This window comes from Rattus norvegicus, chromosome Y (assembly GCF_036323735.1).
Source record: "Rattus norvegicus strain BN/NHsdMcwi chromosome Y, GRCr8, whole genome shotgun sequence".
Taxonomy (NCBI): Eukaryota; Metazoa; Chordata; class Mammalia; order Rodentia; family Muridae; genus Rattus; species Rattus norvegicus.
The window spans coordinates 24,134,235-24,260,535 of record NC_086040.1 but is presented as its reverse complement, the minus strand read 5'-3'; the positions used below and the strand labels follow the sequence as shown (position 1 = coordinate 24,260,535).

The window sequence follows — 126,301 nt, the reverse complement described above, 5'->3', positions numbered from 1 at the left end:
ATAAATACTTAATGAGTTTTGGGACAAAATTCTAATCTAAAGACTACAAAATTATTTATCAATAAGCTCTTAATCCCTATGGAGAGATTAATGGTAGATATAATGAATTTAATCTGTAGCCCAGAGGTATAAATAATTGGTGCAATGTGAGGTGATTTGGTATGTGTAAGAAACATGCAAAAAAGGGAGGTCATTCTATCTTTGAACAGATTTGCTTCTCAAACATTTAGCATGAGTTACTGTGGAATGACCTAGACACATACATGCACATATCCTACAATTAATTGATTTGTTCTGTTCTGTGTGTGGTATGCCGGACTAATCCAAGGTAGGAAGTATATAATGCACAAGTATTTTAAACCCAATATCAATGAAAATAAATCAGAATTCCTCTTGTGAATGCCATCCTAGATGAGTTAATCCAGATCAAAAAGTAAAAAATGAGTTACATATTCACTTTAATCTGAATGTTAATTCTCTAAACTGTGTATCTGTATGATCATTTTGTGTAAGAGTCTAGTGAAACAGACTGTATATATTTTGAGAAGTGCAAGTGTACTTATGTATTGCTGAAGGACACAGTCAGGAACAGGAATATCAACTGTGAAGAGACAGGGAAAAGAGCAACAATGAAGGGAATGTAGTACATACAGTTAAATTGAGAGACATTTGAGGCATTGAATGGAAAAGTAATGGAGTAGAAAGACAATTTTTTTTAATTTTCTATCAAGTAACTAAATATTTGCTATAGTTACAAGGGCAGAAGATAAAATATTGAATGGGTTTATCTATGTGAAATTTGAATAATAAGTAAGTCACAACAATTTTGGATTTCAACTTTCAGTAAACCTATGTTACAAATACTGACTGTATATTCATTAAGGAGAGAGATGTGAACATCTCTGTTGGAAACATACATATCTTATATTATAAACATTGGAAGTGCAAAATAATCTATGTATTTGTTTACATTTCAAAGTCATTTCCCAAACTCTTCTTTCTTTCTTGAATCCCCCAAGCCTTTCCGATGCTGTTTGTTTCTATGATGGTGCTCCTCCATCTACATGCCCACTTCACTTTAGCCATCTAACATCCCCCTTCTCTGGGATATGACATTTCCACAAGACCAATTGCCTTCCTTTCCAGAGATTAAAGATTGGACAGTTGTCTTCTCCATATGCTTTGCTATCTATATAGCAGTAACCATGTACTGGCCAAGTATACTCTCGTTGGTAAATTTCCTGAGACTCTGAAGGATAAACTTAATTGATACTCTTGTGTTTCATATTTGTTTCCAATCCCCTTAAGATCCTTTAGGCATTAGACTAACTCATCTTATGTGGCTGTCAGTTTTCTGTCAAATGTTTAGCTGTATCAGCATCTGTCTCAGTCAGATGATGGCAGAGCCCCTCAGAGGACAGACATATTAGGGTCTTATCTGCAAGCACATCTTGACATCAGGAATAGTTAGAGGATTTAAGGTCTGTGGATGAAATGATTCTTATGGTGAGGTAGTCTCTGAAGGGGCTTTCTTCATTCTCTGCTCTTTTCTTTTACTTTTTTTTAGGCCTTGCATATTTATAGGTTAAAAATTTTGAGCTGCATGGGTAGCACCATCCCTTCACTTGGGTCATGTGTAGCTACAAGAGGCAGTCTCTAGTTGTTCTATCTCTTTGCTGCTTAGTATTTAAACTACTATCATCCCAGTAGGTGTATAGGAGCCTTTTGCATTTTTGAAATCTGGGACTTTCCTGGGGATACCCAAGTTCACCACCCACCATTGATGATTATTGTTATTTATTCCACTTTTCCTCTGGATTTCTCTCTTGTCTCTTTTCATTGTTGCTATCCCCCTCCCCACTTTGTCTATCCTTCTCTACCTCTACCTAGGTCCCTTCATCCCTCTGCCTTCTAAGTTTGTTGCAAGCATCCATAATTGGATTTCTTTCATGTTACCCTCCATGTGATAAAGGATTTGAATACTGGGTATTCTTAACTTTGTGGCTAACATCCAATTGTCCCTAAGTACATTCCATGATATGACCTTTTTGTACTCTGTTACTTCACTATTTTCCAGTTTCTTCCCTTTGTGTACAGTGTTCTTGGTGTCCTCATTTTTAATACCTGAGTCGTGTTCCTTTGTTTTATTATAGCACACGTTCTCTATTTATTCCTCAGTGGGGATGACATATTTCACGATTGGTTCCAGCATTTGACTAATATGAGTAAGACTGCTTTGAACATGTTTCAAGCACATGTCCTTGTTATATGTGGATCAAGTGTGGGTATATGTGTTGAAGTGAGTGGTAAAGCTGGGTCTTCAGTAAAGCTATTTGCAATTTTCTCTGACCCTCCACCTTGATATCCAAAGTGGCTATAGAGCTACTATTCCCACCAGCAGTGGAGTAGTGTTCCACTTTGTCTACATCCTAGACCACTCTGCTACTGCATCAGTTTTTTATCTTAGTCATTCTGATTGGTGTAATGTAGAATCTCTGGTTCATTTTGATTTCCTTTTTTCTCATAACTCTGGATGTTGAACATTTCTTGATATGTTTCTCAGATATTGAGTTACATCAGTTAAGGATTCTTGGTTTAGCTCTCTAACCCATTTTAAAAGTTTGGATATTTGGTTGTCTGGGACAGTAAGGAAGGGAGTGTCCATGTGGAGGAGACAATCACTAAAATGAGGGAGTGGGAGAGACTAGGGGTGATGAAGAGGAACCCAGGAAAGATAAAAACATTTGAAATACAAATGAGAAATACCCTATTTAATGAAAATGAAAAAAAAGAATAAACTTACACTTCTGAAATCTTACTGTTGAATAAATATAGCTTTTGAGATTTTAAACATTTATTTCCTATGTAAATTAAAATTGTATGTGCAAATTGAATACAATTGCTCAGTACTATATTATCTAGTTATGGAGCCTGAGAATTAAACTTATATGTTGTATAACTGTCTTTTAGAATATTTTTTGGAACTTATTTTAATTATTTCTAAACCTTATCTGAGCCTGACATTTTTTTATTGACTATGTCCAATTGTTTTTAGAAAGATACATAAAAGATATTTAATCTTTTCATAAACATTGACACATATACTTCAGCACTGAATCAATATGAATTAGGGTGGATATTATAAGGTATTATTAACCTACTGTTTTCATATGAACAAATTTTGTACCTATTCTTTTATTGGATCTTTTTACTTGTTTTACTGTAGGAAATATCAAAATATGCATTTGTATCCCATTATCATTTACTTGAAAATATTAATTATATTGATTGTAATATGGCCCAGATGCAGTGGAAAATGGGTGAAATGTGAGGCATGCTGAGAAACATAGGGTCTGCTCTTTGTTAAGCTTGTCATATATCAAAATAAGAGAGGTAGAGTGACTGATACTGATACGTAAAAATGAAGTAATTACAAATGGTGTATGTATTGTGAAAATGATAAGCAGTCTTCATATTTAAGATTTTTAATATTTAAAAGGAAATTATTTTAGATTCCTTTATATGGATGTCCTTCTGAGGAGATTATTGGGTCTTAGTAACCAATACCCACAAGTATGACACCCTGATCTGCATATTGTTTTAAATTAATAATAACTGGAGTAGCAAAATGCTTGAAGAAAATTCGTCCAGTATACTCCTGTCTGTTTAAAGATTGGATATGCAAAAGATGAAAAGAGTTATCTTTGGTTCCTTTATTGAATTTTCTTAATTGAAATGAATGTTTTCAAAAAGAAATATTAAAGAATATAGCCATTTTTGTCACAGGTTATTGTTAGTGTTCTCACTCTGTGTAATTTCACTATAGAGTCATGCAATACTGTTAGTATATCTGTGATATTCATCACATGAAATCAGCATGTTTAAACTGATAACATCCATAATGTAACCTGTACCAAATTTCCACTTTATTTCCTTTTCTGCTCTATTACACGTCGATGTCATTTTTTTTTAGCATTTACCATGGATTTATAAATAAACATGCTTATGTAGTCCACTCAGAATCACTTGTAAATATTATTCAACAAATAATATTCAATATGCAAGTTCAGGTCTTTCACACTTTTTGTTTAAAATTGCATGAAGCACTTCTCTGCATGAGGTCTTCTCCAAGCTCTGCTTTCTCTTCCAGAAGTATTCTTCCTATGATTCTTGTCACATAGCCAGCTTTCTGTTTTAAATCTGAGTAGATCTAGAACTTTGTAACAACTTTGTTTTTCTTGTCTAAAGATTCAATGGAACAAACTGTTGGTGGAAAATTTATTGGGGGAAAATAGATCATTTTATTATCTCATTTAAAGAGCAATTATAAAATGGTTGATGTTGAAAATAGTACTGAAAACACGGAAGCGGTAGTGATCTCATTTGTGACAGAGAAATAATAATTACCCATATGAGAGCAATGTTAGTAAAGATAAAAAATGATGGATCATGATTAAATTTCATGATAGCACATGAGGATCTCTTAGAGACTTAAATATAGTGATAAGATTTGAGGTAGAATGCAGAGCAGGGTGGAAAGTAGCTGAAGATTTGCAAATAGAGACAAAGTATAATGTTATGCCTTTAAGTAACAAAGACGAGATGATGGGAGAATTTGACAGATTAATGTAAAGGAATCTAAGTATTTCATCTCTGTTAATTACCTGAGTGGAAGTGTTAAATAGACATTTTATTTTAAAATTACGGCTGATAAATGTTCCTTTAGGTATTAAGATATGAACATAATTCACATTTAAAATTGTGCTTCATATAAGAAGATATTTCACATTTAATAATTATTTCATGATTGATGATTCTGAGTATGTGATATTAATCTACTTATTATCTGTGATCTTTCATGTATGTAAATATGTATGTATGTATGTATCTTTCTATCATTCTGATCTATCACATATAGCAGTCCATTTGTTATATTTTCTAACTCACATAGGTCCTTTAGTATCCTGAAATTACATCACATGATGGAAAAGTTAATTAGATATGTCTCATGCTAAAACCCATATACAGTCACATTACCAAACTAAATCTTTGTGTTTTATGAAATAGATGAGGAAATTTGATAGTATAAAAATTAATTAGCTACCTTGAATCTCTTTTCTGAACTGTAACTTTACAATGAATCAAAATTTATGAAACAGCTTTTAAAAATCTTGAGTACTAATGTATAGCTGTGAAAAGTTTCATAAAGTTAGAAAGTAGAGTGCATTTTATGTTACATAAATATATGTATAAACACATATACACATACAAACAAATATATATATATATATATATATATATATATAAATGTGTCCACCTACACGTATATACATATATACATATAAACATATATACATATGCCCTTAAGTACACATACACAATTATATATATATATATATATATATATATATATATATATATGTGTGTGTGTGTGTGTGTGTGTGTGTGTGTGTGTGTGTGTGTGTCCCTATGTACACATACACATATACAAATGTATACACATATACATATATACATAGATACATTCTTTACTAACCAAAAACTTTGCTTTTGAAAGAAATTGCCTAGGCATAATGTACATGGTTTAGTCAAATAAGAGAAAAATGATGTTATTGTCAAATGACTCTGTTTGAGTATTCATTTCTTCTTTTTTAACATGATGATGGTTCTACAAATCTGACTTTTGGTAATTGGAGATTATATGTACTACTCTAACTCATTCAAACTCTTACTCCAAAAATAAGTGATTACTTATTATGTTTCCAGTACATGTCTAGAAAATAGGTTTATAAAAAAATGAAGTTTCTGCTTTCCTTCAAGTGCTTCACCATCTAGGGAGGATATAGTCAAATATCATTATTTATTAATCCTATAATCTACTCTAAGTATTTCCTTAAAATTATATCATTTTGCTCTTCTAAAACTCGATTTAGGTATAAGTACACTTCATTTTTCAAATTCAAGAAAGAAAAGTGTGAAAAAGTCCCCTTGAGAATCAGGAGTACTGGAGTTAAAATTCAAGTTCACATAATATATTGCTTAAAATCATTTTTAAAAATGTATTATATGGGGTTGGGGATTTAGCTCAGTAGTAGAGCACTTGCCTAGCAAGCGGAAGGCCCTTGGTTCGGTCCCCAGCTCCGAAAAAAAGAAAATAGAAAAAAAATGTATTATACTTGCTGTCTTGAGTCACCAAGTTCAATAATTTTCTTAATAAAACATAAAACAAAGTAAAATCCAAGGGAAATATATTATTAAGATACAATTCCAAATTGTTTTTCCACACACTTATTACCTTTCATATCTTTACATTTAACATAGAACTAGAAAAAAAAAAATAAAAACTCTACCACCGATTCCCAACAACCATGGGACAGTTGTTTGTAACAGATGGAATTTTATAGATGACAATTGAAATAAAACTGTGGGTTTGTGACCCTGCTGGTAGATGCATGAAAAAACATGTATATTTAGGTTGAGTTTCTACAATATAAACCAGATTAATCCTTACAACTAGATGGCATGTGCATTTGGCCAAACAGGATAGGAAAATTTGCAAATGAGCTCCATATCTTAAACACATTATTTTATAAACTTGCTTGAAATCATGCTTTTGATAATTATCATCTTGACCAAAATCACCGACAGGCTAGCCCATTCAAAAACAAATTGTTATCACCTTTTGCCAATTAATTCTATTTTTTATACAAGAGTAAGAATATGTAACTGCTATTGATATGGTTGTTAAGGGTTTCCAGTACCATTACAGCTCATAGGTTGTAAGAGTTTTTAAATTTTTATATTGGAAACATGGTCAAAGCAGGTACACTGTTTTGAATTTTCTCAACTGATCACATATTGGATTACCCGTTTCAAAATTAGCAGCAATAACTGTAAAGGATTTGGATAGTGTCAATCACTCTGAAGAGAAAATAATGTACAGGATTACTCAGCTACAGTAATGTATTTGTAGCAGCAGCAAACATTTCAAACATATGCTATTTTTTCCAAGGGAAAGTTGGCTACACAGACTATGGCAAACAAATGAAGCAGCAGCAACAATGTTTGTGGATCTTGAGTCTCTGCTGATTTCAATTCCCTGAGAGAATCACAGCATAGAACTTCTCTCTGTCCAGGCTACGTACAGAAGCCTGGCTGTTCTACTAGGTTCTGCCACTGCTGCTGTTTCCTGTTTGTTATGACAACTCTGCAAAATTGAACTACTAGTGTATTCATGAAATGTTTGCTAATGGAACAAGCTGCCACTGCTAAACTGTGTAATGTAATTCTGCTATCCAGACAACACAGATGGGAGTTGCTCCAATGAACCTATTTAAACAGGGCCACCACCACTAAACCCAATGCTTCCATCCTTCTTTTTTTTACCTTGGGTGGGAGGAGGGCTACAAAGGATGTTAAAGCTTTTAAGAGGCATCAGCAAATATAGATATTTGGAAAATACAAAGTTTTAGTTTGAAGAGATATCAGCTGTGGGCTCTCCTTGGGGTGTAATATCACTCAAGCATTTGGTGTATCCTGCATGGAAGGACCCTGAGAATGCCAAGTTAACCGCAAAAAGACAGGTATTTTCTGGTCCTGCATATATCAGTGAATATAAAGTTTTTTTCAACACTGGTAATAAGCAGGAGGTTTGGAGCCTGGGGGGAGAGAGAATGAAGATGTTTACTATGCATGGCATCTCAGCTCCATAAACTAAAAAAGATCTGGATAAGAGAGGGAGTGAGAGACACACACCAGAGATGCTGAGCAATATAAAAAATGGTATATTAAAAGCATTTTATTTTATTTCTTGTAGGACAGTTAAAAAAGAACCCAAAAGCTATTCTTTTTACTCTTATTTAGCATTAGATAAATATCTCCTTTATAAGACAAGATAGACTTTTTTCTAAAGTACTTTGGTAACTTGAGACATTAAAAAATGAATTTTGCTTTCTTTTTCCAGAAGCCAATAGCAATGTACATGAAGAAAGTACATCAGTAGTGAGAAAGAAAATTGCTGCACTTCTTCAATAATCATTTCCTTAGGTAAGTGAAATTTTATCCAGGTGTTTCTGAAATAATCTAACTATTGTCATTTCCATCAGTATATGTAGAAGGAACCATGATATAAACAAATGGAATTCACTGCTAGAGAAAGTCTCATTTAAGTAAAACCATATCTGTAAACTCAAGGAACTTTTCCAAGCAATTCCAATTGACATTCTTACACAAATTATTTTTATAATAAATGTAGTAAACAAAATACACCCATACATACAGTAATATCTTTGGAGTTAAGTTCACATCTTATTAATTAAACTATTATTACTTTGAAAGTAATAAAAGAGAATATGGATTGTGTTTGGTAGCAGGCCACAATCCAAAGCATCAATCCCTTTATGGTAATCTAATAGATATGAATTTCATTTCTTCCAAGAATGTTTAAACAAGATTCATTCCTTTTAGTATTCCTAGTCTCTTGATTTCTTTTTGGATATCACAGATCCCATAATGGTTTGGTTAAAAATGTTCACTACGGCATGATAATAAACTTAGTCTTAGAAATTCTCTGTTAGTTGCTATCTCTGAATAAGGAAGTTTGAATCAGATAAACTAACTTGACTCCACAGAGATGTCATACTTCTCTAACTAGCATTTGCACAATTTTGCCCATAATACTGTGTCTTAGCCAGAGTTTCCATTACTTTTATGAAATACCATGACCAAGGAGGAAAAAAAGCAAGTTGGGGAAGAAAGTGTTTATTATAGTTTATATTTTCTCTTTTAAAATTTTACTTAATAAAATTTTAGAGTTCAGATTTCATTCCTCTCAAAGCCCATATTCTGTTCTACATCCCATACCTTCTCCCCGCATTCCCAACTGAATGAAGCTGTCTCCCACTCCACCCTCAGTCTACCAGACCTCTCCACTACCTGGGAACTCAAGTGTCTTGAGAGTTAAGTGCATCTTCTCTTGTTGTGTCCAGAACCAGCACTCCAATCTTAGAGGCCTCATATTAGCTGGTGCATGATGCTGCATTGATGGCTCAGTGTCTGAAAAATCACTGAGGTCCAGGTTAGTTAACACTGCTGGTCCTCCGACTGCGTTGCTCCCCTACTCAGCTTCCTCAGCTTTTCCCCAATTCAACCACAGGGCTTAGCAGCTTCTGTTCATTGGCTGAGTGTAAATGTCTGCATCTGACTCTTTCAGCTGCTTGTTTTTTCTTTGCTAATGCAGTCATGTCAGGTCCGTTTTGTGAACATGACAAAGCATGAGTAATAGTGTCAGGCCTTGGGGGCCTCTACTTAATCTGGTTCCCAGATATCGCGGGACACTGGAATTCCTTTTACTCAGGCTCCTCTCTGGTTTTGTCCCTTAAATTCTTTCAGACAGCAACAAATATGGGTCATAGTTTTGATTTGTGGATGGCAACCTTATCCCTCACTTGATGCTCTCTCTTCGTCATGGAGTTAGCCTCTACAAGTTCCCTCTACCTACTCCTGGACATTTCACTGAGTCCTGATAGTCTCTTACATCTCAGGTCTCTGGAATATTCTAGAGCCACCCCCACCTCCAAACTTTTAGTTCATGAGGTTGACTCTTTTCATTCATTCTGCTGGCACTCAAGACTTCAGTCAAATTCCCTACCAACACTTGAACATGTTCCCCTCTCCCTTACTGACTCCTTTCTCACACAGGCCCCTCACTCTTCCCTCCTGAGGTTCATTTCTTCTCCCGTTCAAGTGGGATTGAGATTCCTCTTTGGCTGTTCAGTTGGTTAAAATTTTATTTTTCCTTTTATAAAAATGGAATATTTTGTTTAATTTCAAATATTATTCACCTTTCTAGTTTTCTAGTTTTCCAGTCATAAGACTCCTATCCTTTCCCAAACCAGTTCTTCTATAAAGGTGTTCCCCTCACCAACCACTCACTTTCCCAGCACCCGTGACATTCCCCTACACTGGGGGTTCCAGCTTTGGTAGGCCTAAGAGCCTCTCCTTCCATTGATATCCAACAAAGCCATCCTCTACTACATATACATTTGAAGCCATAGTTCTGTCCATGTAAAGTCTTTGAATATTGGTTTAGTACCAGAAAGCTATGGGTCATTTGTTGTCTAATTACTCTGGCTAGGACTTCGAATACTATATTGAAAAGGTAGGGAAAGAGTGGTGTCCTTGTCTAGTTCCTGATTTTAGTGGGATTGCATTAAATTTCTCTCCATTTAGTTTGATGCTGGCTACTGGTTTGCTGTATATTGCTTTTACTGTGCTTCAGTATGGTCCTTGAATTTAAGATATTTCCAAGACTTTTATCTGTAAAATGCTTTCTCAGCATCTAATGAGATAATTAATTGTTTTCTTTCTTTGAATTTGTTTTTATAGTGGGGTTAGTTTGATTAGTGATCAGGTTCTGTATATTAAACAATCCCAGTATCTCCAGGATGAAGCCTACTTGATCATGATGGATGATTGTTTTGATGTGTTCTTGGATTTGGTTTGAAAGAAATTTACTGAGAATATTTGCAGGGATATTCATGAATAAATTGGTCTGAAATTCTCTTTTTTTGATGGGTCTTTGTTTGCTTTAGTTATAAGCATAACTATGGCATCAGAGAAAGAATTGTGTAGTGTTTCTTCTATTTCTAGATTGTTGAATAGTTTGGAGAATATTGGTATTAGGTATTCTGTGAAGATCTGAGAGAATTCTGTACTAAACCTTTCCAGTCCTGGGATCTTTGGTTGGGAGATATTTAATGACTGCTTCTACTACTTTATGAGTTATGGGAGTATTTAGATGGTTTATCTGATCCTGATTCAACTTTGGTAACTTGTATCTGAATAGAAAATTATCCATTTATTCCTTACTTTCCCGTTTTTTTAAGCATAGGCTTTTATAGTAGGATCTGATAATTTTTCGAGTTTTCTCATTTTCTATGGTTATATCTCTATTTCAATTCTGATTTTGTTATTTTTAATTTGAATACTAAGGATTTGCCTATTTCTGGATTTTTCAAAGAACCAGCTCCTGGTTTTGTTGATTCTTTATATAATTCCTTTTGTTTCTACTTGGTTGATTTCAGTCTGGAGTTTGATTATTTCCTGCTGTTTAGTCCTCTTGGTGTATTTGGATTTGTATTGGTTCTGAGATTTCAGGTTTTCTGTCAAACTGCTAGTGGATCATAGCAATTGTTTCTTTGTGGAGGCTCTCAGAGCTATGAGTTTTCCTCTTAGCATTTCTTTTTTGTGTTCCCAAGTTATGCCTTCATTTTCATTAAATTCAAAAGTGTCTTTAATTTTTTCTTTATTTCTTCCTTGAACAAGTTCTCCTCGAGTAAATCATTCCTGAGCTACCATGTATATGTGGGTCTTTGGTTGTTCTTGTTGTTATTGAAGACCATTCTTAGTGTTTAGTGATCTCATAGGATGCAAGGGATTAATTCAGTCTTCTTGTATTTGTTGAGGCCTGTTTTGTGATGGATCATATTGTCAGTTTTGGAGAAGGTACTATGTGGGACTGAGAAGAAAGTGTCAGGAGCCATGACTGGACAAGCTAATAACTGGCAGGTGATCATCCTCAGATGAACAGCATCGGATTACTTTATAATCCACAACTGGTACACCCTTATTAAGCAAGGCTGTAATGGATTCATTTTGGGAAAGTTTCCTGCTATTAAAATGCTATTCCTGTTGTTATTATTAGACATATATAACAATAATTGAGTTATAGCACCTTTGGAGCACATCTCTGCAGGCCTATGAAGTTGTACTGTCCCGTAGTGTTAGTATACAGACAAGTAGATGAATTCTTTAGTCGTAATAACGATCCTACAATAATTCTTAAAATTATATCAATGGTTATTAAGCTCTTTTATAGTGGGACTGCTATAAGTCTCTTTCTATTAGTCAAAATTCCAGTGACAACTCTGCCAGTCTCCCAGGTGTCACCATTTAATTGTTCTGAGAGAGTAAACAGACTTAATCCTACTCAGAACACATTCCAAGAGGTTCCAAAACAGTTATCAAGAGTCAAACAAAGAGATCAAACGATTTGGTACAGGTGAAAGGACACAAGATAAGATATTGACTGGGTTTTTCTATATATAACTTCACTAACAACTATGGTTTAGGATCTTCAGTGAGCCTGTGGAGCTGACACTCGTGATGAATGTTTAGCCAGATAATTACTTCTGATGGATAATCGTGATGTCATGCCCCACCACCATGATGTCATGTCCCACACCCATGATGTCCCGCCCCCTTCCCAGTGATGTCATGCCTGAGTCCCTTGCTAGAATGGTTGCATCTATTCACCAGGTAGCATTCTGAATGCTGCCCTGGAACCACACTCCTCCAGGCTCCTACCATTTATACGCCCTCCTTCTATCCTCTCCCCTTCTTATCTGAGAGAGTGGAGGACCCCTCTGGGTTCACCCTCTCCCCTGGCACATCAAGTCTCTACTCAACTAGATTCATCGTCTCCCACCAGGTCCTGAAAACGCAGCCCGGGTAGGAGAACAGGATCCACAGACAAGCGACTGGTTTAGTGACCCCACGTGAGGACCATTGTGCTCCTCTGTCTCTGTCTGCACTTCCCTCAGCCCTTCAGTGAGACTCACTGAGCTCCATTCGATATTTGGCCGTATGTCTGTGCACGTGTGTCAGTCGGCTGCTCTGTTGAGTCTTGCAGAGGACAATAATGCTACCCTCCTGTCTGCAAACATAAGAAAGGACCATTAATAATGTCAGGGTTTGCCGTTTGCCCATAGGATAAGTCTCACATCCGGCCACTTACCTTGTCGCCATTCCCTCATTTCCTCTTCCATCTCTGTACTTGTGTTTCTTATAGAGAGGACAAATTCTGGGTCAAAATTTTGGGAGTGTGTTTGGGTTATTATCCTTCCACCTTGGGTCCTCTGTGGCTATGGAAAGTGACCATTTCAGTACCCATATCCCCACTGCTACGAATCTCAGCTAAAGTCACCCTCATGGATGCTGGGGTAGCCTCACACATCCCAGATTGCAGGCAAATAATACAGATATCACCCACCCTGGACAGTCACTGATTTCAGTTTATTCTCTTGGCCCTCTGTCCCTCTTGCCCGTCTCTCCCAAGAAATGATTCTCAAACCCCATTTCCCTTCCCATCCTCTCACCACCCAATCCTTTCCTTCCATCTGCCTACTCTCATTATTTTATTCATCTTTCTGAGTGAAATTTAAGCATTTTCTTAGGCCTTTCTTCTTGTTTAGCTTCTTTGGTTCCGTAGATCATAGCTTGTGAATTCTGTACTTTATGGCTAATACCTTCTTTTAAGTGAATATGTACATGTTATTTTGTGTCTCAATTACCTCATTCAGAACAATACTTTCTCATTCCATCTACTTGACTACATCCTCACAATGTACTTATTTTCATAGCTGCATAGTATTCCATACTATAAATGAACCACATTTTCTGTAGCCATTCTTTGGTTGAGGGGCATCTGGGTTATTTCTATTTCCTTCTTATTAAGAAGAAAGCAGTAAGGAAACTTATGGAGCACATGTCCTTGAGGTATGGCAGAGGTCTTTTCAGTTATAAGGCCAGGAGTAGTATAGCTAGGTATATATATATATATATATATATATATATATATATATATATATTGGTTTATATGCAACTTAAACAAAGTTTAACTCCATGTGTAGCTCACAAGTTAATGTGAAATGCTGAGGGCAGAATTTTTTACACTTCAGTTTGCTTATATGGTGAATCACTTTGATCGATTTTCATAGACTGAACCACTCCTGCAGCTACAGGAGGAAGCCTACTAGATGGCACTGGATGGAATATTCATGTGTCCTTGGATTTTGTTTTCTATAATTTTACCTAGTATTTTTTCCACCTATGTTCTTAAGGGAAGTTCGTCTGAAATTCTTGCTGTGTTAAGTCCTTTTGTGATTTAGGTGTCAGGGTGACTGTGCTGTCAAGGAATAAGTTTGGCAATTTTCCTCCTCTTTCTGTTTTTTGGAGTATGTTGAGAATTCTTTGAAAATCTGGTAGGACTCTGTGCTCAAACAATCTGGCCTTGTGGCTCTTTCAGTGGGGAAACTTTTAATTACTCTTTTGTCTCTTTAGGTGTTGTAGAGCTATTTACATAGTTTATCTTACCTCAGTTTACATGTGGTCAGTGTTATCCATCTACAAAATCATCCATTTCATTCAGAGCTTCAAATTGTGTAACCACCAGGTTTCTGAAGTGAGACCTAAGGATTTTGTGACTTTCATCAGTGTCCATCGATGTGGCTCCCTGATCATTTCTGATTTGGATGCTATTTCTCCTCCTAGTACATTATCTGTCTTAGGGTTTGTCTGTCTTGTTGATGTTCCCAAGGAACCAGCTATTTTTTTTTTGTTGATCTTTGTATTCTTTGTTTCTGATGTACCACTTTCACCCCGAGTCTGATTATTTCTTGCTGTCTCCTCCTTTAATATGTATTTGCTTCTTTTTATTTTAGAGACTTAGGGTGTGCTGGGAAGTTGCTAGTGTTGGTTCTCTCTGGTTTCTTTATGAAAGCGCCTTGTGCTGCATATGCATGTTCCTCTTAGCAATGCTTTCCTTATTTCCCTTAAGTTTGGAGAAGCTGTGCCTTCATTTTCTTTGAATTCTAGGAATGCTTTTTTATATGTCTTCTCTGAACGGATGGTTCTTCAGTTGCGAGTTATTGAATTTCAATGAGTTTATACACTTTTTCTTATTGTTGAAGTCCAGTTTTAATCCATTGTCATCTGAGAAAATACAATGGTTAGCACAGTCTTTCTGTATCCCTTGTGGCTTTCTTAGAGTGTGAGAACATGGTCAGTTTAGGATAAGGTTCCATGAGGTACTGAAAGGAGAGTGTTTACTTTTGTATTCAGGTGAATTATTATGTAGATATCAGTGAGGTCAACTTAATTGAACCCGTGTTAGTTACATCATTTTTTTTTAATTTCTGTCTCAATGGCCTGCCCTTGGTAAGAGTAGGACATTGATATTCCCTACTACTCATTTGTGAGGTTCGATTTGATATTTAAGCTTCAGCAATATTGCTGCCTTTGTCTTTGGCATATAGACATCTAGAATCAAGATGGCATTTTGGTGGATTTTTCTTCTGATGCATATGAATTGTCCTTCTCCAACTCTATTGATTACTTTTGGTTGCATGTCTGATTTGCTGGATGTTAGAATATCTACGCCATTTGTTTCTTGTGTCTATTTGCTTGGAAAAGCTTTTCAAACACCTTTGTATGAGGTTGTGTCTATCTCAGTTGTTGGATTGTGTTTCTTGAGTGCAACAGAAGGATAGATCCTGTTTTTAAATCCATTGTGATAGCCTGTGTTCTTTTACTATTGAGTAGAGGCCATTAATGCTTAAAGGCATTAATGATAAGTGATATTTAGTTCATTCTATTTTGATGCTGTCGAAGCATGGTTATTTTTTTTTTGATTGCATGTTTTTTGTTTTTTGTTTTTTCGATTGGGATGTTTGAGTGTGTATGTGAGTATTAGATATGTTCTTTAGGGTGCATGGCTTTTTTTGTTAATATGTTTCGTTTTTGTTTTTTGGAGGAGCTGTTAGAGTATGTGTGTGAATATGAGAACACTTCTGTAGGTTATGCTGTGCAATTATTAATTTCTAGTGGGAGGCAGGAATGGTTCAATTTCTGAAAATCCATCAATATAATGCACTACCTAATGAAAATAAAAGAAAAAAAAATCACATGATAATCTGATTAGATGCTGGAAAGGCTTGCAAAAATATTCGAAACCCTTTTCATGTTAAAAGGATAAGAGCGAGCAGGGATACCAGTCCTATGCAGAAACATAATAGAAGCAATGAGCTGCAATTCGGTACCCAACATCAACCTAAATGGAGAGAAACATAAAGCAATTCCATTAAAGTCAAGGACAATGTAAGGATGCCCACTATCAGTAGAGTATCTGAAATTCTATCCATGGTAAAAGAATGGTTCAAATTTGGTTCTGACATGGAGTATGGCCAAGGCCTGAGAAGGAGAAATGGCATAGAGATTTAGAACTCCTGGGTTATGGCCCACTCTTCAGCACAGTCTCATTGGGCATTGGTGAGTCATGAACCCAACGAGGACTTCATGCAGAGTGTTGCTCAGTTATACCACTCATATCTCTCTTAATCTAAGAAGTGCATGAAAATCCTCATGGAGATTCCCACCACTCAAAAGGCAGCACCATTGGTATTGGCAATAACAGTGGTCAAGGTCATTTAGGGATTGCCTCTGGGGCAGATCAGTGCTTCCATCATTGCCTGAAGAAATGTACAATGGTCAGAGACGACCACAACCCTTAAAAAGCTTTTGGGAAAATAAAATTGTTCGTGAAGCTGGCTAAGATGTTTTCACTACTGTCTCTGATGTAAAATATATATATATATATATATATATATATATATATATATATATATATATATATATGGAACAATTTGAAGTTCGGAAAGGCTGGGACCTTTTAAGGTCAGGGATCAAGAACAATGGTGGTACAGGTAATGGTGTGACTGTCACAGAAGCTGGATTGTTGATGACTCATTTCTGACCCAGTTTTACCCTCAGCTTCCTGATAAGATTTAATAAGGATTTCCAATCACAGACATATATTCTGATCATTTAAAGCAGATATGACGTTTTTATACAGATGTTTAGATTTCTTTTTTTTTTTTTAAGATTCTTATGAGGGTACTTTTAATGATAAATAATACAATACTTAACCATTGCTCTAGAAATTCAAATTGCTGCCTACAGTGAAGGGAAACCAACTGAAAAAAGTACTTTGTTTGTTCTTTGTTACTTTATAACAAATTGCTTACTTATGAAGTTACGTTGGCCTTGGGAGTAATTTGTTTTCTCTACATGTATTATGTAATACTAGGTCTCATACAGTGTTGGGTACCACTTTTTTCACCATTAAGCAGGAGAAGAAAATTAGTACATGTTCACATTTGCAATTTTTAACGGCTTGAAAGATTTCACTAGGATATCAAAGCTACTTGTTGTGGTTTGCCCTGAAGTTATCTGTATTTTGATGCTAAATCCACTGGCCCAAGGATAGTTGCCTAGTCTTGTACTCAGAACTCAGGTGACTTCACAAGAACCACCTCCCATTGAATTTGTAAAGTACATGTGAGGGGCAGGAACAGGATAGAAGGAATCCTGTCATTGGAGGAGAAGGATGGATGGGCAGGAGAGATGTTTGAAAGGAGAGGAGGAGACTAGAGGGTTTGAGGATAGGAAAGTGTGTAGCCGCAAGAGACACTGGGCAGCCAAGGAGTGGGGATGTGTTTTCCCAAAGATATCTACCAGATATCATGGGACAATATGGTGCCAGTGCTAGCGGTGTAAAAGGCAACATTACTTTTTTCTTTTCTCTTTTTACAACAGATCATGAACCAAGGTGATGATCAAGAATCCAATAGCATTCCTTAGAGTTTACTGAAAAGTTTTATTTTCTAAGTAAGAGGACACAGGCTCTATGTTAAGGCATGTGATAACTTAAGGCCAGGAATTCAAATAATGAAAAAGCGAAGCAGCCTGTACTGACAGGCTGTAGGTCCGCTGCTCTGTGATAAGTAAGGGCAGCTCAGAGAGTTAAGAGATTAAAGCTGCTTTTTAAAGAAAGTTGTTTAGAAAGTTTTTCAGGATACTCATATTCTTTTTAAGGTGGGCTCCAAGTGAATTTTGGGATTAAATCCTAGCTACACAAGGTACTTCATTATTAAAGGTATTATTAAAAAGGGATAAAATTTGGTTTTAGAAAGAAGAGTGTAGGGACATTTCCTGAAACAGGGGGGATTTTCATAAAAGCTTCAGAACTTAGATAAGGAAAAATTAGTCACTACCACCAAGTTGAGAGTTGTGATAAATGTCTGTAACAGCAGGCAGAGTGAATGCAGACATATATTGTAGAAGTTATTAAGGTTAAAGAAAAATCTGTGGCTCCGGGTAGAGAGCTTAAGTGATGGATATATTTTGGGCTAAAGCCCTGAGTTTTAAGTTGCATATTGATTTTAGAATTGATAGAATGTTGTGGTTTGCCTTGAAATTTTCTCTGAATTTGTTAAATAAAGGCAAGAGCGTGAGATTTGGACAGAGGGAAATGTCAGGAGCAAGAGGGGGATTAGATTCAGAGAATAGGGTTAGAGAGAACAGTTGCTGACAGTTGAGCCAGTGGAACCTGAGCAGGAGGGGGAGAGGATGGCACAGTTGGGAGTGTGAAGGGAGGAGAAGGAAGCAAGGAGGAGAAGGGAATGGTTTAGAGATAGGATGGGGAACTGAGAAGTGTTAGAAGAGACCGGAGATGGAGATAGGGGAGGAGAAGGAAGCTAGGAGGAGAAGGGAACGGTTTAGAGACAGGATGGGGAACTGAGAAGAGTTAGAATTGACAGGAGATGGAGAGAGGGGAGAAGCTAGGAGTCTTTGTAAGAGAAAGAGAAACTAAAGCATGAAAGGGTTGATATATTTGGGAGAGTGAGTAAAGAAAGAGAGAGAGAGAGGAGAAGCAAGGAGTCGTTGTGGGAGAAGCTGGAGACTTGGTAAATATAAGGTGCAAGGGATAGATGGTACCGGGCTTTGTATGTTTAAGTGGGCAATTATATCTTACCAATTGGAAATAAGATTATTGTGTGGTGTGTTTTTATATGTAAGAGTCTCACTGTAAGAAAGTGTGTGGCTGGGCTGTGTTTCTACCAAGATATCCAGCAGATATCTGGGGCACTGAGGTGTGGAACCCAAGCAGGGTAAACCAACCAGAGAAAAACATTTACTGTTTCATTTTTATTTTTTATTTTTATTAATTTTTACAACAACAATAGAAGGTGCTTAAGTTTGTTTTAAGGAGAGTAAAGAGACTACCTGAATCACGTGGTGATTTTCATCTGTGGTTTGAAACTTAGGGAAAAATTGGTCTTATTTTGCAGTTTGTGTCTGACACTGATATCTGGGAGATAGAATTGTTTCTAGTTGAGACTTCATCATCTCAGTCTTTTCACTAGTAATAATCTGAGTTCCATTCCTTGACAGTGACCTTTTAGATTTCTGAATCAGTAGGTGTGATTAGGTGGCAGATTTCTTTACTTTAATTTCTTTTATTTTTTTTAGCAAATTTTATTCCTTTTTTCAATTGGATAATTCTATATTTACAATTCAAATGTTATTTCCTCCCCAATTTCCGGCCCATAAGATCCCTAAACTGTCCCTCTCCCCATTTCTACAATGTCCCTTACTGCTCCTTGACATTCCCTTGAACTGGGAGTCAAACCCAGGGAGGATGAAGGGCTTCTCCTGTTGATGCACAAAAAAGCCATCCTTTGCTACATATCCAGTTGGAGCCATAGGTCTGTCCATTTAGTCTTTGAATATTGGTTAAGACCCAGAAAGCTCTGGTTCATTGGCATTGTTGTTCTTATGGGGTTGAAAACCACTTCAGCTCCTTTAATTCTTTCTCAAAATATACCAACAAGAGGTCTGTTTTCAGTTCACTGGTTTGCCACTTGCATTCACTTCTCTGCTTGACAGGTTCTTCCTGTGTCTCTCAGGGAAGATCTATATCAGCTTCCTTGCAGAATGCATTGCTTAGCTTTAACAACATTATCTAGTTTTCGTGGCTAGTAAATATACATTTGTTGGCTCGTACAGCTGGTTAGGTGCAATTTTAAAATGGATTCTGCACAACTAGGTCAAGATTTTATAATCCACAAATGAATATGACCAATAGACTCCCTCCTTTTCATATGAACATATTGGTATTGAGGTTTTAGTGGACCTAAAGCCATTCCTCTCACTGCCGATCCTTCTGAATATTGTTTGGCCTGTAGAAATAATCATGGTAGAACATCCATAACCCTCAAGTCAGGGACTGGGAACACAGGAAGGTAGATATGTGAGAACTGATATCTAATGGGACTAGAGAACTGCATTCTATACTCCATGGTGTTTTTTGCATTACTGATTTCTGGTAATTTTTGGATAAAATAAGGTTTAGGGAGTTTATTCTTTGAAGTAGGTACATAATATTTAAATTATTATACTCAGGCTGGGGATTTAGCTCAGTGGTAGAGCGCTTACCTAGGAAGTGCAAGGCCCTGGGTTCGGTCCCCAGCTCCGAAAAATAAAAAAGAACCAAAAAAAAAAAATAAATTATTATACTCTATAGCTGAGTCCCCTTTGTTGAAAAAATCATTTAAAAAATTGGAATTGGAAAACAGAAGTTTTGAGTACACATTCAGGAATATATTTATAAAGTCCCCTATCAAGGAATGTAAAATAAGAAAATTTAATGTGAAATTCATTCAATTAAGGTCTGTAGAAAAAATATTGGCTTGTGGAAAACATAGAAAACCTAGGAAATTGAATTGTATGTCAGAGGAATGGAATTGGGAATAAAATGATTGTCCAGAAGAATCTACTTCACCCCATGTTCCTAGATCTTTTCTCTGTATGCCCAGTGCCTGACCTTCTACATTTACAGCATGTATACACTAATGAAGCAAGAAGTAGTTTCTAACTTTAGGGAGATGTAGTATGTAAAGGTGTCCATTGTATAACCAATTCTATATGGGTGATCCCCTTCCCATCCTCCCCCCATTACCTCCAGCCCCCCAAAAATCACGTTCACTGGGGATTCAGTCTTAGAAGGACAAAGGGCTTCCCCTTCCACTGGTGCTCTTACTAGGATATTCATAGATGCCTATGAGGTCAGAGTCCAGGGTCAGTCCATGTATAGTCTTTGGGTAGTGGCTTACTCCCTGGAAGCTCTGGTTGGTTGGTATTGTTGTTCATATGGGGTCTCGAGCCCCTTCAAGGTCATCCAGTCCTTTTTTTGATTCTTACAACGCAGTTCCCTTTCTCAGATCATTGGTTTGCTGCTGGCATTCACCTATGTATTTGCTGTATTCTGACTGTGACTCTCAGGAGAGATTTACATGTGGTAACTGTCAGTCTGCATTTCTTTGCTTCATCGATCTTTTCTAATTGGGTGACTGTATATGTATTGGCCCCATGTGGGGCAGGCTCTGAATGGGTTTTCCTTCTGCCACTCATTTGATCTTTGCCTTCCTATTCCATGCCAAGTGTATTCTGGTTCCACTTTTAAAGAAGGAGTGAAGCATTCGCATTTTGATCATCCGTCTTGAGTATCACGTGTTCTGTGCATCTAGGATATTTCATGCATTTGGGTTAATAGACACTTATCAATGAGTGCATACCATGTGTGTTTTTCTGTGATTGGGTTACGTCACTCAGGATATTTTGCAGTTCGATCAATTTGCCTATGAATTTCATGAAGGCATTGTTTTTGATAGCTGTGTAATATTCCATTGTGTAGATGTACCACATTTTCTGTATCCATTCCTCTGTTAAAGGGCATCTGGGTTCTTTCCAGCTTCTGGAAAGTATAAATAAGGCTGCTATGAAAATAGTAGAACACGTGTCTTTTTATATGTTTGGGCATCTTTTGAGTATATCCCCAAGAGAGGTATAGCTGGATCCTCAGGTAGTTCAATGTCCAATTTTCTGAGGAACCTCCAGACTGATTTCCAGAAGGGTTGTACAAGTCTGCAATCCCACCAACAATGGAGGAGTGTTCTTCTTTCTCCACATCCTTGCCAGCACTTGCTGTCCCCTGAGATTTTGATCTTAGCCATTCTCACTGGTGTGAGGTGAAATCTCAGGGTTGCTTTGATTTTTATTTCCCTTATGACTAAAGATGTTGAACATTTCTTTCGGTGTTTCTCTGCCATTCCGTGTTCATCAGCTGTGAATTCTTTGTTTAGATCTGAACCCCATTTTTTAACAGGATATTTGACTCCCTGTGGCGGTCTAACTTCTTTAGTTCTTTGTATAATTTGGATATATATATATATATATATATATATATATATATATATATATATATATATATACCCTCTATCTGTTGTAGGATCGGTCAAAATCTTTTCCCAATATGTTGGTTGCTGTTTTTTCCTAACCACAGTATCCTTTGCCTTCAAAAGCTTTTCAGTTTTATGAGATCCCATTTGTTGATTCTTGATCTTAGATCATAGGCCATGGTTTCTTCAGGAAGTTTTCTCCAGTGCCCTTGTTTTCCAGACAGCATGCACTTCTTAGCATCATCAATCTTATCTAATTTTGGTGTCTGAAATATATATATATAAAATATATAGAAAATGTATGCACACACACACACACACACACACACACACACACATATTTTGGTGGCTCCTACAGCTAGGATGTTAGGTGGAATTTTAACATGGTTTCTGGGAAACTAGGTCATGAATGTAGAATCCCCAAATGACAATGTCAAATAGACTCCCTCCTGTTCTTAAGAAACTATTGAAGTTGAGGTTTATCTTGACCTCAAGTGATTTTTCTCCCTGCCCATCCTCCTGAATCTCATGTTTTACCAAAAGAAAGAATCGGGGTAATTTATTTAAAACCCTCAAGTCTGTCCCTGAGAACTCAGGAATTCAGATATTAGAGTACTGATATCTAATGGGACTACAAGAAACATAATCTGTAGTTCATTTTGTCCTTTGCTTTACTGATGTCTGGTAATATTGGGATAAAATAAGGATTTGGGAGTTTATCATTTGAATTAGGTACACTATATTTAAAGTCTTAGATTTACTCTATAGCTCGACCCTCTTTGTTGCCAAAATCAGTGCAAAAAATGAATTGGAAAATACAGTTTTTGAGTACACAAATATATATACAAAGGAATATATACAAAGTCTCCAATAAAAGAAGTACAATAAGAAAATGTAATACAATATTCAGTCAAAATACTGTAGGGCAAATTCTGTCCTTTAGGAAACAGAAAACCTAGGAAATTGCACTGTATGTCACAGGAATTGATCTGGGAATAAAATTATTATCCAGAAGTATCTCCTCTACTCTGTGTGTCTAGATCATTTCTACCCCTGCCAAGACTAACTTTGTCCATTCAGTACATGTAAACAGTAATGAAGCAAAGAGAAGTCTCTAGCTTTAGAGAGACAGAGTACATAAAGGATTCCCCTGTGTTACAGGGCACATACCTGGAAACGGCACTCTCGAAACTGCTCAATGTAAAGAAAGCTGTTTAGAGGTAGGCCATGGAAATTCTCAGTTACATCATCATTAGGCCCTCCATGAAAAAATCTCTTGTATCCTGGAGATCCCTAGTTTCTCCTGTGATATCATGTTGTCATGTCTGCAATGCCTCTCGTATATTCCTTCAGCACCTATAGGTTTTACTAATTGGCCTCTATTTCAGAGGAAACATCAATTTGGGAGTGAGAACAAAGAGGATGAAAAGCTCAGAGATGGGGAGAATGAAGATGGACTTCTGTCTTGGTATAAGAAAAAAGGAAGAAATATGTCCACCCAGAGAAATCTCACTGAGTCCTCGTTAGGAGTTGAGTAGTTACCTTGAAGAGATAGAATTGATCTGAGCCTTCCACACATGGGATCAGGAGCTCGGAGCTCGGAGCGTGTCAGAAGCATCTGGACTTCCCTGCTTCAAGTGGTTCCTGTTAGAGAGTTTATATCATTAATATCTTTATCCCAAAAACCAGGCGTTGCGAAGGGCACTGTTCTTTTCCTTAGAGCTGATGGCTTTTATTTTTTTTTTTTTTTTGCCCAGAAGAAAAAGGTCCTAAGGAAGAAGTGAAAGACAAGTATTGTGTCTTCAGCTCAGAGTAAACTCCTCGATTATTTGGATACCTATAGTGCAGTTTGTCTCTGTTACTGGTATTTGGGAGAGAGACATGTTTATAGTTCATCATATCATTTTTCCACTAATATTACTCTGTCTCCCATTGCCTGGTTGTGACCCTTCAGATTTCTCAGTCAATATGTATGATTAGATGGCAGTTTTCATATCTTTAACATATTTAATTCTTTTTATTTTTTAGCAATTTTTTTGCTTTTTAATTTGATTTTTCCATATTTACATTTCAAGTATTTTTGCCTTTCCCAGTTTCCTGTCCATAAGATCCCTCCCCGTCCCCCCACACTTCTTATATAATTTCCCTTTATGCCCTTTGACATTCCCTTGAATTGGTAATAAAACCCAGTTTAGACCAAGGGCATCTCCTTCTATTGGTGCCCAGCAAGGACATTCTCTGCTACATATGAAATTGGAGCCATAGGTCTATCCATGTACTATATTTGAATATTCATATAGTACAAGAAAACTCCGGTTCATTGGCATTGTCTTTTTTATTGGACTGAAAGCTCCTTCAGCTCGTGTAATCCTTCCTCAAAAATCTACCAACAAGAGATGTGCTTTCAGTTCACTTTTTTGTTACTACCATTCACTTTTGTATTTGACATGTTCCAGCTGTGTCTCCTATATCCATATCTTCTGATCATGCAATTCTAAGTTTCATCAATCTTATTTAGTTTTGGTGGCTGATACACACAGACACACACACACACACACACACACACACACACACACACACACATATATATACATATATATATACATATATATACATATATATATATCTGTATATCTATATCTATATCTACATCTACACCTGCATCTCCGTCTACATCTCTCTCTCTCTCTCTCTCTCTCTCTCTCTCTCTCTCTCTCTCTCTCTCTCTCTCTCTCTCTCGCCATTCCTCACCCTGCCAAACCTCGTGAATCTTATGTTTGGCCTGAAGAAAGAATCATAGTCAAGCATCCACAACACTCTAGTCTTGCCACGGGAACACAGTAAGGTAGATAATGCAGAACTGGTATCAAATGGGACTAGAGAAGCGAATTCTACAGTCCATGTTGTTTTTTGCTTTACTGATGTCTGGTAATTTTGGGATAAAATTAGGATTTGTGAGTTTATCATTTCAAGTAGGTACACAATATGTACACTGTTATACTCATTCTAGAGCTAGGCCACATTTGTTTACAAAATCATTGCAGAAAAAGGAATTGGAATACGGAATTTTTGAGTACACATTCAGAAATATTTATAAAGTCCCATATCGAGGAATGTACAGTAAGAAAGTGAAACACAATATTAATTCAATTGAAGGTCCGTAGTGAAAATACTGGCCTTTGGGAAGCAGAGAAGAGAAACAAAATTGAACTGTATTTCACGAAATGTACCTGGGAATAACATTAATATCCAAAAGAATCCCATCCATTCTATGTTAAAAGACCTTTTCTACCCATTCCAAGCCCTTGACTAACTTTTTCTGTTCAGAGCATGTAATCTCATATAAAGCAAAGCGAAATCTATAGTTTTACAGAGATGGAGGATATAAAGGTTTCCACTGTTTCACAGGAGACATATCAGGAAAGGACACCCTCAAATATGGTCAATGTAAGGAAAGCTGTTCAGCAGGTAGGCCATGGCAGTTCTCAGTGATATCATCATTAGGCCTTGCCTGAAAAATCTCTTGTAACCTGGAGAGATTTTTCTTCTGTGATGTCACAATTGTTGTCATGACTTCATCTGCATCTCAGGTATTCCTTCAGTACCTCTAGGGTTCAGTAATAGGCATCTAATTCAGAATAAACATCCATTTGGGAGTAAGAACAAAGAGGATGAAAAGATCAGAAATGGGTAGAAGGAAACTGCCATTCTGTCTTTGTCTAAAAAAGGTAAGTAATATGTGTGCTTGGGAAAACTCAGTGCCTCCTTGGTAGGGGTTGACTGGTATTGCTGAACAGATAGCCTTGATCTGAGCCTTCCACATATGCAAATCAGGAGCTGGGACCCTCTCAGAAGCATTTGGACTTCTCTGTTCTTATGGTTCCTGTAAATCAGAGAGTTTATATAATCAATTTCTTCATTCCAAAACTAGTTGTTGGGAAGGGCACAGTTGTTCTCCTCAGAGCTCATGGCTTTTACTCTTTCTGCCCTGAAGAAAAAGGTCCAAAGAAACAAAGAAAAGACAAGTATTGTGTCCTCAACTCAGTGTAAATGCCTCCAAGCTTTGTATACCTGTAGTGCAATTTGTGTCTGACACTGATATCTGGAAGGGATCTAGTTGAGACTTCATCATCTCAGTCTTTCCATTAGTATTACACTGAATACCATTTCCAGACAGTGACTGTTTAGATTTCTCTGTCAATAGGTTTGATTATCTGGCAGGTTTCTTTTCTTTCTTTCAATTTTTTTATTTTTTAATACAATTTTATTGCTTTTTTATTGGGATATTTCTACATTTGCATTTCAAATGTTATTTCCTTTCCCAGTTTCTTTTCCACAATTGCCATATCTAAATCCGCTAACCTTCTTATATAACCCACCTTACTGCCCGCTGACTTTGCCTTGAACTTGGATTCAAACCCAGGCAGTACCAAGGACTTCTCCTTCCATTGGACTTCTCCTTCCATTGGTGACCAACAACGCTATCCTTTGCCACTTATGCCGTTGGAGCCATAGTTCTATCCATGTATAGTCTTTGAATATTGGTTTAGTACCAGAAATCTCTGGTTCATTATCATTGTTGTTCTTATAGGGTTGAAAGCACCTTTAGCTCTTTTAATCCTTTCTCAAACTCTACCAAAAAGATGTCCGTTTTCAGTTCACTGGCAGCATAGACTACTTAGCTTCATCAATCTTATCTACATTTGGTTGCTGAGTGTGTGTGTGTGTGTGTGTGTGTGTGTGTGTGTGTGTGTGTGTAGAGCTGAACAATGAATTCTCAACTGAGGAATATCAACATATTTAACCATTAGGTAAATGGAAATAAAAAAAAAATCCTGAGGTTCCACAGCACACCAATCAGAATGGCTAAGATTTATTTGGTGCCTCATACAGCTAGGGTGTTTTGTTGATTTTTAACAAGGATTCTGTGAAACTAGGTCAAGAATTTAGAATCCACAAATGACTAAGCCAAAGAGACTCCATCCTATTCTTATGAACCTATTGAAGTAGAAGATTCACTGCACCTCAAGCCCCTCATCCCTCAGCCCATGACATGAACCTTATGTTTGGACTTCAGAAAGAATCATGGTAAAACATCCAAAACCCTCAAGTCTGGCCCTTGAAACACAGGAAGATAGATATTAGAGAACTGCTATCTAATGCGACTACAGAAATGTATCATATAGTCTATGCTGTCCTTTGTTTTACTAATATCTGGTAATTTTTGGATAAAATAAGGATTTGGGAGTTTATCATTTAAGTAAATACAAGATATTTAGAACTATAGAGCTGGGCCCCCTTTGTTTCAAAATCATAGCAAAAAAATGGAATAGGATAATAGAACATTTGAGTACACATTCAGCAATATATATATGTGTATATATATATATATATATATATATATATATATATATATATATATATATATTCCACTATCAAGAAATGTACAAAAAAATTTAATAAAATATTCACTAAACAAAAGATCTGTAGGGAAAATACTGGCCTTTAGAAAAGAGAGATATCTGAGGAAATTGTACTATAAGCCAGAGGAATGGAACTAGGGATAAAATTATTATCCAGTAGAATCTCCTGCACTCCATATTCTTAGATCTTTGGGACACATGCCAAGGCCCTGACTAACTTTCTCCATAAGAGCATGTAACCACTAGTGATGCAGAGAGAATTCTGTAGCTTTAGAGAGATGGAGTACGTAAAGGTTTCCACTGTGCCAAAGGAGACAGACCTAGAAAGGACACCCTCGAATCTGGTCAATGTAAGTAAAGCTGTTCAGTAGGTAGGCCCTGCCAGTTATCAGTGACATAATAAATAGGCACCACCTGAAAAATCTGTTGTAACTGGAGAGCCCTAGCTTCTTCTGTGATGTAACAAGTATTGTCCTGACAGGAACTGCCTCTCAGATATTCCTTCAGTACCTCTCCAGTTTACTAATAGGCCACTTATTCAGAGAAAACAGCCATTTGGGAGGGAGTACAAACAGGATGAAGAGATCAGAGAAGAGGAGAAGGAAGCTTGCCTTCTGTCTTAGTATTAAAAAAAGTGAAGATATAAGTGGTACTGGAAAGTTCAGGGAGCCCTTGGTAGGGGTTGAGTGGTATCACTGAAGAGATAGACTTGATCTGAGCCTTACTCATATGGGAATCAAGATCTGGAAGCTTCAGTGAAGCATCTGGACTTCCCTGTTCTAATGGTTCCTGGATGTCAGAGGATTTATATCATTCATTTCTTTATTGCAAAGCCAAGAGTTTGAGATGGCACAGTTGTTTCTCTGAGATCTATGGCCTTTATTATTTTTGTCCTAAGAAAAAGGTCCTAAAGAAGAAGGATGGACATGTATTATGTCCACAGCTCAGAGGAAACTCCTCCAAGATTTGGATACCTATAGTGCAGTTTGTGTCTGACATTGATATCTGGGAGAGAGAAGTTCTTCTAATTGAGACTTCCATCATCTTTGTCTTTCCACTAGTATTACTCTGAATACCACTATAGATTTCTGAGTGAATAACTGTGATTAGTTGGCAGTTTTCTTTATTTTTATATCTTTCTTTCTTATTTTTTATAAAATTTTAGTGTTTTTAAAGTGGATGAGTCTATATTTACATTTAAAATATTATTTCCTTTCTTAGTTTCCTGCCCATAAGATCACTACCTGTTCACAATCCTTTCTTATCTAACCATACTTCTACCCCTTGACATTTCCTTGAACTGGGTGACAAACCAACATAAGACCAAGGACTTCTCCTTCCATTGGTGCCAGCAAAGCCATCCTCTGCCAAATATACATTTGGAGCCATAGGTCTGTCCGTGTTCATTCTTTGAATATTGGTCTATTTCCAGAAAGCTCTGTTTCATTGACATTGTTTTTCTTTTGGGGTTAACAGCACCTTCAACTCTTGTAATACTTTCTCAAAACCTACCAACAAGAGGTCTGTTTTCAGTTCACTGGTTTGCCACTAACATTCACTCCTGTATTTGATATGCTCCAGCTCTCTCTCAGGCAAGACCTATATCCAGTTCCTGGTAGAATGCACTTAGCTTCCTAAATCTTATCTAGTTTTGGTGGCTGATATATATATATATATATATATATATATATATATATATATATATATACACATATATATTACTTTTGGTGGCTCCTACTGTATGAAGTTAGGGGGAATTTTATCATGGATTCAGTGCAACTGGGTCAAGAATGTAGAATCCACAAATAGAATTGGCAAATAGATTCCCTCCTGTTCTTATGAAACTATTGAAGTTGAGGTTTCCCTGGTCCTGAAGCCATTCTTATCACTTCCCATACTTCTCTATCTTATGTTTGGCCTCAAGAAAGAATCATGGTAAAATATCCAAAAACCTCAAATCTAACCCTGAGACACTGGAAAAGAGATATTGAAGAACCGAGATCAAAAGGGACCTGAGAACCAAATTCTATACTCCATGTGGTCCTATGGTTTATTGATATCTGGAAATTTTTGGATGAAATAGGAATTTGGAGAATGCCATTTGAAGTAGGTACACCCTATTTACACTGTTATAATCACTCTATAGCTGGGCGCCTTTGTTGCTAAAATCATTGCAGAAAATGGAAGTGGAAAAGCAAATTTTTGAGTACAAATTCAGGAATATATATAAAGTCACCTATCAAGGAATATTCAATAAAAATTGAAATACAAATGCATTCAATTAAAGGTTTGTAGGGAAAATACTGGCCTTTGGGAACAGAGAAAATGAAGAAAATTGAACTGTGTGTCACAGGAATGAACCTGGGAAAGAAAATATTATCTAGAAGAATCTTCTAAACTCATATTCCTAAATCTTATCGACTCATGCCAAGACCCTGATTAACTTTGTCCATTCAGAGCATGTAACCACTAATGAAGCAAAGAGAAGTCACTAGCTTTAGAGAGATGGAGTACGTAAACATTTCCACTGTGTAATAGGAGATATATGTGGAAAGGGCACCCTCAAATCTGGTCAATTTAAGGAAAGCTCTTTAGCAGATAGGCCATGGCAGGTCTTAGAGACATCATAGTTAGTTCATTCATGCAAAATCTCTTGTATCCTGGAGAGCATTAGCTTCTTCTGTGATATCACATGAGTTGTCGTGACTGCAACTGTCTCTCAGATATTCCTTCAGTAACTCTAGGTTTTACTAATTGGCCTCTAAATTCAGAGCAAATTGGGGAGTGATAACAAAGAGGATGAAGAGATCAGAAATAGGGAGAAAGAAGCTGGTCCTCTGTCTTGGTACAAAATACAAGGAACAAATATATGGTCCTACGGAAAGCTCAGTGAGACATATATAGGGGTTGAGTGCTATGGGTGAAGAGATAGCCTTGATCTGAGTCTCCCACATGAGGGAATCAGGAGCTGGGAGACCCTCAGAAGAATCTGGACTTCCCTGTTCTTATGGTTCCTGGAGAGTTTATATCCTTCATTTCTTACTTCCAAAAGCCAAGTGTTGTGAAGGGCACAGTTGTTTTCCTAAGAGCTCATGGCCATACTCAATTTGTCAAGAAGAGAAGGTCATAAGGAAGAAGTGAAAAACAAGTATTGTGTCCCTAGGTCTGAGTAAACTCCTCCATGCTTTGGATATCTATAGTGCAGTTTCTGTCTGACACTGATATTTGGAAGAAAGAAGTGCTACTAGTTGAGATTTCATCATCCCAGACTTTCCACGAGTACTACTCTGACTACTTCACTATTTAATTACTTCACTATTTTACTTTACTATTACACTTCGGATTTCTGAGTTAATATGTGTGATTACTTGGCAGGTTTCTTTTCCTTTATATCATTCATTTTTTTTATTTTTTAGAGAAATTTATTGATTTTTTTAATTGGAATTCTCTATATTTACATTTAAAATATTCTTTCCTATCCCAGTTTTCTGCCCATAAAATCCCTAACCATTCCATTTCTTTCTTCCCTAACCAGCCTTTCTGCTGCATGACATTCCCTTAAACTGGGAGACAAGCTAGGGAAGACAAGTGCTTCCTTTCCAAAGTTGCTCAAAATCTCATCTTCTGCCACATATGCATTTGGAGCCATAGGTTCAATGTACGTTCTTTGTATATTGGTCTAGTATGAGAAAGTGGTGGTTCATTGGCATTGTTGTTCCTATGGGGTTGAAAGCACCTTCAGCTCTTCTAATATTTTTTTTTCAAAAATTACTAACAAGTGGTCCGTTTTCAGTTCACTAGTTTGCTACTAGCATTCACTTCTGTACTTGACTTGCTGTATCTCTGTCTCTCAGGAAATATCTATATCCAGTTCATGGAAGAACGCACTTCTTACCTTCATCAATCTTATCTAGTTTTGTTGGCTGATGTAAACATATATACTTTTGGTGGATCCTACACCTATGTAGTTAAGAGGAATGTTAACATGGATTCTGCACAACTATTTCAAGAATGGAGAATTCACAAATGACAATTTTTAAAAGAATCCCTCCTGTTTTTATAATCTATTGAAGTAGACCTTTAACAGGTCCTCAAACCATTCTTCTCCCTGCACATCATCTGGTATCTTACTTTTGGCCTTCACAACACAGGAAGCTAGAGAGTGTAGTACTGATATCAAATGGGACAAGAAACTTAATAGTCCATGTTGTCCTTTGCTATCCTGATGTCTGGTAATTTTTCAAGAAAATAAAAATTTGGGAGTTTACCATTTGAAGTAGGTACACAGTATTTACACTTTTATATTCACCCTTTAGTTGGGCCCCCTTTGTGACCAAAATCATTGCAGAAAATGGAATTGGAAAACAGAATTTTTGAGTACACATTGAGGAATATTTACAAAGTCCCCTATCAACGAATTTTCATTAAAAAATTGAAATACAATATTCATTCAATTAAACGTCTGTAGGGAAAATACTGGCCTTTGGGAAACAGAGAATACCTAGAATATTGAAGTGAGTCACAGGAATGAACCTGGGAATATAAGTACTATCTAGAAGAATCTCCGACACTCCATGTTCCTAAATCTTTTCTACCCATGCCAAGACCCTGACTAACTTTCTCCACACAGAACATGTAACCTCTATTGAAGTAGACAGAAATCTCTAGCTTTAGAGAGATGGTGTACGTAAAGGTTTCCTCCACATCAATGGAGATGGACCTGGAAAGGGCACCCTCGATCCTGTCAATGTAAGGAAAGTTGTTCAGGATGTAGGCTATGGCAGTTCTCAGTGACATCACCATTAGGCCTTCCCTTAAAACACTCTTGTAACCTGGAGAGTCATACCTTCTTCTCTGATTTCACAACTGTTCTCATAACTGCAACTGCTTCTCAGATATCCTTCAGGAACTCTAGGGATTAATAATTGGCCCCTAATTCAGAGAAAATTGGAGAGTGATAACAAAGTGGATGATGAGATTGGAAATAGGGGAAAGGAAACTGGCCTTCTGTCTTGGTATAAAAACAAGGTCGTTTGGAAAGCTCAGTGAGTTCTGGGTTGTGGTTGAGTGGTATCGCTGAAGAGATAGCCTTGATCTTAGCCTTCCACATAAGGTAATCAAGAGCTGGGAGACTCTCAGAAACATCTTGACTTCCCTGTTTTTATGGTTCGTGGATGACAGAGGGATTATATCATTCATTTTTTTATTCCAAAACCAAGTTTTATGAAGTGCACAGTAGATTTCCTGAGAGCTCATGACCTTTACTATTTTTGTCAAGAAGAAAAGGACCTACGGAAGAAGAAAAAACAAGTATTGTGTCCCTAACTCAAGTTAAACTCCTCAATGCTTTGGAAACTTATAGTGCACCTTGTGTCTGACACTGATATATGGGAGACAGAAGTGCTTCTAGTTGAGACCTCATCATCTCAGTCTTTATACTAGTATTAACCTGACTTCCACTTCTGAGTCAATATGTTAGAATATTTGGCAGCTTTCTTCTCTTTTATATCATTCATGTTTTTTTTTTATTTTTTAGCAATTTTTTTCTATTTTACTAGATGTTTTATATATACATTTAAAATATTATTTCCTTTCCCAGTTTCCTGACCATAAGTTCCCTACCAGTTTCATTTCCTTCTTTTCTAACCAGCCTTTCTGCTGCATGACATTCCCTTGAACTGGGAGACAAACTAGGGAAGACAAGGGCTTCTCTTTCCAATGTTGCCCAAAAAGGCTATCCTCAGCAACATATGCATTTGGAGCCATAGGTCAGTCCATGTACTTTCGTTTTATATTGGTCTAGTATAAAAAGTCTCTGGTTCATTGGCAACGTTGTTCTTATGGGTTTGTTAGCACCTACAGCTCTTCTAATTCTTTTTTTCAAAATTTACCAACAAGAGGTCCATTTTAAGTTCACTGGTTTGTTACCAGCACTCACTTCTGTATTAGACATGCTATATCTGTGTCTCTCAGTAAATATTTATATCTGGTTCCTGGCAGAATGCACCTCTTACCTTCATCAATTTTATCTAGTTTTTTTGACAGATGTATACATATATACATTTGGTGTCTCCTACACCTAAGTGGTTAAGTGGAATGTTATCATGGATTCTGCCTAAATATGTCCATAATGTAGAATTCACAAATGACTATTTCAAATAGACTCTCCTGTTTTTATGAACCTATTGAAGTAGATGTTTAACTGGTCCTCAAGACCTTTTTTGCCCTACCGATCATCGGGTATTTTATGTTTGGCCTTAAGAATAATCATGGTAAATTATCCTATACTCAAGTCTGGGCATGCAAACACTGGATGTTAGATAGAGTGTATTGTTATCAAATGGGACTAGTGAACTTAATTCAATAGTCCGTGTTGTTTTTTGCTTTCCTGATGTCTCATAATTTTTTGTTAAATAAGGATTTGGGAGTTTATCATTTGAAGTAGGATTACAGTATTTACACTGTTATACTCACTCTGCAGCTGGGCACGGTTTGTGACCAAAATCATTGCAGAAAATGGAATTGGAAAACCGAATTATTGAGTACACATTGAGGAATATTTACAAAATCCGCTATCAAGGAATTTACAATAAGAAATTGAAATACAGTATTCATTCAATTAAATGTGTGTAGTGAAAATACTGGTCTTTGGGAAACATAGAAAACCTAAAAAATTGAACTGTATGTCACAGGAATGACCTGTCAATAAAAATATTATCTAGAAGTATCCCCTACACTCCATGCTCATAAATATTTTCCACCCATGCCAATACCCTGACTAACTTTCTCCATTCAGAGCATGTAACCACTAGTCAAGCAGAGAGAAGTCTCGAGCTTCAGAGAGATGGAGTACCTAAAGGATACCACTGTGTTACAGGAGATGGACCTGGAAAGGGCACCCTCGAATTTGGTCAGTGTAAGGAAAATTGTTTAGCAGGTAGGCCATGGCATTTCTCACTAACATCACCTTAGGCCCTCCCTGAAAATTCTCTTGTAACCTGGAGAGCCATAACTTCTTCTGTGATGTCACAAGTGTTGTCCTGACTGCAACTGCCTCTCAGAAATACTTCAGTATTTCTAGGGTTTACTAATTGGCCTCTAATTTAGAGCAAATAGGGGAGTGAAAACAAAGAGGATGAAGAGATTGGAAATGGAGAGAAGGAAGCTGGTCTTCTGTCTTGGTATAAAAAACAAGGAAGAAATATGTGGTTTTTAGGAAAGCTCAGTGAGTCTTTGGTAGGTGTTGAGTGATATCACTGAAGAGATAGCCTTATCTGAGCCTTTCAGATATGGGAATCAGAAGCTGGGAGCCTGTCAGATACATCTGTGCTTCCCTGTTCTTATGGTTTCTGGAAATCAGTAGGATTATATCATTCATTTCTCTATTCCAAAAGGCAAGTGTTGTGAAGGGCATATTTGTTTTCCTGAGAGGTTATGACCTTTACTCTTTTTGTCAGAAGAAAAGGTCCTAAGGAGGTAGTGAAAAACAAGTATTGAGTACTGAGTTCCGAGTAAACTCCTCCATGTTTTGCATATCTATACTGCAGTTTGTGTCTGACACTGATATCTCGGAGAGAGAAGTACTTGTAGTTGAGACTTCATCATCTCAGTCTCTCCAATAATATTACTCTGAATACCACTTCAGATTTCTGAGTCAATATGTGCGATTACTTGGCAACTTTCTTCTCTTTTATATGTTTCTCATTTTAGCAAATTTTATTGCTTTTAATAACTGGATGTTTCTATATTTACATTTAAAATATAATTTTCTTTCCAAGTTTCTTGCCCTTCAGATCCCACTTGTTCTCTTTTCCTACTTCTCTAACCAGTCTTTCTGTTTGTTGACATTCCCTTGAACTGGGAGACAAACTAGGGAGGACCAAGGGATTCATGTCCATTGTTGCCCAAAAAGGCCGTCCTCAGCACCGTATGCATTTGGAACCATAGGTCAGTCCATGTACTTTCTTTGTATATTGGTCTTGTAAGCAAAAGCTCTGGTTCACTGGCTTAGTTGTTCCTATGGGGTTGAAAGCACCCTCAGATCTTCTAATCCTTTTTCTAAATTTACCAAAAAGAGGTACGTTTTCAGTTCAATGGTTTGCTACCAGCATTCACTTGTGTATTCGACATGCTGTATCTGTGTCTCTCACTAAATATCTCTATCCAATTACTGGCAGGATGTATTTCTTACCTTCATCAATTTTATCGAGTTTTGTTGGCTGATGTATACATATATACGTTTGGTGGCTCCTACACCTAAATGGTTCAATGGAAAGTTAACATGGATTCTGCCCAACTATGTCAAGAATGTAGAATTCACAAATGCCAATGCAAATAGACTCCTTCCTGTTTTTATGAACCTATTGAAGAAGATGTTTCATTGGTCCTCAAGACATTCTTCTCCCCGCCCATCATCTGGTAGATTACATTTGTCCTTAAGAAAGAATTATGGTAAAAAGTCCTGAACAATCAAGTCTGGCCATGGGAACACTGGAAGGTACAAAGGGTTGTACTGATATCAAATGGGACTAGAGGACTGAATTCAAACTTCATATTGTCCTTTGCTTTCCTGATGACTGGTAATTTTTTGATAAAATAAGGATTTGGGAATTCATCATTTGAAGTAGGTACACAGTATTCACACTCTTATACTCACTCTATAGTGGGCCCCCTCTCTGACCAAAATCATTTCAGAAAATGTAATTGGCAAATGGAATTTTTGATTCCACATTGAGGAACATTTACAAAATCCCCTATCAAGGAATTACAGTAAGAAATTGAAATACAATATTCATTCAATTAAAGGTTTTAGAGAAAATATGGCCTTTGGGAAAGAGAGAAAACCCAGAAAATTGAACTGTATGTCACAGGAATTACCTGTCAATAAAACTAATATCTGCAAGAATCTCCTACACTCCATGTTCCTAAACCGTTTTTACCCATGCTATGCCCCTTAATAACTTTCTGCATTATGAGCATGTAACCACTGGTGAAGCATAGAGAAGTCTCTACTTTAGAGTGATGTAGTACATACAGGTGTCCTGTGCCACATGAGACATACCTGGTAATGGCACTCTCGAATCTGGTCAATGTAAGGAAAAGTGTTCAGCAAGTAGACCAAGGTAGTTCTCAGTGACAGCATCATTAGGACCTCCATGAAAACTCTCTTATAACCTGGTGAGCCCTACCTCCTTCTGTTGTCATGACTGCAACTGCCTCTCAGATTTTCCTTCAATAACTCTAGTGTTTACTAATTGGCCTCTAATTCAGAGACAATTTGGGAGTTAGAACAAAGAGGATGAAGAGATATGATATGGGGAGAAGGAAGCTGGACTTATGTCTTGGTATAAAAAACAAGGAAGAAATATGAGGTGCTTGGGAAAGCTTAGTGTGTCCTTGTTAGGGGTTGAGTGGGATCACTGAAGAGATAGCCTTTTTCTGTGCCTTCCACATAAGGGAAACAGGAACTGGGAGACTCTCAGATGCATCTGCACTTCCCTGATCTTTTGCTTCCTGGTAGTCAGAGACTTTATATCATTCATTTCTATATTCTAAAAGTCATGTGTTGTAAAGGACACAGTTGTATTCCTGACAGATCATGGACTTTATACATTTTGTCAAAAAGAGAAAGTTACTAAGGAAGATGGGATGGACAAGTATTGTGTCCTCAGCTCAGAGTAAACTCTACAGTGCTTTGGATACCTATTGTCCAGTTTCTCTCTGTCTGAGACTTCTATCTTGGAGAGAGAAGTGCTCTATTTCAGACTTCATCATCTCAGTCTTTCCACTAGTATTACTCTGTCTATCATTTTAGATTTCCAAGTCAATACTTATGATTAGTTGGCAGTTTTTTTTCTTTTATATCTCTCAATTTTTAGCAAATTTTATTGGTTTTTTTAACTGGATGTTCCTTTATTTACATTTAAATTGTTATGTCCTTTCCCATTTTCTGGCCCATAACATCCCTATCTGGTCCCCCTGCCCGTCTTCTATAACCCTTCTTACTACCCCTTAACATTCCCTGGAACTTGGAGTTAAACCTAGGGAGGACCAAGGACTTCTCCTTCCATTAGTACTCACCAAGTCCATCCTCTTCCACATATGCAGTTGGAGCCATAACTCTGTCCATGTACATTCTTGAACATAGGTCTAGTATCAGAAAGCTCTGGTTCATTAGCATTGTCGTTCTTATGGTGTTAAAGCCCCTTCAGCTCTTGTAATCTTTCCTGAAAATCTACAAACAAGAAGTCCATTTTCAGTTCACTGGTTTGCCACTAGCATTCACTTCTGTATTTGGCATAATCTAGTTGTGTCTCTCAGGAAATATCTATATCTGATTCCTGGAAGAATGCACTTACCTTCATCAATCTTGTCTAGTTTTGGTGGCTGATGTATATGTATGTACTTTTGGTGGCTCCTACAGCTCTGAGATTAGCTGGAATTTTGACATGGGTTCTGCATATCTAGGTCAAGACTGTAGAATCCACAAATGGCAACACCAAATAGACTCCATCCTGTTTTTTGAAACTTCTTAAATTGAGGCGTCACTGGTCCTCAAGTCATTCCTCTAGATGCCCAGCCTCCTATATCTTATGTTTGGCCTTAATAACTAATCATGGTAAAATACTCAAAACCCTCAAGTATGGGAATGAAACTCAGGAAGGTAGATATTGCAGAACTGATATCAAATGGGACTAGAGAACCGAATTCAATAGTCCATGTTGTGCTTTGCTTTTCTGATATCTGGTAATTTTTTGTTAAAATAAGGATTTGGGAATTTATAATTTGAATTAGGTATACAGTATTTACAGTGTTATGCTTACTCTATAGTTGGGCCTCCTTTGTTGCCAAAACCTTTGCAGAAAATGGAATTGGAAAACAGAATTTTTGAGTACACATTGAGGAATATTTTCAAAGTCCCCTATCAACGAATTTTCAATAAGAAATTGAAATACAATATTAATTCAATTAAACGTCTGTAGGGAAAATACTGGCCTTTGGGAAACAGAATACTTAGAATGTTGAACTGAGTCACAGGTATGAACCTGGGGATATAAGTATTATCTAGAAGATCTCCTATATTCCATGTTCCTAAATGTTTTCTACCCATGCCAAGACCCTGACTAACTTTCTCCATTCAGAGCTTTTAACTACTAGTGAAGCAGAGAGAAGTCTCTAGGTTTAGAGAGATGGAGTATGTAAAGGTTTCAACTGTGCAATAGGAGACTCTCCTGGAAAGGACACCCTCGAATCTGGTCAATGAAAGGAACGCTGCTCAGCAGCTAAGGACATGGCAGTTCTCAGTGACATCATCATTAGGCCTCCCTGAAAAATCTTTTGTATCCTGGAGATCCCTAGCTTCTTCTGTGATGTAACAAGTATTGTCCTGACAGGAACTGCCTCTCCGATATTTCTTCAGTACCTCTCTAGTTTACTAATTGGCCACTAATTCAGAGTAAACAGCCATGTGGGAGTGAGAACAAACAGGATGAAGAGATCAGAAATGGGCAGAAGTAAGCTGGCCTTCTGTCTTAGTATTAAAAAAAAGAAAAAAAATAAGTGGTATTTGGAAAAGCTCAGAGAGCCCTTGGTAGGGGTTGAGTGGTATTGATGAAGAAATAGACTTGATCTGAGCCTTCCACATATGGGAATCAAGAGCTGGAGCATCTGGACTTCCCTGTTCTTCTGGTTCCTGGATGTCAGAGGGTTTATATCATTTATTTCTTTATTCCAATACCAAGGGTTATGAACGGCACAGTTGATTTCCTGAGAGCTCATGACCTTTACTCTTTTTGTCAAGAAGAAAAGGTCCTAAGGAAGAAGGGAAAAACAAGTATTGTGTCCCTAACTCAAGTTAAACTCCTCAAGGCTTTGAATCCCTATAGTGCAGTTTGTGTCTGACACTGATATCTAGGAGAGAGAAGTGCTTCTAGTTGAGACTTCATCATCTCAGTCTTTATACTAATATTAACCTGACTACCACTTCAGATTTCTGAGTCAATATGTTAGATTACTTGGCAGCTTTCTTCTCTTTTATATCATATTTTTTTTTTATTTTTTAGCAATTTGTTTTCTTTTCAAACTACATGTTTCTATATATACATTGAAAATATGATTTCCTTTCCCAGTTTCCTGCCCATAAGATCCCTACCAGTTTCATTTCCTTCTTCTCTAACCAGCCTTTCTGCTGCATGACATTCCCTTGAACTGAGAGACAAACTGTGGAGGACAAGGCCTCTCTTTCCAATGTTGCCTAAAAAAGGCCATCCTCTGCCACATATGCATTTGGAGCCATAGGTCTGTCCTTGTACTATTTTGTATGTTGGTATAATATGAGAAAGTTCTGGTTCATTGGCATTGTTGGTTGTATGGGTTTGAAAACACCCTCAGCTCCTCTATCCTTTTTCAAAATTTACGAACAATAGGTCCGTTTTCAGTTCAATGGTTTACTACTAGCATTCACTTCTGTATTTGACATGCTGTATCTGAGTATCTCAGGTAATATTGATATCCGGTTCCTGGCAAAATGCATTTCTTACCTTCATCAATCTTATATAGTTTTGTTGGCTGGTGTATACATATATACTTTTGGTGGCTCCTACACTTATGTGGTGAAGTGGAATGATAACATGGATTTTACCCAACTATGTCAAGAATGTAGAACTCACAAATGACCATTTCAAAAATACTCCTTCCTATTTTTATAAACCTAATGAAGTAGATGTTTAACTGGTCCTCAAGCCATTCTTCTCCTTTCCCATCATCCAGTATCTTATGTTTGGCCTTAAGATAGAATCACGTTAAAACATCCTAAAACCTCAAGTCTGGCCATTGGAATACTGGAAGCTCAATAGTGTAGTTCTGATATCAAATTGTACAAGAAACCGAAATCAATAGTCCGTGTTGTCCTTTGCTTTCCTGATGTCTGGTAATTTTTCAATAAAATAAGAATTTGGGAATTTATCACTTGAAGTAGGTACACAGTTTTACACTTTTTATACTCACTCTATACCTGGGCCCACTTTGTGACCAAAATCATTGCAGAGAATGGAATTGGAAAACAAAATTTTTGAGTACACATTGAGGAATATTTACCAAGTCCCTTGTCATGCCCAACCTCGACCAGCAAAAAAGATATGACCAATGAAGATCTTCTTCAAGCAGTTTTACACAGGAACCTTGAAACAATCTTCTGACCCCGGGGAACCCCCGGAGAACACTTAAATAGCTAGTGCTGGCTAATCCCAGCAAGCTATCTGGGTCATGCAGACAGGCTATCACTATGCGGAAGCTAGCAAGCCAGGCAGGTATAGCCAAATAAGGACTTGCTTACTACAAGGAGCGCACACTGTTCGGAGGGTGGAAAGTGGAACCAGCACGATCTTTGACGCCTGTCACGTCACAGCCGCCTATAGTTCCACCTTTTTGTTTAATTAACCAAGCAGGCAAAGGCACCAGTGAGTGTGGTGACCCCCACTGTCTTAGGATCATCCCTTCATTAAACCAGTCTTATGACACCCCTTTGCCCACCAAGTTCCTTAGCTAGAAGAGAGGTTGCCCATAACTGGGGAGGGTCACTCACACATACTCATGCCTGAGGTACAACAAGGTCTTCTGAATAACCTTAAACCAGGCTTGAGGGGACTGTCCTGCTTCAATTGCTGCAAATACCTGTACCACCATAACAGCGTGCCGCCTCTGAACAAACCTCATTCTACAGAGACAACACAGGCACACTAGGCAGACCAGCAGCAAGAATCCAACTAGGGTTCCCATACCATCCCACTCCCTCAGATGATTCATAGCAGCCTCAGTCCAAAATGACAATCCCGTAGCCAGTCTAGCATATGCACGTGTGGAGTTCACCGTCACGATGGCTGCACATAGCTGAACCATTAAGAAATCGAATTCTCCTGTCCAATTTCCTAGAAGATAACTTGACAACTTTTTAGAAAAATTAGATGAGTGGATTTAAAAGTCATGACGTATCGGCATGAGTCTCCGGAACACCAATAGTATCCCCCACAGGGGTTCCATTTGGACCACCATTTGGGTCACACCAAGAAGTGTCAGCAGCAGCAGGATCTTCATTCTTGTTGTACCTCCTGGTCAATCTTTCAGCGACCCACAACGGATCTTGCCGGTCCTGAGGAAACACACAAAGAGACCCTCTTGCCCATGACAACACGGGATCTGGCCAATGTCATAAGCCAGTGATCATGTCTTTCCATTTCACGTAACCTTTCAACATGCCCACACGACACTGATGTCTGTCAGTGGCAGATAGGCCATCATAATCCAATATTAAAAAATTAAGAGTAAAAGGGGCTAAGGATATCTGTTCCCTGGTGGTTCTACCATGGCCTATTCCCCCTATTTGTTTAATCACGCATTCCTTCAAGGTACGATATGCTTGCTCAACAATACCTTGACATTGGAGATTATAAGGCAGGCCATGGGTCAACTGCATATCCATCTGTTTACAAAAGGATTTGAAAGATATAGCAGTTTAAGCTGGGTCATTATCAGTTTTTAAGTGTTAAGGCTTTTTCCAAACAGCCCAGGCTTATAGGAAGTGTCCAATAACATTGCGTGGCTTTTCTCTACTCATAGGGGTAGCATGAATGACACCTGAACAAGTATCCACAGAAACATGAATGCATTTTAGAGTCCCAAATCCAGATATGTGAGTTACATCCATTTGCCAAATCTTTAGGGGCAAAAGGCCTCTAGGATTAACCCCTACACCTGGGGAATCGTGAAAAGTGATACACTGTTGACATCCTAAAACTATCTGTCGAGCATCTGCTCAAGACAGATGAAACTTCTGTTCTAAGGTCTTAGTAGGCACATGAAATTGTTGATGAAACTGTCCAGCTTGATCCAATGATGAGCATAAGAAGATGAACTCCATTTGGGTCCATCTATCCACAAGATCATTTCATTGTTAGACAAAAATCTTGACCTCTTTTCAGATCAATTCCTGAAGTTCCCTCAGCAGCTGGCATACCGTGCTGCTAATTTTAATAGGGCTAACCACTTCTAAAATCTTAACTGCATTAACAAATATGATGAATCAGAGAGCAAATTAAAGGCAAAGGAACAATTTTTATACACTTCCTGCACAATCTTGAGTTCAATTATTTGTGGAGAGCTGGGATGATATTGACACAAAATTGGCTCTTGATGGTTAATCATATAAGCTCCACAGCCATTTTTGGATCCATCTGTAAAAATGTTTGGCGCCCCCTGTATAGAAGTACTGGAAGTAACCTTAGAAAGAATATGGGATGTTCTTTAAAGAAGGATAGCAAAGAATGTTTTGGATAATGATTATCTATCTCTCCATGGAATCCACAGCATAATATAGCGCAATCACCCACAGTGCCACACAAGATCTTCATCTGCTGACCTGTATAGGGCACTATGATCGAGATTAGGGAAACACCAAAAAATTGTATGCACTTTTGGATCCCATACAGGCCTAATTCTGTAACTGCTGTAGGATAATACTCTACTGATCTAGCTGGAGAAGCCTTGGGATAAAAACAAAGCAGAGGGCCATCTTGGCACAACAATTCTGTGGGCTGCATGTAGGTGGCTAGAATTCATAGCACAATGTCTGCACCCTCCTTCCATCGATGTAAAATTGTGCCTTGTAATCCTTTTTCAACCTTCTTTAAAGCTCTCCTTGCTTCATCTGTCAATTGTCTATGAGAATCCAAGGCCGAATCCCCAACTAAAGTATTATAAAATGGTTTTAATTCATAATTTGGTAAATTTAAATAACATCTGACCCAAATAATACCTCCTAATAATTTTTTAAAATCATTAAGTATTAAGATTATCTTTCCTCCATTCATCCTCCTGGGGAATAATGATAAAAGGACTTAATTTTGCTCTGAAATAATTTACAAGATTGCCCTTTTGTACCTTTTCCGGGGCAATAATCAATCCCCTACCTTCTAGCAATTTAACTAAATTTCCATATGATAAATCTAAAATCTCTTCATTCTTTGCAGTTAAAAGCATATCATCCATAATATGAGGTGCATGAAACTTCTGTCTTATTGGGGTGATGGCATTGCCAGAAAAAGTTGACATATAGAAGGGCTATTTGGCATACCCTGTAGTATAACTACTGATTCATATTTTTGATCAGGTTCTTCATGTTTGCATGATGGAACAGTAAAAGCAAATCTTTCACTATCCCTTGGACAAAGAGGTATGGAGAAAAAGCAATCTTTTATATCAATCAGTACAGCAGGTCAACAGGCTGGCAGAGAGGATAAAAGAGGAAGCCCACGTTGCACTGGGCTCATGATTTGCAACTGTTGATTATTAACTTGTAAATCATGCATCATCATTCCCTGACTTCTTATATCACATATATTGGGGTATTCCAATATGATACTGATGGTTTTATATGCTTCATAGTCAGCTTTAGCTGTGGCAAGCTTCTCAGAAGAAAGCAGTCACTGAAGAACCCACACTGGCTCCTCTGTTTTCCAGGTAATGGAAACCCTTCCTCAGCAGCCCCAAGGAAAAACCCAAGTCCTGATCCTTTTCTCTCTTTTGGGCAGTTATAGGGTTAGTCCTACCCTGCAAGTATTTCCCTATTCCTTTACTGGGAATATAACCCATATGTTTCATAATCTTTTGTGAAGTTTCAGAATACTCAGTGTTCAATTTGAAACCCATATATTTCAGCAAATCTCTCCCTCAAAGGGAAATGGGCAAATCAAACACATAGGGTTGCATAACTCCCGAATGCCCTTCCTGATCTCTCCAACTCAATTGTCTTTCGCTCATATCAGGAGCTCATGCTTAATGGAGACATTGTAATGTTTGATATGAGACCTGTACTGGCCATCCAGAGGGCCAATCTTTCTTAGCTATTATACTTCTATTGGGCACTGTATCCAACAGTCCTAGGATCCTTTTTCCTTCTACCCTTAGCTCCATTACTGGGCGTTGGTTTAAACCCAAGGCTAGAAATGTAAGGTCGGAGCTGAAACCATTCTCTCCTCTCCCTCTAGACTGGGCTGCAAAACTTCCATGAAGCCTAGGCAAAGTAATAGTTTGGCTATTCTGTCCCCAGGGGAAATGGCAGTAATCTCTTTCAGTGATTCTACCATGTTCTTGACTAACCCAGTATAATCTGGGTCAATAACTCCTGGATGGACATGTAGTCCTGTTAAAGCCGTAGATGATTTCCCTATAAGTAACCATACTGTGCCAAGTTCAAGGGGACGTTTAAATCAGTTTCTATCAACTTTACACCCATCCAAGGAGTTAGTACGAGTCTGGCAGTGGACCAGATGTCCAGTCCTGCAGAGCCTTTAGTGGCTCTCCTTGGCCCCTCAGATGGCGAAGGGATGACCATCTCTCGTGACTCGGTTCTACATCCTAATTCTCGACTGGCACATATATTTGTGGGCCCTAGGGTCGTGGACGTGGCTCTCCATTTTTTGGACCTGCTCCACCAAAACCCGACCTAAGAGGCTGCCCATTGATGTCTTTTATCGAGTGGCACTCATGAGTGCAATGGTTCCCCTTTTTGCACTTGGGGCACGACCCTTTTTGCCTTGGTCGTTGGCCACTTCTTGTACTGAAGAGACTTCTCCTTTCTGGACATTGCCTTTTGAGGTGCCCCTGTTGATCACACTTAACACACATTCCTGAGCGTCCTCCTTTTCTCTGCATCATCTGCATAACAGCAGCTGCAAGTCCAGCATTAGTCAAAGATCCCCCTATATCTCTACAGACCTTGTTCCAAGCTTCAAGTCCCTTATTCTTGTAAGGAGTGATAGTGGCTCGACATTCCTTTGTGCAAAGCTCATAGGCCAATTGTTTAATTAAGGGCATAATCATAATGGGGTCGCCAAAGTCTCTACCTGCTGCTACCACTAATTGGGCTACAAAGTCAGAGAATGGCTCCATAGGTCCTTGAAGGATCTTGATGAGGTTTCTACTTACTTCTCCCTTACTAGGTAAGGATTTCAATGCATTTGTTGCAACCTCATTAATCTGCTGGTAAACTTGTCCTGGATAACCTGTCTGAGCATTTGCAGAGTGTCCCTGACCTAGCAGCATGTCTCTATCCGAGGCAGCCTCCCCCTCCCCTCGCTACCAAGTTAGCAGCAGCCTGTTCATTGGCAAACTCAATAAGAAAAGCTCTCCAGTTCAAATACTGTCCCAGACTAAGACAGGCCTAAGGAAGTTTACTCCAATCACTAGGAGTCATGCAAAATCTGTATAAGACCTCAACCTGAGTTATGGTAAATGAGGCCATAATGCAATATGTCCTGACTGATTTTACAGGGACTTGATCACCTTAAAGTCTAAAGGCTCATGATACCTTTGTTGATTATCATCCACATAAACAGGATAGACCAGATGCAGTTCTGTGTGGATTGGCTTCCACACTTCTGGGCAGAATTTACTACCCATTTGTCACGCGCCCAATTTCTCACCAGCAAGAACGACGTGTGGCAACAGGATTCTTCTGCGAACAAGCCTTTACTGTACAGCTCTCTTGAACAGGGACAGGGAGACCTCAAGCAGCAAGAATGCTCGCCTTATATAGACAGCAGCTGAGACTTTGCTAATTGTACTTCGGGGATTGGCGGAGCATGAATACCTCATTAGCATGGTGCTGCTCCCTCATTAGCATATTACTGGCCAACTGATGCCTGGGGCAAAGCCTGCACATGCACAGTACTGTTGTTCACCACAGGAGGGCTCCCTGCACGGGAAACTCTACTTCCTCCCTCTACAACATTGCAGGGAGGAGCAGCTGAGGGGAACCACACAGGAAGTTCCTCCACCATTTTAGGCTTTTTCCTTTTCTTGTTCTGTCTATTCCTTAGAGACTGTTTCCGCATTTGATCTATCAACTCTTGTAACTCTTCTTCTGAATCTGTTTTGTCTGTTTCTTCCTCTGTATCTGTCTTTTCTGAGTCTGTCTCCTTTACGCTTCCCTGCTTTTCTGTCCTCTCATTTTGATGCATTTCTTGGGCAGCTTGCCCCTTCTCCATAGTTGCCGGACAACATTTTTGATCCTCAAGGCAACTACGCACTAAGGGCCACACTGGATGGACCCCAGGTCTTTTCATCCCCTGTTCCCATGCAAAATCAAGGTCTTTCCCTAATTTTTCGCAACTTCCACAGTAAGATTACCAGAGACTGCGAACCAGGGGGCAATGACATCCCATTCAGGCAAAAATCTCTCTACTAATGCTCCTTTTTATTTTTAGTTTCTTATGCTCAAACAGCTCTTGAAGAGCCAGAAAAATTGGATGAGACTGTGAGGTCCTCATGACAAAATCTTTCTACCCTGCTATGGCTAAATTCACCAAGTGTCTTCCTAATTTCGGTTCGCTGCTACCGAGAACTTTCTTGGTAACTACACTGAATATTTATAGCCACTTATGTCCCAGGGTCGTTATGGTCCCATCTTACCTTGGGAACTTTCCAGCGCTGCCCTGACTGCATGAAGTTCTGATATCAGGAGGTCCCGTATGGGCCACCACTTGCTGTGTCCAACTTCGACCAGCAAGGAAGACACGAATAGTAAAGATCTTCTTCAAGCAGTTTTACTTAGGAACTTTGATACAATCTTCTGACCCCAGGGAACCCACACACCACACTTAAATAGCTAGCACTGCCCAATCCTAAAAAGCCACGTGCGTCATGCAGATATGCTGTTACTATGCAGAAGCCAGCAGGCCAGGCAGGCATATAGCCAAATAAGGAATAGTTTAGTGAAAGGAGAGCTCACCATTGGGAGGGTGGAATGGAGAAACAACTGCCAACTTTGAGCCTGGGCACATCACAGCTGCCTACAGTCGCTTTTCAAGGAATTTACAATAAGAACTAGAAATACAATATTCATTAAATTAAAGGTCTGTAGGGAAAATACTAGAGTTTGGGAAACAGAGAAAACCTAGAAAATTGAACTGTATGTCACAGGAAAAAACCTGTGACATAGAGAATAAAAATATTCTCTTGAGGAATCTACTACACTCCATATTCCAAAATCTTTACTACCCATGCCAAGCCCCTGTCTAAATTTCTCCATTCAGAACATGTAACCACAAGTGAAGCAGAGAGAAGTCTCTAGATTTAGAGAAATGGGGTACATAAATTTTTCCACTGTATCACAGGAGACACTCCTGGAAAAGGCACTCTCGAATCTGGTCAATGTAAGGAAAGGTGCTCAGAAGTTAGGCCATGGCAGCTCTCAGTTACATCATCATTAGCCCATGCCTGAAAAATCTCTTGTAACCTGGAGAGCCCTAGCCTCATCTGTGATGTCACAAGTTTTGTCCTGACAGCAACTGCCTCTCAGATATTCCTTCAGTAATTCTATGGTTTACTAAATGTCCTCTAATACAGAGCAAATAGCCATTAGGGAGTGAGAAGAAAGAGGGTAAAAAGAACAGTGATGGGGAGAAAGAAGTTGGTCTTCTGTATTTGTATAAAAAAGGAAGAAATACTTGGTCCATTGGAAAACTGAGTGAGCCCTGATTAGGGTTGAGTGGGTTTACTGAAAAATAGCCTTTATCTGAGCTCTCTACACATGGGACTGAGAGCCTCCCAGAAGCATCTGGACATCCCTGCTTGCTATGGTTCCTTGAATTCAGAGAGTTTAAATCATTAATTTCTTTATTCCAAAAGCCAGGTATTGGAAAACGCCCAGTTGTTTCCTGAGAGCTCATGGGTTTTATAATTTTTCTCAGAAGAGAAAGGTCCTAAGGAAGAAGGGAAAGACAAGTATGGTGTCCTCAGTTCAGAGTACACTCCTCCTTTTTTGGATTCCTGTAGTGCAGTTTGGGTCCGTCACTGGTATCTGGGAGAGAGAAGTGTTTCCAGTTGAGTCTTCATCATCTCAGTCTTTCCACTAGTATTATTCAGACAATATTCCCTGACAATTACACCTTTAGATTTCTGAGTCAATAGGTGTGATTAGCAGGCAGTTAACTTTTCTTTTTTTCTCTCATTTTTTTAGCAATTTTTATTGCTTTTTCTAATTGGATATTTTTATATTTACATTTCAAATATTATTTCCCTGGTTCCTGTCCATGAGATCCCTAAACAGTCCCACTAACCTTCTTCCATAACCCCTCTTACTTCCCTTTGACATTCCCTTGAACTGGGAGGCAAACCTAAGGAGGAGCAAGGGTTTCTCCTTCCATTGGGGCCCAACAAGGCCATCCTCTTCTACCTATGCATTTGGAGCCATAGGCCTGTTCATACACAGTCTTTGAATATTGGTTTAGTACCAGAAGGCTCTGCTTAGTTGAATTGTTGTTGGTATGGGAGTTGAAAGTCCATTCAGCTCTTGTAATCTTTTCTAAACATCTACAAACATGAGGTTCATTTTCAGTTCCCTGGTTTGCCACTAGCATTCACTTCTGTATTTGACATGCTCTGGCTGTGTTTCTCATGAAAGATCTATGTCCAGTTCCTGGCAGCATGAGCTTCTTAGCTTCAACAATCCTATCTAGTTTTGGTGCTTGATATATATATGCTTTGGTAGCTCCTACTACTAAGAATTTTGATGGAATATTTACTTGTATTCTGTGTAACTAGGTCAAGAATATAGGATCCACAAATGACAAGGCCAAATAGAGTCCTTCCTGTTCTTATAACCTATGGAAGTTGAGGTTTCACTGGACCTCAAGCCATTCTTCTAGCTGACCATCACCCAGAAACTGATGTTTGTCCTGGTAAAGAATCATGATAAAACATCCAAAAACCTCAAGTCTTTCCCTGGGAACACAGGAAGGTTGATATTAGAGAACTGATATATAATAGAACTACAAACTGCATTATATAGTCCATGTTATCCTTTGCTTAACTAATGTCTGGTTATTTATGGATAAAATAAGGATTTGGGAGTTCATCATTTGAAGGACATACACAATATTTACACTATTATATTCACTCTATAGCTGGTCCCCTTTTGTATCCAAATTTATTGCATAAAATGGAATTGGAAAAATGAAAATTTTTAGTACACATGCAGGATCATATGTAATGTCCCCTATCAATGAATGTACAATCAGAAAATGTAGTACAATATTCACTCAATTAAAGGTCTGTAGGGAAAATACTGGAACTTGGAAAACGAGGACACTTAGGGAATTTAACTTTATGTCAGAGGAATGTACCTGGGAATAAAATTAATATCCAGAAGGAACTCCTTCTCTCCATGTTCCTAGATCTTTTCTACCCATGCCCAGCCCCTGACTAACTTTGTTCATTCAGAGCATGTAATCACTAATGAAGCAGAGAGAAGTCTGTAGCTTTAGAGTGATGTAGGATAAAAAGATTTCTACTGTATCACAGGAGACACTCCTGGACACGGCACCCCTGAATCTGGTCATTGTAAGGAGACCTGTTCAGCAGGTAGGCCATAGCAGTTCTCAGTGACATCATCATTAGGCCCTCTCTGAAAAATCTGTTGTATCCTGGAGAGGCATAGCTTCTTCTGTGATGTCACAAGTGTTGTCTTGACAGCCACTGCCTCTCAGATATTCCTTCCTTATATCTATGGTTTACTAATTGGCCTCTTATTCAGAGTAAAGATCCATTTGGGAGGGAGAACAAATAGGATGAAGACATCAGAGATGGGGAGAAGGAAGCTGGCCCTCTTTCTTGGTATAACATAAAAGAAGAAATATGTGGTTCTTGGGAAAATTCCCTGTGAAGATGACTTTAGTTCTTTTGTTTTCTAGGTGTACCGAGCTCTTGGAGAAGTTGCTTAAAATCCTAAAGAAATTTGGGCAGATGGTAAAGTTTCTAGGTACCCCTTTTTAGATTCAATTGTCCTGGGGTTGTATGTCTTATGGTACATGTTTACCAGGAAGAGTGATAGAGCCAGATTGATTTTTAGATGTTTTAGAAGACATGGAATTTTTCTGATATACTTGGCCTAATGATTGCATAAGGTCCAAAGGATTTTTTTTCGATGTGGACTTTCCCTCAGACCTTTGGATATAAAAAAAAATAGTTTTGCATTTTTAAGTCTAATTTGCACAATGAAAAATCACTTTGAGCATCTTTGGACGACATGGGATGTCCAGCATTCCCTTGAAAGCATTGTTAACTTTACACATTTCCTTCGTCATTTTTTGAATATTCCAAGGCCCTTTGGACAGATAGAGAAGGTGTGGGACTCACCTAAGGAGTAGTTGTATCTTTTGGTGTCTCTTTTGCAGAAGAAGTCACAAGATCCCTTTTGGCAGAAGGGGGAAGGTTGAAACTGTCTTCCTTAGAGGAGAAATTTCTCAAGACTCCATCAGAAGGATCAAATCTTAACCCTTTGTTTCTAGAAACTGGATGCCTGTGGCACATTTTTGTAGAGGGAGAATGTCGACTATTTCTCTCCAGAGAGGACATGTGAAAGAAATCTACTTGGGTACATGGGATAGTTGTAAAGCATGCTGTTCAGATGTAGTAGATCCTAAGATATCCTTCTCAGGTGAGGAAGGTCTTAATGTACCATGTATATGTTTAGAAATCCTGACTGACGTCAGAATGGGGCTTAGGTATTAGAGATACCTCTGAAGATGTGACCTCTCCTAGAGCATCATGGATATATGTGAGATGGCTGATAGCCTCATGAACAGATAAGGATGTTTCTAGATATAGTTGTGTAATTGAGGAAGTTCCAAGAAAAATTTCTTCTGCTGGAGAAGAAGAAACAGACTTTCATATAGAAGTGTGAGGTTCCCTAGCCTCCTTGATAGGCAAAACAGGTTCGAAGGCCCCTTCAGAAGTTTAGATAAAATCCAGAGCCTTTGAGGTATTAGGTAAAATCAGAGCCTGGGACTGATTGTGAGTATAAAGTAGGACTGGAAACCCTTTGTGCATACTTGGAAGAGTGTACCATCTTCTGTAGTTGGGGAAGATGGCTGATCTTGAGGCGATAAGGAAGTTCCCATAGCCTCCTGTGAAATTTGCGGAGGTCGTATGCATTCTTTTACACAAATGTAATCCAAGGAATCACTTTCCTCAGATGCCGAGGATGGTACAGACACTGGTGTTTGCATATCATGTTCCCCTACTCCACGTTCACATACGCTTGGATCCATAACCTTCTCTACAGAAGGAATATGTCCTAGAACATCTTTTGTACATGTGTCACATCCACAAGACGTTTCTCTAGATGTGGCTGTGGGTAGAACTCCTTTAGTAGATATTTCTCGTTCCACAGACTCTTTATGAGATAGAGTACTACTCAGAGAATCCTGCTCAGTTTTGGGAAATTCTAGCATCTCTGATGTATATCTGGAAAATTTTGGAGCCTCTCCTTTTTTGAAAGAATGACCTAGAATCCCTTGAGTAGGTAGGAGATGATTTATCTCCTCTGCACATTGTATTAATACGGAGTTTGCATGGCTCATTGACTGTGTGTTGTGATAAACTTGGCTCTTTTGTGCCTGATGAAAACCAACATTTGTGCTCCAACTGTACTGCCTGATGGACTCAGGACACAAAAAGACCGTATTTCCATTGGGACCAGGCAGTTCCAGTTTCCAGTTTGTTGATCCTAACCCAGAACTCCCTGCTCCTAGATGCTGTGGGAGAGAGAGCTGATCACCCAGGACTGTAGGCTATACTGAGACTACAGGGCAGGAGAGACTGAAATTTTTGCCCAACATTGCCCACATCTCTGGCCCAAGAGGATCCTTCATAGTGCCTCTGGACACCTGGACACCGGAATATAGGAGGAGTAAAGCTGCAGGACCACCATGTTACAGACTGTGCCAGGATCTGAACTGAACTGTTCAAACAGCTCTTTCATCCAAATCCTGAGGGTGGGGGAACTAGAATTTCAGAGGAGCAGACACTCCTGGGAAACCAGAGGAGACTATTCTCTGCCCAGATTCCTGACTCAACAGGAAAACCCCTTGGGCCATCTGTGCAACACCCCCACATAGGAATCTAAGAGAAATAGGTGAAGGTCCTGCTTGTTCCTAACCACAGGGATGACTGAAAGCCAGTGGACAGGAGAAACTACTCAACTGAGAGCAGAATACTCTGTTCCTGTAACTGGCTAAAAGAAAACAGGAAACAAGTCTACAGCAGTCCTGACAAATGAGACTACAGTATGGTCAAGCCCCTGTCAGAAAGAATTAGGCAAGCTAACTCCAGAGACAACCTGATGGTGAGAGGAGAGCACAGGAAAGCAAGCAACAGAAATGAAGAATGCTTTGGCTCATCAGAGACCAATTCTCCCACCAAAGCAAACACTGGATATTCAAACACCACAGAAAATGAAGATCTAGATTTAAAATCTCATTTTATCATGACAATTTAGGATGATAAGAAGGTCATAAATAAATCCTTTAATAAAATACAGGACAACAGAAGTAAACAACTAGAATCTCTTAAAGAGGAAACACAAAAATACCTTAAAGAACTACTGGAAAAACAACAAAACAGGAGAAGGAAATAAACAAAACCATCCAGGAGTAAAAATGGAAATAGAAACAATAAAGAAAGCAGGAAGGGAGACAACCCTGAGAATGAAAACCAAGGGTAGAGACCAGTAGTCATAGATGCATGAATCACAAACAGGATACAAGAGATAGAAGACAGAATCTCAGGAGCAGAAGATTCCATAGAAAACATACACACAACTGTCAAAGAAAATATAAAACAGAAAAAGGTCCTAGCCCAAAACATACAGGAAATCCAGGAAACAATAAGAAGCTCAAACCTAAGGATCACAGGTATAGAAGAGAGTGAAGACTGCCAGCATCTAGGGACAGTAATATTTTCAACAAAATCATAGTAGAAAACTCCCTAACCTAAAGAAAGAGATGCCCATGAACAGATAAGAAGCCTAAAGAACTCTAAATAGATTGGACCAGAAAATAAAATCCTCCCCTCACATAATAGAGAAAAAAACCAAATGCAAAAAACCAACAAAAATATTAAAAGCAGTAAAGGAAAAGGTCAAATAACATATAAAGGCAAACCTATCAGAATTACACCAGACTTCTCATCAGAGTCAATGAAAGCTAGAACAGCCTTGACAGATGTCACACAGATCCTAAAAGAAACAAATGCCAGCCCATGTTACTGTGTCCTGAAAAACTGTCAATTAAAATAGATAGAGAAACCAAGATATTCCATGACAAAACCAAATATACATAATATCGTTCTACGTATCCAGTCCTACAAAGGATAATAAATGGCAAAGTCCAACACATGATGGCAAGTAAAACCATAGATAAGGAAAGAAATTAAACGTTTCACAACAAATCAGAGAAGAGAAGCACACAAACACAAACTAACCTCAAATTACGAAAATAACAGAAAGCAACCATCACTATTCCTAAATAACTCTAAATATCAAGGAACTCTATTCCCCACTAAAAAGACACAGATTAACAAACTGGATATTGAATGAGGACCCAGCATTTTGCACTACAGGGAACACTACTCAGAGAAAAAGACCGACATTACCTCAGAGTGAAAAGCTGGAAAACAACTTTCCAAGCAAATGGTCTGAAGAAGAAAACTGGAGTAGTCTTTCTAATATCAAATAAAATCGACTTTCAGCCAAAAGTGATCTAAAAAGATAAGGAAGGAGACCTCATATTCATCAAAGCAATAATTCACCAAGATGAACTCTAAATCATAAATATCTATGCTCCAAATAAAAGGGAATCAGCATAAATAAAAGAAACCTTACTAAATCTCAAAGCATACATTGCACCTCACACAATAAGAGTAGGTGATTTCTACAGCCCACTCTCATCAATGGAAAGATAATGGAAACAGAAATTAAACAGAGACATAGACAAACTAAGAGAAGTCATGAATCAAATGGACTTAACAGATAATTACAGAAAATTTTATCCTAAAGCAAAAGGTACTCACCACCTCATTGCACTTTCTCCAAAATTGACCATAATTGGTCATAAAAAAAGGCCTCAGCAGATACAGAAAGGTAGAAATAATCCCATGCATCATATCAGTCCACCACGGGCTAAAGCTTGTCTTTAATGACAATAAGGAAAGAATGCCCACATATACGTGGAAGTTAAACAATGCTTTACTCAATGATAACCGGGTCAAGGAAGAAATAAGGAAAGAAATGAAAGACTTCTTAGAATTTAATGAAAATGAAGTTACAACATACCCAAACTTATGGGACACAATGAAAGCTGTGCTTATAGGAAAACACATAGCTCTGAGTGCCTGCAGAAAGAAACAGGAGAGAGCATAAATCAGGAGCTTGACAGCACACTTAAAAGTTCTACAACAAAAAGGAAGGTAATACACCCAGGAAGAGTAGAAGGCAAGAAATAATCAAACTCAGAACTGAAATCAACCAAGTAGAATCAAAGAGGACCATAGAAAGAATCAAAAGAACCAAAAGGTGGTTCTTTGAAAAATCAACAAGATAGATAAACCCTTGGGCAGGATAACGAGAGGACACAGGGAGTGTGTCCAAATTAACAAACTCAGAAATGAAAAGGGAGACATAACTACAAAATCAGAGGAAATTCAAAAAAACCTCAGATCCTACTACAAAAGTCTATATTCAACAATACTTAAAAATCTGCAGGAAATGACAATTTCTAGACAGATACCAGTTGACAAAGTTAAATCAGGAACAGGTAAACCAGTTAAACAACCCCATAACTCCTAAGGAAATACAAGTAGTCATTAAAGGTCTCCCAACCGAAAAGAGTCTGGGTAGAGATGTGTTTAGTGAAGAATTCCTTATTTATAATAGCCAGAAGCTTGAAAGAACCAAATGCCCTTCAACTGAGGAATGGATGCAGAAAATGTGGTACATCTACACAATGGAATATTACTCAGCTACCAAAAGCAATGACTTTATGAAGTTCTTAAGCAAATGGATGGACTGGAAAATATCATCCTGAGTGAGGTAAACCAATCACAGAAATACACATAAGGTATGCACTCATAGATAAGTGGCTATTAGCCCAAATGCTTGAATTACCCTAGATGCACAGAACACATGAAAGTCAAGAAGGATGACCAAAATGCGAATGTTTCACTCCTTCTTTAATTTTGTACAAGAATACCCTTGGCAGGGAATAGAGGCTAAGATTAAAACAGAGACAGATGGAACACCCAATCAGAGCCTACCCCACATGTGGCCCAAACATATACAGCCACCTATTTAGACAAGATGGATGAAGCAAAGAAGTGCAGGCCGACAGGAGCTGGATGTAGATCTCTCCAGATTGACAGAGCCAGAATACAGCAAATACAGAGGTGAAAGCCAGCAGCAAACCACTGACCTGAGATCAGGACCCACGATGAAGGAATCAGAGAAAGAACTGGAAGAGCTTGAAGGGGCTCGAGACCACATATGAACAACAATGTCAAGCAACCAGAGCTTCCAGGGACTAAGCCACTACCCCTAAGGACTATACATGGACTGATCCTAGACTCTGACCTCATAGGTAGCAATGAATATCCTATTAAGAGCACTAGTATAAGGGGAAGCGCTTGGTCCTGTCAAGGTTGAACCCCCAGTGAATATGATTGTTGGGGCGGGGGCTGAAATTGGGGGGGATGGGGCGGGGAACACCCATATAGAAGAGGGGGATTAGGGGGATGTTGGCATGGAAACCAGGTAGGGGAATAACATTCAAAATGTAAACAAGAAATACTCAAGTTAATAAAGATTAAAAAAAAATTAATGTGAACAGATAAACAGATACCGGTTTTCAGTTCTTCATAATTTCAAGAACCTGAAAGAGAATATATAATGTTCCAGAGATAAAAGAGGGGAATTTAAATTAGCCGGCATAAATATGTTGTTAAAATTTTCTCCCTTCTGTTATCTAATAATTCTGACTATTCGTGCTATGAATGAAAATATGGTTGTAAAATGTCTATCAATCCCAAAGCCTGAAACGTTGTGAAAAAGTTTCGTATTTCTCCCTACCGTGGTTCTTTGGCCACCATCCTTTTCATTGCCCATCTAAATTCTCTGTCTCTCAAGTAGATCAGAGGACTACGGGAGGATGTCACTCTCATGTGGAAGACCAAGAAACTGTCTGTACTTGCATGTATTTGCTCTTGGGAGCATGTAAATAAAACTTTCAGTTCCAAGAACAAAACATGGCCATCCAATGGGACCCCCGTTAACCAAAATCTTTCTTTCTTCCATCAGTGAAATTTAACACACTGGTAACAATGCAGACAATAATGTAAAGGAATAATCCTGTAATAATAATAGTAATAGTAATAGTAATAGTAATAGTAATAATAATAATAATAATAATAATAATAATAATAATGGAATAATGCCCTGAGGGATCACGGACTAAGGAAATTACATGTTGAGCCGTGTTTTTCTAGGGATATTGTATCCATGAAAGCAAATTTCCTCACACATGAAAATCACGCACTCTGTCACGGCTTCACAGAGAGAGTTGGGAACCAGAGTGGTCTTTTCTTAGGACAAGAGAATTTTCGCCAACCTTCCAAATGGAAAACCAATCCAGACAGTCTGTGTGAGGATGGTTAGCTTATGCATGACTAACACACACACACACACACACACACACACACAGCACACACACACACACACACATCCCACACACACACATGCACACACACACATGCACACAAACACACATGCACACACACACACACATATACACACACACACACATCTCTGATGTATGCTTCTTAGAGTGTCCAGGTGCACACCAGGTATGAAAGGATGAAGTGGACCCAGGAACCAGTCGGTCAGCAGAATCTTGGTCTGCCTGCAAGTAAGTTAGGGTTCCTCCAAGGAATTCAGTGTCACAGCTCTTTTAGAAGTTATTCGGGGAAGCGCTGTGTGCATATATTTTACTCAGGGTGAACAAGGGCTACACAAACCTTTGAGAGCATGAAGGGGTATTCAGGTGCATTTACATTGAAGGAGGCCTCATTTGGTTGAGCTTTCTCTGTCCCATCCTCAGTCTGTTGTTCAGGGATCTCCATTTGACCTCCTCAGACACAGACTCCACTGAATTTGCCCCATCCCCACCCCTGAGGTCTTGCTTGCTCGATATCAAAGGATTTCAGGTTCCGACTCTGCATTCTCCATCAGATTAAATCCTCAGGAAGGTGGCCTTCTAGATGCCATGAATTAACCAGTGCATCGAGTTTCTGCATTAACCCGTATGTCCCCTAATTTTGGCAGGTTCTCTCTGCACAGCGCTATCCCTTCATCTTCCCCACCGAACCTCTGCTTCTGTCCTCAGACGCCCTCACTCACCCACAGAATCTGTTCGAGTTTTCCTTTCAGAGAGGTCGATGCTTTCCCCCTCACCGGCCTTCTCCTTTCCTATGTCCTCTCTCCATTTGAGGATTGTAGATAAAATACGATTTAACTCACAGCTGATACTGATACCATCCGTAGGTAAACGCCAGCCATGTTTGTGTCTCTATGTCTCAGCTCCGTCTCGGGCTTTTTTTTTTTTTTTTTTTTTTTTCTAGTTTCATCTATTTTCCCTGAAGCATGATGATATCATGCCCCATCCCTATGACATCATTCCCCCACCCCCATGATGTCATGCCCCACTCCATGATATCATGCCCCACCCGTACGATGTCATGCCCCACCTCCATGATGTCATGCCTGTGCACCTTGCTAGAATGGTTGCATCTATTCACCAGGTAACATTCTGAATGCTGCCCTTTCACCACACTCCTCCCCGCTCCCAGCATTTACAGTCCCTCTTTCTATCCTCTCCCCTTCTTCTCTGAGAGAGTGGAGGACCCCTCTCAGTGCACCCTCTCCCCTGGCACATCAAGTCTCTGCACGACATGGTTCATCATCTCCCACCAGGTCCTGAAAACCCAGCCCGGGTAGGAGGACAGGATCCACAGACAGGCGACGGGTTTAGTGAACCCACGTGAAGACCATTGTGCTCCTCTGCCTCTCTCAGTCCTTCCCTCAGCTCTTCAGTGAGACTCACTGAGCTCCATCTGATATTTGTCCGTGCACCTCTGCTTCTGTGTCAGTCGGCTGCTCGGTGGAGCCTTGCAGAGAACAATAATGCTACCTCCCGTCTGCAGACACAAGAAAGAACCATTAATAATGTAAGTGTTTCCCATTTGCCCGTAGGATAAGTCTCTGATCCGGCCACTTATCCTTTGGCTATTCGCTCATTTCCTCTTCGATCTCTGTCCCTGTGCCTATAATAGAGAGGGCAATTTCTGGGTCAAAATTTTGGGGGTGGGTTTGTGTCCTTATCCTTCCACCTTGGGTCCTCCGTGGCTACGGAAAGAGACCATTTCAGTATCCGTATCCCCACTGCTACAAGTCTCAGCTAAAGTCAACCTCATGGACCCCAGGGTAGCCTCACCCATCCCAGATTGCAGGCAAATCAAAGACATAGCACCCACCCTGGACAGTCACTGATTTCAGTTTATTCTCTTGGCCCTCTGTCCCTCTTGCCTGTCTCTCCCAAGAAATGATTCTCAAACCCCATTTCCCTTCCCATCCCCACAGCCACCCAATCCTTTCCTTCCATCTGCCTCCTCTCATTATTTTATTCCTCCATCTTAGTGAAATTCAAGCATTTCTTTTGGGTTTTTCTTCATGTTTAGCCTTTTTTGATTCCATAGATTGTAATGTGTGAATTCTGTTCTTTATGGCTAATACCCTGTTTTAAGTGAGCATGTACATGTTATTTTGGGTCTCAGTTACCTCATTCAGAACAATACTTTCTAATTCCATGTATTTGACCACATCTTCACAATGTCCTTATTTTCAAAGATTCATAGTATTCCATAGTGTAATTGAACCACATTTTCCGTAGCCATTCTTTGGTTGAGGTGCTTCTGGGTTATTTCTATTTTCTGCTCATTATGAAGAAAGCGGTTAGAAATCTTATGGAGCACATGTCCTTGCGGTATGGCAGATGTCTTTTCAGATATAAGGCCAGGAGTAGTATAGCTGGGTCTTTAGAAAGAATATCACTCATTTTCTCAGAATCCACTGGATAGATTTGCAAAGTCATTATTCGGATTTGATCTTCCCACAGCAAATGTTATTTGTATCCTGATTTTTATCTGCTTCCTAAAAGGATGTTGCCCCTGACTAGACCTCTGTCATGGAATAAGGAGATCACATATGAACCTTCTGTACATTTTAATTGTTCCGTAAATGCTAGAGCCTATAACGGGGGCAAGAGGGGAAAGTTGATACTAGAGGGTTGAGGATGGGGTTGGGTAGAGAGGCAGAAGAGGATAAGAGAGGCATAGTATTATTACCATATAATAATATAATATACTAACCTAATATATTAATGTTATTTATATTTTATTATGATATTTATATATAATAATTTGATATATTAATATAATATATTAATATTTATTTTATATTATCATAATGTTGATACATAACAATTTAATATGTTAATATAGTATATTAATATTAATTATATTATTATAATGTTAGTATATAATAATTTAATATTAACTTATTAGAATATTTTTATATGTACATACACACACATACACACACACACACACACACACACATATATATATATATATATATATATATATATATATATATATATATATATATTGAATGATCTGTAACTTCCACTAAGTTAACTCCAAGTGGACCTCACACATTAATGGGTAATGCTGAGGGCAGAATATTTTTTTTCAGTTCGGTTTGCTTATATGGTAGATCACTTTGATGGGTTTTCATAGATTGATCCACTCCTGAAGCCTCAGGAGAAAGCCTACATGATCGCAGTAAATGGCGGTTTTGATATGCCCTTGCATATTATTTTCGAGCATTTTCCCTAGTATTTTTTCCACCAATGTTCATAAGGGCAATTCGTCTGAAATTCTATCTTTGTTGAGTCGATTTAGGTGTCAGGGCGACAGTGGTGTCATGGAATCAGTTTGGCATTTTCCTCCTTTTTCTGTTTTTTTGGAGTAGTTGAGAATTCTTTGAAAATCTTGTAGGAGTCTGCACTCAAGCAATCGGGACCTGGGGCTCTTGCTTGGGGGGGGGAACTTAATGTTTGTGTCTCTTTAGGTGTTGTAGAGCTATTTGCATAGTTTATCTTACCTGAATTTACCTGTGGTCAGGGTAATCAGTCTACACAATCATCTACTTCATTCAGAGCTTCTAATTACAGAGGGTTTTTGAAGTGAGACCTAATGATTCTGTGACATTCATCAGTGTCCATTGATACAGCTCCCTGTTCATTTCTGATTTTGTTATTTGGATGCTGTCTCTCCACTTATTACATTATCTGTCTGAGGATTTGTCTGCCGGGTCGATGTTCCCAAGGAACCAGCTCTAATTTTTTTTTTTAATCTTTGTATTCACTTTGTTTCTGATGGATCACTTTCACCCCGAGTCTGATCATTTCTTGCTGTCTCCTCCTTTAATATGTATTTGCTACTTTTATTTTAGAGATTTAGTGTGTGCTGAGAAGTTGTTTGTGTCAAATCTCTGGTTTCTTTATGAAAGTGCCCTGTGCTGCATATGCATGTTCCTCTTAGCACTGCTTTTATGTCCCTTAAGTTTGGAGAAGCTGTGCCTTCATTTTCATTAAATTCTAGGAACCCTTTTTGTTTTTCATGTCTTCTCTGAGTTGGGGATTCTTCAGTTGCGAGCTATTGAATTTCAATGAGTTTATACATTTTTTCTTATTGTTGAAATCCAGTTTTAATACATGGAGATCTGAGAAGATCCAATGGTTAGCACAGTCTTTCTGTATCTGTTATGGCTTGTTTAGCGAGGGAGAACATGGTCAGTTTAGGATAAAGTTCCATGAGGTACTAAAAAGAGAGTGTGTACTTTTGTGTTCGTGTGAACTATTCTGTAGATATCAGTGAGGTCAGTTTAATTGAACCCCGTGTTAGTTATATTATTTATTTTTTTTTAAATTTCTGTTTCAAAGGCCTACCCTTGGTGAGAGTGGGACATTGATGTTCCCCACTATTAATATGTGAGGTTCGATGTGATATTTAAGTTTCAGCAATATTTCTCTCACCAATATTGCTGCTTTTTCTTTGGCATATAGATGTCCAAAATCGAGATGCCATTTTGGTGGATTATTCCTCTGATGCATATGAAGTGTCCTTCCACATCTCTTTTGATTACTTTTGGTTGAAAGTCTGATTTGCTGCATGTTAGAATGGTTACATCATCTTTTTTCTTATGTCCATTTGCTTGGAAAACTTTTTCCAACTACTTAGTCTGAGGTTGTGTCTATCTCGGTTGTTGGATTGTGTTTCTTGAGTGCAACAGAAGGATGGTCCTGTTTTTAAATCTATTGTGTTAGCCTGTGTCCTTTTACTGTTGAGTAGAGGCCATTAATGCTTAAAGGTATTAATGAGAAGTGATATTTATTTTATGCAATTTTGATGTTGTGGAAGCAGGGTTTTATTGCTTGCATCCTTTTTGTTTTTTGTTTTTTTGATTGGGATGTTTGAGTGTGTATGTGAGTATTAGATATGTTCTGTAGGGTGCATGGTTTTTTTGTTTGCATGTTTTTTTTTTGTTTTTTGTTTTTTGTTTTGTTTTTTGGTAGCTGTTAGAATATTCATGTGAATATGAGATCCCTTCTGTAGGTTATGCTGTGTAATTATTAATATCTAGTGGGAGGCAGGGATGGTTCAATTTCTGAAAATGCGTCAGTATAATCCAGGATATAATGAAACTGAAAGAAAAAAATCACATGATAATCTCATTAGATGCTGAAAAAGCTTGCAAAAATATTCCAACCCCCCTTCATGTTAAAAAATGAGAGCGATCAGGGATACCAGTTCTATGCAGAAACATAATAGAGGCAACGGACAGCAAGCCGGTACCCAACATCAACCTAAATGGAAAGAAATGTAAAGCAATTCCATTAAAGTCAAGGACAATGTAAAATGCCCACACTCCCTACTCTGTATAGTACTTGAAATTCTATCCAGGGTGAAAGCATGGTTCAAATTTTGTTCTGACATGGAGTATGGCCAAGGCCTGTGAAGGAGGAATGACACAGAGCTTTAGAAATCCTGGGGTATGGCACACTCTTCAGCACAGTCTCGTTGGACCTTGGTGAGGCAGGAACCCAAGGAGGACTTCATGCAGAGTGTCGGTCGGTTATTGCACTCATATCTCTCTTATTCTAAGAAGTGCATGAAAATCCTCATGGAGTTTCCCACCACTCAGAGGGCAGCGCCATTGGAATTTGCAATAACAGTGGTCAAGGTCTTTTAGGAATTGCCTCTGGGGCAGATCAGTGCTTCCATCATTGCCCGAGGAAATGTAGTATGGTCAGCGACGACCACCAACCTTAAAACGCATTTGGAAAAGTAAATAGTTTGTGAAGCTGGTTAAGATGTTGTCCCTACTGACTCTGATGTAAAACACAATTTATGTAACAATTTGATGTTTGGAAAGACTGGGACCTTTTCAGGTCAGGGATCAAGAACAATGGCGGCATAGGCTAATGGTGTGACTGTCACAAAGGCTGGACTGTTGATAACGGATTTCTGATTGAGTTTTACCCTCAGCTTCCTGATTGATTTAATAGATTGCCACAGATGTGCATTCTGATCATTAAAAGCAGATATGACATTTTTATGCAGATGTTTAGATTTCTGTTTTTTTTAAGATTATTATAAGTGTACACTTAAAGATAAGTAATACAATACTTAGCCATTTCTCTGTAAATTCAAATTGCTTACTTTTGAAGTTACGTTGGCCTTGAGAATAATTAGTTTTCTTTAGGTGTACTATAAAATATTTGTTCTAATACAGTATTGGGTATCACTTTATTTCAGCACTAAGATAGAGAAGAAAACAAGAACATGATCACATTTGTGTAATACAATATTCAATAAATTAATGGTCAATAAGGAAAATATTGCCTGTTGGGAAACAGAGAAAACCTCGAAAATTGAACTATATGTCACAGCAATGAACCTGGGAAGAAAAATATTATCTAGAAGAATCTCATATACTCCATGTTTCTAAATCTTTTCTACCCATGCCGAGCCCCTGACCATCTTTGTCCGTTCAGAGCATGTAACCACTAATGAAGCAAAGAGAATTCTCTAGATTTAGAGAGATGGAGTATGTGAAGGTTACCACTGTGTCACAAGAGACACTCCTGGAAAAGGCCCTCTCGAATCTGGTCAATGTAAGGAAGGCTGTTCAGCAGGTAGGCCATGGCATTTCTCAGTCATCATCATTAGGCCCTGGCTGTAAAATCTCTTGTATCCTGGAGAGCCCTAGCTCCTTCTGTGAGGTCACGAGTGTTGTTGTGACTGCATCTGCCTCTCAGATATTCCTTCAGTACCTCTAAGGCTTACTAATTGGCCTTTAATTCAGAGTGAACAGCCATTTTGGAGGGAGAAAAGGAGGATGAAGAGGTCAGAGATGGAGAGAAGGAAGATGCCCTTCTATCTTGGTGTAAAAAAAGGAAGAAATACGTGGTCCATTGGAGAGCTAAATTAGTCCTGGGTAGGTTTTTAGTGGGTTCCTTGAAGAGACAGCCTTGATCTGAGTCTTCCACATATGGGAGTCAGGAGCTGGGAGCCTCTCAGAAGCATCTGGACTTCCCTGTTCTTATGGCTCCTGGAAATCAGAGAGTTTATATCATTCATTTCTTTATTCCAAGAGCAAAGTGTTGGAAAGTGCACAGTTGTTTCCTGAGAGCCCATGGCCTTTATTCTTTTTGTCAAGAAGAATAATGTCCTAAGGAAGAAGGGATGGGCAAGTATCTTGTCCTCAGCTCAGAGTAAACTCCTCCAGGATTAAGATCCCTATAGGGCAGTTTGAGTCTGACACTGATATCTGGGAGAGAGAAGTACTTCTAGTTGAGATTTCATCATCTCAGTCTTTCACTAGTATTACTCTAACTACCATTCCCTGAGAGTGACCCTTGAGATTTCTGAGTCAATAGTTGAGATTAGCTAGCAGTTTCTTTTCTTTTATTTCTTCCATTTTTTTTTATTTTTTACCAAATTTTATTGCTTTCTTAACTGGATATTTCTATATTTACATTTCAAATGTTATCTTCTTTCAAAGTTTCCTGTCAATAAGAACCGTAACTGATCCCCCTACTCTTTTTCTATAACCTCCCTTACTTCACCTTGACATTCCCTTAAACTGGGAGTCAGACCTGGGAAGGACCAAGGGCTTCTCCTTCCATTAGTGCCCAACAGAGCCATTCTATGTTACATATGCAGTTGGAGCCATAGTTCTGTCGATGCACATAATATTGGCTTAGTACCAGAAATCTCTGGTTCTTTGGCATTGCTTTTCTTGTGAAGTTGAAAGCCCCTTCAGTTCTGTTTGGAGCAATGCCCTTAATGCCCTCCATTGTTGATGTTATTATTATGGTTAGAATTAAGTAGGATTATTTTCATGGAAAATCCCCAGCCAGCTTCATAATACTAATACAAATCTGATGGTCATGAAAAATAATAACATTTTAAAGTTGTCCTGCTGACTAATAATATGACAAACCTTTTACATTTCTGATATTATGTCAACATTAGCTGATTCCATGACCACACCAATATTGTATCTTTGGACTGAGTAAATGTTTCTTACTTCTCCCCACCCTATGTTACCACTGTTATGGTATAAATTCAGCCTTGGAGGAAAATAAAATTGTCACCTTGATCAGAGTCTTATCTTAACAACCTACGTTGTTACCCTTTTACCCAGTTCTATTCCAGGCACCCTCAGACCTCTCACTTACAAATGGCACCCAAGGAGAGGCTCTTTGAAGGTGTCCTAGAGGAGAAAGTCATTCCCTGTAAATAGGCTGGTCTGTCTTCTTTGTTTTTGAAAGCCTTTGCTCCCCCTTGGAGTTTTTGCTCCCACCCACCACCACCTCCCAGAGCTTCTGCTGAGAGATGGCACAAGCATTCTACAGGAATCTTTTGTGACATGACTCATGGAGTCACTCAGGACACAATGAATACGGTTAAAAATTTTAAAAAAAAATCTTAGATTTTGTAAAAATATTGTCCGTAAATCCCCCAGGAAGGAGCGATTGATTCAAAAGATAGTATAGAGTTTGTGATAGTTTAATGAATGAGCTAACACTTTTACTGAAGTCTACAATCTGTAGTGAATAAAATTTATGTACATTTTGGGTACAAGGTTGCCTCTTTTTGTGTGGATGAGCAACCCCACATATGTGGATTAAAAACCTTATACACTCATGCTACTGCTCCGGTCATTTTCAATCTATGCTCCGTGGTTGCACTCCAGAAGTGGTCCACTATGGGTTTTTGGTGCATCACAGGGAACTATACTCCCTCCAAACCACAATTGGTGAAGAGATCACAGGTAATCTCAAACAAGTCAGTCTTTTGTGTTCTGTGTTACTTTCTGTTTTATCTCCGTGTCATGTCTCGTCTTTGTTTCATGTTGACTTGTGTTGTCTGCCTCTGATGTCTGCAGGGTTTGAGTCCCCACTGGAAAAGGTTTAGAGTCCACTCGGTTGTCACTATTGGTCCTGTAAGGGGCTTACAGTTGTGACAGGTTGACTTGCTAGTTGACACAAGCCATAGGGCCTAGAGGAGGCTCTAGGAGGAAAAAGGAATCTAGGGGACACTCTAGAATCCCATTGGGAGGTGGGATCAGATGGTCTGCCTCTTCCCAGAAGAAGCTAAGGTTAAGCTGCATTTTGGGCCAGGTACTGAAGGTAACAGGCATCTGTTGGATTCACTTATAGAATGATTTTTCTTGGTCCTGTTTTTCTATTTTGTTTTCTTTGGTATTGCTGAGTGTCTTTTTTTGGCTTTTGTTTAATTTTTGGACTTGGGCTGATGATAGTGTTTGAAATCATGGAACTGTTTGCTTTGTTTCTCAAGAAGTTTTACTTGGTCCTCTTGGTGCTTAACTTGGAAATAATTTGCTTGAGAGAAATTGCTTTCTGCCAGGGAGCCTGCCTTATCTGCTGGCCCTATTGCAAGTGAGGAGTTGGTCTTCATCATTAAGTCCCTTCCTTGTTAGTCATCATTAACAAAGACACTGCCCCTGATCCTATCACTGCAGCAGTCAGTTCTTGTCCCATGGTCAAAATGCCCCAGGTTGGGGGTCAGGGTAGTCCCTAAAATAGTTTAAGAAAGACTCTGCACCAGACTACGAGGAACTTTTTTTGCCAGACAAAACAGACTTTACTCTAGGATGACATGAGGAGAAAGTGTTGGCACCGGCTCTTCATCTTACACTAATTGGAGGCTGTGGCCAAGGTCATGGTCAATGTTTTTTTTTTTTCCATGGCCCTCTAACTAAGTGAGATGGCTTAGTGAAAGACTACTCCTGCAGTACTGGGAGGGCTATACTTCTATTAAAGATCAGTACTCCACTGTTAGTCATATATTTATTGGTTGTAAGAGGCAGGAAACCCAATGCAATTGTGACCCTGCCTCAGGAATGGCAGCAGAAAGTGTCCTTAAAACCAATTGCCTCTAACTATAGCTTACTCTCTGATACCTGAGGCTTCAGTCGGATAACAACACCTTGGGCAAACCCTCTTCAATACTCAAATGCTACTTTCTCCTGGTCTTTTGGGGGAAGGTCATCAGGCATGTCTGACATGCTGGAAGAAACTTCCCCCCTAAAGCAGATGAACCATAAAATGATTTTGTCAACCACTTGGCATTTACTACTCAGATCCTAACCATCTCCCCATCCTTTTGTTATTAATTCCTACTGGAAGCCTAGTGTCCTTCAGAGGCTGGGTCTCTTGAGAGGCAGAGCCACTGAGCTGACTCTAAGGAGCTGAGCTGAGCTGAGTCCAGAAGGACAGCCAGTAACAGACCAGCTGCCCCTCTGCTCTCATTTTTGTTTCACAGGCACAAGGCTTCTGCTCATTTATGGGCTGGCCTTTTCGCCCCAAGAAAGCTGGCTCATTTAGCTGTGTGACTGAATGCTATTTGTCACCTGATAAGGTTGTTACACCTGCTCTCATCAGGCCACTCCATAGCATTCTTGCCAGGCCCCTTACAGCTCTTCTTAAGAATTTTATGACCTAAGACACTGTGTACTTTGACTTAAAGTATATCCCAACCTGCTTAATGCATGTCCGAGATTCACATTCTGAAGGTCCTAATTCTAAAGCAAGGGGATGGTGAACCCCCCTAAATATTAACTTTAACTCCACGGTCTGAACCAGGATTGGACAGATGGATATAGTTGGGGTCTTACAATGCTTCAATCAGGTGCTGATATGGAGATTATATTTACTATAAAATTGTTAAAAGTGACAGTGCATTCTTACTGCTTCGCTTTTGGGCACTGATCCAAAGAAGGAGCCCAGGAAGGCACTGAACATGCCGCAAGGTACACATGACTTCATCTTCAGCCTGCACTCCACTGAGAGGACCTGCTTCCTCAAAGATCTGCACTGATTCAAGTCCACTGCCATCGCCCAAGAAGAATCAGTATCCTACCACCCACTCTAGCACAACTAAAATATGTATTCTTCAACAATGCAATAACTTTCATAGGATTTGACTTTTTGGATAATGCAATTATGATTGTTGCAGGAACACAAATTTATGATTTATTCAAAACATGATTTATTTTGAAATATATAAAAATGTCAATCAGAATGTTATTTTTCCTTCTATGTATCAACACATTATTTATTTCTCAGTTATTGATGTTGTACTTTAATGACATGTGGTTTGCTTATTTCTTATTTGCTATGCATGGGATACCTGTTTATCTCTTTGTCTTTTACTTATATATTTTGGACCTTGGACATTTAATCATTTAACCAGCCTTGTTAAATAACAGGGAGACAATATAGCAACAAACCTATTCACTTATATCATCATAGGCTAACTCTCGATGATGCTTTGATGAGGGTCAAACTCAAACACAAATCTCCATCTCAGTTCAGGCAAGGACATTTTTGTCCTTCAGTCAGATGGGGCCAACATTCTTTTTTACATACTGTCCTGATGCGTTTGCTGAAAAACCAAAAAATTGTCACCACTTCATGCTGAGCTGGACAGCCAATGATGGATAATAGAGTGATATGTTCATGAATAAGCGGCCTAAGACAGGAGGGCCGACATTAGCTGCTGCCTTATCCCATGATGGGCCCTGGTTACAAGATTCTCTTGGCCATGTGATAAATAACACCCCAACCTAAGACAGACGCAGTTTCCAAGGGGTTCATTCCAGGACATAAATGGCCATTGGTCACTTTTACATTTGAATATAAGTAAGGTTATGGTTGACTAGGTTCATGGAAAATCCCCAGGCAGCCGTAGAAGACTAATACAAATTTGGTGGTCAAGAAAAATAATAATATGATAATGTTGTCCTGATGATTAATAATACGACACACCTGTGAATACTCTGACATCCTTTCAACATCAGTTCTGTGACCAAACGAATCCTGTGATCTTGCCCTGCGTAAATGTTTCTTAGTTTCCTCCCTCCCTCTGTTACCCCTGTTATGGTATAAATTCAGCCTTAGAGAAAAATAAAATTGACACCTTGTTCAGACTCTTGTCTTGGCATCCTTCTTTGCATCCTTTGTCCCACATTCTCTTCCATGTACCCTCAGAACACTCACTTACAGAGCATTTGTAATCCCTTCTCAAAAATCTACCAACAACAGATCAGTTTTCAGTAAACTCGTTTGCCACTAGCATTCACTTCTGTATTTGATATGTTCTAGGTGTGTCTCTCAGGAAAGATATATATCCGGTACCTGGCAGCATGCACTACATAGCTTCATTAATCATATCTAGTTTTGGTGATATATATATTCTCCTACACCAATGAGGTTAGGTAGAATTTTAGTATGGATTCTGTGCTACTAGCTCAAGAATGTTGAATCCACAAATGACAATGCCAAATAATCTTACTCCTGTTCTTAGGAACCTATTGAAGTTGAGGTTTAACTGGACCTCAAGTCATTCCTCTCACTGCCCATCTTCATAAGTATTATGTATGGCCTGAAGAAATAATCATGCTAAAACATCCAAAACCCCCAAGACTGACACTGGGAACACAGGTAGGTAGATATGAGAGAACTGATACTTAAATGGAAAGAGAACACATTCTATACTCTATGTTGCCCTTTGTTTTATTGATATCTGCTAATTTTTGGATAAAATAAGCATTTTGGAGTTTATCATTTGAAGTAGGTACACAATATTTTCACAGTTATATTCATTCTACTACTGGACCCACTTTGTTGACAAAATCACTGAAAAAAATAGAAATGAAAACAGATTTTTGATATGATATTCAGGAATATATATAAAGTCCCCTCTCATGGAATGTTCAATTAGAAAATGAAATACAATATTCACTCAATTAAAGATCTGTAGGGTAAATACAGGTCTTTGGGAAACAGAGAAAACCTAGGAAATTGAAATATATGTCACAGGGATGAACCTGGTAATAAAATTATTATCCAGAAGAATCTCCTCCATTTTATGTTCCTAGATGTTTTCTACCCATGCCATGCCCCTGACTAAGTTTCTCCATTCACACCATGTAACCACTAATGAAGCAAATGAAGTCTCTAACTGTTGAGAGATGGAGTAAATAAAGGTTTCCACTGTGCCACAGGAGATAGAACTAGAAAGGGCACCCTGGAATCATATCAGTGTAAGGATAACTGTTCAGCAGGTAGGCCATGGCATTTCTCACCGACATCACCATTAGACCCTCTTCTGTGATGTCACAACTGCTGTTTTGACTGAAACTGCCTCTCAGAAGTCCTTCAGTACCTGTAGGGTTAACTAATTGGCCTCAAATTCAGAGCAAATTGGGGAGAGATAACAAAGACGATGAAGAGATTGGAAATGAAGAGAAGGAAGCTGTCCTTCTGTCTTGGCATATAAAACAATGAAGAAACATGTGGTTTTTGGGAAACCTTAGTGAGTCCTTGGTAGGTGTTGAGTGGGATCACTGAAGAGATAGCCTTGATCTGAGCCTTTCACATATGGGAATCAGAACTGGGATCCTATCAGAAACATCTGTACTTCCCTGTTGTTATGGTTTCCCTAGTCAGTGGGATTATATCATTCATTTTTTTATTCCAAATCCAAGTGTTGTGAAGGGCATATATGTTTCCTTGAGAGGTTATGACCTTTACTCTTTTTGTCAAGAAGAAAAGGTCCTAAGGGAGAAGTGAAAAAGAAGTATTGAGTCCCTAGCTCCGAGTAATCTACTCCATGCTTTGGATATCAATAGTACAGTTTGTGCCTGACACTGATATCACAGAGAGAGAAGTTCTTGTAGTTGAGACTTCATCATCTCAGTCTCTCCACTAATATTACTCTGAATACCACTTCAGATTTCTGAATCATAATGTGCGATTACTTGGCAGCTTTCTTCTCTTTTATATGTTTCTCTTTTTAGCAAATTTTATTGCTTTTAATAACTGGATGTTTCTATATTTACCTTTAAAATATTATTTTTTTCCAAGTTTCTTGCCCTTCAGATCCCTAATTGTTCCCTTTTCCTACTTCTTTAACCAGTCTTTCTTTCTGTTGTCATTCCATTGAACTGGGAGACAAATTAGGGAGGACCAAGGGCTTCATTTCCATTGTTGCCCAAAAAGGCCATCCTCAGCAACATATGCATTTGGAGCCATAGGTCAGTCCATGTACTTTCCTTGTATATTGGTCTAGTAACCAAACGCTCTGGTTCACTGGCATAGTTCTTATGTGGTTTAAAGCACCCTCAGCACTTCTAATCCTTTTTGAAAATTTACCAACAAGAGGTCCGTTTTCAGTTCACTGGTTTGCTACCAGCATTCACTTCTGTATTCGACATGCTGTATCTGTGTCTCTCAGTAAATATTTATATCCAGTTCCTGGCAGAATGCACTTCTTACCTTCATCAATTTTATCTAGCTTTGTTGGCTGATGTATACATATATACATTTGGTGGCTCCTACACCTAAGTGTTTACGTGGAAAGTTAACGTGGATTCTGCCCAACTATGTCAAGAATGTAGAATTCACAAATGACAATTTCAAATAGACTCTCTCCTGTTTTTATGAACCTTTTGAAGTAGATGTTTAACTGGTCCTCGAGACATTTTTCTCCCTGCCCCTCGTCCAGTATCTTATGTTTGGCCTTAAGAAAGAATCATGGTAAATCATCCTACCCTCAAGTCTGGGCATGCAAACACTGGAAACTAGATAGAGTGTACAGGAATGACCTGTGAATAAAAATATTGTCTAGAAGAACTTCCTACACACTGGACTTTTCTCTTCTTATGGTTCCTGGAAGACAGTGGGTTTATATCATTCATTTCTTTATTTAAAAAGCCAAGTGTTTGAAAGGCATATTTGTTTTACTGAAAAGTCATGACCTTTATACTTTGTCAAGAAGAAAGGGTCCTAAGGAAGAAGGGAAAAACAAGTACTATGTGCTTATCTCTGAGTAAACTCCATGCTATGGATATCTATTGTGCACTTTGTGTCTGACACTGATATTTGGGAGAGAGAAGTGCTTCTAGTTGAGACATGATCATCTCAGTCTTTCCACTAGCATTACTCAGACTACCACTTCAGTTTTCCTAGAAATATGTGTGATTACTTGGCATCTTTCTTTTCTTTTATGTCATTCATATTTTTTAGAAAATTTTATTGCTTTTTTTAACTGGATGTTTTCTCTATTTACATTTAAAATATTATTTCCTTTCCCAGTTTCTTCCTTTATGATCCCTACCTGTTCTTTTTTCTTACTTCTATAACCAGTCTTTCTGTCCATTGACATTACCTTGTACTGTGAGACAAATTAGGGAGGACCAAGGGCATCATCACCATTATTGCCCAAAAAGGTCATTCTCTGCCACATATCCATTTGGAGACATAGATCAGTCCATGTACGTTCTTTGTTTATTGGTCTGGTATGAGAAGGCTCTGGTTTATTGTCATTGTTGTTCTTATGGGGTTGAAAGCACCTTTAGCTCTTCTAATCCTTTTTTAAAATTTACCAACAAGAGGTCCGTTTTCAGTTCACTGGTTTGCTACTAGCATTCACTTCCGTATTAGACATGCTGTATCTGTGTCTCTAGGTAAATATCTATATCCAGTTCCTGGAAGAATGCACTTATTAGCATTATCAATCTTATCTAGTTTTGGTGGCTGATGTACATAAATAATTTTGGTGGCTTCTACACTTATGTTGTTAAGTGGACTGTTATCATAGACTCTCCCCAACTATGTCAAGAATGTAGAATTCACAAATGACAATGTAAATAGACTCCCTCCTGCTTTTTTTTTTTTTCTTTTCTTCAGAGCTGGGGACAGAACCCAGGACCTTGCGTTCGCTAGGCAAACACTCTACTGCTAAGCTAAATCCCCAACCCCTGCTGTTTTTATGAACCTATTGAAGTAGACATTTAACTGGTCCTCAAGCCATTCTTCAACCCTGCCCATCATCTGGAAGATTACATTAGGCCTTAAGAAAGAATCATGGTAAAACATCCTAAACACTCAAGTCTGGCCATGGTAACATTGTAAGATAGATAGGGTAGTACTGGCATCAAATGGGAGTAGAGAACCAAATTCAATAGTCCATGTTGTCCTTTGCTTTCCTGATGTCTGGTAATTTTTTGATAAAATAAGGATTTGGGAATTCATCATTTGAAATAGGCACACAGTATTTATACTGTTGTACTCACTCTATGGCTGGGCCCCCTTTGTGACCAAAATCATTACAGAAATTTTAATTGGAAACAGAATTTTTGGTTACACATTGAGGAACATTTACATAGTCCCCTATCAAGGAATTTACAGTAAGAAATTGAAATACAATATTCATTCAATTAAAGGTAGTTGAGAAAATACTGGCCTTCGGGAAATAAAGAAAACCCAGAAAATTGAACTCATTGTCACAGGAATGATCCTGGGAATAAAATATTGTCTTGAAGAATCTCCTACACTCCATGTTCCTACATCTTCTCTACCCATGCCAAGCCCCTGTCTAACTTTCTCCATTCAGAGCATGCAACCACTAGTGAAACAGAGAGAAGTCTCTACTTTAGAGTGATGTAGTACATACAGGTTTCCACTGTGTTACCGGAGACATACCTAGTAAGGGCACTCTCGAACATGGACAATGTAAGGAAAGTTGTTCATCATGTAGACCACCGTATTTCTCAGTGACATCATCATTAGGAACTCCATGAAAACTCTCTTATAACCTGGTGAGCCCTACCTCCTTCTGTTGTCATGACTGCAACTGCCTCTCAGATTTTCCTTCAATACCTCTAAGGTTTGCTAATTGGCCTCTTATTCAGAGACAATTTGGGAGTGAGAACAAAGAGGATGAAGGATATGAAATGGGGATAAAGAAGCTGGCCTTCTGTCTTGGTATAAAAAACAAGGCAGAAATATGTGGTGCTTGGGAAAGCTTAGTGTGTCCTTGTTAGGTGTTGAGGGGTATCTCTGAAGTTATGTGGTTTCCACATAAGGGAACCAGGAGCCAGGAGCCTCTCAGAAGCATCTGGACTTCCCTGTTATTTTGCTTCCTGGAAGTCAGAGAGTTTATATCATTCATTTCTTTATACCAAAAGTCAGGTGTTGTGAAGGGCACAGTTGTATCCCTGACAGGTCATGGACTTTATACTTTTTGTAAAAAAGACATAGGTACTAATGAAGATGGCATGGATAAGCATTGTGTTCTCAGCTCAAAGAAACCTCTTCAATGTTCTGGATAACCTATATTGCAGTTTTTGTCTGACACTTTTTTTTATTAAATTGAGTGTTTCTTATTACATTTCGAGTGTTATTCCCTTTCCCGGTTTCTGGGCAAACATAACCCTAATCCCTCCCCTTCCCCTTATTTATGCATGTTCCCCTCCCCATCCTCCCCCCATTGCCGCATTTCCCCCAACAATCACGTTCACTGTGGGTTCAGTCATAGCAGAACCAAAGTCTTCCCCTTCCACTGGTTATCTTACTAGAATATTCATTGCTACCTATGAGGTCAGTCTTTGTATAGTCCTTAGGGGTAGTGGCTTAATCCCTGGAAACTCTTGTTGCTTGGCATTGTTGTTCAAAAGGGGTCTCGAGCTCCTTCAAGCTATTTGAGTTCTTTCTCTGATTCCTTCAACGGTGGTCCCATTCTCAGTTCAGTGGTTGACAGTTATATCTGGGAGAGAGAAGTGCTCTGGTTCAAACTTCATCATCTCAGTCTTTCCACTAGTATTACTCTGTCTATCATTTTAGATTTCCAAGTCAATAGGTATGATTAGTTGGCAGTTTTCTTTTATATCTTTCATTTTTTATCAAATTTCATTTCTTTTCTTAACTGAATTTTTTATATTTACATTTAAAATGTTATTTCCTTTCCCAGTTTCCTGCCCATAAGATCCCTAACTGGTCCCCCTCCCCTTCTTCTATAACCGCCTTTACTACTCCTTGACATTACCTTGAACTTGAGGTCAAACCAAGATGAACCAAGGACTTCTCCTTTCATTGGTGCTCACCAAGTCCAACCTCTTCCACATATGGAGTTGGAGACATAGCTGTGTCCATGTACATTCTTTTAATATTGGTCTAGTATCAAAAAGCTCTGATTCATTGGCATTGTTCTTCTTATGGTGTTAAAGCCCCTTCAGCTCTTGTAATCTTTCCTGCACATCTACAAACAAGAAGTCCAGTTCACTAGTTTGCCACTAGCATTCACTTCTGTATTTGGCATAATATAGCTGTTCTTCTCAGGAAATATCTATATCTGTTTCCTGGAAGAATTCACTTCTTAGCTCATCAATCTTGTCTAGTTTTAGTTTCTAATGTATACATATGTACTTTTGGTGGCTCGTACAGCTATGAGTTTAGCTGGAATTTTATCATTGATTCTGCACATCTAGGTCAAGACTGTAGAATCCACAAATGGGAACTCCAAATAGATTCCATCCTGTTCTTTGGAAACTACTGAAATTGAGGCTTCACTGGCCCTCAAGTCATTCCTCTCCCTACCCAGCCTCCTATATCTTATGTTTGGCCTTAATAAGGACTCATGGTAAAATATCCGAGACCCTCAAGTATGGCAATGAAACACAGGAAGGTAGATATTGCAGAAGTGATATCAAATGGGACTAGAGAACCGAATTCTATAGTCCATGTAGCACTTCTCTTTATTGAAGTCTGGTAATTTTTGGATAAAATAAGGATATGAGAGTGTGTCATTTGAAGCATGTACACAGTATTTACACTGATATACTTACTCTATAGTTGGGCCCCCTTTGTTGCCAAAATCATTGCAGAAAATGAAATTGGAAAACAAATTTTTTGAGTACACATTCAGGAATATTATAAAGTCCCCAATCATGGAATGTACAATAAGAAAATATAATATAATATTCATTCTATTAAAGGACTATAGGGAAAATCCTAGAGTTTGGCAAACAGAGATATCTGAGAAAATTGAACAAAAGACCATAGGAATCGACCTGGGAATAAAATTATTATCCAGAAGAATCTCATCCACTCTAGGTTCTTAAATCTTATCTACACATGCCAAGCCCCTGACTATCTTTCTCCATTCAGATCATGTAAACAATAATGAAGCCAAGAGAATTCCCTAACTTTAGAGCGATATAGTATGTAAAGTTTTCCACTGATTCACAGGAGACACTCCTGTAAAGTGCACCCTTGAATCTAGTCAATGTTAGTAAAGCAGTTCAGCAGGAAGTCCATGGCAATTCTCAGTGATATCATCATTAGGCCCTCCTTAAAAAAAATCCTGTATTCTGCAGAGCCCTAGCTTCTTCTATGATGTCACAAGTGTTGTTGTGACAGCAATTTAATCTCAGATTTTTCATCAGTACCTCTAGTGTTAACTAATTGGCCTCTAATTCAGAGTAAACAGATATTTGAGGGGGGAGAACAAAGAGCATGAATTGATTAGAGAGGAGGAGAAGGAAGGTGGCCTTCTGTCTTGCTAATAAAAAAGGAAGAAATGTGTAGTCTATGGGAAAGCTCTGCGTCCTGGGTAGGGATTGAGTGGGTTGGCTGAAGAGATAGCCTTGTCCTGAGCCTTCCACATATGGGACTATGGAGCAGGGAGCCTCTGAGAATCATCTGGACTTCCCTGCTTGTTATGGTTCCTGGATATCAGAGAGTTTATATCATTAATTTCTTTATCCCTAAAGCCAAGTGTTTGGAAAGGAATGATTGTTTACCTGAGAGCTCATTGCTCTTATTCTGTTTTTCACAGAAGAAAAAGGTCCTAAGTAAGAAAGGAAAGACAAGTATTATGTCCTCAGCTCAGATTAACCTCCTCCATAATTTGAATTCCTTTATTGCAGTTTGTGTCTGACACTGACATAAGGGAGAAGGGAAGGACAGTTATTGTGTCTTTGCTCACAGAAAATTTCACCATGTTTTGGAAATCTATAGTGCAGTTTGTGTTTGACACTGATATCTGGGAAAGAGAAGTGCTTCTAGTTGAGTCTTCATCATCTCAGTATTTTCACTAGTATTACTCTGACTATCCTTCCATGTCAGTGACTTTTTAGATTTCTCAGTCAATAGGTATGATTAGCTGGTCATGCTCTTTCATATAATTTCTTTCTTTTTTTATTTTTCACCAAATTATATTCCTTATTATTAATTGGATATTTCTATATTCTTATTTCAAATGTTATTTCTTTTCCCAATTTCCTGCCCATAAGATCCCTATCCTGTCTTGTCCCCTTGTTCTACTGCTCCCCTTACTGCCCCTTTACATTCCATTGAACTGGGAGTCAAACCCAGGGAGAAAAATGGTTTCTCCTTCCACTGATGCTCAACAACGACATACTCTGTCTCATATGCTGTTCGAGCCATAATTCTGTCCATGAACCATTTTTGAGTATTGGTTTACTACCAGAAAGCACTGGTTCATTGACATTGTTGTTTTTATGCGTTTGAAAGCCCCTTCATCTCTTGTAATCCTTTCTCAAAATCTACCAACAAGAGGTCCATTTACTTGTTTGCCATTAGCACTCGCTTCTGTATTTGACATGATCTATCTGTGTCTCTAAGGAAAGTTCTGTATCTATTTATTGGGAGAATGCACTTCTTAGCTTCATCATTATTATCTAGTTTTGGTGGCATATATATATATATATATATATATATATATATATATATATATATATATATATATATATATGCTTGATGGCTGCTACAGTTATGACGTAAGGTGGAATTTTAACATGGATTCTGTGCAACCAGGTCAAGAATGTAAAATCCACAAAGGACAATGCCAAATAGACTTCCTCCTGTTCTCATGAACTTATTGAAGTTGAGGTTTCACTGGTCCTCAAGCCATTCTTTTCCCTGCCCATCCTCCTGCATCTCATGTTTGGCCTTAAGAAAGAATCACGATAAAGCTTCCAAAACCCTCACTGGAGGCACTGGAACACTGGAAGGTAGATATCAAAAGGGACTAGAGAAACGAATTCTATACACCATGTGGTCCTTTGCTTTTCTGATGTCTGAAAATTTTTGAATAAAATAAGGATTTGGGAGTTTTTCATTTGAAGAAGGTACACAATATTTACACTGTTATACTCACTGTATAGATGGGCCCCTTTGTTGCCAAAATCATGGCAGAAAATGGAATTGGAAAGCAGAATTTTTGAGTACACATTCAAAAATATTCATAAAGTCCCCTAACAAGGACAGTACAATGAGAAAGTGAAACACAATATTTATTCAATTAAGGTCTGTAGGGAAAAAACTGGACTTTGGGAAACAGAGAAAAAAAATGAACTGTATGTCACAGGAATGAATCTGGGAAAAAATAATATCTAGAAGAAACTCCTCCTGTCCATATGCCTAAATCAGTTTTACCCATGCCAAGCCCCTGACTAACTTTCTCCATTTATAGGATGTAACCACTAATGAAGCAAAGAGAAGTCACTAGCTTTAGAGAGATGGAGTACATAAAGGTTTCCACTGTCTCACAGGAGACACTCCTGGAAAGGCCACCTTTGAATCTCGTCATTGGGAGGAATGTTTAGCAGGTATGCCATGGCAGTTCTCAATGACATCATCATTCGGCCCCACCTGAAAAATCTCTTGTTTCCTGGAAAGTCCTTGCTTCTGCCATGATATCACAAGTGTTGTGCTGAAAGCAACTGCCTCTTAGATATTTTTTCAGTACCTTTAGTGTTTACTATTTGTCCTCTAATTCAGAGTAAACAGTCATTTGGGAGTGAGAACAAGAAGGACGAAGAGATCAGAGATGGAGAGAAGGAAGCTGGGCATTGTCTTGTTATAAACAATGCTAGAAATATGTCGTCCATGGGAAAGCTCAGTTTTTCATGGGTAGGTGTTCAATGAGTTCACTGAAGAGTTATCCTTGATCTGAGCCTTCCACATATGAGAATCAGGAGATTAGAGCTTCTCATATGGTCTTCCCTACTTTTTATGATTCCCGGAAATCAGAGAGTTTATAACATTATTTTATTTATTCCAAAGCCAGGTGTTGGGAAGGGCAGAATTGTTTTCCTGAGAGCTTATCATTTTTTTTTTTCATTTTGCCCAGAAGAAAAATGTCCTAATGGAGAGGGGAAAGTCAAATATTGTGTCCTTAGCTCACTGTATACTCCTCCATGCTTTGGATTCCTATAGTGCAGTTTGTGTCTGACACTGATGTCTGGGAGAGAGAAGAGCTTCTATTTGAGACTTCACCATCTCAGTCTTTCCACTAGTATTACTCTCCTGAGAGTGACCCTTTAGATTTCTGAGTGAATAGATGTGATTAGCTGGCAATTCTCTTCTCTTTTAATTTGTTTTTATTATTTTTTAAATTTTATAGCAAATTTTATTGCTTTTTTGAATGGGATATTTCTATATTTACATTTCAAATATTGTTTCCAATCCCAGTTTCCTGTAGGTTAGGTCCCTAACCGGTCTCCCACCCATTATACTATACTTCCTCTTACTGCCCCTTGACATTCCCTTGAAATGGCTATCAAACCTAGGGAGGATCAAGGGCTTCTGCATCCATTGGTGCCCAAAAAGCCATCCTCTGCTACCTGTGTATTTTCAACCATAGGTCTCTCAATGTACAATCTTTTAATGTGGGTTTATAATTGGAATGCTCTGGTTTATTGCCATTGTTGTTCTTATGGGGCTAAAAAACCCTTTAGCTCTTGTAATCCTTTCTCAAAATCTACCAACAATAGGTCCGTTTTCAGGTCACTGGTTTACCACTAACATTCACTTCTGTATTTACCATGCTCTAGCTGTGTTTGTCAGGAAATATATATATATATATATATATATATATATATATATATATATATATATGCCCGGTTCCTGGCATCATGCACTTCTTAGCTTCAACAATCTTTTCTAGTTTTGGTGGCAGATATGTTTATCAATCTATATCTATATCTGTATCTGTATCTGTATCAGTATCTGTATCTTTATCTATCTATCTATCTCTATCTCTATCTCGATCTCTATCTCTATATCTAATCTATCTACAGCTTCTTCAGCTATGATGTTAGACATAGATTCTGCATAAGGAGGTCAAAAATGTAGAAGTCACAAATGCCAAATAGACTTCCTCCTGTTCTTATGAACCTATTGAAGTTGAGGTTTCCCTGGACCTCATGCCATTCCTCTCCCTGCCCATCCTCCTGAATTTTGTTTTCCTTGAAGAAAGAATCATGGTAAAACATCCAAAACCTGCAAGTCTTGCACTGGGAAAACAGGAAGTTAGATATTATAGAACTGTAACTTAATGGGACTTCAGAACCGCATTCTATATTCCATGTTGTCCTTTGCTATAGTGATGTCTGGTAATTTTTGGATAAAATAAGGAGTTTTGAGTTTATCATTTGAAGTAGGTATAAAATATATACACTGTTATATTCACTCTATGGGTTGGTCCCCTTTGTTTACAAAACCATTGCAAAAAATTGAATTCGTTAAAAGAATTTTTGAGTATACTTTCAGGAATATACATAAAGTCCCCTATCAAGGAATGTACAATAAGAAAGTGTAATACAGTGTTGGGGAATTAGGTCAGTGGTAGACCACTTGCCTAGCAAGCTCAAGGCCCTGGTTTCAATCCCCAGCTCCAAAAAAAAAAAAAAAGCAAAAAAGAAAAAGAAAAGAAAATGTAATACAATATTCACCCAATTAAATGTCTGTATGGAAAATACTGGCCATTGGAAAACAGAGAAAACCTAAAAATTGAACTTTATGTAACAGGAATGGACCTGGGAATAAAATTATTATCCAGATGAATCTCCTCCACTCCATGTTCCTAGATCTTTTCTACCAATTGCAATCCCCTGACTAACTTTCTCAATTCAGAGCAGGCAACCACTAATGAAGCACAAAGAGGTCTCTAATTTTAGAGAGATGTAGTAAGGAAAGGTTTCCACAGTGTCACAGGAGACTATCCTGGAAAGAGCACCGCCAAACCTGGTCAATATAAAGATAGCTTTTTAGCAGGTAATTCATGGCAGTTCTCAGTGACATTATCATTTGTCCTTCCCTGAAAAAATCTCTTGTATCCTGGAGAGCCCTAGTTTATTCTGTGATGTCACAAGTGTTGTCCTGTATGCATCTCCCTCTCTGATATTCCTTCAGTACCTCTATGGTTTACTAATTTTCCTATAATTCAGAGTAAACAGTTTTTGGGAAGGGGAACAAAGACTATGAAGAGATCAGAGATGGGGAAAAGGAAGCTGGCCTTCTGTCTTGGTATATAAAAAAGGAAGCAATAACTGGTCCATGGGAAATATACATGAGTCCTGGGTAGGAGCTGTGTGGGTTACCTGAAGAGATAGCCTGGATCTGAGCCTTCCACATATGCAAACCTGGAGCTGGGATTCTCTCAGAATTATCTGGACTTCCCTGCTTGGTTCCTGGAATCAGAGAGTTTATATCACTAATTTCTTTATCCCAAAATCCAAATGTTGGGAAGGGTGCTGTTTTCCTGAGATCTCATCAATTTTAATCTTTTTTCCCAGTAGAAAAGCATCCTAAGGAAGAAGGGAAAGGTCATTATTCTATCCTCAGCTCAGTGTAAACTCCTCCAAGCTTTGGATTCCTACAGTGTGCATTTTGTGTCCGACACTCATATATGGGAGAGAAAAGTGCTTCTAGTTGAGAATTCATGATCTCAGTCTTTCAACAAGTATTACTCTGTCTACCATACATTGACAGTGACTCTTTATATTTCTGAGTCAATAGGGGTGATTAGCAGCCAGTTTTCTTTTCTTTAATTTATTCATTTTGAATATTTTTTTTGCTTTTAATTCCATACTTCTGTATTACCTTTTCCAGTTTCCTGTCCATAAGATATCTAAGTAGTCCCCATCCAATTCCTCTAAAACCACCCTTACTGCCCCTTGACATTCCCATAAACTGGGAGCTAAACCTAGTGATGAAACCAAAGGGCTTCTCCTTCCTTTGGTGCCCAAAAAGGCCATCCTCTGCTACATATTCAGTTTGAACCTTAGGTCTGTCCATATACATTCTTTGAATATTGGTTTAGTACCTGAAATATCTGGTTCCTTGGCATTGTTCTTATGGTTTTAATGCCCCTTCAGCTCTTGTAATCGTTTCTCAAAATCTACTAGCAAGAAGTCCGTTCTCAGTTCACTGGTTTGCCACTAGCTTTCATTTCTCTATTGGACCAGCTTTCGTTGTGTCTCTCAGGAAAGATCTATATCCTGCTCCCGGAGGCATGCAATTCTTAGCTTCAACAGTATATATATATATATATGGCTCATACAAGCCATGAGATTAGGTGGAATTTTAACATGGATACTTTGGAACTACCTCAATTATTTAGAATTTACAAATAAAAATACCAAATTGACTTCCTTCTGTTCTTATGAAACTAGTAATGTTGAGGTTTTCCTTGACCTCAAGCAATTGCTCTCCCTGCCCAATCTCCTGACACTTATGTTTTATCTGAAAAAAAAACCATGTAAAACATCCAAAACCCTCAAGCCTGACCCTGGGAACACAGGAAGGTATATATTAGCTATCTGACATCTAAAGGTATTACAGAATCTCTTTCTCTTGTCCATGTTGTACTTTGCTTTACTGATATCTGATAATTTTTGGATAAAAAAAAGGATTTGGTAGTTTATCGTTTGAAGTAATTACATAGTATTTACCCTGTTATATTCACTCTTTGCCTTGGCCTCCATTGTTCTCAAATTCGTTACAAAAATATTGAATTGGAAAACAGAATTTTTGAGTACACATTCAGGATATATATATATATATATATATATATATATATATATATATATATAATGTGCCCTTTCAAGGAATGTACAGTAAGAAAATGAAATACAGTGTTCACTCAATAATAGGGCTGTAGGGAAAATCCTGGCCTTTGGGAAACAAATAAAAGCTAGGAAATTGAACTGAAGGTCACAGGAATGGACTTTGGATTAGAATTATTTTTCAGATTAATCTCCTCCCTTCCATGATCCTAGATATGTTCTACCCATGACAAGCCCCTGACTAAGTTTCTCCATTCAAAGCATGTAAACACTAGTGTAGCTAAGAGAAGTCTCTAGTTTTAGAGAGATGAATACATAAAGGTTTCCTCTGTTTCGCTGGAAACCCTCCTTGAAGGGGCACTCTCAAATCTGGCCATTATAGTTCAGCAGGCAGGCTAAGGCAGTTCTCATTGACATCACCATTTGGCCCTCCCTGAAAAATCTCTTGTACCCTGGTGTGCACTAGCTTCTTCTGTGATGTCACAAGTGTTGTCATCACAGCACGGCCTAAGGGTTATTCCTTCTGTAAATCTAGGTTTACTAATTAGACTCTCATTCAATGTAAACAGTCATTTAGGAGGGAGAACAAAAAGGCTGAAGAGACCAGAGATGGGGAAAAGGCAGATGGCCTTCTGTTTTCATTAAAAAATAAAAATAAAAAAAGAAGAAGAAATATGCCATCACTGGGAACGTTCAGAGAGTCCGGGGTAGGGGCTAAGTGTGTTCGCTGAAGAGAAGCCTTGGTCTTAGTCTTCCACGTTTCAGAATCAGGAGCTGGGAGCCTCTGAGAAGAATCTGGACTTCCCTGTTGTTATGATACCTGGAAGTCAGAGAGTTTATAACATTCATTTATTTATTCCAAAAGCCAGGTGTTGGGAATCATACAGTTGTTTGACTGAGAGCTCATGCCTTTATTCTTTTTGCCCAAAAGAAAAAGGTCCTAAGGAAGGAGGTAAAGACAAGTATTCTGTCCTCAGCTCAGAGGAATCTCCCACATGCTTTCCATTCCTATAATGCAGTTTGTGTCTGACACTGATATCGTGCTTCTAGTTGACACTTCATGATATCAGCCTTTCCACTAGTATTACTCTGACTCCCCTTCTCTGAAGGTGACCCTTTAGATTTCTGAGACCATTGGTGACATTAGCCTGCAGTATTCCTATCTTTTATTTCTTTCATTTTTCTTTATTTTTTCTAAATTCTATTGCTTTTTTAAATGAATATTTCTATATTTACATTTCATATTTTTTCTTTCCCAGTTTCCTGCCTGTAAGACCCGTTACCTGTCCCCCTACCCTTCTTGTATAACCTCCCTTACAGCACCTTGACATTCCCTTGAAAGGGGAGTCAAACCTAGTTTGGACAAAGGGCTTCTACTTCCTTTGGTGCCCAACATGGCCATCCTCTGCTACATATGCATTTGGAGTCACTGGTCTATCCATGTACAGTCTTCAAATATTTGTTTAGTACCAGAAAGCTCTGGTTTGTTGAAACAGTTCTTATTGAGTTGAAAGCCCCTTCATCTTTGGTTATCCTTTCACAAAATCTACCAATGTGTCGTCAGTTTACAGTTCACTGGTTTGCAACTAGGATTCACTTCTGTATTTGACATGGTTTAGCAGTGTCTCTCTGGAAAATTCTATATCCGGTTCCTGGCAGCGTGTGATTCCTAGTTTCATTAATCTTACCTAGTTTTGGTGTCTGATTTTATATATATATATATATATATATATATATATATATATATATATATATATGTATACACACACACACACACACACACACACACATACTTTTGTTGGCTCAAAGAGGTATGATGTTAGGTGGAACTTTAACATGGATTCTGGGAAACTAGGTCAAGATTGTAGAATCCACAAATGACAATACCAAATAGACACTCTCCTGTTCTTATGAATCTATTGAGTTGAGTTATTTTTTTGTTTTTTTTGTTTTTCTTTTTTGTTTTCTTTTGTTTTTTTTTTTTTTGGAGCTGGGGACCGAACCCCGGGCCTTGCGCTTCCTAGGTAAGCGCTCTACCACTGAACTAAATCCCCAGCCGCTGAAGTTGAGTTTTTTTTTTTCTTTTATTTTTAATTTATTTAATACTTAATAATAATTCTTTGGTTTCCGGGCAAACATCCCGGAAACCTCTCCAGGTAAATTAAGAGACTTAGAAAAGAAATAGCATTTTAATAGAAGTGCACATGTCAAACAAGATACAATAAAATCCCGAAACTCTACTAAGATGGTTACTATGCATTCCTATGTCCTAAGGTTTCATCAACATATTATATAAAGAGAAGGTATATATCAGAAAAACAAATTCATGTTTTTTTTTTATTTTTAACATTTTTTAAATTTTTTTTAAATTTATTTAATACGTAATAATAATTCTTTGGTTTCCGGGTAAACATCCCCCTCCCCCCTCCCCTTCCTTATGGGTGTTCCCCTCCCAACTCTCCCCTCATTGCCGCCCTCCCCCCAACAGTATAGTTCACTGGGGGTTCAGTCTTAGCAGGACCCAGGGCTTCCCCTTCCACTGGTGCTCTTACTAGGATATTCATTGCTACCTATGGGGTCAGAGTCCAGGGTCAGTCCATGTATAGTGTTTGGGTAGTGGCTTAGTCCCTGGAAGCTCTGGTTGCTTTGCATTTTTGTACATATAGGGTCACAAGCCCCTTCAAGCTCTTCCAGGTGTTTCTCTGATTCCTTCAATGGGGGTCCTATTCTCAGTTCAGTGGTTTGCTGCTGGCATTCGCCTCTGTATTTGCTGTATTCTGGCTGTGTCTCTCAGGAGCGATCTACATCCGGCTCCTGTCGGCCTGCACGTCTTTGCTTCATCCATCTTGTCTAATTGGGTGGCTGTATATGTATGGGCCACATGTGGGGCAGGCTCCGAATGGGTGTTCCTTCAGTCTCTGTTTTAATCTTTGCCTCTCTCTTCCCTGCCAAGGGTATTCTTGTTCCCCTTTTAGAGAAGGAGTGAAGCATTCACATTTTGAACATCTGTCTTGAGTTTCATTTGTTCTAGGCATCTAGGGTAATTCAAGCATTTGGGCTAATAGCCACTTATCAGTGATTGCATACGATGTATGTCTTCCTGTGTTTGGGTTAGCTCACTCAGGATGATATTTTCCAGTTCCAACCATTTGCCTACGAATTTCATAAAGCCGTTTTTTTGATAGCTGAGTAATATTCCATTGTGTAGATGTACCACATTTTCTGTATCCATTCCTCTGCTGAAGGGCATCTGGGTTCTTTCCATTTTCTGGCTATTATAAATAAGGCTCTGATGAACATAGTGGAGCACGTGTCTTTTTTATATGTTGGGGCATCTTTTGGGTATATGCCCAAGAGAGGTATAGCTGGATCCTCAGGTAGTTCAATATCCAATGTTCTGAGGAACCTCCAGACTGATTTCCAGAATGGTTGTACCAGTCTGCAATCCCACCAACAATGGAGGAGTGTTCCTCTTTCTCTGCATCCTCGCCAGCGTCTGCTGTCACCTGAGTTTTTGATCTTAGCCATTCTCACTGGTGTGAGGTGAAATCTCAGGGTTGTTTTGATTTGCATTTCCCTTATGACTAAAGATGTTGAACATTTCTTTAGTTGTTTCTCAGCCATTCGGCATTCCTCAGCTGTGAATTCTTTGTTTAGCTCTGAACCACATTTTTTTTATTAATTTGAGTATTTCTTATATACAGTTCAAGTGTTATTCCCTTTCCCGGTTTCCAGGCAAACATGTCCCTCCCACCTCCCCTTCCTTATGGGTGTTCCCCTCCCAACCCTCCCCCCATTCCCGCCCTCCCCCCATAGTCTAGTTCACTGGGGCTTCAGTCTTAGCAGGACCCAGGGCTTCCCCTTCCACTGGTGCTCTTACTAGGATATTCATTGCTACCTATCGGGTCAGAGTACAGGGTCAGTCCATGTATAGTCTTTAGGTAGTGGCTTAGTCCCTGGAAGCTCTGGTTGCTTGACATTGTTGTAATTTTGGGGTCTCGAGCCCCTTCAAGCTCTTCCAGTTCTTTCTCTGATTCCTTCAACGGTGTAGCTACTATCAGTTCAGTGGTTTGCTGCTGGCATTCGCCTCTGTATTTGCTGTATTCTGGCTGTTTCTCTCAGGAGCGATCTACATCCAGCTCCTGTCGGTCTGCACTTCTTTGCTTCATCCATCTTGTCTAATAGGGTGGCTGTATATGTATGGGCCACATGTGGGGCAGGCTCTGAATGGGTGTTCCTTCAGTCTCTGTTTTAATCTTTGCCTCTCCCCTCCCTGCCAAGGGTATTCTTTTCCCTCATTTAAAGAAGGAGTGAAGCATTCACATTTTGATCATCCGTCTTGAGTTTCATTTGTTCTAGGGATCTAGGGTAATTCAAGCATTTGGGCTAAAAGCCACTTATCAATTAGTGCATACCATGTCTGTCTTTCTGTGATTGTGTTAGCTCACTCAGGATGATATATTCCAGTTCCAACCATTTGCCTACGGATTTGATAAAGCCGGTTTTTTTGATAGCTGAGTAATATTCCATTGTGTAGATGTACCACATTTTCTGTATCCATTCCTCTGTTGAAGGGCATCTGGGTTCTTTCCATTTTCTGGCTATTATAAATAAGGCTGCGATGAACATAGTGGAGCACGTGTCTCTTTTATATGTTGAGGCATCTTTTGGGTATATGCCCAAGAGAGGTATAGCTGGATCCTCAGGCAGTTCAATATCCAATTTTCTGAGGAACCTCCAGACTGATTTCCAGAATGGTTTTACCAGTCTGCAATCCCACCAACAATGGAGGAGTGTTCCTCTTTCTCCACATCCTTGCCAGCATCTGCTGTCACCTGAGTTTTTGATCTTAGCCATTCTCACTGGTGTGAGGTGAAATCTCAGGGTTGTTTTGATTTGCATTTCCCTTATGACTAAAGATGTTGAACATTTCTTTAGGTGTTTCTCCGCCATTCGGCATTCCTCAGCTGTGAATTCTTTGTTTAGCTCGGAACCCCATTTTTTTTTTTGGTTCTTTTTTTCGGAGCTGGGGACCGAACCCAGGGCGTTGCGCTTCCTAGGTAAGCGCTCTACCACTGAGCTAAATCTCCAGCCCCTGAACCCCATTTTTTAATAGGGTTATTTGTTTCCCTGCCGTCTAACATATGGGGTCTTTGTATATTTTGGATATAAGGCCTCTATCTGTTGTAGGATTGGTAAAGATCTTTTCCCAATCTGTTGGGTGCCGTTTTGTCCTAACCACCATGTCCTTTGCCTTACAGAAGCTTTGCAGTTTTATGAGATCCCATTTGTCGATTCTTGATCTTAGAGCATAAGCCATTGGTGTTTTGTTCAGGAAATTTTTTCCAGTCCCATGTGTTCCAGATGCTTCCCTAGTTTTTCTTCTATTAGTTTGAGTGTGTCTGGTTTGATGTGGAGGTCCTTGATCCACTTGGACTTAAGCTTTGTACAGGGTGATAAGCATGGATCGATCTGCATTCTTCTACATATTGCCCTCTAGTTGAACCAGCACCATTTGCTGAAAATGCTATCTTTATTCCATTGGATGGTTTTGGCTCCTTTGTAAAAAATCAAGTGACCATAGGTGTGTGGGTTCATTTCTGGGTCGTCAATTCTATTCCATTGGTCTATCTGTCTGTCTCTGTACCAATACCATGCAGTTTTTATCACTATTGCTCTGTAATACTGCTTGAGTTCAGGGATAGTGATTCCCCCTGAAGTCCTTTTATTGTTGAGGATAGCTTTAGCTATCCTGGGTTTTTTGTTATTCCAGATGAATTTGCAAATTGTTCTGTCTAACTCTTTGAAGAATTGGATTGGTATTTTGATGGGGATTGCATTAAATCTGTAGATTGCTTTTGGTAAAATGGCCATTTTTACTAGATTAATCTTGCCAATCCATGAGCATGGGAGATCTTTCCATCTTCTGAGGTCTTCTTCAATTTCTTTCCTCAGTATTTTGAAGTTCTTATTGTACAGATCTTTTACTTGCTTGTTTAAAGTCACACCGAGTTACTTTATATTATTTGGGTCTATTATGAAGGGTGTCGTTTCTCTAATTTCTTTCTCGGCTTGTTTCTCTTTTGTGTAGAGGAAGGCTACTGATTTATTTGAGTTAATTTTATACCCAGCCACTTTGCTGAAGGTGTTTATCAGCTTTAGTAGTTCTCTGGTGGAACTTTTGGGATCACTTAAATATACTATCATGTCATCTGCAAATAGTGATATTTTGACCTCTTCTTTTCTGATCTGTATCCCCTTGATCTCCTTTTGTTGTCTGATTGCTCTGGCTAGAACTTCAAGAACTATATTGAATAAGTAGGGAGAGAGTGGGCAGCCTTGTCTAGTCCCTGATTTTAGTGGGATTGCTTCAAGTTTCTCTCCATTTAGTTTAATGTTAGCAACTAGTTTGCTGTATATGGCTTTTACTATGTTTAGGTATGGGCCTTGAATTCCTATTCTTTCCAGGACTTTTATCATGAAAGGGTGTTGAATTTTGTCAAATGCTTTCTCAGCATCTAATGAAATGATCATGTGGTTCTGTTCTTTCAGTTTGTTGATATAATGGATCACGTTGATGGTTTTCCTTATATTAAACCATCCCTGCATGCCTGGGATGAAGCCTACTTGATCATGGTGGATGATTGTTTTGATGTGCTCTTGGATTCGGTTTGCCAGAATTTTATTGAGTATTTTTGTGTCGATATTCATAAGGGAAATTGGTCTGAAGTTCTCTTTCTTTGTTGTGTCTTTGTGTGGTTTAGGTATAAGAGTAATTGTGGCTTCGTAGAAGGAATTCGGTAGGGCTCCATCTGTTTCAATTTTGTGGAATAGTTTGGATAATATTGGTATGAGGTCTTCTATGAAGGTTTGATAGAATTCTGCACTATACCCGTCTGGACCTGGGCCCTTTTTGGTTGGGAGACCTTTAATGACTGCTTCTATTTCCTTAGGAGTTATGGGGTTGTTTAACTGGTTTATCTGTTCCTGATTTAACTTCGATACCTGGTATCTGTCTAGGAAATTGTCCATTTCCTGAAGATTTTCAAGTTTTGGCGAATATAGGTTTTTATAGTAAGATCTGATGATTTTTTGAATTTCCTCTGAATCTGTTGTTATGTCTCCCCTTTCATTTCTGATGTTGTTAATTTGGACGCACTCTCTGTGTCCTCTCGTTAGTCTGGCTAAGGGTTTATCTATCTTGTTGATTTTCTCAAAGAACCAACTTTTGGTTCTGTTGATTCTTTCTATGGTCCCTTTTGTTTCTACTTGGTTGATTTCAGCTCTCTGTTTGATTATTTCCTGCTTTCTACTCCTCCTGGGTGTATTTGCTTCTTTTTGTTCTAGAGCTTTTAGGTGTGCTGTCAAGCTGCTGACATATGCTCTTTCCTGTTTCTTTCTGCAGGCACTCAGCACTATGAGTTTTCCTCTTAGCACAGCTTTCATTGTGTCCCATAAGTTTGGGTATGTTGTATCTTCATTTTCATTAAATTCTAAAAAGTTTTTAATTTCTTTCTTTATTTCTTCCTTGACCAGGTTATCATTGAGTAGAGCATTGTTCAATTTCCACGTATATGTGGGCATTCTTCCCTTATTGTTATTGAAGACCAGTTTTAGGCCGTGGTGGTCCGATAGCACACATGGGATTATTTCTATCTTTCTGTACCTGTTGAGGCCCGTTTTTTGACCAATTATATGGTCAATTTTGGAGAAAGTACCATGAGGAGCTGAGAAGGTATATCCTTTTGCTTTAGGATAGAATGTTCTATAAATATCCGTTAAGTACATTTGGCTCATGACTTCTCCTAGTCTGTCGACATCACTGTTTAATTTCTGTTTCCATGATCTGTCCATTGATGAGAGTGGGGTGTTGAAATCTCCCACTATTATTGTGTGAGGTGCAATGTGTGTTTTGAGCTTTAGTAAGGTTTCTTTTACGTATGTAGTTGCCCTTGTATTTTGGGCATAGATATTTAGGATTGAGAGTTCATCTTGGTGGATTTTTCCATTGATGAATATGAAGTGTCCTTCCTTATCTTTTTTGATGACTTTTAGTTGGAAATTGATTTTATTTGATATTAGAATGGCTACTCCAGCTTGCTTCTTCTGACCATTTCCTTGGAAATTTGTTTTCCAGCCTTTCACTCTGAGGTAGTGTCTGTCTTTGTCTCTGAGGTGTGTTTCCTGTAGGCAGCAGAATGCAGGGTCCTCGTTGCGTATCCAGTTTGTTAATCTATGTCTTTTTATTGGGGAGTTGAGGCCATTGATATTGAGAGATATTAAGGAATAGTGATTATTGCTTCCCGTTATATTCATATTTGGATGTGAGGTTATGTTTGTGTGCTTTCATTCTCTTTGTTTTGTTGCCAAGACAATTAGTTTTTTGCTTCTTCTAGGGTATAGCTTGCCTCCTTATTTTGGGCTTTACCATTTATTATCCTTTGTAGTGCTGGATTTGTGGAAAGATATTGTCTAAATTTGGTTTTGTCATGGAATATCTTGGTTTCTCCATCAATGTTAATTGAGAGTTTTGCTAGATACAGTAACCTGGGCTGGCATTTGTGTTCTTATAAGGTCTGTATGACATCAGTCCAGGATCTTCTGGCCTTCATAGTTTCTGGCGAGAAGTCTGGTGTGATTCTGATAGGTCTCCCTTTATATGTTACTTGACCTTTTTCCCTTACTGCTTTTAATATTCTTTCTTTATTTTGTGCGTTTGGTGTTTTGACAATTATGTGACGGGAGGTGTTCCTTTTCTGGTCCAATCTATTTGGAGTTCTGTAGGCTTATTGTATGTCTATGGGTATCTCTATTTTTAGGTTAGGGAAGTTTTCTTCTATGATTTTGTTGAAGATATTTACTGGTCCTTTGAGCTGGGAGTCTTCACTCTCTTCTATACCTATTATCCTTAGGTTTGATCTTCTCATTGAGTCCTGGATATCCTGTATGTTTTGGACCAGTAGCTTTTTCCGCTTTACATTATCTTTGACAGTTGAGTCAATGATTTCTATGGAATCTTCTGCTCCTGAGATTCTCTCTTCCATCTCTTGAATTCTGTTGGTGAAGCTTGTAACTACAGCTCCTTGTCTGTTCTTTTGGTTTTCTATATCCAGGGTTGTTTCCATGTGTTCTTTCTTGATTGCTTCTATTTCCATTTTTAATTCCTTCAACTGTTTGATTGTGTTTCCCTGGAATTCTTTCAGGGATTTTTGTGTCTTCTCTCTATGTGCTTCTACTTGTTTATTTATGTTTTCCTGGAATTCTTTCAGGCATTTTTGCGATTCTTTCAGGCATTTTTGCGATTCCTCTCTGTAGGCTTCTACTTGTTCTCTAAGGGAGTTCTTCACGTCTTTCTTGAAGTCCTCCAGCATCATGATCAAAAATGATTTTGAAACTAGATCTTGCTTTTCATGTGTGTTTGGATATTCCATGTTTCTTTTGATGGGAGAATTGGGCTCCGATGGTGCCATGTACTCTTGGTTTCTGTTGCTTGGGTTCCTGCGCTTGCCTCTCGCCATCTGATTATCTCTAGTGTTACTTTGTTCTGCTATTTCTGACAGTGGCTAGACTGTCCTATAAGCCTGTTTGTCAGGAGTGCTGTAGACCTGTTTTCCTCTCTTTCAGTCAGTTATGGGGAAAGAGTGTTCTGCTTCCTGGCTTGTAGTTTTTCCTCTCTACAGGTCTTCAGCTGTTCCTGTGGGCCTGTGTCTTGAGTTCACCAGGCAGCTTTCTTGCAGCAGAAAAGTTTGTCTTCCTGTGGTCCCGAGGCTCAAGTTCGCTTGTGGGGTGCTGCTCACGGGCTCTCTGCAGCGGCAGCAACCAGGAAGACTTGTGCCGCCGTTTCCGGGAGCTTCAGTGCACCAGGGTTCCAGATGGTCTTTGGCTTTTTCCTCTGGCGTCCGAAATGTGTGTGCAGAGAGCAGTCTCTTCTGGTTTCCCAGGCTTGTCTGCCTCTCTGAAGGTTTAGCTCCCCCTCCCACGGGATTTGGGTGCAGAGAACTGTTTATCCAATCTGTTTCCTTCAGGTTCTGGTGGTGTCTCAGGCAGGGGTCCTACCGCTCCTGGGCCCTCCCCCACGGGAGCCCAGAGGCCTTATACTGTTTCCTCTTGGGCCAGGGATGTGGGCAGGGTGAGCAGTGTTGGTGGTCTCTTCCGCTCTGCAGCCTCAGGAGTGCCCACCTGACCAGGCGGCTGGGTCCTGTCTTTTTTCTTGAAGTTGAGTTTTAACTAGACCTCAAGCCATTCCTCTCCCTGCCCATTCTCATGAATGTTATGTTTGGCCTGAAGAAAGGATCAAGGAAATATATCCAAAACCCTCAAGTGTGTCTCTGGGAACTCAGGAATTTAGATATTACATTACTGATATCTAATGGGACTCCAGAACCACAGTCTATAGTCCATGCTGTCCTTTGTTTTACTGATATCTGGAATTTTTGGAAAATATAAGAATTTGGGAGTTTATCATTTGAAGTAGGTACACAATATTTAAACTGTTGTATCCATTATAGCTGGGCCCCCTTTGTTGCCAAAATCATTGCATAAAACTGAATAGGAAAATAACATTTTTAGTACACATACAGGAATATTTAAAAATCCCCTATCATAGAATGTACAATAAGAAAATGTAATACAATATTCAGTGAATTAAAGTTGTGTGGTGCAAATACTGGCATTTGGGAAATAGAGAAAACCTAGGAAATAGCACGGTATGTCACAGGAATGGAACTGGGAATAAAATTATTATCCTTAAGAATATCCTCCACTTTATGTACCTAGATAATTTCTACCTCTGCCAAGCCTCTGAATAACTTCTTCCATTCAGAGCATGTAGCCAATAATGAACAAAGAGAAGTCTCTAGCTTTAGAGAGATGTAGTACATAAAGGTTTCCACTGTGTCACATGATACACTCCTGGAAAAGGCACCCTCAAATCTGTTCAATGTAAGGAAAGCTGTTTAGCAGTTAGGCCATGGAATTCTCAGAGACACCATCATTAGGCCTGCCCTGAAAAATCTCTTCTATCCTGGAGAGTCCGAAGTTCTTCGGTGATGACACAAGCTTTGGCACGACAGCAACTCACAGATATTCCTTCAGTACCTCTAGGGTTTACTATTTGGCTAATAATTCAGAATAAACAACAATTTGGGAGGGAGATCAGGGAGGATGAAGAGATTAGAGATGGGGAGATGGAAGTTGGCTTTCTCTCTTGGTATAAAAAAAAATTCTTCGTACATGGGAAATTTCAGTGAGTCCAGGGTATTAGTTAAGTGTGTTCTGAAGAGATAGCCTTGATCTGAGCTTTCCACATATGGGAATCAGGAGTAGGGTGCCTCTCAAAAGCATCTGTTCTTCCCTTTTTTTTATGGTTCCTGGAAGTCAGAGAGTTTATATCATTAACAGCTTTATCCCAAAAGTCAGGTTATTTGATGGGCACCGTTGTTCCGTAGAGCTCATGGCTTTTATTTGTTTTGCACAGAAGAAAAAGGTCCTGAAGAAGAAGGGAGGAAAGAAAAGTATTTTGTCCTCAGCTCAGAGGAAATTCCTCATTGATTTGGATTCCTATAGTGCAGTTTATCTCTGACACTGATATTTGGGAGAGAGAAGTGCTTTTACTTGATATTTCATCATCTCAGTCTTTCCACTAGTATTACTCTATCATTGCCTGACAGTGACCCTTTAGATTTCTGAGTCAATAGGTGTGATTAGCTTGCAGTTTTCTTCTCTTTTTCTTCTTTCTTTTTTTATTTTTTTAGACAATTTCATTGCTCTTTTAAATTATTGATTATATATTTATTTCAAATGTTATTTTCTTTCCCAGTTTCCTGCCATAAGTTCCCTACCCAGAACCCTCCCATTTTCTATAACCCCATTTACTGCCCTTGACATTCTCTTGAACTAGTAGTCAAAGCTAGATTGGACCAAGGGCTTCTCCTTCCATTGGTGCCAAAAAAGGCAATCCTCTGCTACATATGAAGTTTAGACATAGGTATGTCAATGTACAGTCTTTGACAATTGGTTTAGTAACAGAAATCTCTGCTTCATTTGCATTATTTTTCTTATGGTATTGAAAGTCTTTCAGCTCTTGTAATCCTTTCTTAAAATCTACCAAAAGGGGTGGGTTTAAAGTTCACTTGTCTACCACTACCATTCACTTCTTCATTTGACAAGCTCTAGCCGTGTCTCTCAAGAAAGAATTATATCTTGTTACTCTCAGTGACACTTCTCTGCATTATCTAGATTTGGTGGCTGAATATATATATATTTGCTGTCTCCTACAACTATGAGCTTTGGTGGAATTTTAATTTGGATTCTGGGAAACTAGATCAAAGATTTGGAATCGACAAAGAACAATGCCAAATATAAACCCTCATGGTATTATGAAACCAATGAGGTAATGATGTTGAGGATTCAATGGACCTCACCGATTCCTCTGCATGCCCATCCTACTGAATCTTATGTTTGGCCTAAAGAAAGAATCATGGTTAAATATCCAAAAGCCTCAATTCTGCCCTTGGGAACACAGGAGGTAGATATTAGAGAACTGATATCTAGTATGGATACAGATCCACATTCTATAATTCCTGTTTTCCTTTTCTTTACTGATGTCCGGTAAATTTTTGATAAAATAGGATTATGGAGTTTATCTTTTCAAGTAGTACACAATATATACACTGGTATATTCACGCTATGGCTGGGGCCTCTTCGTTTCCTACGTCATTGAAAAATTGAATTAGAAAACAGAATATTTGAGTACACTCAGGAATATATATATAGCAAGGAATGTACAGTGAAAAAATGTAGTAATATATTCACCCAATTAAAGATCTGTAAGGAAAATACTGGCCTTTTGGAAACAGAGATAACGTAGAAAATTGAACGGTATATCACAGGAATCAACCTGGGAAAAAAATTATTATCCAGAAGAATCTCCTCCACACATATTTTCTACCCATGTCAAGCCACTGACTTTCTCCATTCAGAGCATGTTACCAATAATGAAGCAAAGAGAAGTCTCTAGCTTTAGAGAGATGTAATATGTAAAGGTTTCCTCTGTGTCCCAGGAGACATCCTGTAAAGGGGACCCTCAAATCTCTTCAATGTAAATAAAGATGTTTAGAAGGTAGGCCATTGCAGTTCTCAGTGGCATCACCATTAGACCCTCCCTGAAAAATCTCTTGTACCCTGGAGAGCCCTAGTTTCTTCAGTGATGTCAAAAGTGTTGTTGTGTCCGCATGTGCCTCTTGGATATTCCTTCAGTACCAATAGTGTTTACTATTTGGCCACTAATTCAGAGTAAACAGCCATTTGGGAGGGAGAACACAGAGGATGACAATATCAGAGATGGATAGAAGGAAGCTTGAATTCTGTCTTGGTATAAAAAAAGGAAGAAAAATATGGTTCATGAGAAACTCAGTGGGTCCTGAATAGCCATTGAGTGGTTTCACTAAACAGATAGACTTGATCTGAGTGTTCCACATATGGGATTCAGGAGCAAGATGCCTCTCAGAAGCATCTGGACTTGCCTGCTTGTTATGGTTGCTGGAAGGCAGAGAGTTTATATCGTTCATTTCTTTATTCCAAAAGCCAGTTGTTGGGAAGGGGTCCATTGTTTTTCTGAGAGCTCATCACATTTATTTTTGTTACCCCGTAGTAAAACATCCTAAGGAAGAAGAGAAAGACAAATTTTATATCCTCAGCTCAGTGTAAACTCCTCCATGCTTTGGATTCATAAAGTGCAGTTTGTGTCTGACACTGATATCTAGGAGAAAGAAGTGCTTCTAGTCGATGTTTGATCATCTTACTCTTTCCACTAGAATTACTCTGACTACCATTCCCTGACAGTGAATCATTAGATTCCTGAGTCAATGGGTGTGATTAGCAGGCAGTTCTCTTTTGTATTATTTCTTAATTTTTTAACATTTTTTTGCCCTTTTAGTTGGATATTTCTTTTTTTTTTCTTTTCTTTTATTCAGAGATGGGGACCAAACCCAGGGCTTTGCACTTGCTAGGCAAGTACTCTACCACTGAGCAAATCTCCAACCCCTAATTGAATATTTATATATTTTCATTTCAAATGTTATGTTTATATTCAGTTTCATTTCCACAAGATCCCTAAGCAGTCCCCCTCCTATGCCTCTATAACCACACTTATTACCCCTTGACTTTCCCATTTACTAGGAGTCAAACCTATGGATGACCAAGGGCTTCTCCTTCCTTTGGTGCCCTACAAGTCCTTGCTCTGCTACATATGCAGATGGAGACATAAGTGTGTCCATGTACAGTCTTTGAACATTAGTTTAGTACCAGGTTTGTTGGCATCTTTGTTCTTATTGAGTTGAAAGCCCCTTCAGCCCTTGTAATCCTTACTCAAAATCTACCAACAAGAGTTCCGTTTTCAGTTCACTGGTTTGCCACTGGCATTCACTTTTGTATTTGACATGCTCTAGCTGAGTCTCTCAGGAAGGATCTATATCTGGTTCCTGGAAGAATGCACTTATTACGTTCATCTATCTTATCTAGATTTGTTACTCTCTCTCTCTCTCTCTCTCTCTATATATATATATATATATATATATATATATATATATATATATATATATACTGATATATACTGTATATATATATATATATATATTTGGTGGCTTCTATAATTATGACGTTAGGTGGAATATTACCATGGATACTGCACAATTAGCTCAAGAATGTAGAATCAACAAATGACAATGCCAAATAGACTCCCTCCTGTTCTTAAGAACCTATTAAATTTGACGTATACCTGGACCTCACTCATTCCTCTCCCTTCCCATCCTCCTGAATCTTATGTTTGGCCTAAAGAAAGAATCATGGTAAAACATCCAAAACCCTCAAGACTGGCCGAGGGAACACAGGAAGGTAGATATTAGAAACTGATATCTAATGGAACTACAATACTGTATTCTATAGTCTATGTTGTCCTTTGTGTTACTGATGTCTGGTAATTTTAGGAAAAAATAAGGATTTGGGAGTTTATCTTTTGAAAAGAGTACACAATATTTACACTGTTATATTCACTCTAAAAATGACCCCCTTTGTTACCAAAATCATTGGAAAAAATTGAATTGAAAAGAGGAATATTTAAGTTCACATACGGGAAAAAATATATAGAGTCCTATACCAAGGAATGTACAATAGGAAAACGTAATACAATTTTCATTCAATTAAAGGTCTGCAAAGAAAACCCTGGTCTTTGGGAAACAGAGAAAACCTAACAAATTGAATTGTATCTCACAGGAATATACCTGGAAATAGAAATATCCAGAAGAATCTCCTCCACCTTATGTTCCCAGAACTTTTCTACCTATGCCAAGCCCCTGACAAAGTTTTTCCATTCAGAGCATGTAACCACTAATGAAGCAAAAATAAGTCTCTACCTTCAGAGAGTTGTAGTATGTATAGGTTTTCACTGTGTCACTGGAGACACTCCTGTAAAGGGCACCCTCGAATCTGGTTAATATAAGGGAAAGATGTTCCCCAGGTAGGCTATGGCAGTTCTCAGTGACATCATCATTACACCTTCCCTGAAAAATGTCTTGTATCCTGGAGAGCCATTGCTTCGGCTGTGATGTCAAAAGTGTTGTTGTGTCTGCAACTGCCTCATTGATATTCTTTCAGTATCTCTAAGGTTTACTAATTTGCTTCCAATTCAGAGTAAACAGCCATTTGGGAAAGAGAACAAAGAGCATGATGATATCAGACATGGGGAGAAGGAAAGTGGCTTTCTGTCTTGGTATAAGAAAAGGAAGAAATATGTCAACAATGGGAAAGCTCAGTCATTCCTGGGTAGGAGTTGAGTGGGATCGCTGAAGAGATAGCCTCGTCAGAGCCTTCCACATATGTTAATCAGGAACAGGAACCTCTCAGAAGCATCTGTAATTCCCTGCTTGTTATGGTTCCTGGTAGTCAGAGGGTTTATATCATTATTTTCTTTCTTCCAAAAGCCTGGTTTTGAGAAGGGCACAGTTGTTTTACTGAGAGCTCATGGCTTTTATTCCTTTTGGCTCATGTTTGTAAAGATTTTAGTTCTTGATAACTTGAACCCTTCAGGTCTGTAGGAAGGCACATCACTTTTGTCACAGTGTTAGAATCAGTTGCTCACCGTTACTATTAGTAATACTACTCGCTGGGGACAGCACACATGATAGTTTACCTTTGGCCAACACTTAGTTTCCAAACAACATCCTTCGTATTTTATCACTTACACAACCATGAAATCTTATTACTGTCTTCATATTCTTTGAATTTTATCACTATTCACTCCATCCATTATTACTATCTTTGTCTCAAGAGTTGTTTCTTGTTTATCGTACAACAGTGTGCATCTACCCTGAGCTTTTTCTAACCACAAGTCTGTGCAATGTGGTTTCCTTCTGTTCCCCTTTCTTCAAACCCTCCCCCTCCATAGTAAACAGTATGTTCAATGATGTTGCACCTTAATTGTTGGTTACTTCCTATCTTGTCTTTCTCCCCATGCTCATTCAGTTGAATCCATTACTCTTTGGACACATCTGTTGCGTAGGGAGCTCTTTCCCAGGGTGTCAATTTGCCTTATTCTTTCCCTTCATTTAGATCTCTGTTTAATGCTGTATTCTCAGTGAGGCATTCAGTGAGCACACTACATTATATGGTCTCCTCTCTATTTTTCTATCCCTTTAGCCATATTAGTTTTCTTCAGATGCTTGTGACATGACAGTGCATCACATACTCCTGTCTCTACTTGCCACTAATATGTAAGAAATAGTTGTACTTGGTCTCAAACACCTTTATTGCTGGACTTTTGTCTCTAATCACTAGAATACTACATGCAGCATAAGAGAAGTTTAACAATATTTGGAGAAGTCTGAATGGATTGAAGAGAAAACCAATTGAAATTAAGTGATGTACAGAACTTTATTATTTCTTGGATGCTTTTTCCTCAGAATTGCCTACTTTATATCACAAAGTTATAAACCTATTTGCAAGGCATTGCAGGAACTTTCCAATTGACTGTATGTTTTCATTGTATTATTAGAGTTTTGTAGCTAGAAAGACAGGTCAGCCATTACAACCAAAACTTCAAGGTCCTCCTTCCCACTAGTTGCTAAAAAGTATTATGCACACAAATCATACAATTTAATATTGCTGAGTTATGATAATTTTTAACCAGTTTCTGTGCATGTAGGGTAATTATAGTTTACGTGTCTAGGATACATGAAACGTCTACAGTACACACGACCAACCAGATTACCAAGCTGCCATGGAAAGAGCAGAACTCGGTCTGACTTTCAGTTCCAGGTCCACCATTTATGGGTTGTTTTGGTCCAATGGAAAATTCTTCTTTTCTACAGCAGTTTCCTCATCTATTCAATGAACTCAGTACCTTAAATATACAGGATTATTATAAATTTATCTTTATTTGTTCATCTATAAGTAACTTAGAACCTGAAGTTTTTGTATTATCCATAAATGTAAATGTGACCCCTGCACAGTTAGAATATCAGAGGAACAAGGCTGTTTTGAGGCTGGGTTTCTCTATTGTTTACCTCGGCTATGCCATTCAAGCTGGCCTATAGGTGTCTATTATTCTCCTATCTCACCCTGCTATCCAGTGGATGGAGCACAGGGATTATAGATTCATGTTATAAAATCTTGCTTTTTATGTGGATTTCTTGCATTCAAACTCAGATCCTCACACTTGCACCTTAAGCTCTCTGCTCACTATGCTATTTCCCCAGTAAAGCCGCAAGTCACCTTTATGTGACTTGAACACATAGGAACTGCCCTTGACCGCAATGAGTCTTTAGACAAAAAAAAAAGGGTTTGGGCGTACAGAGGAAGGAGAGGGTTATGTAGTTCAGTAGCAAAATGATTGCCTGTCTCAAATGGACTCCTGAGTTCAGTCCCCAGTACTGAAAAACTAGGAGAAGTCAATCCTTGAGAGTTAAATAAGTCAGGAAAAAAGCAGATTTCTTTCTTTTCATGTGAATTAAAGGAAAGGGAGATTTTGGTTTTTTTTTTTTTATTTTTTTAACTTATTTGACAAGCTAAGTTTTTAGTAAACATAGACTGTATTACTCTGAGTTTATTTTTAATGCATGCAGTTTATATATCTAACATTGTGCATTACACTCTAACCTCAGAACCTTTTTTTGTTTGATTTTTGTGAGTATTGGTGAGGGGTAGGGTAAACAGATAAGGCCAGCTGTCTGTCTTTATTTAACTCCACTCAGGTACTGAGAAGATAGCACTGTTGAGAGTCAGAGAGAAACACAGCAGCGGTAAAGCAAGTACAAGCAAGATTCTTTTCATTTTGCATTCACATAAAAATTATGTGAAAAATTGCTATGGTCTCTCAAGGGAACATGACCTAGTGTTCAATAATTTTCAATAAAAAATCTCATATCCCAGAGTTTTAATTTCATAAAAATATTTTTTTCTATACAGATTTTTGTTTTTCAGTTTTTCTTCTATTAACCTTTGCTCAATTTAAAATAATCAAATTATGCCAGATTTCACTTATGACTTAACAATTGCAGTAGACTTAAGTATATAAAATAAGCACTTGTAAATTAATGGTAGGACTATTGATTGTTGAAATCCTTTTTGAGAATAATTGGTAGTATATGTAAAATGTTAAAAAAATTTAATTATATTGTTTTTTATAAATGTACAACCTAAGAGGCTACAATACAAAGAAATATTTTTGTGCCAATGTGCCTACAACAGTAGCACCCTCGAAGCCTCTCACATAGCCATATATTTGGAGTGTACAGGAGTTGTGTTGCTCTGTATAGTGGCACATCTTGGCAGTAATACTGGAAGTGAAAGGTAGGCATAGCACTTCAGAGTGTTGCTAGGCACTATTTACCAAAACGGAGGTAACCTATGTTTGTGGGTAGTAACCTATGAACCTCTCTAGGAATAGAGATAAGTGCATACACCTACGTATAAGCACTCGAGAACATTAGTAACTGTACTATGTTTATGTCCCAAAACTGGAACAATACAAAGTTCTATCAACAATGTAATAGATGTTTTGTTTTGTTTTGTTTTTCCCAATGGGATGGTGTGGAGAAGAGAGAGGAATGAACTGAAGCCACATACAGGGACACAGATGAAAGTTTATAACTGAGGTTTATAGAACATGAAACTAACCATTTAAAAATAAACAAAAGAAGCCAAACTCCAAAAATACACTTATTTCATTTAGCTCACAAAAAGATTGACAATTCGTATTAGAAGACAGTGCTTACTTACCATGGCTGGAAAGGGATGTAAAGCGCAGGCACTGTTTTGTGATGAGTTTCAACAGTGATTTAGGACCCAAAACAACAAAAGAAAACATATCCACCAACTGGACTCAATGCAGCAAAGATTATAATGAAAAGATATAGAATAGGCTTCTGTTTGGGGCATTGTTTTTTTTTTTTTTTTTGAGTTCACAGACATGTTCTGATTTGTAAATATTTTACATACAAGTCCAGAAGGCTCTGGAACCAGATTACTGAAATTAAATATTTGTGTCCTTAGATGACGTACTTGATTTAACTCTGTTTCTTCATTTAGCTCCTGTAAAATCATGTATGTTTTTACTGTGAAAATAAAATTATACACAGCAAGAAACATAAAACATCACTTAGCCCAAAAGATGCTAATGAATGTTAGTATCCTCTCACTAAGATTTTAAACTATGTGAGAGTTTAGAATAGAACAGTATGCAGCTTTTATTATATGGATCCATTATTCACAGAGGTGGTATTCTTATTCTTAGATAGAAACTCTATGAACTCAGCTTATTCCATAATTACTTGAGTTTATTTGCGGCCCTTTCACATCAGCCATCAGTCAAGACCGTCTCCCAGAGACACAGTTACAACACATTCTCAATAGGGGTACCTCTACGTTATGTCAAGTTGACCAGACAGAATTAGAAATTTTGGAATGTTGGAGCAAATCCGTGAGTGGCAAACAGTTAAAACAGTTAATCTTAAGATGGAATTTCAATGTCAACTTCAATATTTTATTACTTTCCCCCTTTGTAATTACTTTTTTTAGTGAAATGAAGTGTATAAAAGATGAACACTCCTTCTTTGTGTGTGTGTGTGTGTGTGTGTGTGTGTCAGATTCCTGTATACAGGTATACCCAGCATGTGTACATGAAAAAGCCCAAAAGAGGATAACAGATGTCTTTCTTATCCCTGCTTTATTCCCTTAGGCCAGGTTGCTCACTGAACTTGAGGCTGATTATTTTGCTAGGCTGCTGGTTAGTGAACTTTCCCGGCATGACTGGCTTCATGATACAGCACTAAATTATAAGTATCTATGACAAAGCCTGTTTTTATATGGTGCAAACTCACTTTGTCATGCTTGCTTAAGCTGTTTTTTGACCTCAGAATTAACTATTTTACAAGAAGATGTCAATATTGTTGCACAATCTACCTAAACCTTTTACTGTCTTAGAAGGGAGCACAGTCACAAATTTCTATTGCTCCAGCTGTTGACAACTACAGAACTTTTCTGTCTTTATGGATATACCTCCAGTAGATAGTCCATGTGATTGAAGTCTTGTGGCATTTTCACTTAGTGTGTTCTCAATATTCATTTACGTTGTGGCATCAATCCGTACTACGTTCCACATATCACTTTTTGTTTATCCATTCATCCATTCATAGACTCTTTGGGTCTTCTAAACTTAAAATTTTTCATTGTTTATATTATGATATTAGGACCTATGGGCATGTGCTTGCTATGGCTCACATGTATTGATCAGAAAACACTGTACGGGTGACGTAGGTGAGTTGTTTCCCTCCTATTGGGGCGAGAAATGGAACCCAAGTAGGTGTGCAGGCTTGGGGCATGTTTTACTTTATAGGAAAGCATCTTATTTTCTTCTATAGAGGTTATACCGCTTTCCATTACTACCAGTAATGTATGAGGGTGCTTTTACGTCCATCCAAGTGGATGTGAGGTATTGTCTTAGTTTTTAAGTTGCATTTTCCTAATAACTAATCATTTTAAGCATTTTTCTTTTAGACCAGTATGAGAACAGATGATATTTCTATTGACCAAGAGGAAACTGAGAACCAGAAATTCTAAATCAAATAATTTCTCCTACTAGGATTTGATATTTGTTTTATATATTTGATTTCAAAGCAACACTTTTTCTGACCTGTTATTTTTAAGTTACTAAATATTTTTTTTAAAAAATGATTATATAAATTAAGGAAGTATAATTTGGTTGAGATGAAATGAAAGAGCACAGTAGGTGCTGGGAAAAAACCCACTTTTTAAAAGGTAAGATGCATTAGGACTGTCAGTGGGAGTAGTGTAGCATAGGTTTGGGAAAAGTAATTTGGAGAGTAGATGTCTTTAAGAGCTTTAATTTGCAGAGCTAAAGTGTTTGAATATCAGAATTGTAGGAAGTGGAGATCAATAGTGTTCCCGAGTGGTGTGAATGGGCATATACGCAACATAGTACTTGAGAGCACCAGCTTCGTGCACAGTTATAAAAGTTGCAGCCAGGTGTGGAGGCAGAGGAAGATGCGTACCTTCAAGTACAAGGCCAGGCCAACCAAATGTTACATTTAGCTCAATAATCCAGAGCAAATTCCTCAACCTTTCTGTGCTCTTGTTTTCTCCATCAACATAGGCATAATAATTTAAATTCATGAAGCTATTATAATGATTTAAACTATTTTACATGTAAATGTACCAAGAACAAAGTAAACTCTTAATGTTTAAAACATTCCATAGATGTCAACTATTATTATGTGACATTTGCCTTGTGTTTTGTATCTTTTCATTTTACAACAAATCTGTGCAGTAGAAGTAAATGTAATTAGTGTAATGACAGAGACAGCAAAGTAGAAGAGGTTGTATCATATAGAAAGCTCCCATTGACTAAACTAGTCTTATACTAGGCATGGCACATATTTAATGCCAGGATACAGAAGGCAGAGGAAAGATGATCCCTGTGTTTGAAGCCAGTCTGGTCTACAGAGCATGCTGCAGGATTGTCATGACTGCATGTCTCAAACATAAACAAAGTCTAGTCTTACTGTTCAATGCCATTTAAACCTGCTGTTTTATACTTTAGAAAAAGAATGAAAATTAAAAAAAAAAACCATATAGAACAATGGAATAACATGATTAAAAAAGTTTGATAGAAATTAATCTAATGGCACTCTGCAGCATAAAGAGGTAGAAGAAATATGCCTAGATGCATATTTGTTGACTATTAAGATTATCTATATACAGATTGTCTTTGTAGAAATATTTTGTCCTAGGTCTGTGACTTAGAGAATTATGAGAAAAGATATTTAAAGGGAACATGGTAGATAACTAACCAATATATTTCTTTCAGTTGTTTATAAACTTGAAATAGATAGAACTGTGTGGTCCTTGATAAGAATCTACTGTGGTAGCTATCTTCTGATTGAATTCCTTTTTCTACTGAGCATCAACACAAATGGTTGGAGACAAGCTGGAGTAAATCATTTCCTCACCTTTTAACTTAATTCAAGAAACAATTTGTCTCATCATCATCCCTTTGAGGTAGTACAGCACAGAGTCTTGTGAACATGTCCTCACTAAAAGAATGGCCAGCTCACTGGGAGTCTCCTGAGTGTTCTCCGCTCTCACAGAGCGTCTGACTTACTGGGACTCCATAGATGTACTCCACTCTGAGTGACTGAATGCAAGGGTGTTCATGAATAACCTGATCAGTGCTCAAGTCAACCTCCCACTAGAGGATTATTGAACTGTGCATCATTTTTTATATATTTGTTTATTAAAGGCTATTCTGTGTAATGATAATGAGGAACTTTCTCTCTTTTGTCTTCCCTCTGCTTTACAGATTGCTGAATTCCTGGTGATATTATGGTTCCTGAGTCTTCTGCCGTGCTTCTTTGCTCCAATTGGTATCATCCCAATATATGTGTATTCACTTGCGCTTTATGGGTTTATGCACTTCTTTCTTATCAACCCCCCAAAAAACTTTCTACTATAAATCCAGATTTTGGTTGTTTAAACTTCTGGTAAGTCTAGAAGGCATGCACAATATTTTGAGCATAGTACATTAGCACTGACTTCCTCAAATTCCTCACTGGACTGTTGGATTGCATAGCCTTAGAGGCAGGATTCACATTGGGACAAGGGAATAGTGCCCAGATTCAGGAGTAAGTGCTTTTGTTGGATACCAGATATACTTGAACATTTATAACATGGAAGTCAGATAGTGAATTGATTGTATATATTATAATTAATTAACCAGTGTGGTAAAATATAGCACTTTTTTTTTCTAAAGAAAAGAGAGTCAGGCAGAGTGTTATTGTGTAATCCCTTACTTAGAATTTGAAGGTAGAAGGATTAGAAGTCCAAGGCTACTTTATACTGCATTTACCTCAGTATTCTCTTAGATTTCCTCTAACTATAAATCCCTATGAAGTGTTTATTTTTGTCTAAAACATATATGTGAGTGCCTACATATATGTATATGTATGGGTATCACACATGTGGTTGGTATTCATGAAAGCCTAATGAGTGTGTCTGATCCCTGAAGGTTGAGTTGTAGACAGTGGTGAACCAAGCATGGGTGATGGGAACTAAGCTCCTTTCTCCACAAAATCAGCAGTACATAACTATAGAGCCACCGATCTAGCATTTCTATAAACTTATTTCTAAATGACGGTTTTGGAAGATTCAGAAAGCTTACTGTGATGATGTTGCAATAGCAGGATGGTATAGATGCGTACTTTGTGAGCAGTGCCTCGGTGAGTCCTTTTTTTTTTTTTTGAGTAGGAAGCCATCATTTCATGCATAATTACTTTCTCTGATGAGTAGAATGATCCCTGTTGAATGGATGGGTATCTAGGTCTGAACTGTGTGATGATAAATTTAGACTGATTGGTTGAATAGGCTAGAGTGAGGTATAAAAAGGATTAACACACTAGTAAACGTCTTCTTTGAAGAAGTGATTTGTTGCTTTTATAATATCATTACTAAAACAGAAGTGTTATAGGGTATAGGTCATTTAAAATCAGTTCGACTATTTACTCAAACTTCATTTATAAAATTATTCCCTAAAATGTATGTCAGAGTATTAACTTAATGTTTTCACCATAGTTTTATTTATTGAAAATGTTTGTAAACTTTTGTCCTAAAATAAATATCTTATTTCCCTTTTTTCTCCATTATTTTTACTGAAAAATACTTGGTCTTAAAAATAAAGATTGCTCAACATTTATATTCATAGTTGTATCGGAATCTTTATAATTGACTTATGCTACCTTCTTTCCCCCCAAAAAAAATTAAGAAATTTAAGTACTATCTTTTGCAAAGTTACTGTGTCAAATATAGTGCATTCTATTTATACTAAGGAAGTCTTTTGTCCTCTATCCTATCATTTTTTGCCCCAACTAGGAATCCAATTAGATAGCACAAAGTCCCAGACTTTCCAATAGTAACATTACCTCATTCTTCTAGTAAGCTAACTAAAGTTTTAAAATAGAGTCCTTAGTTATATCATTATCGATCAATTTGTTTGGTTTTGTTTATTTTTGTTGCTGCTGCTGCTGTTGTTGTTATTTTTCAAGGCACGTATTTCAGTGTGGCCCTGTTTGTCTGAGATCAGGATCTACAGAACAGGCTAATCTTGAACTCACCCAGATCTGCTGCCTCTGACTCTAAAGGCATGTGCAATGAGTGCCTGGGCACAGATCAGGTTTTACCAATTTTTTTGTGTAAAATTGTGTGTGCATGGACATGAACTTAAGGGACCTGAAGAGTGTTCAGTGGTTATCAGCACAGGCTGAGGATCATGGAATCAAAATATATCTGCTCCAGAGACCAGTATCTCAAAACTTGTTATTATTGTTTCCATAGCTAATTCAAACCTTATCTGTTATAGATGATATTCAAGATTGATTCATATTATATAGTCATGTATCTCTCTGAAGAGAAATGTTTATAGAATAAAGAGAAAGAACCAACCACATCTGAGGGCAGGCCTGCCATAGTTTCCCTGGTTGAATGTGTCTACTAAATAAAAAAAGGATACATCCAGAGAGCTAGAAATTTAAGCTCATTTTCAGAATTACTATAGTGTCAGAGGAATGCAATATTATCTATAAATTTTCTTCTGTATGATAAAGTAAAGGGAGACTAAGAGGATAAAGTTAAAAGCTATCTCTATCCATTCTCCTCCACGCAGGTACCACTGGGTCCACTGCACAACAAACAGTATCTGGTTCTCCTCTGCAATGACAGGAATTTTTTTTATAATTATAACAGGTTTAAAGAAAACCAGTCAAGGTGAATTTGTGTTAATGCGAATAACAAAGGACTAGCTTAGGAAATACTATGAGAAAGTTGACCGTGCTGTTACACACTATGATCCTGGCCTTACTGAGTAAAGGCAGGAGAATTTCAAGTTAGAGGCCAGCCTGGGGTACATAGTGCAGCCTGTCTCAACCTACTCCCCTTAAGAGAATTGTTATAAGAATTGAGCTATACCCATTTGTAAACTCTAAGAGAATATATTGCATGAGTTAGTTGCTTAACAACACATTTATCATTATTTTCAGAATAGTGGTCAGAGGTGATTTTTGTGGAAATGTTAAGGCCAACACAGTCATTACCATTACATTAGTGAAATCAATATTATATAGTCTGTGGGTGCAGTCAAGTGGTAGAGTGCATGCCTCATATGCATAAGATCCTGGGCTTGAAACCCAATGCTCTAAGAGTGTCATTTAGGTTAGAGAATGCAACAGACCTCAGATGATCACACTCCCTGCCAGTTTTTCTCTCTCTGATTTTGTGAGACAGGGTTTTTCTGTGCAGCTGTCCTAGAACTCATATTGTAGACCAGGCTGGATAACAATTCAGAGATAAGCATGCCTCTTCTTCCCTCTTTTGGAATTAAAGGCATGAGCCACCACTGTCTGTCCCTTCCTGTCTTTTATAGGCAAAGAAGAGCTTTGTAGTCAGCCAAGTTTACCCTGTCCAACAAATGATTTGTAGTCCAACACCGGGTTACCTCTTGTGCTTACATCACTTATTTTTCTTACTCCATAGCACAGGCTAGCCTCAAACTTGTTGCACTGCTGCCTCAGCCTTTTAAGTGAAGGCCTACAGGAACGAACCACTATGGCTAGCGTATTCTCTCTCCACTTGGTTTCTGCTTTCCCCAACAACAAACACACACTCATCCACTGTTTACCTTCCAATTTTGCATTCAACTCCTTCCTACTTTACTGGGTTACACACCCTCGTTGTCTGGGCTTAGTGTACGTGTGTTATTTATTTGTTTCCTTTTTAACAGCAGTCATTCTGAATGGTCAGCCTTGCAGTAGAGAACTGATTCTATGTTTTCTCATTTTTTCCTTTCTTTTTCTCATTTTTGAGTATTTACTGCTGCCTTTCATAAGGTAGGCTTTGCCAATTTCTGGATGTCCGATCAGCTGAACAGCCTGTCAGTGATTCACATGGACCTGGAATATATGATCTACTTTTAAAATTTGAACTTAAATGGGATGAGAATAAGGGCCTGTTGCCAAATGATCCGCAAGATACAGTATGATTTTGTATTCACACTAGTGAATGCCAGCATAAACAAAGAACTGTTGGGAATGATAACTTCTACAGTTAATGTCATGATGAAAACTCATCCAATAGCATTACACAGAGAATTAAATGTGCTTGGCACCCTGTTAGCAATCTCCTTATCTGAAATCATTTATTTGGCATTTAAGTTGTGTTAGAATTTTAGTCAACCTCTTGCCAAAACATTTACAACTTACATTTAAAGAATTCTGCAGTTATATCTCAACGTTCATATGTGTTGGTAGCTGTATCACAACTGCTAGAGTGCCAGCAGCTAGTCCTCATAGAAATGCTCAGGATGCCATTGTAGGAGCCAGTGGTCCAAGTACTGATTGCTTAGAATCAGGTCGAATGCCTGAGAAAGAACATCCTGGTCAGTACAGAAGTCTTGACCTTCTTCTGGCTCTTTACCCATGCTTAGGTGACACCAAGTTAATTTAGTTAGGAAGTTTGCATTAATTACAAAGATCTAAGTGTAGAGAGACCTAGCATGTACTCACAAAAGATAATGATAAATTGGGTATGGCAGGCCACGACTCACCTGCAATCCCAGCACTGAGGAGGCTGAACCGATAGGATTGCCAGTCATCCTGGGGTGCATAAATGAAATCCTGTCCCCAAAACAAAAACTACTGCAGAGCAGCAATAAAAAACAATAATGAGCCATAAGCATTCTATGATTATGAGGAGGCCATAGAGCGTGTGCTCTGGGTGTATGTTTATAGTAACTTGCCACTTACAAAGCTGTCTCAGTACCCGTAATATTTCTACATTTTCCTATGTTTAAAGTCATATAACAAAGCATGTGTTTTTCTTCCTTTTATTCATAGACTCTTTTCCTATAGTTTTATTACACTTGAAAAAAGTACAAAATTGTTTGAGTTGGTTCTAGGATATTCAGAAATCACAAAAAGAATTGCCCAGTAGTCACCTCAGCTTCTCTTGTTTTCTCATCCACTAAAGAGGTTGTGCAAGTAGTGTCTGCATAGGAGAAAGTGACTGTGAACCCACGGGATAGGGTTTTATGGATATGCTGATGGGTAGTTGTACTGTGTGAATAAATGGTATGAACAGTTAATTTATTTGAATTGCGATATTGTTTTCGTTCTTCTTTGAAATATTCACAGAACCAGAATTTTGCAACAGAAATACATACAGAGTGCAAGCCACTGTTCAGTGCATTCCTGCTTGGCTTCGCTTCATCCAGTGCCTGTGCTGGTACCGTGACACAAGAAGAGCCTTTCCTCTTCCAGTAAATGCTGCCTGGCAAATACTCTACAACTTTCTTCACCCTGACATTTCCAGCCCTTTACAACACTCACAAAGGTAGGCTGAGGTCTCCCATCTGAGCCCTTACTACTGCATTCTGTTGCCCTGGACTCTGCCGTCGCTGCTGCTGGTTCTGCTGAGGCTTCAGAACCCGGACATCTCACTTTAGCCTTGAATATAGTTTTAATCTCATTTCAATTAACAGTTATTATCACTAAGATTTTCAGTCAATTGGTTAGAATTGTGATGCTGTTTCAATCCTGTCTGTTGCTCAGTGGCTTTAACCTATGGGTGCGTTGGGTTTTAATTTAGTGGTTTAGAGTGTTTTTTTTTTCTGTTTGTTTTTGAGGATTTTTTGTTGTTTTTCCTTGGGGGGGTTGGGGAGGTTGAAATTTCCTTGTTTATTAGTGAAGTTAAGAAATGGTTAGGTGCACAAGAATCCCTCTTCCAACCAAGTATTTAATATTTAAGTATTTTCTTTGATGAACATGTAAGGATTGTTTACAGCCCATTTAACTGCAAATTGAGTTCTCTGATCGCTTCAGTTTCTCATTTCTATGGAATCCTGCTATGACTTGCTACTGATCTTCTGTTGGGAATAGAAAAAAAAAAGTCTTTTAAGTTTAGAACCAAATGCAGACACTCAGTTTGAATTTTTACCATTTCCCATGAACTGTCATTGATTTTCCATCCTTGCACTAAAATGTATTCCTTCTTTGTCTGCTGAGTAGAGAGTATCAGCCCACACCTTACAAAGTGCAAAGAGCTTTGACTAATGCAGATTAGTAAAGAGCTTTTTAAATACGCACGTAAATTGTTCTCAGTAAACTTTTCTGTGCGGCTCTATTGGGAGATATATTCAGAAGTACAAAACTACTGTTGCTGTAATATGTATCTGATGCCATGTCAGATGAGGTCACTGTTAGTTCCGTGATATTGGTGTCCCTGAACTTTCAGAGTATGACATAGGGTCTGTGCTAGAATAGTAATGATAAATGTAGCCATTCTTGTTAAGTGTTAGAATTTAATTGAGTACCTCAGTGAAGGAAACACATCCACAGGAATTCCATAATTTTAGTTCTTGCTAAGGAATGCCAGTACTCAATACCAGTATGCACCTTGATTTATAGATTTGACAGTTGATTTGGAAAAAAAGATGTGATATGGCTTCTTTTACTAAATTATCAGAAACATCTGCCTCCTGTCTTAGATATAAATGAGTGCTGGGGTAGATTATACTAGTAATATATTTATTAGGAAGTTAAAATTGCTGGAAGGTACTATTGACACAAAATACAGCACTTACCTCAGGAAATAAGGAATAGTTAATTCTTGAGGCAAACCTAAGTGCTAGTAGCCTGGGAGCACAGACTCAGGTTATAACCACTGGAGGTGATTACATAATATTTTATTTGATACAAAACAAAGAGAAACATAAATAAGTGCATTTATCACATTGATGATCACTGCCAATAAGTAGGCTACAGCAAAACAAGTGGAACTCTGTATAAATCTAGGATGTCTGATAACATGTTTAGCTTTCAGATTGGTAAAGGATGGTGCCCTGCTGAGCATACATTTTAGGGCTGTAGTGAATTTGGTCCCCAACACCCATGTAAAGGCTGTGAAAGGCAGCAAACACCTATAACTCGAGCTCTGGGAAGATAGACACTGTGACTTACTTGCCACTCCTATTATGGTATCATTGAGCTGCAGATTCAATCAGAGACCTTGTCAAAAAAATAGGGTGGAGAATGCCTGGGAAGACACTGATACCAAGCTTCCCACACACAGAGAAAACATTTGACAGATTTGGATAGTCACAGGCCCATTCAGATAAAGGAGTGAACAGTGAGTGACTTTCAAAGGGAAAGTCTAAGGTAGTCTGGTTAGGTTCTTCACACCATCTTCAATCACGAAGCTCGTTATTGAGACTCAGCCTTGAGGAACTTATGTTTACATAAAGACCTTTAACAACACAAAAGGATTACAAGTCCAAGCCTGTCTTATTTACAGAGTGAGTTCAGGCCAATCTGGCCGCATAATAAAATCCTGTCCCAAAATAAGTAATATATAGCTTACCTCTAATTCATAGAACTCTGTGGTCTGTCCTTAGCACGATGTAAGAAGAATTACAAAGAAGGTTGGGATGAGCCAGTAAAAATGGCTTCACAAGTAAAGGCACCTGAAGCAAAACTTGACAGCCTGAGTTCAGTCCCTGAGCACGATGGTAGAGAAAAAGAACTACCTCCATCAGGTTGTTTTCTGACCTCTGTGTTTGAACAGTTGGACTATGAGGAAATGGATGCTTTGTCCCCAGTATCACAGGGGGCGGGGGTATGTGAACAGAACTTTGAGCCAACATAATTTACCTATACATGAAGCAGTCCTGTACTAGTAAATACATATATTTCCTATTCAAGTATAGTTTAAATTGGTACAGTTTTACATTGATATATTTGATGCATTGATGACTTATCTGTTATATATATATATATATATATATATATATATATATATATATGTATATATATATATAATTATATTCTTTTCTCAAAAACAAAAAAATATCAGATTACATTATTCTTTCATTACAAGGTACTAAGAGAAGTTTCCTTATATCTGATTTAAAATTATAGAGGTTTGTTTAACTGTATATACTAAGGAATGGTTAAAGTGGTAAATTTATGGAGGTTTAAAACCACATATTTTTGAAAGGCTTCAATTATACTATTTTGTGTAAGCAGTGATCAGTAAAACCCTTAGCACAAAACTCTCACACAGCTTGCTAGGCCACAAATAAAAGTTGACATTCAGAGGACATGCAGGTGAGAATGACCGTGAAGGTCTGATCCTCCTGCCATAACCACTCAAGTTCTGGGATTACAGAAGTGATTAACCCTGCCTGGCTCCTTATTTTTATTTTGTGATACCAGGCTCGTTCTCAGGGGTCTGAGTGTGATGGGCCATGTGGTCACTGTGCCATGGGGCTCATTCTGCCCCACCATGCAGTGTAAGAGGTAATTCTGCTTCCTTCTCCTGTTTCCCTTGACCCCATTTGTCATGGCTGTGTTTGTCTTACACATTGCTACATCTTTTACTTCACATAATCATTGTAAGAATTGTCCTGAAATCATGGTATAGACTTTATAGGTGTACATGCTGCATGAATGCCCTGGAGAGAAAAATGGTGTGGCCATTTATTAATTTTGTTTATCATATCCCTAAAGTTTTAAATATATTGTAATATTGCTACATATTGGATACATAAATAATTTTTGTACCAAAAAGTCAAGAACTTGGCATGGCAAAATTTTGACGTTGAATCGTGTTCAGGTTTCATTTTCTTCCTTCTTTTCTTCCTTCCTTCCTTCCTTCCTTCCTCCCTTCCTTCCTTCCTTCCCTTTTTTCTTTCTTTAAGATTGGGTCTCATGTCAGGTGGTAACAGTGCATCCCTTTAATCCCGACAGAGGCAGGTAGATCTTTGAGTTTGAGTCCACCCTTGTCTATAGAGAGAATTCCGGGATAGCCAGAGTTACGCAGAAAAGCCCTGTCTCGAGGGAGAAAACAAAAAACAGAACAGAACAGAACAAAACAAAACAAAATGTGCAAGTCTCAAATAAAAATTAAAAAAAGACAGGGCTAGGCCACACATAGGTCTTACTAGCTTCAAATTCATTATGTAGCAAGCATGACTTTGAACTTCCGACTCCCTTCCTTCTATTCCCCTCTTAAGTGCTGGGATTAGAGGAATGTGCAACAACAACATAACCAGTTTTATATGGTGATGGATATCAAACTCAGGGCTTCAGTTTGCTAGGCAGACGTCCTACCAGTTGAGCCATCGCCCCAGCCCTAGTTAGGTTACTTTATTGGACAGTGTCCTAAAAAACAAAGTTTTTAAAAGTAATTACTGAGACAATAGAATCTAGTCAAAATTACTAATTATCTAGATACTGTTCTATTGAGGCTGTTGCAAAGGAAACATTTGTGAGGAAAAAGAGTAAAAGACCATGACATGACCTTGTTTAGACTCTGAGGTGATTCTTTCAAAGAAGTAGTCTGCCTGGGTTACCATAGTAACAGCACTGTACTAAGTGAACTTTGAAAATTGCTACTGTGCTTGTTTTTTTTTTTTTTTTTTTTTTTCTGCTGCCTGATTTGTTAAGATGGAGGATTATGCATTAACTCTGCACCTAGAATCATTGTAGGTGAGGATTTAGGTAAGCTATTTAGAAAGATTAATCATGAGGGCCCAGGAGCGGCAGGACACCTGCCTGAGACACCACCGGAACCTAATAGAAACAAACCGGATAAACAGTTCTCTGCACCCAAATCCCGTGGGAGGGAGAGCTAAACCTTCAGAGAGGCAGACAAGCCTGGGAAACTAGAAGAGACTGCTCCCTGCACACACATCTCGGACGCCAGAGGAAAAAGCCAAAGACCATGTGGAACCCTGGTGCACTGAAGCCCCCGGAAGGGGCGGCACAGGTCTTCCTGGTTGCTGCCGCTGCAGAGAGCCCATGGGCAGCACCCCACGAGCAAACCTGAGCCTCGGGACCACAGGTAAGACCAAATTTACTGCTGCAAGAAAGCTGCCTGGTGAACTCAAGACACAGGCCCACAGGAACAGCTGAAGACCTGTAGAGAGGAAAAACTACACGCCCGAAAGCAGAACACACTGTCCCCGTAACTGACTGAAAGAGAGGAAAACAGGTCTACAGCACTCCTGACACACAGGCTTATAGGACAGTCTAACCACTGTCAGAAATAGCAGAACAAAGTAACACTAGAGATAATCTGATGGCGAGAGGCAAGCACAGGAACCCAAGCAACAGAAACCAAGACTACATGCCATCATCGGAGCCCAATTCTCCCACCAAAACAAACATGGAATATCCAAACACACCAGAAAAGCAAGATCTAGTTTCAAAATCATATTTGATCATGATGCTGGAGGACTTCAAGAAAGACATGAACACACTTAAGGAAACACAGGAAAACATTAATAAACAAGTAGAAGCCTACAGAGAGGAATCTCAGAAATCCCTGAAAGAATTCCCAGAAAACCCAATCAAACAGTTGAAGGAATTAAAAATGGAAATAGAAGCAATCAAGAAAGAACACATGGAAACAACCCTGGATATAGAAAACCAAAGAAGAGACAAGGAGCTGTAGATACAAGCTTCACCAACAGAATACAAGAGATGGAAGAGAGAATCTCAGGAGCAGAAGATTCCATAGAAATCATTGACTCAACTGTCAAAGATAATGTAAAGCAGAAAAAGCTACTGGTCCAAAACATACAGGAAATCCAGGACTCAATGAGAAGATCAAACCTAAGGATAATAGGTATAGAAGAGAGTGAAGACTCCCAGCTCAAAGGACCAGTAAATATCTTCAACAAAATCATAGAAGAAAACTTCCCTAACCTAAAAAAAGAGATACCCATAGACATACAAGAAGCCTACAGAACTCCAAATAGATTGGACCAGAAAAGAAACACCTCCCGTCACATAATTGTCAAAACACCAAACGCACAAAATAAAGAAAGAATATTAAAAGCAGTAAGGGAAAAATGTCAAGTAACATATAAAGTTAGACCTATGAGAATCACACCAGACTTCTCGCCAGAAACTATGAAGGCCAGAAGATCCTGGACTGATGTCATACAGACCCTAAGAGAACACAAATGCCAGCCCAGGTTACTGTAACCAGCAAAACTCTCAATTAACATTGACGGAGAAACCAAGATATTCCATGACAAAACCAAATTTACACAATATCTTTCTACAAATCCAGCACTACAAAGGATAATAAATGGTAAAGCCCAACATAAGGAGGCAAGCTATACCCTAGAAGAAGCAAGAAACTAATCGTATTGGCAACAAAAAAAGAGAATGAAAGCACACAAACATAACCTCACATCCAAATATGAATATAAAGGGAAATAATAATCACTATTCCTTAATATCTCTCAATATCAATGGCCTCAACTCCCCAATAAAAAGACATAGATTAACAAACTGGATACGCAACGAGGACCCTGCATTCTGCTGCCTACAGGAAACACACCTCAGAGACAAAGACAGACACTACCTCAGAGTGAAAGGCTGGAAAACAACTTTCCAAGAAAATGGTCAGAAGAAGCAAGCTGGAGTAGCCATTCTAATATCAAATAAAATCAATTTCCAACTAAAAGTCATCAAAAAAGATAAGGAAGGACACTTCATATTCATCAAAGGAAAAATCCACCAAGATGAACTCTCAATCCTAAATATCTATGCCCCAAATACAAGGGCACCTACATATGTAAAAGAAACCTTACTAAAGCTCAAAACACACATTGCATCTCACACAATAATAGTGGGAGATTTCAACACCCCACTCTCATCAGTGGACAGATCATGGAAACAGAAATTAAACAGTGATGTCGACAGACTAAGAGAAGTCATGAGCCAAATGGACTAAACGTATATTTATAGAACAGTCTATCCTATAGCAAAAGGATATACCTTCTTCTCAGCTCCTCATGGTACTTTCTCCAAAATTGACCATATAATTGGTCAAAAAACGGGCCTCAACAGGTACAGAAAGATAGAAATAATCCCATGCTTGCTATCGGACCACCACGGCCTAAAACTGGTCTTCAATAACAATAAGGGAAGAATGCCCACATATACGTGGAAATTGAACAATGCTCTACTCAATGATAACCTGGTCAAGTAAGAAATAAAGAAAGAAATTAAAAACTTTTTAGAATTTAATGAAAATGAAGATAAAACATACCCAAACTTATGGGACACAATGAAAGCTGTGCTAAGAGGAAAACTCATACGGCTGAGTGCCTGCAGAAAGAAACAGGAAAGAGCATATGTCAGCAGCTTGACAGCACACCTAAAAGCTCTGGAACAAAAAAGAAGCAAATACACCCAGGAGGAGTAGAAGGCAGGAAATAATCAAACTCAGAGCTGAAATCAACCAAGTAGAAACAAAAAGGACCATAGAAAGAATCAACAGAACTAAAAGTTGGTTCTTTGAGAAAATCAACAAGATAGATAAACCCTTAGCCAGACTAACGAGAGGACACAGAGAGTGCGTCCAAATTAACAAAATTAGAAATGAAAAGGGAGACATAACTACAGATTCAGAGGAAATTCAAAAAATCATCAGATCTTACTATAAAAACCTATATTCAACAAAATTTGAAAATCTTCAGGAAATGGACAATTTCCTAGACAGATACCAGGTACCGAAGTTAAATCAGGAACAGATAAACCAGTTAAACAACCCCATAACTCCTAAGGAAATAGAAGCAGTCATTAATGGTCTTCCAACCAAAAAGAGCCCAGGTCCAGATGGTTTTAGTGCAGAATTCTATCAAACCTTCATAGAAGACCTCATACCAATATTATCCAAACTATTCCACAAAATTGAAACAGATGGAGCACTACCGAATTCCTTCTACGAAGCCACAATTACTCTTATACCTAAACCACACAAAGTCACAACAAAGAAAGAGAACTTCAGACCAATTTCCCTTATGAATATCGACGCAAAAATACTCAATAAAATTCTGGGAAACCGAATTCAAGAGCACATCAAAACAATCATCCACCATGATCAAGTAGGCTTCATCCCAGGCATGCAGGGATGGTTTAATATACGGAAAACCATCAACGTGATCCATCATATAAACAAACTGAAAGAACAAAACCACATGATCATTTCATTAGATGCTGAGAAAGCATTTGACAAAATTCAACACCCCTTCATGATAAAAGTCCTGGAAAGAATAGGAATTCAAGGCCCATACCTAAACATACTAAAAGCCATATACAGCAAACCAGTCGCTAACATTAAACTAAATGGAGAGAAACTTGAAGCAATCCCACTAAAATCAGGGACTAGAGAAGGCTGCCCACTCTCTCCCTACTTATTCAATATAGTTCTTGAAGTTCTAGCCAGAGCAATCAGACAACAAAAGGAGGTCAAGGGGATACAGATCGGAAAAGAAGAAGTCAAAATATCAATATTTGCAGATGACATGATAGTATATTTAAGTGATCCCAAAAGTTCCACCAGAGAACTACTAAAGCTGATAAACCACTTCAGCAAAGTGGCTGGGTATAAAATTAACTCAAATAAATCTGTTGCCTTCCTCTATACAAAAGAGAAACAAGCCAAGAAAGAAATTAGGGAAACGACACCCTTCATAATAGACCCAAATAATATAAAGTACCTCGGTGTGACTTTAACCAAGCAAGTAAAAGATCTGTACAATAAGAACTTCAAGACACTGAGGAAAGAAATTGAAGAAGACCTCAGAAGATGGAAAGATCTCCCATGCTCATGGATTGGCAGGATTAATATAGTAAAAATGGCCATTTTACCAAAAGCAATCTACAGATTCAATGCAATCCCCATCAAAATACCAATCCAGTTCTTCAAAGAGTTAGACAGAACAATTTGCAAATTCATCTGGAATAACAAAAAACCCAGGATAGCTAAAGCTATCCTCAACAATAAAAGGACTTCAGGGGGAATCACTATCCCTGAACTCAAGCAGTATTACAGAGCAATAGTGATAAAAACTGCATGGTATTGGTACAGAGACAGACAGATAGACCAATGGAATAGAACTGAAGACCCAGAAATGAACCCACACACCTATGGTCACTTGATTTTTGACAAAGGAGCCAAAACCATCCAATGGAAAAAAGATAGCATTTTCAGCAAATGGTGCTGGTTCAACTGGAGGGCAACATGTAGACGAATGCAGATTGATCCATGCTTATCACCCTGTACAAAGCTTAAGTCCAAGTGGATCAAGGACCTCCACATCAAACCAGACACACTCAAACTAATAGAAGAAAAACTAGGGAAGCATCTGGAACACATGGGCACTGGAAAAAATTTCCTGAACAAAACTCCAATGGCTTATGCTCTAAGATCAAGAATCGACAAATGGGATCTCATAAAACTGCAAAGCTTCTGTAAGGCAAAGGACACTGTGGTTAGGACAAAACGGCAACCAACAGATTGGGAAAAGATCTTTACCAATCCTACAACAGATAGAGGCCTTATATCCAAAATATACAAAGAACTCAAGAAGTTAGACCGCAGGGAAACAAATAACCCTAGTAAAAAATGGGGTTCAGAGCTAAACAAAGACTTCACAGCTGAGGAATGCCGAATGGCTGAGAAACACCTAAAGAAATGTTCAACATCTTTAGTCATAAGGGAAATGCAAATCAAAACAACCCTGAGATTTCACCTCACACCAGTGAGAATGGCTAAGATCAAAAACTCAGGTGACAGCAGATGCTGGCGAGGATGTGGAGAAAGAGGAACACTCCTCCATTGTTGGTGGGATTGCAGACTGGTAAAACCATTCTGGAAATCAGTCTGGAGGTTCCTCAGAAAATTGGACATTGAACTGCCTGGGGATCCAGCTATACCACTCTTGGGCATATACCCAAAAGATGCCTCAACATATAAAAGAGACACGTGCTCCACTATGTTCATCGCAGCCTTATTTATAATAGCCAGAAAATGGAAAGAACCCAGATGCCCTTCAACAGAGGAATGGATACAGAAAATGTGGTACATCTACACAATGGATTATTACTCAGCTATCAAAAACAACGAGTTTATGAAATTCGTAGGCAAATGGTTGGAACTGGAAAATATCATCCTGAGTGAGCTAACCCAATCACAGAAAGACATACATGGTATGCACTCATTGATAAGTGGCTATTAGCCCAAATGCTTGAATTACCCTAGATCTCTAGAACAAACGAAACTCAAGACGGATGATCAAAATGTGAATGCTTCACTCCTTCTTTAAATGAGGAAAAAGAATACCCTTGGCAGGGAAGGGAGAGGCAAAAATTAAAACAGAGACTGAAGGAACACCCAATCAGAGCCTGCCCCACATGTGGCCCATACATATACAGCCACCCAATTAGACAAGATGGATGAAGCAAAGAAGTGCAGACCGACAGGAGCCGGATGTAGATCGCTCCTGAGAGACACAGCCAGAATACAGCAAATACAGAGGCGAATGCCAGCAGCAAACCACTGAACTGAGAATAGGTCCCCCGTTGAAGGAATCAGAGAAAGAACTGGAAGAGCTTGAAGGGGCTCGAGACCCCAAAAGTACAACAATGTCAAGCAACCAGAGCTTCCAGGGACTAAGCCACTACCTAAAGACTATATATGGACTGACCCTGGACTCTGACCCCATAGGTAGCAATGAATATCCTAGTAAGAGCACCAGTGGAAGGGGAAGCCCTGGGTCCTGCTAAGACTGAACCCCCAGTGAACTAGTCTATGGGGGGAGGGCGGCAATGGGGGGAGGGTCGGGAGGGGAACACCCATAAGGAAGGGGAGGGGGGAGGGGGATGTTTGCCCGGAAACCGGGAAAGGGAATAACACTCGAAATGTATATAAGAAATACTCAAGTTAATAAAAAAAAAAAAAAGACTGTCACATAAACAACTGCATTTAATCAGAAAAAAAAAAAAAAAAAAAGAAGAGCTAAAGGTACTTTCAACACCATAATAACAACAATGCAAAAAAAAAAAAAAAACAGTGATTTCTGGTACTTAACCAATATTCAAAGACTGTACATGGACAGAACTATGGCTCCAACTTCATATGTGACAAAGGATGGTCTTGGGGTCACCAATGGAAGGAGAAGCCATTGGGTTTGACTCCAAGTTCAAGGCAATGTCAGGGAGCAGTAATGTGGGTTATAGAAGAAGGGGAGCAGAATTGGATAGGGCAATTATGGAAAAGAAACTGGGAAAGGAAATAACATTTGAAATGCAAATGTAGAAATATCCAATTAAAAAAGCAATATAATTTTATAAGAAATTAAAAAAATGAAAGAAAGAAAAGAAATCTGCCAGCTAATCAAACCTATTGAGTCAGAAATCTAAAGAGTCACTGTCAGGGAATGGTATTCAGAGTAATACTAGTGGAAAGACTGAGATGATAATGTCTTAACTAGAAGCTCTTCTCTTTCAGATATCAGTGTCATAAACAAATTGCACAATAGGAATCCAAAGCATGGAGGCATTTACACTGAGCTGAGGAGATAATACTTGTCTTTCCTTTGTTTCTTTGGACCTTTTCTTCAGGGCAAAAAGAGTAAAAGCCACAAGCTCTGAGAAGAACAACTGTGCCCTTCCCAACAACTGGCTTTTGTAATGAATAAATTGATTATATAAACTCTCTTACTTACAAGAACCATATCAAGCAGGGAAGTCCAGATGATTCTGAGAAGATCGCAGCTCATGATTCCAATGTGTGGAAGGCTCAGATCAAGGCTATTTATTCAGAGAACCCGCTCATTCCCTACCCAAGACTCACTGAACTTTCAAACGGACCAGATTTGAGGGTGCCTTTCCAATATTGTCTCCTGTGACATACTGGAAAACTTTACATACTATATATCTGTAAAGCTAGAGACTTCTCTTTGCTTCATTAGTACTTACATGTTCAGAATAGAGAATGTTGGTCAGGGGCTTGGCATGGGTAAAAAAGATCTAGGAACATGGTGTGGAGGAGATTATTCAGGATAATAATTCCACTTCGACGTCCATTCCTGAGACATACAGGTCAAGCTCCTAGTTTGTCTCGGTTTCCCAAAGTCCAATATTTTCCTCCAGACGTTTAATTGAAGGAATTTTGTATTACATTTTCTTAGTGTACATTCTTTGAAAGAGGACTTTATATATATATTCCTGAATGTGTACTCAAAAATATTGCTTTCCAATTTTATTTTTTGCAATGATATTGCAACAAAGTGGGCCCAGCTAAAGTGTGAATATAACAATATAAATATTGTATACCTACTTCTAATGATAATCTCCCAAATCCTTATTTTATACAAAAATTAACAGACATCAATAAAGCAAAGGAGAACATAGACCCTAGAATGCGGTCCTGAATTTCTTTTAGGCTTGAAAAATTTTGCCTAGAAATTTTGTAGTTGTATTTGTGTCTTTATCCCTCCACTGGTGTCCTTCCGGGCTACAGGAGTTGGCCTCTAAATGTTCCATATCACCAATGTAAGTCACAGCTTAGGTAACCCCCATTGATTCGTGGGTACCTCCATTATCCTGGACTCTTTCTCTTCCTGGAGATTTCCCCTACCTCCTCATCTCTAAAAGTTCAAGATTTCCTTTCCTTCTCCTGACTATTGGATCATATCTCCTGTCCCTTCCCACACAGGATCCATTCTCCTCTTCCTTCCATCTCCCATCTAGTTCCTTCCCTCAATCGGCCTCCTAGACAATTTTATGCCCATTCTACATGAGACTCAATCCTATGCACTTGGGGCATTCTTCTTGTGTATCTTCTTTGTATCTATGAGCTTAGTGGAGAATGTCCTGTAGTTTACGGGTAATATTACTTATAATTGAGCAATTTCAAAAACCCTGCTGGATCATATTTTTATAGTAGTATTCAACTTTGAAAATGATAATTTAATATGTGTGAATGTCCGGAGGAACAAATTTAAGTAAAAACAAACTTAAAACATAGATCAAATCACAGATTTTAAAAGTTGACCTAATAATAAAATTGTCTACTATCATAAAGTTTGATTATACCACAGGCAATTTTTTAAGTGGTACAATAAATTTGGCAGACAAATGATGTTTTTACCAAATAATTATGGATAATTTGACTAAGATCAAATAAGATAAATATATTATTTCCATTTTGATATCACTTGCTGGCATTTTTCCTCAAACATGATGTATATAGAATTAAACATAATGGTATTAAATTTTAATATTTATTTTAACCTAACCTATAAAGTAACAGGTTGTCTTATTTTATTCTTGTTGACATTCAACCTCATCCTTGATTTTTCAGTTCTTTGTTCCTTCCTGTCCTATGTCCCTCACCACTTATACTAGTCTCTCTTCATTATTCTTACATCAACATCCATATCCCACATGTTCAATATCTTCCATAGCACACTGTATAAAACCCAACTTTCTAATGTCTGCGACCTATATCAGTTAAATAAACTCAAGCCATCCACAGCTTCACATAATACAAGTATATTAGAAGGAGATTCTATGATCTATATGAGAAAGAACACATGGTATTTGCCTTTCTGAGTCTTTGCTACCTTACTCGGTATATTTTCTAGTTACATTTATTTTCCTGAAACCATGATAGTTTAGTTTTCCTAGGGCTTAATGAAATGCCATTTCGTATATTGTCATATTCTTATGTATCTACATATCAATGAACATTCCTTACTATTCTCAATAAAACAACAATAGATTTTTTGTGAATAATGATGAGAAAGCTCAGATAGAGAAGTCAAGATTAATTACTGACAAACTAAGAAAAAAATTTCAAAGATAAAAATTTGTGGTTATGTTAACTAGATCAGTGTACATTAAAGTTAATAAAGGATGTGGTATTTATAATGTTTTAATAAAAATTAAAATTGTAGAATATTCAATACTTTAGAGAATGCTTATAAAATTGTCCATCACTAAGTGTTACTTACACTAAAAATTTAATATTTTTATAAAATGTTTTGGAGATATATATATATATATATATATATATATATATATATATATATATATATCCTTCAAAATAACATTAAGAAGTTACTGTCATAAAATTCAATAACAACACCAAAGACCGGTTATATGAATTAAAAACGGACTAGAAGTTATTGAAAACCTCTCCAATTAAATTCAGAGACTTAGAAAAGAGAGCCTTTTAATAGAAAGGCACATGGCAAACAAGAAACAATAAAATCCTGAAACTATACTAAGATGGTTACTATTCATTCCTATGCGCTAAGGTTCCATCAACAAGCATGGTAGATGAAGAGAAGGTATATGTCAGAAAAATTAATTCATGTTTAACATAGTAACTTTCTTCATAGTACCCAAGCAGACACTTCTCTTTTTTGTTGCTTAAAAAGTATGTACAAAGCACGACTTTTTATTATAACACTAATATTTCAAAACTATCATTAAATATGCAAAGATCTTAACACAAAACCCATAGTTTTCATAGCAACCATACAAACTTAAGAAGGAAAAGAAAACATTTTTAAGTACATAGATATGCGTAATGAAGTCCCCACCTTACCAGTAACAGATGGGTCAAATTTATTGTTCTATGTATTACATAGAATACTCTATCCCAGTTCATTGTTCCTTAGCATATGTTTTTCCTCATCTTTCTCTGTTACTTATCTTCTGAAAGCAGGTTGTATTGCTCATAAAATTAGTTCAAATCATCCAATCTTCACTCCAACAAAAAGAAGGTGTTGACATTAGAGGAAAACCAATTAAAGTTTCTCATTCTTTATTGTGCAAAATTTTATATATTATTTTGTATGCTTAATATGCTTCTACACCTTAGTGATGACAATTCAATATTGGACTGAAATCCAACATTCTTAATTCACAATGTAAAAGCCCTTTAGCTAATCACAGAAAAGCCTTCAAAGTGTATTTACATAGGTTTATTTAATAATAATTCAACTTATAGTGTAAGGGGAATAGTGATGTATAACATCTTTTCTTACATTTTTGGTGCCTCACATTATTTTATAGCTAAGAGATTTCATTAGAATCAAGAAAAAATTATTAACATCTTACTAAAATAAAATGAGAATTTTTCTCTGTATAATTCAGAACTTTTTCTTGAACATTTTTGTGACACTGTTTCTTTTATATCCCTGGCAGTACCAGAACTCACTCTCCCTCTCACCTTTTCTCTCTTTCTCTCTCTGTAGACCAATCTGGCCTTGAACTTAGAGTTCTGCCTGCTTCTGCTCCCCAGTGATAAGAATTAGGCCTGTGGAACCACACCCCGTTCTTGTCTACATCTTTAACATGCTCTTGTCTGATTATATTCCAAATCTTATGAAGTTAGTTCCCTAAAGTACCTACAAAAACTCCAATACCAAAAATATATTTTGCATATCTAAGTCCCTCTTCCCAAATTCCTGATTGATCTAGTCACCTAGCAAGCTCTCTGAAGGAACTGAAAACAACAAATTTTGCTTTCATAACAGGAATAAAGAAAAGGACTGTTTGCTGCACGATCTCTTGATATCACGGAACAATTCTTCCAACACTACAAAGTGAAATCTCATAAAGAAATGGGTACCCGAATCCACAGTTTCTTACCTTCTATTTGGTTGTGCACACTGTGACCACCATTTCATTTTAACCATGTTTAACGCAAAGGTATTCTCTGCCCCAAGAATCCAATTCTACTATATTGACATATTCAGCCATGTTCAGATAAATTTAATCACCAAGCACACCAAAGTAAGGATTTATAAAATATCCAACAGAAACATGGGAAGAAATGCTACAAATATAAATTCATACAGAATAAATAAACAAAAGGTCATTTACTTTTTGTAACACAACATCTATCCATTTTCATTGTATTGATTGGTTCTGTGTATATTCAGAAGCCAAGAAAATTGTATTTAAGCCAGGACACAATTTGTGAGTTTTAGTTCTCTCTATTATATAGACTATGAAGACTAACACTTAGATATCAATGCTTAATAGAAAGCAATTTTACATGTTGTGTCATTTAACTATTTCTCGGATTTTTTTGTATAATTGAAAAAGTATAGCTAAATCTTGTTATTTAATATTATTCCCACTCAATTTCAATATCTACTTTAACTCTGAGTAATAAGTCCAAATGGGATCTGATTACATATATTGGCCACATACGTATTTTTCTAAAAATTATAAGGCAAAGTTTTATATGCTAGAATGTACACTTTTGGGAGTACT

At 38.2% G+C, this 126,301-nt stretch overlaps 1 long non-coding RNA gene across 2 annotated transcripts; it reads left to right on the top strand.

Annotated features, from left to right (window-relative positions):
• The first annotated feature begins 24,675 nt into the window (after positions 1 to 24,675).
• LOC134484346 (uncharacterized) lies at positions 24,676 to 112,936 on the top strand. 2 transcript variants are annotated; one of them, XR_010061754.1, is made up of 3 exons: positions 24,676 to 25,645; positions 105,463 to 105,643; positions 110,339 to 112,936. It is a non-coding gene; the product is annotated as an uncharacterized LOC134484346 (long non-coding RNA). The 2 variants fall into 2 exon arrangements; XR_010061753.1 differs by lacking the exon at positions 24,676 to 25,645 and adding an exon at positions 97,317 to 97,484.
• The last annotated feature ends 13,365 nt before the right edge of the window (positions 112,937 to 126,301 follow it).